Source organism: Muntiacus reevesi, chromosome 4, assembly GCF_963930625.1.
Source record: "Muntiacus reevesi chromosome 4, mMunRee1.1, whole genome shotgun sequence".
NCBI lineage: Eukaryota > Metazoa > Chordata > Mammalia > Artiodactyla > Cervidae > Muntiacus > Muntiacus reevesi.
This window is the reverse complement of record NC_089252.1, coordinates 89,992,511-90,136,689: the sequence shown is the minus strand read 5'-3', so window position 1 is coordinate 90,136,689 and position 144,179 is coordinate 89,992,511. Positions and strand designations below refer to the sequence as shown.

At 37.7% G+C, this 144,179-nt stretch overlaps 1 protein-coding gene across 1 annotated transcript; it reads right to left on the bottom strand.

Moving 5' to 3' along the window:
* Nucleotides 1-35,162: 35,162 nt before the first annotated feature.
* On the bottom strand, nucleotides 35,163-141,186 carry MDFIC2 (MyoD family inhibitor domain containing 2). The gene is made up of 5 exons (XM_065932238.1): nucleotides 141,089-141,186; nucleotides 140,427-140,514; nucleotides 75,223-75,261; nucleotides 43,848-44,069; nucleotides 35,163-35,419 (listed from the first exon to the last, which is right to left on the bottom strand). Exons 2-5 carry the CDS (start codon nucleotides 140,512-140,514, stop codon nucleotides 35,163-35,165), a joined length of 606 nt encoding a protein of 201 aa, XP_065788310.1. The 5' UTR covers nucleotides 141,089-141,186.
* Between the last annotated feature and the right edge of the window lie 2,993 nt (nucleotides 141,187-144,179).

Below are 144,179 nucleotides of genomic sequence, written 5' to 3'. Positions count from 1 at the left end.
GAGATTTGAAGCCAGATCTGTTTGATTCTAGAGTCCACACTCCTCATACCCAACAAAGTTTTTTTTTTTTTTTTTTTCAATTGTCCTGGGTAGAATTAAACCAGACTTTGTAGGGTTTTAAGTGACAGATTATAAGATTTAATTTTTAAAAAATTTGGCATCCCAAGTATTTCACCTTTAAAATAAGCATTTTAAATATGCTTATTATTCATCTGTATATCTTCTTTGGTGAAATGTCTATTTAAATCTTTCGGCCATTTTTGATAGAGTTATTTGTCTTACTTTTGAGTGCAAGAGTTCTTTGTATGTTCTGGATATAAGTCCTTGATTAGATAAATGTTTTGCAAATATTTTATCTCAGTCTGTTGCTTACCTTTTTGTTTTCTTGATGAAATCTCATGAAACACAAATATTTTGAATTTTGGAAGTACAATTTATCATTTTTTTACATGGATCATGTTTCTGATGTCACATCTAAGAATTTTTTGCCTAAGTCAAAGTCTTGAAGTTTTTCTCTTTTCTTCTAAAAGTTGTACTATTTTAGCTCTTAAAGTTTATGATACATTTGGATTTTTCAAGTTAATTTTTGTATATGTTATCAAATAAAGATCTGCTATGTTTCCCTGTTTTGTTTTTTTTTTAATAGGTAGATAGTTGAATGTATTAGCACCATTTGTTAAAATGGCTATTATTTCTCCAATGTATTTTCTTGGTAATTTGGTGAATGCTAACTGAAAATATAATGATTCATTTTTGGATTCAACTCTGTTAACCTTGACCCATATGTCCATCCTTATGTCAGTTTCACCCTATCTTGATAGCTGTAGTAATCAAGTTAGAGTGAAGTTTCACACTTATGAAGTGAAAGCCTTCCAACTTTGTTCTGTTTTTTTTTTCAAAATTTCTTTGACTGTTCTAGATCTTTCCCACTTCATTATAGATTTTAGCATCACCTTGTTGATTCTGGAATTCTGTTGAAAATTTAAAAGTGATTGCATTGCATTCACAGATCACTTTGAGAATAATTGCCATCTTAACAGTATTGAGTATCCTAGTCCATGAACATGAAATGTCTTTCCATTTATTTAGGTCTTCTTTGATTTCTGTCACCAATCTTGTTTAATTTTCAGTGTACAACTGTGGAACTTTTTAGTTAAATTTATTCCTAAGCATGTTATTTTTGATACTATTGTGAAAGTGAAGTGACGTTGCTCAGTCATGTCCAACTCTTTGCGACCCCATGAACTGTAGCCTACCAGGCTCCTCCATCCGTGGGATTCTCCAGGCAAGATATCCTTTTCCAGGGGATCTTCCTGACCCAGGGATTGAACCCAGGTCTTGTGCATTGCAGGCAGATGCTTTACCCTTTGAACTACCACAGTCTCATAAAGATATTTGCTAATTTATGTATAGTCCATGGAATTCTCCAGGCCAGAATACTGGAGTGGGTAGCCTTGCCCTTCCCCAGGAGATTTCCCTAACTCAGGCAGGGATTGAACCCAGGTCTCCCAGATTGCAGGCAGATTCTTTACCAGAAATTAAAGTCCTCTGTATTGGAAAGAAGAACTGAAATTTTCTGTATTTGCAAATGATATGCCCTGTATATATAAAATCTGCAGGAATCCAAGCATAAAACAACTTTTTTTTAGAACTAAGAAACAGATGTATCAAAGTCACAAGATAAAAGATCAATATACAAAAATTAATTTTATTTCCATATACAAACAAGTTACTCTTAAATTTATTTTTGGATTGTTCATTGTATATTGAAATATAATTAATTTTTGTATATTGAAATATAATTAATTTTTGTATATTGATCTTATATCTTGTGACCTTGATACATCTGTTTCTTAGTTCTAAAAAAAAGTTGTTTTATGCTTGGATTCCTGCAGATTTTATATATACAGGGCATATCATCTGCAAATACAGACAGTTTCAGTTCTTCTTTCCAATATAGAGGACTTTAATTTCTTTTTCTTAACTGAATTGTTAAGAAATTCCCTGGTAGCTCAGCTGGTAAAGAATCTACCTGCAGTGCAAGAGACCCCGGTTGGATTCCTGGGTCAGGAAGATCCACTGGAGAAGGGACAGGCTACCTACTCTAGTATTCTTGGGCTCCTCTGGTCACTCAGATGGTAGAGAATCCACCTGCAATGTGGGAGACCTGGGTTCCATCCCTGGGCTGAGAAGGGCCCCCGGAGAAGGGAATGACTGCCCACACTAGTATTCTGGCCTGGAGAATTCCATGGACAGGGGAGCCTGGCAGGCTACAGTCCATGGGGTCAAAAAGAGTCAGACACGACTGAGCGACTTTCACTTTCACAGAACTTCTAGTACAACACTGAAAAGAAGTGATGAGAAAACAATTACACCTTGTTTCCAATCTTAGGACAATTCCTTCATTCGTTCACAATCCAGCATGATATTCATTGTAAGTTTTTCATAATGCCTTTTATCATGTTAAGGAAGTTCCCTTTTATTCCAAACTTGTCAAAATTGGTTGTGGCAATTTAAAAAGTGGCAATTTTCTTTTCTAATCTTTATCATGAAATTTTTACCTAGAGCAAATTAGTACATTCTAGATCATTAAGGTTCAAAGTTTGAACAATAAATGTCTTAACAGATCTTTTCTTCCTTTTCCTCCAGAGAAAGAGAATACTGGAAATAAGTAAGGCTAGAAATTGTTGTATTTTATGAGTATATTTTGCTTTAGCTGATCTCTGAACTAGACTTATCTTCTATATAAACCCTGTCCAATAGAAATACAGGGTGAGCCTTAAATGTGAACTATATATGTAACTAAAATTTTCTAGTAGTTCCATGAGAAATGTAAAAAAAACAGGTAAAATTAGTTTTAATAATATATTTTATTTAACCCAACACATCCAAAATATTATCAAATCCACATGTCATTCACATGAACATTCTCTCTCTCTCTTTTTTGTATTTAGTCTTTGAAACCTGGGTTGTATTTTATACTTACAATATATCTCAACTTGGAACAGTCACATTTCAAGTGCTCCATAGTTACAGGTGACTATTGGCTACTGTGTTGGAGATTTCGGTTCTGTATCCTTACATATAAAACTGTAGGTAGCTAATAAATATTAAATAGGCATATTGGTGGAAACATGCTTATTATATGCTACATAGTAATAGGTATCTGATAGACAGAGAGTGTGATGAACTATGGGCAAAGGTTCGTGACATTGTACAGGAGACAGGGATCAAGACCATCCCCATGGAAAAGAAATGCAAAAAGGCAAAATGGTTTTCTGAGGATGCCTTACAAATAGTTGTGAAAAGAAGAGAAGCAAAAAGCAAAGGAGAAAAGGAAAGATATTCCCATTTGAATGCAGAGTTCCAAAGAATAGCAAGGAGAGATAAGAAAGCCTTCCTCAGTGATCAATGCAAAGAAATAGAGGAAAACAACAGAATGGGAAAGACTAGAGATCTCTTCAAGAAAATTAGAGATACCAAGGGAATATTTCACGCAAAGATGGGCACAATAAAGGACAGAAATGGTATGGACCTAACAGAAGCAGAAGATATTAAGAAGAGGTGGCAAGAATACACAGAAGAACTGTACAAAAAAGATCTTCATGACCCAGATAATCACAATGGTGTGATCACTCACCTAGAGCCAGCCATCCTGGAATGTGAAGTCAAGTGGGCCTTAGAAAGCATCACTACGAACAAAGCTAGTGGATGTGATGGAATTCCAGTTGAGCTATTTCAAATCCTGAAAGAAGATGATGTGAAAGTGCTGTACTCAATATGCCAGCAAATTTGGAAAACTCAGCAGTGGCCACAGGACTGGAAAAGGTCAGTTTTCATTCCAATCCCTAAGAAAGGCAATGCCAAAGAATGCTCAAACTACCTCACAATTGCACTCATCTCACACACCAGCAAAGTAATGCTCAAAATTCTCCAAGCCATGCTTCAGCAATATGTGGACTGTGAGCTTCCAGATGTCCAAGCTGGTTTTAGAAAAGGGAGAGAAACCAGAGATCAAATGGCCAAAATCCACTGGATCATCGAAAAAGCAAGAGAGTTCCAGAAAAACATCTATTTCTGCTTTATTGACTATGCCAAAGCCTTCGACTCTGTGGATCACAATAAACTGTGGAGAATTCTGAAGGAGATGGGAATACTAGATCACCTGACCTGCCTCTTGAGAAACCTGTATGCAGGTTAGGAAGTAACAGTTAGAACTGGACATGGAACAACAAACTGGTTCCAAATAGGAAAAGGAATACATCAAGGCTGTATATTGTCACCCTGCTTATTTAACTTATATGCAGAGTACATCATGAGGAACGCTGGGCTGGAAGAAGCAGAAGCTGGAATCAAGATTGCTGGGAGAAATATCAATAACATCAGATATGCAGATGATACCACCCTTATAGCAGAAAATGAAGAGGAACTAAAAAGCCTCTTGATGAAAGTGAAAGAGGAGAGTGAAAAAGTTGGCTTAAAGCTTAACATTCAGAAAACTAAGATCATGGCATCTGATCCTGTCACCTCATGGGAAATAGATGGGGAGACAGTGGAAATAGTGTCAGACTTTATTTTTTGGGGCTCCAAAATCATCGCAGATGGTGACTGCAGTCATGAAAATTAAAAGACGCATACTCCTTGGAAGGAAAGTGATGACCAACCTAGATAGCATATTAAAATGCAGAGACATTACTTTGCCAACTAAGGTCTGTCTGGTCAAGGCTATGGTTTTTCCAATGGTCATGTATGGATGTGAGAGTTGGACTGTGAAGAAAGCTGAGCACCGAAAAATTGATGCTTTTGAACTATGGTGTTGGAGAAGACTCTTGAGAGTCCCTTGGACTGCAAGGAGATCCAACCAGTCCATCCTGAAGGAGATAAGTCCTGGGTGTTCATTGCAAGGACTGATGTTGAAGATGAAACTCCAATACTTTGGCCACCTCATGCGAAGATTTGACTCATTGGAAAAGACCCTGATGCTGGGAGGAATTGGGGGCAGGAGGAGGGGACAACAGAGGATTTGATGGCTGGATGACATCACCAACTGGATGGGCATGAGTTTGAGTGAACTCCGGGAGTTGGTGATGGACAGGGAGGCCTGGCATGCTGCAGTCCATGGTCTTGCAAAGAGTCAGACATGACTGAGCGACTGAACTGAACTGTGCTGAACTGAATAGGTATAGAATATATAGTTGTTAATTTTTGTATTCAAATAACACTTGAGCAGAATTCTAGCATCTTCTAATATTGACAAATAATCTTGTGATATATTATACCTGAAAATAAAGGCCATGCCTTAATGCAAGATTTTCAAAATGCATTTGAGTCTATATTTTCACAGTCTTTGGACATGGTGAGTGATATACTGTCTTTTGAACCATATAAATATAGTAAAATGCCGATAAGAACATGGTGACTAAGAGATTGAGCTGGGAAAATATGGTCAGTGTTCTCCCTTCAGTTTCCTCTAAAGGAAACTGGATTTTCTCCTACCTGGAGATCTATATCTCTTGGATATTTGGTCAACGAAATGGCATCAGCTTTCTTGCCAGCATAAAGAGCGTTAAAGGAACAAATGGGCTTCACAGATCCAGATGAACATCAGCACTGACTGCATTATGACACTCTGGCTGCTAAATCTTTCATGGTAATGGGCCGCGCTGGAGATGGCTGCAGTGATAGACTTCATGCTGGAAGAAGCCTGTGGTCATTGTAGGTGGTGCTAATGTCATCTTATCACTGATTTCGAAGGATCACTTGCACAACTTGTAATGAGAGTGGCTAAAGTATTGATTTTGAACTCCTTCTGAATGTGAAAAAGATGATGGTTTCAAATCTTGGCAAGACGTAATCCCAGTGAACACCACCACCCTTACTGAAGCAGTTTTAAGTAGTGAAAAATAAAACAAGCATTTCTGTGTTTAAAGCTGTGTGCTCAGTCACTCAGTTGTGTCCGCCTCTTTGCAACCCTATAGACTATAGCGCACCAGACTCCTCTGTCCATGGAATTTTCAAGGCAATAATGCTAGAGTGGATTGCCATTTTCTCCTCCAGGGGATCTTCCTGACCTAGGAATTGGAACCAAGTCTCCTGTATTGGCAGGGGAATACTTTACCACTGAGCCACCTGGGAACACTCCATGTAAGACTCATATATTCTGAACTGAAGGGAAAGAGTATTCTTCTCATACTTCCCTATTCTACTTTGGATATCTTGGTTAGAGTATTAGTTAAAAGGCTTGAAAAGTTCAAGGGCATAGATCCAGTCATCATACAGACTAGTGATTTTCAATATTTCCCAGCCACAGATCATTCTCCTTCCTCCAGCTGCTGTGTTGAATGAGTGTGTACTTAGTCCTAAGGGAACTAAGGTAGAAAGTAGTAGTAGATAAGGACTGTCCATCACTCCTGTTGTCAGATCAACTCAAAACCTGTGGAGCATGGGTCAGAAGTGGCATGTGGCATCTTTTAAAGAAAAGCAGCACATAGCAATTATACCATCAGAAGGAGTCACATGCTTATAAATTGGACTGTGGTAAGTTTTCACTGAAAGCATGTCTTGGCGCTAAAGCTTAGAATGGATGCAAAGCCAGTAAACCAAAGCAGCAGAAGAGATTAGCTCTTTGATATATGGGGCCATCAGTAGATCCTAAAAGAACACAAGCTGGTAAGATCAATGAGTGCAGATAAGAACACCGTTAGACTTAGTGTTGGTAGCCAACATCAGCATTGTTTCCATATCAATACTTATTTATGGCCTCTCTTTTCTAACGTTCGGCTTACTTAAAAGAGTATTCTCAATAGATAGTATCATTTCTGCTTGTCCGTTAGTTTATTAGCACTTTTCTTGCTATATTTAAAGTGAATTTTAATGTCATACACTATTCTAAAGGGAGTCATTGATTATATTTTATCAAGAAACAATGGGTTACATGTGGAATTCATACCAGTGTCTTTGCTGACATTTGATTCAAGCTTTCTAGCTGTTTTCTGAGTTTGCTGGTCTCCATCCAGTTCAGTAGCCGTGTGTATCTAACTGAGGAGAAAGTGAAAGTGAGGAGAAAGATTCATTAAATACCTAAAATATAAAAGGAAAATTGCTATCATCTAAAGGGTTTTTGCACACATGTGTTTAATGTCACAGATCTAGGGGAGAAAAGAAAATCTGGATAAACTTTTGGTTTTGCTTATATTGCTACCTATGAATAATCTTTCAAGGGAAAAATCCTTCTCAGTTTTTAAGATGGAAAATATCATTTGAAGAAGCTTAGAGTAAACATGAGTATCAGATACATTATGAAGTCATTGAGAGAAGGCTATTCAGCCACAGCTTACAGGATATCAGAAAAACATGATGTTTTATACAAGGAGAATTTGTGGCTTAGACTTCAAAACTTCATGGATTTAGGAAAATGTTTATATTCTTATTTGGTTTGATTTAGGGAAATATTTCTTTAACATCTCCTTTTCATATTGTGCAATTCACAGTAGAGACATGTCTGTGAAATATTTACACATGATTTTTATTTGAAAAGAAGTAGCTGCTTGCTGTATGAAAGTTTCATGGAGAAGATTCCTTGCTCTCAAAAAAAAAAAAAAAAAAAATGAAGCAAAGTAAAGTTTCAGAGAGGTCCTTTTTTTTCTTTGCAAGAGGTAATTGATTTTCTCCCCAAAAGGGTCTTTCCAGAAGTCTAGGGTAGACAATGCTCTAACCTTGTCAGAAGAGGATAATAAATTTAGAGTTAGACTGGTTTGGAAGGAAAGACTTAGAATGAACTACATTTTATAGGAACAGAGCACCGAGGGTCTGTTGTTAGTTTATAGGGCCTTGATTAGATAGGTTATTGATTTTGGCTGCTGGTGATATGGTTCATGTTCAGAAGGTATCAAACTCATACTGAATAAAATAGAAGCAAACGCTTTAAAAAAAAACGAAGTAGTGAGACACTGGCTAGCAGTCTAGTTGTTCTTCAAATGGAATGGGCAGCTGTGCCTTATTGCCTTTAGCCCTCTGGAAGCAGTTATGTGTATTAAATACTGGAATAACTTGATATTTTAAAAGCTTATATGCTCATCCAAGTAAAATGGTTTTAGAAGACTACCGGGAGTTTCATGAGTTTATAGTTAAATCAATACCCAGATTTATGCTTTTTGGACAGAGAAACTTGAATTTAATTGAAAAAAATGGATCTAATGAGGATAGACATATTTTGTGCAGATGTAGGAGAGACTTTCTTTCCCCCTTATTATCTGAAAAATGAAACAGGTACTTTTGGTATGAAGATGAATATAGCTTTACAGGAAAATGACAAATGTTCAGAAACTTTAAAAGAAGATTTGTGATATTATATAGAGGTTCCTGAATGTCTGGAATCTGGTGGAATAATTTTTGCCTCTTTTAAATTCTTGAATTTAAGATTCACTAATTATACAGAAAAGCACATAATATTTTACTTTATACTGCACAATTAATGGCCATATGGTATTAAATTGGCAACCAGACTATGAAAAATAACAGTTTTAAGCAGAATTACTTACAGTCTACATTTTCTTTTTCCTTATTTTGCACTGACCATGCTTTACATAGAAATTTGTATTTTATTTACCAACTAAATGGAGAAAAAAACATTTTTAAAAGAAATTGTAAGGGACATTGTTAATTTTTTAAGAGATGCCTTTAAATAAAAATCCTCTAGATACTCCTTTCTATGTTCTCAGATGTCCTCCTGCAAAAGAAGAAGAAAACATTCTCCAAGTAAAGGAGAAATCTTATAAGAAAAATTAGTCAGTTCAGAGATGTTTTGATGATCTGCAATTTATTTTCCACTAACCCTAATTCTTCACAGTCTTTGCCCACATTTTGCTTCAGGAAATATTCAAATACACTGTTCTTACACAAACAGAAATTCAATTTCATGGAGATTCTGTCTGTGTAATAACAGCAAGATTAGACCTTGAAATGCACTGAAGCAAATTCAGCTTCTAGAAACATATGGACTCAAATAAGTTTAAGAAAAATCATTTGAGGGCAGAATTTGGCTCTGTGATATTTTAATGCAATGAAAGTGTTCCAGAAATAACTGGTTGCTTGCCTGCTGTCCAGAAAACACATGTTAAAAAATTCCCTTGTTACCTTTTCTCTATTCTCTACTTCTCACAAATGAAGAAGTCTATTCTTTTCAGCAACTCTGTGAACATCGTAATTTTAAAAGTGGAATTTGTAGATCAAAGTGTCAGAGACTATTCTACATTTTTCACAAGTGTGGAGAATTGATCACTAGTAAATCTGGGAGTACCTAAGAGTTATGTCTAGAAGGTTAGCTGAAATTTAACTTCATTGTCGTATATTTCTCCTGGAAGATCTTGTGAATATAAGTTAAAAAAAAAAAAAAAAACAACAACCTTCAGACTTATCAAACCCATACTGTTCAGAACATTTATAGGTTTTATGTATAATGCTATAAATAAAAATACTTTTTCAGGATGTGCCCTGTGGAAAATGGAAAATCTGAGTATTATTTTTGGCTAAAATAATTTTGAAAAAGCACCCCAAAACTGGACATGGGTGTAGGTTAAAAGGCACAGTCTTTTGAAGGAGTTTTACTCCCAGGTAAAAACTCAAATATTAATGATCTTTACTTAATAAAGCGTGAGGGATGTTTATGTTTTTCTGTTATAACCTCATGTGGTGTGTTTAGAAGTTTGTCCTGTTGCCCTTTAAACCCTCTATACTCTTTTCAAAGAACATAATCATGATCCTGGAAAAATCAGAATAAGATTCAGTGGATATTAAAAATGAACAAACCCTCTAACCTCCCCCATGGATTTAGGGAGACACCTGGCAGATTGGGCAATGAGAGATACAGAATTAAGTTGAAGAAGCTTCAGGTTGCAGGTTTCAGTATTTTAAAGTTGTGTTGGAAGTGGTTTAATTTGTGCCAGGAGGTGATTCAGTTTGCGCTGATAAGTGATTTGAAAAGTAAGCAGTGACTTGGTCATTTTGTCTCTGGAAAGTAACCAGACAAGGAGATACTGTCTAAATGACAGTGCCTTAATCTAGTCAGCTGATCTAATTCATTAGACATGCACTTTTGTTAAGCTTTGTTCAATTAAGTTGCATTTTTAAAACATGTCTAAGTTGTTTCAGTTGGGTTCAACTCTTTGTCACCCTGTGGACTGTAGCCTGCCAGGCTAACTGTCCATGGGATTCTCCAAGCAAGAAAGCTGGAGTGGGTTGCCATTTCCTCCTCCAGGGGATCTTCCTGACCCAGGGATTGAACCCACATCTCTTATGTTTCCTGTGTTGGCCGGCAGGTTCTTTACCACTAGCACCACCTGGGAAGCCCTTTTAAAGCATATTTTGCCTTTTATTCAAGAAGTAACCACAGGCCAGGTAAAATATTTTCATATTCCTTACAAGCTGGTTAGTTATATTGAAACCTAGATTCCTTCCCCACCCCACCCAAGTTGTTACTTGACTTCATGAATAGTTTATTTATTTATTTATTTATTTTTAGGTAACCATCTCGTTTTGGCCAGGGAATTTCTCTGAGTCAGGTTAGAAAGAGTTTACTGTCACACCTGCATTCATGAGAAAGAGAAAACAAAACTTCATTTTTGAGTCCTTGGAAATTCTGCTCCATTAAGATACTGCTACTGTCAGCTTTAAAAGTTTATTATGCTAGTTAGCCTATATGTGCTGGTTTATTTTCATGTAATTTGAAACGACATCCTATTTCATAACAATAAATTGCTTGTAAGATGCCAGACCCCTGTTTGGATTAGGGATGACTTATGACTACAGGTAAGAAAATTCAAAAAAGTGTGGCTTAAACATGATGCTCAGGGCAAAGGCAGTTCCTATTCCTTTTAAAGATAACCGCATTTTCCCTAAAAGCTCATTGCACAGAACTTTTTTGCATGGCCCATTAGAACCAGATGGGAGCCTGGGAAATTCAGGACTTTAGCTGGGCACAAAATCTTAGTTCTTGATTTAAAATGGAACTGTATTAGGGAGATTTAAAATGGGAACAATATTAGGGAGATAATAATTATTTGTTTATCTTTAATAAACATCAGTTCAGGTCCAATCTGCAGATTACAACTAAATTATTTTCTCTTTATTAAAAATTTTTTTCTCTAAGAATGTTTTACCTTAGTTCAGCAAGTCTCATAGCATCTTTGTAAATTTAATACTGGTCCTTTCCTACCTAGGATGTTGAAACCATCCACCTAAGATGATCCATTGCTATGTAGGGATTAGGAGTACTTATGAATTATTGCTCACATACTTAGCCACTAACAGTCTACTGTATTTTTCTTCTCAGATAAATATAAGAGGCCTAAATTTATGCTGATAGAGATATTATTACCCTATCGTATTGATGCACTGAAGGTTTAATAGATTGTAATACAAGCTCCTGTTTCTCCAACCATTTGTTTTTCAGCATGAGTTACCTTTAAAATAGCCTCTGTTCTTTGTCACCTGGTCTGTGTAGTGCTGAATTAATCATTTCAGTTTAATTCTTAAAAACATTTACTGAGTGCATATTCCTTGCTGTGGTTTTCCAAAATCCCATTTTTAAAAAGGGCTTTTGAATATTTCAAAAATGCTGTAAAATTTGCCCCAATTTTTCACAGCAGTAAAAGGCAAAATCCACTCTAAGAAAATAAATATGTGTTTTAACTTGTAAGTCACTTGTTTAGGTGTTATATTATCTTTGACACCTCTTCCCACACTACTACTGTTAGATGTACTTTTAATAGAATTTGTGTATGCTCACATTAGATGATTCTTGCAAAAACTTTTAAAAACACTTTTCTCTGAATTGTTGATTACTTGCAATGTTCATGCATCAAAATGACAAAACTTGATACGTAAAAATTTTCCTACTTTGTTTTCACTATCTTGTTAATCACATTAGCCAGGTTAAAAAACTGTGTCTCTGTTTAATTTTGTTCTCTGAAGATAATAAAAGGTTTATTTATATTAACAGGTATTTTAATTAGTATTTCCCACTAATACTCATAAAATTTTCTCCTAGAGGTGATATTTTTTTAATTTTTGGTTTAAAAATAATTTTATGCTTTTAAATTTATAGGGGAATGTTACCAAGATTCACATTTCTGTATCTGGGGAATACAGAATGGTTGGAAATTAGAATGGCTGATTTTTTTAAAAAGACAAAAAACACAAAACAAATACAAACTCCCGAGGAGAGTGACTCAATGTGGGAACTTCTAAATTATACCCTCCCTTTAATTATTTGGGTGTACTTTCGATGAAGGATCCAGTCCAGTTGAATGTCTTACATCTTAACTAGGTAATGAATAAAGTGTTCTTTTTTGACTGATTTTTTTTTTTTTGAATGATTGTAAAATAAGATGGTTTGGAGCATGCCATAAATAGAAATTGTTTATGCTAGGAAACTACTGTTTCACTTTTTGGAAAAAACCTAAATAGTAAATTAATCATGTTTTGATCTCTTTCTAAGTATGGTGGAGAGAGCTTAAGTGGCTGGATAGAGAAAGAAAAGTGTTAGTTGCTTTATGAAGTGGTTGAATCTGAAACTCAAGCATGTAGAGGAAAAGAACTCATAAGCAAGATGTGAATGTGGAGATAGAGGATCCTGGAAGCAGAATAATATCTGTGACTGGAAGCAGTCACAGATATTATTAACTCTACATTTAGGCAAATGGCCATTAATTATGAGGAGAAGAACAATTATGTTATTTATAGGTACTTCATGATATCTAAAAAAAATTTTAAACTCTTCTCAATAGTCTATTTTTCTTATAGAATCTAGTTTTATTGTATTCATCTGCCTACCAATGAAAAATTTAAAACTAGTTAATCTTCTGTCCTTTCAGTTTTCCAACCAATTAATATCAACAAGGTCTAAGATTTTGTAGGCTGCTATCTATGAAGGAGTAGCCACTGGCCTGGAACCACTTCTAATTATAGGTCATAAATCCTAAGTGGACATTCTAATTTCAGAATCATGAACCAAGCCAATTCTGACATATTTTTTGTCTTATTTCCCAAATTCTAATAAGTACTGCCCCTGCCTTCCCATCTACATTTTAATGTTTTCAAATTGAACTACATCTTAAAATCAATATGGACATTTAATGCAGTAGTTTTTATTTTATATCACAAAAGCTGGTATAAAAGTGGCTTAAGTATAAGGAAATTTATCATACTTAGAAAGTCTAGGGATGAACAGATTTGCTTTTTAATTGACATACAGTTTAACAAAATTAGAGACCTTAGTTCTTTTCATCTCTACTCTGCTAGTGATATGAATATAGATATGGCATTGATTTCATCATGGCCATCAGTTGGCCATCAATAGCAACCAAAACATTTTTGTTGTTCAGTCACTGAGTCATGTCCGACTCTTTACGATCCCATAGACTGCAGCATGCCAGGCTCCCCTGTCCTTCAGTTTCTCCTGGAGTTTGCTCAAACTCATGTCCATTGTCTTGGTGAGGCCACTCAACCATTTCATCTTTTGTTTCCCCCTTCTCCTCCTGCCTTCAATCTTTCCCCGTATCAGAGGCTTTTCCAATGAGTTGGCTCTTCACTTCAGATGGCAGAAGTGTTGGAGTTTAAGCTTCAGCATCAGTCCTTCCAGTGAACATTCAGGGTTGATTTCCTTTAGGATTGACTGGTTGATCTCCTTGCTGTCCAAGGGACTCTCAAGAGTCTTCTCCAGCACCACAGTTCGAAAGCATCAGTTCTTTGGCACTCAACCTTCTTTATGGTCCAACTCTCACATCCATTTATGACTACTGTAAAAACCATAGCTTTGACTATATGGATCTTTGTTGGCAAAGTGATATCTCTGCTTTTTAATACACTGTCTAGTTTTGCCGGAGCTTCCCGGGTGGTGCTAGTGGTAAAGAACCCTCCATCCGATGCAGAAGAAATGCAGGCTCGATCCTTGGGTTGGGAAGATTCCCTGGGGAAGGACATGGCAACCCACTTCAGTATTCTTGGGCTTCCCTGGTGGCTCAGATAGTACAGTGTCTGCCTGTAATGCAGGAGACCAGGGTTCCATCCCTTGGTCGGAAAGATACCCTGGAGAAGGAAATGGCAACCCACTCCAGTACTCTTGCCTACAAAGTCACATGAACAGAGGAGCCTGGTAGGCTTACAGTCCATGGGGTCACAAAGAGTTGGGCATGATTGAGTGACTACACTGTCACTTTCTTTTCTAGGTTTGCCATAGCTTTTTCACCAAGGAACAAGCATCTTTTGATTCCATGGCTGCAGTCACCATCCACAGTGATTTTTAGAGCCCAAGAAAATAAAATCTGTCACTGTTCCCATTGTTTCCCCATCTATTTGCCATGAAGTGATGGGACTGGATGCCATGATTTTAGTTTTTTGAATGTTGAGTTTTAAGCTAGATTTTTCACTCTTTTTCACTTTCATCAAGAGGCTCTTTAGTTCCTCTTCACTTTCTTCCATTAGAGTGGTATAATCTGCATATCTGAGGTTATTGATATTTCTCCCAGCAGTCTTTATTTCACCTTGTGATTCATCCAGTCTGGCATTTTGCATGATATACTCTGCATATAAGTTAAATAAGCAGGGTGACAGTATACAGTCTTGATGTACTCCTTTCCCAATTTTGAACCAGTCCATTGTTCCATGTCCAGTCTAACTGTTGCTTCTTGACCTGCATACAAGTTTCTCAAGAGACAGGTAAGGTGGTCTGGTATTCCCATCTCTTTAAGAATTTCCCACAATCTGTTGTGATCCACACAAAGGCGTTAGCATAGGAGCAGAAATACTTATTTTTCTGGAATTCTCATTGCTTTTTCTATGATCCAATGGATCCACACGTGGTTTGCCATTTGATCTCTTGTTACTCTGTGTTTTCTAAATCCAGCCTTTATATCTGGAAGTTCTCAGTTCATGTACTGTTGAAGTCTACCCTGAAAGATTTTGAGCATTACTTTGCTAGCATGTGAAATGATTGCAGTTGTTTGGTAGTTTCAACATTCTTTGGCATTGCCCTTGTTTGGGATTGGAATGAAAATTAATCTTTTCCAGTTCTGTGGCCACTGCTGAGTGTTCTAAATTTGCTGGCATATTGAGTGCAGAATTTTAACAGCATTATCTTTTAGAATTTGCAGTAGTTCAGCTGGAATTCCATCACATCCACTAGCTTGTTCATAGTAATGCTTCTTTTTTTTTTTTTTTTTTTTTTTTTTTAATATTATTTTATTAGTTGGAGGCCAATCACTTTACAACATTTCAGTGGGTTTTGTCATACATTGACATGAATCAGCCATATAGTTACATGTATTCCCCATCCCGATCCCCCCTCCCACCTCCCTCCCCACCCGACTCCTCAGGGTCCTCCCAGTGCACCAGGCCCGAGCACCTGACTCATGTATCCCACCTGGGCTGGTGGTCCGTTTCACCATAGATAATATACATGCTGTTCTTTCAAAACATGCCACCCTCACGTTCTCCCCCAGAGTTCAAAAGTCTGTTCTGAATTTCTGTGTCTCTTTTTCTGTTTTGCATATAGGGTTATCGCCACCATCTATCTAAATTCCGTATATATGTGTTAGTATACTGTAATGTTCTTTATCTTTCTGACTTACTTCACTCTGTATAATGGGCTCCAGTTTCATCCATCTCATTAGAACTGATTCAAATGAATTCTTTTTAACGGCTGAGTAATATTCCATGGTGTATATGTACCACAGTTTCCTTATCCATTCATCTGCTGATGGGCATCTAGGTTGCTTCCATGTCCTGGCTATTATAAATAAAGAGACCATAGCAAAAATCAACAAAGCTAAAAGCTGGTTTTTTGAAAAAATAAACAAAATTGACAAACCATTAGCAAGACTCATTAAGAAACAAAGAGAGAAGAACCAAATTAACAAAATAAGAAATGAAAAGGGTGAGATCACAACAGACAACACTGAAATACAAAGGATCATAAGAGACTACTACCAGCAGCTCTATGCCAATAAAATGGACAACTTGGATGAAATGGACAAATTCTTAGAAAAGTATAACTTTCCAAAACTGAACCAGGAAGAAATAGAAGATCTTAACAGAGCCATCACAAGCAAGGAAATCGAAACTGTAATCAGAAATCTTCCAGCAAACAAAAGCCCAGGACCAGATGGCTTCACAGCTGAATTCTACCAAAAATTTAGAGAAGAGCTAACACCTATCTTACTCAAACTCTTCCAGAAAATTGCAGAAGAAGGTAAACTTCCAAACTCATTCTATGAGGCCACCATCACCCTAATTCCAAAACCAGACAAGGATGCCACAAAAAAAGAAAACTACAGGCCAATATCACTGATGAACATAGATGCAAAAATCCTTAACAAAATTCTAGCAAACAGAATCCAACAACATATTAAAAAAATCATACACCATGACCAAGTGGGCTTTATCCCAGGAATGCAAGGATTCTTTAATATCCGCAAATCGATCAACGTAATACACCACATTAACAAATTGAAAGATAAAAAACATATGATTATCTCAATAGATGCAGAGAAAGCCTTTGACAAAATTCAACACTCATTTATGATTAAAACTCTCCAGAAAGCAGGAATAGAAGGAACATACCTCAACATAATAAAAGCTATATATGACAAACCCACAGCAAGCATCACCCTCAATGGTGAAAAATTGAAAGCATTTCCTCTGAAATCAGGAACAAGACAAGGATGCCCACTCTCACCACTACTATTCAACATAGTGTTGGAAGTTTTGGCCACAGCAATCAGAGCAGAAAAAGACATAAAAGGAATCCAGATAGGAAAAGAAGAAGTGAAACTCTCGCTGTTTGCATAGTAATGCTTCTTAAGGCCCACTTGATTTCACATTCCAGGATGTTTGGTTTTATGTGAGTGACCATACCATAGAGGTTATCTGGGTCATTAAGATTTTTAGTTCTTCTGTGTGTTCCTGCCACCTCTTCTTAATCTCTTCTGCTTTTGTTAGGTCCTTACCGTTTCTGTCCTTTATTGTGCCTATCTTGGCATGGAATGTTAGCTTATGCAAGACATTTTAGCTCATGCCAAATGAAATGACAAAGTACACCTCTCCCCTTAGCCTGATATTTAAGCCCTTCCTCTGAATCAGATAGGGTCAGTTTAGGTCATTTGGCCATCCTCACCAGTCAGATTCATTTATTCTCATCAGGCTCTACCCCTGAAGCTTACATGATTCCCCTGTGTCCCCTGAGTTACATGAGAGACAGAAGGTGCAGATCACTCATAGTGTCCATCTAAAGGAAGTGGATATGTGTGAGCTGAGCCCAGTACAGAAACTTACTGTGGTTAGAAAAAAATAATGATGATGTTATGTGTTAAGACTTCATAGATAATAGTCAAGGAGTTGGATTTATCCTTTCTCTTACCCACTCCTGCTGCAGTATCCTCCAGAAACTGTGCCAAATGACTGAATGATAAATTCCTGATGAGGTGATAATGGCTTAGAATGACTTCACTTGGTTGACTTCTCAAGATTATTGCATTAGAGCAAGGGACTCTTACAATAAAACTTCCTTTGATGTTGGTGAAAAGTTGGATCCTGTGATTCCCCTAGGAAAAAGCTAGTGGGGAGTTGAGGTATCCTGACAATTCATGACCAAGGCCACCAAAATGCCTTTCCACATGGTCATTACTCTTACTTTTTTTTTTAATTGTTTGCCATTCAAGAAACATTTCTTCCATAGATATTTCTGTCCATGTTTCAAGACTTAAATTTACCATACATACAATATCTCCTTGCACTAGGGATTCACACTTTAGGTAAGAATTTGAATTCACCAAATTCACTGAGAGACAAAATATAAAATTTGGAACAGTTCTTCACACAGGTTTTTAAAAAGAGTCTGTATGATCTTTGCTTTACGATCTGAGGCTGAAATTTTACATTATGCATTAAGGAGGTGGTATATGCAAGAAAAATGATTCAGGTCTTTATCAAACATCCAATTGTTCTTTGGCATTACCCAAGAAAATGAGAGAAAATATGTATTCTCAGTGAAAGAAAATATCTAAAGAAAGTAGAATCTTTTTAAAAAAATTACTCTTTTGCTTTATCTGTACTTCTTTGTTTAAGAGATCAGCTTTTACTGCGATAATTTGCATTTGTACATCTCCCTGCTGGGCCAAATCTGACAAGTCCCAGTTGCAGGTCTTTCTGCATAAGGATATGTCATCTATGAATAATAGTTTGTTCAGTCAATATTGAGCACCTACCATGAACTGATCTCTGATCCACAGGCCGAGAAAACAAAGATGAAAAACACACAGTTCCTTATTTCAAGACAGTCATAGGCTAGTGAAGGAAGAGAGCTGCCATAGGGTAAGTACAGTGACAGATGCATGCTCAGGATATGGTGAGAAGCAGAGAAGAGACATCAAGTTGTTGATGAAGGTCCTAGATGGGCAGTGTATAATATCTTGCCATTTGTTTTGACTTCTCTTAATTGTGAAAGAACTTTGGTGATTACCACCTGACATGGTATCTAGAAGTAACAAAGCCAACATTTGTTGAGAATTTACCTTACACTGGATGCTGTGCAAAGTGTTTTACATGCATCATCCTGAGTAATCCTCCAAGTTATCCTTCAGGGAAGATTCCAGTATTATTCTCCTTTTATAGAAGAGGTCACGTACCTGGAAAAGGTCAGGCTGGATTCAAGTTCAATTTTTTTTCAATCTTTAAAATCCCTACTCTGAAGTGTTCGCTATGGTACCTTTAGCAACTTTTTGTGTAAAGAGATCTTTATTTGTTCATGATATAGCTTAAAAATTGTTTGAACATATGGACAATATATGTGCGTGTTTGTATGTCTGCAAAATATACAGTTGGATGGTCTCTATATGTACTTGCTGTGAAAAATGTATGGTGTATGTATATATCTATAAACACTCCCGCCCCATATGCTGAGCGTTATAGTTAGCAAGATGAACCAGTTGGCCGTTACACATGCTGGCAGGGCCATCGTAGAAGCAGTTGCTGGGGATGGATAGCACCCCGTTCTCCAGGACGTTTGTCTTATTGTCTTATGAGGGCTCTTCAGAACGGTTCCAGCCTCTTCTCCAGTGCCAGCATTTCTGTAGCCAGTGGATATTTTCTGCTCTTCTCTTATGCTGGAGATGTGTGGAGGGAGGAAGGGGGCATTAAAATAATTCTCTGCTCGATGCTCTGATACACTTAAGACAGCCCTCTTCCTGGAATATATAAATGCCAGCAAATCAGCATTTCTTAAGATGCAGTATCCTTCCTGGAAATCCTGTTAAAGGACATACCCTGGCTACTTGTCTCAGACCGAATGAGAATATAGTGAGGTTCATGATGTCCACTGCTGAGATATTAGCATAAATCTCCCACTAATGCACCTCTGCCTGTTAGTGGGCCAGTTGTTGCAAGAAAATACATTAAATTGAGAAGGCACTAATGTTTTATAACTGGGGTGCAGTACTGGGAAGCCAGTATTTCTGGGGAGTTTCCAGCTCAGCAGATACTACTGGGGAGGCACTTGGAATTTTCCCCTGATTGGTCATGAGAAATGATTGTCTCAGGAGGAAAAAAAAAATGTGTTGCTCATGGAGCAATAATAAGACCTTTACAATGAATAGAGAGCCGTTTCATCTTACATTCTTTTTTTTTTGTTTTTTTGAACAGCACAACAATCTCATGAAGCCTGAGGCAGTGTAACTGTCCCCATTTTAAAGAGGGGGAAACTGAGACACATGAGCTTGATTGCATATCTACCTTAGAAAGTCAAGGCTGCAAGGGCTGTGGTGGTGCATCTCTCTCTTCATGAGAGAGGCACTCATGAGTGTGCTCTTTTTTCCTAGTTCTTTCTCCTCCTCCCTTCTGAACTCCCTGCTCCTCTTCTTTTCAGAAGTGAAATTTATAGCCACTTAAAGATTGGCTATCGCGTAGTGCTCAGTGAATGCATTTTTGGTGTATGTTGAGTGAATGTTAGATGAGTGTCAATTAAATCATATGTGGACCATAGTACCTAAGAGTTACAGGGACTGTAGGCAAGGGCAGCCCAGCATCTTGTCTAATCAGCTTTCCTTGGCCACCACCCTGTCTTTATTGACTCCCTTCAAAACACCACATTGTGTAGACCCCAGTGGTGTTCAGTATCACATTTTACCACAGGACTAATTTGCTGAAGGCCAGTATCACGTGGGCAGAGGAGACTGGCAGGCTACAGTCCATGGGGTCACAGAGTCAGATGAGACTGAGCACACACACAGCATCCCTAGGATCTTTATCTGCAAGCTCTGAGCTTTGCCTCTAAGCAGGTCTTTACTTGATGATAATGACTGTGTCATTTCCAAAGTTTGGAAGAACACTTTGAGTTCACTTAGCTGCCTATTAGGTGTTAGGATGCCTCCTGTTCTAGCTGAATGGAGTCAATACACTTCTTCATGAGATCTTGGATTATAATGTCAGGCCTGCTGTGTCCAGAAGTCTTCAGGGAAAAGTATAACTCAGGTATATGTCCTTGTTGAGCAGATGGATGGATGTGATAGTGAGATGTTCATGGACAGTTTCACCTGTCCTGTGGCCTTCATTTTCTTGGTGTGTTTCTTTTTTTGTTTCATCATGGGATAGGTTTTTGTTGTTTTATTTAAGCTTGGAGTGTATGTGTGTGTGTGTTTGAAAAGAGAAAGATGGATTAAGGGGAGAGAGTTTTGATTTTCTTAGAGTTTTTGAATGATGGAATTATGAGCTGGTTATCAGTTGAAGACAAATGACTTTGGATAGACTTAGCTTTTAATCTTAGCTAGAAAAGAATCTCAGATGTCTTAATTTTTATAAGCCATATTTCTTCATATGTAAAATGAAGCTATTAATACCTTTTTATAGGCTTCTTTTATGAAGCTTGAACTAAATAATATATATAAATTGCTTAGGCCAGTGCCTACCACGTAGCAAATTCTTGGGCCAATGAGAGCTATTCCAGTAACAAAAGTAATAAAAAATTATAATGACAAAATAATAATCATGTTGATACTTGCTAATATACATGCTAATATATGTATATGATATGTAATATAAATACTAATATATATACATGTTGTATATAGATAACACCCATATACATATATATGACACTTAGGCCTTAGAAAATAGATATCTAAGACCTGAAACTTTTTTACAAAGCCAGGGTCTGTTTTATATACCTTTTATATATCTACGTAGGAAAAAAATCTCTGTTAATTGCATCATTGTCCAGTCAATACAAGTCCTTGACTGAACTTTTAGCTATGCTGTTCCTCATTGAACAATCATGGAGTACAAAGGTATAGATTGCACTACTCTATGTCCATTCATTCTTCCACAAAATATTAAATATGTGCCAACTATGTACCAGGGAATATATTAATAGTAGTTATTAGGTATATGTGCATGTGCGTGTGTGTGCTCAGTCGTGTCTGACTCTTTGCAACCCCATGGACTGTAGCCCACCAGACTCTACTGTTCATGAAATTCTCCAGGCAAGAATACTTGAGTGGGTTGTCATTTTCTGCACCAGGGGATCTGTCCAATACACGGATTAAACCCATGTCTCCCTTGTCCCCTGCACAGGCAGGCAGATTCTTTCCCACTGAGCCACCTGGGAAGCCCCGCAGGGTATACAGTGGTGTATAAAGTGTAGAAAAGACATATTCTTCCTGCTCTTGCTCTGGAGTTACACATTTGATTCTGTATCATGAAGGAAAAGAAAAGTGCTAAGGTATGGTGAAACAAAGGCCTCCTAATGTAAATTGAGGTTTCAGAGGGAAGGAGTGGAAATCTGTGTCCTGAAGGGTTAACTGAAACTAGTCAAAGGAAGGAACAGCACGTATTAATGGCCTGAGGTAGACAGGAGCACCTTAAGTTGGGGGAACTGACTTTTTTCTGCTAAGGCTGGACGTTTTGTGCAAGGATCATGGTATAAGTCATGGTGGGGTGTTTGAAATTCATTGGGAAACAATGGGAGATCGTTGAAGGAGCAAGGAAGTGACCAGTTTTAGTTCCTATTCCATTTGTAAGAGACTTCTTTTTTTCTTCTATTTTTTGGCCATGCCTTGTGGCATGTAGGATTTTAGCTCCTGGATGAGGGACTGAACCCACGTGCCCTGCAGTAGAAGGGCTATCTTTTAACCACTGGACCACTCGGGACATCCCTTAAGAGACTTCTTTTTAGCATTTTCCTACCAGCAATTGCTCTGTTCCCATCTATAGCAGCCCAGTGGTTTCTGCCCTCTCTATCTAATAGGAGATGTCCAGAGAAAAGGCCCAATTTTCTCACTCCTGATAAGGTTAAGTGGCTGATGAAGTTGTATAGTTGGTCTTGAGAGAACACTTATATCTTAAGGGAGATCCAAGTTTCAGCCAAAGGAATGAATCTCTATATGTGATTTTCTTTGCATCAATATGTCAGTGAGCTGAAAGGGCTTCTTTTGGAGAGGAATGTGGCCTGCTTAACAGAGAGCTCAGAGATAAAGAGACCAGGGATCAAGTCCAAGCTCTGCTTCCTTGGTGTGTGAAGGGTGATTTAATCTTCTTAACTCTTGGTTTCCTTAACTGTAAATGGGGAAAGTAATTCATAGGGTTGTTGAATTAACTGAAAAAATGCATGGGAATCAATACACCATTGTAGAACTTTTTATCTTCAATACCACTGTGCAGGGTCCGAGTTGCACCTCCCTTCCCCTGAATTCTCCTTCTTTTGAAAACATTATCATAACGTTTCAGGATAATTTCAAATCGACTTTCTCATGATCTGTATCATGTCATCTATGTTTAGACATTTTCACACTTTCATCTGAAAACATTTTGGGTGTTCTTCCTTTAAGAAACATATACTTTCTTCCACACACATTTTTGCATATTACAAACTGTCTCAATGTGTAAATTATTTCCTTGAAATAATTGGCAATTTGGTGTCGGTGATGGGCAGGGGTGATTCAACTGAGAGCTCAGGGGAGAGATTTTCAGGGAGGGGGCTGAGGAGGAAGTGGTCTTCGGAATCCATGGTGATGCACAATAGGATAAAATAAATGTCAAGTAGACTCAAATGCTCAGAATTCCAATACTAGGTTTGGCTGGAGGTCCTCATTTTGCCTTCAGAGAAGGGACTGGGCAGGAAACAAGAGTCTAATGGTGGTAGCAAGTCTTTCAATTCCCCTGGCATATGCCCTCAGAAAACTTGCTTATCTCCCCAACCCCCGCCCCCATCCCACAAGCCCCTCCTCCCAAAGAAAGGGGTAGGGGAGCTGAAAAACACTTGGCACAGGTGCAAGAAAGCTGAAAACGCCTGGCAGAGCTCTCAGGCGTCTTTTTCCACTCCGCACCAAATGTTTTACAGTCTTCGTGAGCCCATATAGATCCTGGCTTCTGCCCAGTCATTTGTTTGAAACTGTAGGCTCCGAGAAAAGGCTCCACACTGCAGCTGGCCTTTAAACCGTATTTTATGGGGGAGAGTGTTCAGGGTACAGTTGGAATGGGGAGATCTTGCCTTTGACGTTGGACGTAAAAGTAACAGATTGGAGTGGGGTGGAGCTAACGCCGAGGGATTGTTGGTCTGTTCATTTTCCCAGAGAACTTGAAGCTTTTGGAAATTTCACCTCAGTCTCAGTGATATCACGGGTTAATGTATAAAGAGGGCCCCAAATGCAACTTGAGCCCAATTTAGCTCAATTTTACTCAAACATAAATCTAATAGTTCCCAATAATGGAGATGGCAGAATCATTCTTAAGTGATGTAAATTTTTCATTAATTTAGGGCAACTGTGCCTTTGCTCCCACCTGCATACAAGTTCATTATGAATGAACATCTAATAGTTAATGTTTTTGTCTTTCACCTTCTCTATATCCTTTTTTTTTTTTTTTTTTGCCTGCTTATCATGCTTACGACTTGTAATTTCTAAGGTTTAATGACTAATTAGGTTTTTTGGTAAGTATATATTAACAGTGCAAAAGAAAAAAAACTACCAACAGGATAGTTAATCAAAACTGAAATTTGAATGTAAAATATCCCTGTTAACAATTTAGGGACAAGTAGACATTTGCATCCTCCTCAGACCTTTGGATTTAAATAACTTTTTAAAATTGAATACTTGCTGTGTCAGTCACTCTCCTAAAGACATCTGATATACTTTTTTGTTTTATCTTCAGTATAACTATAAGATCTAAGTTGATCTCCCTATTCTAGGTAAGGAAACTTGAGGTATAGGAAATTTAAGTAACTTACCCAAAGAGATGATTATGAATCTGTATTATGGATTTATTGTCTGGTCCTTTAAAAAAGTTTTCAGAAACCATGAAGAGCAAAATATTCCCAGAGTAAGTATTGTTGTATCCACTTCACTATAGTCAGTAGCTTATATAAAATGACTTACCCTGGAATAGAGTTAAAAATCCTGGTGCTCCAGGAGGAGGAGGTTTCTCAGAGGTCGAGACTTGCCTTTCTCAAACAGAGAAATCATGGCATATGCAACTGAATGCCTGAGTTGCCTAATGTGGATGTTACAGGTTCCTTATTATTTTGGAAGTAGAATTCTCTGAAAGTCAGCTCATACCCAGTGTCTTCTGGGGTGCCAGAACTGTGACAAAAGGTATACTCTTCTTGAAATAAGCTAGTCATCATATACATGGCATAATGTGAATCATGGCCCTTAATTTTGAGACTCTATTCTTATGAACTCCATCAATAAATAAATGAGTGTTTTCTCAGTTCTCAAAGTGAGAGCAAGTAAAAGAAAAAAAAAATAATGGAACCATAGATATCTATTTAGAGGGATGGTGAGATAGAGAAGGAACGAGCACATAGCATGCTGTGAAACAACAAGAAAGATAAGAGAGTGTCACTAGTTCCCCGTGGCAGAATCAAAATCTTCATTTGGATGAAAAGAATCCCAAATCTCTGTTCTGTGAGCTAAAGCAGATGGATGTTCCATGTTGGTACAGACTCCTGTTTGAAGCAGTGTGGTTATAAGGATGGGGTGGGTCATTTGATTTTCTCTGAAGTACTGTCTTATGCAGCTGTCTAAAAGAATTATGATACCCCATGAAGTGCACCATCCATGATGCTTTTAAAAATATTAAATAAAGGCTTCAACCAATGTCTCAAATCTATTTGCCCTTATTTATACACATGATTCTTTGGCTAATATATGTTTGGAAAATGCTGAGTTCAACACATATGTGTAGGGTATTTTTTACTACAGGACTTCTCACAGTCTTTAATATTCCCTCTGAGTCTCCAAGAAGATGTAATGTTATACCCCTTGATCTTAGAATGCGTCTTCCACAAAAGCGTCTACTGGAAACTACTGTGCTGTCAAACAGGTAGGGAAATGCTGGGGTATTGTTGCTTAGCTAAAGAAAGGTCTGACTTTTTCATTTTCAGAGTAATTGAGGCTAAGCCCCCACCTCCCTGGACGTTCATTGTGAATGAGTTTTTCACAGTTAACTCTTCTCCTTTCTCCCTCTCTAGTCCTTTTTGGTTTCTTATCATGCTTGGAACACATAATTCCTAAGGATTAATAACTAATTAGATTTTTCAACAACCATAAATTAAAGATGTAAAAGAAGAAATGAAAACAGTAGGGTAAGTCAGAACTGAAATTTGGAGTCTCAGCTCTCACTGAATAATTTAGTTGTAAGCCCTTGCTGGAATAACTATGTGCATTTGTGTCACCTTTCTGGGGAATCCTTGGGAAGAATCCTGAAATGGAGTCCAGAATACCTCTTGGCATGGTATATTTAACTTCTCAAGTTGTCAGATGAGACTAATGCATTGTGTACTTATCTGAAGTGCGATGGGCAAAGTTTGCTGTGCCCTTTTCCACCCTAAAAGAATGGAAGTGTATGCAAATCCCTGCCAAAACCCTTTCCCATTAGGTGTGATGTTGCTTGTCCTGTTGATCTCGACAGCTCCATCATAAATTGCAAAAAAAAAAAAAAAAAAAAAAAAAGCTGTGCCCTTTTCAACTCATGACTATAGTTTTATAAAATTACAAAATTAAGATATTTTTGCAGCCTTGAATCTTAAAATGATTCTTTCTTGTTTTAAGCACCATACCCCACAAAATGTGAATTTGCCTCCATTCCTAAGAAAGCTTTAATTGGGTTTTCCCATAGAAGGAAGGGCTATGGCAGATGTCTTTAACATGGCCTTCTTAGGGAAAAGACCATTCTGATTTAAGGAAGCATACTAGATAAGAGAGATCTGAAAACATACAAACTTTATAGGGATTCTAGAACAGAGTCCCCCCCCCCCCCCCCACAGCGATATAACCAGATAAGTACATTGTCTTTGCTCTGCTCAATGAATTTTTATAAAACCATTGCTTCTCTAAAAGCCTGCGAAATATGTGACATGTGAGATCTTTAGTTGCGGCTTGTGAACTCTTAGTTGCAGCATGTGGGATCTAATTCCCTGACGAGAGATTGAACCCAGGCCCCTGCATTGGGAGCATGGAATCTTAGCCTCTGGACCACTAGAGAAGTCCCTGAAAATTTTAGTGAAAGTAGTAAGTCTACACATGTGCTAAATCTACACAAAAGATTTTGATAGAATTATCTCTTCTACTTTTAACAGTGACCCATGTTCAGTTCAGTTCAGTCACTCAGTCGTGTCCAACTCTTTGCGACCCCATGAACTGCAGCACTCCAGGCCTCCCTATCCATCACCAACTCCCAGAGTTCACCCAAACCCATGTCCATGGGGTAGGTGTTAATAGACAAATTTTATGATGTGAGATTCAAACAGGTTTATTTACTAACTTAGTTTGTTTAGCTAGTAAACAGCGGAGACAGGACTAGTACCCATGTCTGTCTTTAGACTTCAACCTTCTTATCTACTCTTATATTGCTTCTTAAAGCCATTTCATAGAATTTACTTGTGTTATAATGGGGACATTCTAGAAGAGGAGTGTCCTGATAACCCAAACACCCCAAGGCCAGAAGCGGGGGCCTTTAGGATGGTGAACCTTTGGGATGCTCCTCTAATTGAATGCCTAGGTAATATTCTAGCCACTAAAAAGAAAAGGATCTAAGATCACTTTAAACTAAAGGGTATCCTCCACCCTTCCAACTCCTTCCTCCCCTGGAAGGATCTTGAATTTCTGTATCAGTGGTATTAGTTATAAAATTTCTGCTCACTCTGGGGTTCCATAGGGCATCTTGATCATGGTGTGACTGTTTCCTTCATGCAGAAAACACCAGCAGGAGCAGAGAGGAGTAAATTTCAAGCATGACCAACAATAAATACATGGGTTCTAAGCCAATGCAAATGTGCTGAAAGTTCATCAGATGAGTTTTCACTGATTATTCCTACAGGACCAATCCAGCTATTGAGAAGTCAGTTTCCATTATTTTTTCCCCATGTGGCAGAACTTGCCAGCGGCCTGGAATACAATTTAGACTCTAGTCAGATGGGATTTGCACTTCGTCCAACCCTGAATAGTCACTCCTTGGCTATTATTTTTCACTCTATTGTAAATAGCAAGAGGCAGATGAAAAGGTAAAAAATATGTTGGTTGGAAGATACTTATTCTCGCCTACCTAGGGTAATCAAGAGGCGACATCAGCTCCAGATTTGGTAAGTAATAACTCACATTTGACTTTAATACACTGTGATAAACTTTGAGGAATATATCTTTTAAAGCATAAAACGCTTTACCTCTGATTTAAAGTTTGGGGGATTGGTCCTCTGCCGTCGGCGGCTTAGATTTAGCATCTCTGGAAATTCCAGAGCAATTTTAAACTACTCTTTTTGATCACTTGCTGCAGTTCCAGCTTTCAAAGAGAATGAGATGTTTTGGGAATGAATTGTGATGGACTTATATGAAAATTTATATGACCAAGAATTGGATTTGTTCCCCTGGAATATTATAGATTATGTTTTATGTTGGAATTACATCAGTGTGCAGAGCAGCAGAAGGCTGGCTTAATGTAGCTAAAAATATACCTTGACTTTCCACTTGGAATAAAACTCTCCCCTCCCCAACCCGTTCCTTCCCTAATGAAAATAATGGCTTCATGACTCATAGACATGATAGACAGTAGGGAATATTTGAGTCTTAAAATAGGAAGAGTTTGAGAAAGGACTAATAGCCCTTTTCTAATTTCTTTCCCATCCATCTCTCTCCTCTTGTTTTCCCTGTCACCATCCTATTTCAGGCCTTCAGCACCCGTGCCTCACTGCAGTGGCGCCTTTGTGAGAATCAGCCTCTTCTTGCTCTCACTGGTCCTGTACGCCGTGTCACGGCCCATCCTCCTCCCACCCCACTTTAATCACATAATCCCGTGCCATTTTTCAGTGGCTTTCATTTGTTCCAAAGTAAATCACAAACTAACATTCAGAGGCCTTTCTAGATATGAACCTCACCCCTTCCTCCTTCCCCACAGTCACTCACTTCCTAACCACCCCCTTAGTCCAGGCCTCTACCAAGTCTTTCCCGGAGTTGGGCAATAACCTCCCAACTGGTTACATAGTCTTTCATTAAACCTGCCGTTGCCCAGTTTATGATTAAAGCGCCATTGGTAGCATGCAGGATGATTTTTGGTGCTACACAGACAGTATTTTTTTAAGAATTATTTTTTATTGATGTATGGTATCTTTACAATGCTGTGTTAATGTCTGCTCTACAGCAAAGTGAATCAGTTCTACATATCCATAGAGCCCTTCTTTTCTGGGTTTTCTTCCTAGTTAGGTCATCACAGAACACTCAGTAGAGTTCTCCCAGCTACACAGTAAGTTTTCATTAGTTATCTATTTTAGGCATACTATCAGTAGCGTATATATGTTAATCCCAGTTTACTAATTCCTCCCGCCACTTGGTGTCCATACATTTGTTCTCTGTGCACATAGACACTTTTTTATTTTCAATTTCTCTGATCACATGTTAATACTTTATTGTAAAAATACTACTAGTAGATCAAGACCATGAATTTATGCATATTATTGCTTAAGTGAGGGTCATCAAAAACATGAGCTAGGAGGGTAACCTCATGATGTTTGTGGGTCTGTGGAAGCACTTCTACAGCATTTAGAATCCTAACTCTACCTCACCTCCCAAGGGCAGTTTTCCAAACTCACCCCCTGGGCTAGATCAAGTCTTACTGCCTTGCCTACATCAGCAGTTATTTGATTGTAGCAATGACAGTGACAGCACTGGCAAGGTCCTACCTTCTTGCCTTCCCCTTCCATTGCCTGCACCTTAATTGCAAAGCTGTACCGCAGTGGTCTGAAACATTCATGCAGTTTTCTGAAGAGCCTCAATTACAAATGATGATTATCTTAGCTGCTGAGAGAATCTTGTTCGATATTCTTGTTTTATTTTTTAAAATACTTACGGGAACTTGATGTTCAATGAAGACCCTTAGGCAGAAAGTGCTGAAAGAGGGAACAAAGATGATGTAGGAGAGAGCTGAACGTAGTGAAAGCTCTGAATCCACAAAATAAGTTGTGGCTTTGTAAATTCACTAAGTACATTTGAGGAACAATAAACCATAAAAGAGGTTACTGTGACCTTGGTTTCTGCCTAGCTTTTGAGATAAAAGGTCTCAGTATCAGAATGCATTTGGTTGACTGTAGTGTTGTTGACTGATTAAAAACAATTCATGCTCTTGTGGAATGCTGATGAGGGACTGGTCCGGGCCCTGTGGGCAGGATGAGCTCTGGAGGAAGAGATCAGCATTGCTTTGCTAAAATGGAGCACTAAAAGGTAAGCCTTTGTAACCAGAAAAGAATGGGGCAGAGCTCCTGACATAAAGATTAAGTTGCTATACATTGATTTTGCATTTATTACTTATTAGAGTACCTATCTTAAAAGCATATTGAAGATGTTTCAAATTCTCATCATTGCATAGGATAGCAACTCAGAAAACATTTAGTATCAGCGAGTGGGTTTCTTTGAATAGTGTCTTATTTTTCTGATTGCTTTTGCTTTAGAAGTGATCCTTGGGCTTTATTTTGATTCAGTCATTTTTCATATGTACAACTTTTAGACTTAGGGATAAAAAAGTGAAAACATTGAAATGAACACAAGTGGTTCAAGCCTTGCAACAATTGCTTATTTGGTGTGAACCTTGGGCAAGTTACTTAATTTATTTAAGTCTCTTGTTTTCCCTAGGAAAATGAAGATGCTAGTAGAATAGGGCTGTTTAGAGAATAGCCATAATGTATATAAATCACTTAAATATTATATTTTCTACTTAATATTTCTCTCATCTGTAAAATAAGAATAATACAGTAAAGGGAACACTGTCAAGCTCTCTGGCCTCCTCCTAACTATGTACTGAGAGCGTGTGGTGAAGTTTGTAGATGGTATTGCAATCCAGGTTTAAGAATGCCTCAGTCTCACCCTCCCACTCACCCCTTTCTCCCTGTGTTGAGTTCAGCAGAGGGAGCTATATGGATAGGAAAAATAGCTAGATGGGGAACAGATTCTCTTCTAGCGATGTAAGCACTAATCAAGGCAGGTCTTTCTAGGTAAGACCGAATCAGAAAACACAATGTAGATGTCAAGGTTCAAGTGAAGACCTCTGTAGACTACTTCTTAAATCAGGATAGCCCTGGCTAAGGTGCTTCCTCAGTTGCCAACAGAGATGTGACATGACCAGCTTAGTCTAAGGAAGGAGGCCCTGCATCAACCTTAGACAGCAGGGAAAATGAGAAGGTCCTGCTCTTGAGCTGGTCTTTAAACCATATTCCCTGACCTAAACTACACCCACTTTGTAAAATGTGGCCCAGTGAATGTCCTGGCTTCTGACCAAAGAGATCAACAACCCTTGCTCTCATGACAGCAGGGAGGAAGCAGAAGGATCATCACTTTCCTAAATTCCTTCTGAAAATGTGGAGTCTGTTGCACTGGGGCTGCTAGACTTAGCAAATAGAAATATAGGACAAGCAGTTTAATTTGAATTTCAGATAAACAAGGAATTGTTTCATAGTATCAGTATTAATATGTCACGTGCAACATTTGGGACATTGCTTATACTAAAGTATTATCTGTTGTTTACTGGAAATTTAAAGTTTAAATTTACCTGACAAGTTTGTTTCTAACAGTTGTTTAAGGTCCATTTGGCAATGACTTATTGAGACTGATAGAAAGGCTTTCAGAGCTCTTTGGGGGGTTGTCCTGTGTGTTGTAGGATGTTTAGTAGCATTCTTGGCTTTTAATCACTAAAGCTTAATAGCGTCTTTCCTCTTTCCATTGTGATAACCAGATATTAATATGCCTCAAGACATTGCCAGATGAGTGCCAAATCACCCCTAACCAAGAACCACTGCTTTAGAGGCAGCAGCAAAAGCCAGGCTATGATGCATATCAGGATGGTAGACCAGACGGTGGCACTTTTTTTTTTTTCCCTTCTACTTTTTTGGCCACACCACATGGCTTGTGGGATTTAGTTACCCGACCACAGGTCAAACTCACAGCCCCTGCATTGGAAGCATGATGGAGTCTTAACCACTGGACCACCAGGAAAGACCAAGAAAGTGGCACTTTTATTTAGCACTGATGCAGATCCTGTCCTTACCTCCATCCCTCATCCCTTCCCACATTCTGGGATCTTTCATGGTGATGTAACGAGCTGTCTAGGCCTATGTAGAAAGTCCCGGTAATCCAGTTTTGGTCCAGTGTTGATTATAATCACTAGAAAATTATGCTCTATTCACTCTACCTTTCTAAACAAATCAATAGAGCCTCTCTATGGCGTGCTGCGATTCATGGGGTCTCAGAGAGTCGGACACGACTGAGCGACTGAACTGACTGACTGAACTGATGGCTTCTCTTCAGGTTTTAACTCAGATATCTTTTTTGAAGAACACCCAACAAAATATTAAATCAAGTACTTAAATTTTATAATTTTATCACAGGTCATCAGTTTGTGTAACCTGGGTGAACTTAACATTTAATGGGCAAAATTCTTAGAGTCAAAGTGCCTTACTTAAGTGTATGTACAGTTCTTTTGTTCAGTTTTGTAAAGGGAGAAATTTAGAGGCATTGGATAATGAATTCTGCCCTTCAGACATTTCCACCTACACATTTATCCTTGAAAAAATGCTGATATGCCTTCATGTGATATTTCCTATTTGTGAAGGTTCCCTGACTAAATATGTTGTCTCATTTCTTTGGGAAAAAAAAGAAAAAACTGAGGCGACTTTTGCCTTATTAACTTTGATTGTCCAGCATTGATAATTAATTTTGTAGGCCTATCAGCTTATGTAGTGGGAAAATTTCATTAGCAAGTTAAATGTAACTTCATTTCTTCATGGCTTCCCATATTTTGTAGGTCTTTAGAGAAGCAATGGTTTTATAAAAATCCATTGAGCAGAGCAAAGACAATTTACTTATCTGGTTATATTGTGTAGGAAAAAAAAAATCTCTTTCTGGAATCCCTATAAAGGTTGTATGTTCTCAGAGCTCTCTTATCTAGTGTGCTTCCTTAAATCAGAATGTTCTTTTCCCTAAGAAGCCCACCTTAAAGAACAACATTATCTTTATTTGTGATCACAGGCTTTCATCATGGCAGAAAAAAAATCTGAACCTTCGCAGACTATGATATTTGTATTTAATCAATAACCACGTTCCGTTTTCATCTGTCTTACCTCTGCAATTGCATTTTCCCAGCTGTGTATGCTTTATTGTGTAAGAATTCAATTGAAAGAGCCATTCATGTTTGCAAAAAGGATGATGTTTTATTATTGGTGATAAAGAAAAGAAATTTCACACTTTGTATAACCGACCCTTTCTTTTAGAGCATGACAAATTCTGAAAGTGAGGAGTAAGTTAACAAACCGTGGAAAGAGAGGCCACAGAAGGATCTTGTAGTATTCTGACCACAGTATAAAATAAGACCTGACAATTTTTATGTCTTTAATTGACAAGTATTCAGTTCACTTCTAAAATGGATCATCTTTGCCCAATTTGAGGGTTATATAGACTAGAAAGAATAAGGGGATGATAGTCAAAATATTTAACATTTATATGACATGGCCTGATTAATGAGATGAGATACCATATTATTGGGACAGGATCCCAAAGACCCTCTACAGGTCCAGATGTTCTTCCTTGAGTGACTGGACCTTGAGGAGGTGGGTGGGGGCTCGGAGAGGGGTCAGGTGGTTAGGAGTATGGGAGAAGCCCTAAGGAGGCTCACAGTAGCAACTGTTTATGAGCCAGTCTGGTAGTATTTTGATATTTGAGCAACTGGAACAGGTATACAGCTGCCTGTATGGAGCTGCGTAGAGCTGAACTAAGAAGCAGAGAATTCTGGGGTAATGCACGGCCATTAAAACTCACCGCTTTGAGTTTCTGACACTGCCATTAAATCACTGTATGATCTTGGATCAGTCAGTACTTGGGGGACTGTTTTTCTCTTATGAAAATATTGGGTAACAACTACTTTAGGTCCCCTTCTTAATAGTATATATTTTTCCATCCTAAAGATCTGCAAGTTCTATACATACAATTGTCTCTAAGCTTCTAGAAAGAATTGAGACTATAGTGTTTCATAAGGTTGGGTTCTGTCTTGCTCTGTGCTTTGTGGATAACATGATAATTGAACAGGGATGAAGCCTGCAGTAGCCGTAGATATACTGGGTTACCAGGAACAAGACAAGAACAGTTCAATGTTTTTTATAAAGGGCAGTTTAAAATATTTTCAGAAGATTAAGAGTTTTCAGTGTTTTGAGAAAGTTATTGCATAGTAGAAAAATGTGCTAGTTGGCTACAGACACAAACCAAGTGTGCCTTTTGTCCCAAGTTGCCAAAGTCAGGCAAAGATAGATATTTTGGAATTTGTTGTTGTTGTTGTTTGTCTAGATCATAAAAGTTCCCTTGACTCATTTCACTTTTGTGTTCTTTGTTTATTGATAAAGTGTGTTTTTTTTTACATTTGATGAAGGTAGTGAGATAGCGCCATTAGAATATTTAAGAACACGTTTGTGAGCAGTGCCATGCCTACAGAGACTAAAGAAAATTCAAGTGACTTCAACCCCCACAAATTGTTTTAATTTGTTTGAATTGTTTGTTTTAATTTGTTTGAGTCAAAAGTTGCTTTCTAAGTTTATACTACATCTTACAAAGATTTGTTGTAAATATAAGGAAGTGCTCAATATAATTGTGAATCACTTGAATTTTCAGAAAAAGAAAAAAAGATATGGTTTCTGAAGCACATTCTGTGTTAGGAAACTCAGTGGTGAGTAAGTACCTGCACATGTATTTCTTTCGGGTTCCTACACAACTGATCATTTAGTAAAATGAACTGGTTCTGTTTTAATATCCTGTTGCTTATTGTACCTGACAAACAGAAATGAGGAAAATGAAGAATTGACGATCTGGGGTCATTTTCTTGAAAGTTGCACATAATTCCCGTTTCTGCTTACTAGAATAAAAAAAAGATTTTCTGTAACAAATTAAGAATATGCATAACCTGTTATGACATAGTCATAAGCATATAATAATATGGTCTAGAATTACAGTACTCTCTCAAAGTACATCATATTCAAAATTCACTGGATATGTCTTAGAGACATCTGTTGTAATTACAGGAACACGGTTTCTAATTCATTTAATTCCCTTTCCTACCTAAACTGTACATATAAGTGAATTTTAAGAGACTGTATAAATAAATTTTTAATTACAAAATGATGTTATACAATACATTATTAATAATAACCAACAATGCATAATGTTTATGCATGAGTCCATTGGAAAGACAAGCTAATGTATGTCAGTTCTAAAAGAATGCACTAATTTGTCCTGAATTTGTGAATGAAGTTGAATCCATGATGCAAGCCAATGAGTGCAATAACACAGAATGGTTCGGCATGCTATTTTGCAGTCAAGAAACATCTTGTACCTATGGCATTTAAGAAGTATTTAAGATTTGTTCATCACATGTGATCAAGATCTGATTTTTCAGCGAGCCATGCGGTAGGGAAATTTGGAACCAGACCATGGAGTTGACAATACTAGCTTTTTCCCAGACAGGTGCAGAATAAAATGGTCTAGAGCATCCAAGAAATGTGTACAGTCCTTACATTTCAGCACATGAAAATCACAGGCTCATTGTCATGAAGTTTCCCCTGAGGGCCAAAAGGTCTGCCTGAATGTGGTCCCTCTGTGGCACTAACGATAACAGATTTCTGAAATCTCCATGGCCAGCTCCAGACACTCACTGGTCTCATGACATTCAAAAAGGCTGCAGCCAATGTCACAGTTGCAGTTGCAGTCATTCCGGGAGTGGCTTTCATCTGAGGTGTGATGGTACCTGTGAGAGGGGCAGCAAATATTGATACACACAGTTTCACACGTGTCCGGGAGCATCAGGAGACAATCCAAAAACTGGCAGAACAGACAGGCGAGGATAAGGGAGGCGCAGTCCTCTGTTGAAAGAAGAAAGAAAGACAATTATATGTGGCTCATCTGGGGACACAGATGCAGGGCAAGCATGTGCAGTGGTGTGCTTGATAACTTTATAGCCGACTCTTAATTATTTATCCGTATTGGGGGTGATGTACGCCGTTATTTTCTCAAGTGCTCCCACCCCCGTCCAGTACTCACTCTAGTTAAGTAATTGCTTTATTAACTTCCTGAGCATTTCCTATTGATTCCACATAATCTGGTTATTTAAAGTGCTGTCCCTTTTCTAAACTCCTGTATTTACATTGTGTATAGAGGTACTGGGAAGCTGCACAATTAGCTACCTCTCTTGAAATCTTGCAGTGGTCTGAAAAATAGCAAGTCCTCCCCAAGTGCTGGGAGCTTTCAGAAGCAATTAGATTTGGGGACAAGGAGAGACCATCCACATTTCTGGCTTCTCGTCACAAGGCTTTTTTATTTGTTTGATGTGGATTCCAGTAAATCTGCCACACCCGTATTCAATGCCAGTGAAAAGCACATTTCAAAACCTAACAGAAATTACTTTTTAAATAATCGTAGTTGTTTGTGGTAGTCTATTATTTTTAAGCCCTGTCTCATTTTTCCTCCAGTTATGTAAAGCCTTGATTTTATATAGTTAAATGAAATATATCATCATTATACACCTAAATTGATATAAATCTTATCAATCCTCTGTAAGAAAACTGTTTTAGAAATTTGCTATGCAGGCTTGTAAAAATATGAAAAGTATCTCTAAGGCATTGAAGGTAATTGGTAATTCTAGCCAAGCAGCCCTGATGGGTTATAGGTTATTATTATTATTATTATTATTATTGGTTTGTTTCTATAAAAGGAATTAGTTAGAAGATGCAGCAACTCTTTTGTTAAAATTATAACTTCTTTCCTTTTCTTTCTTCATCTCTTCATCCTTCCTCCTTCCCTCCCTCCTTACTTCTTTTTTTTTTTTTTTAGTTAAGAAAATCTCAAAAACTTGTAAGGGTTTTGAAAAAGGGTAGGTAAGTGTTCATGTGATATATCATCTAATTAATTAAAATCAGTATACTGAAGACTGCTAATGGTTGAAAGTAACTAATTTTAGTGTGAATTGGGGGAAATTCCCCTCTCCTAATGGGCGTATCAATCAGTTAATATTATTAGACTTTTGTAATCTATTTTTTCTCCATTAAGAATGTTAGTAATCTTTGGTTTTCAGACTTCAGTTGACTGACTACACAATCCTGCAAATTCTGCTCTCTGCATCATCTGCCAGTGCTGTCTTAAATGTTTTTAGGTCCCCATTCATTGACTTCTTAAGAATGTCTTACGGCAAACTTTTTTCTGTTATTCATAACAGAACTGCTGTTCCGTTTCACAACACTGCTTAGTGTTTAAGAGAAGGGAGAACATGGAAATTCTCTGAAAGGGAACAAATATTTTAAATAAACTCATTCTAATTTATTTAAAAATATATATACATATATAAAGGTCTCAAATGAGTTCTGCATACAGGTAAATGAAAATCTTCCTTCATCCCTCAGTCCCTCTGCCCCTCTCCCCAGCCTCTCACCCTCTGATTCTTTCTTCCCAGTAAGACAGAGTGGTAAAGAGCCATGCCATAACTTTTATGACCACTTTAATTGCTATATATTGTTGCAGGTGCTGTGGCCATTACTCAGTATTTATAGTTTAGGTGGCCTATTTCATAATACGTCTATGGTGTGTGTATTCATCTCTTCGCCAGACAGGGTATATTTTTATTCCCTCAGAGTCAGCTTCTATCATGTGGCCAACTCACCTATATCTCATAAGTCACTACAAATCACCCACAAAAATTCAGAAGTGAGTGAGTGCCGTTCATAGACTCCAATCTCAGTGTGCATTTCTGAAGAGGGCGTGTTGGTGGTCAAAGATCTTGGGCATAAAGCCTCATCCCTTTTTTTTTAATGCCAAGACTGCTGCTCTAGCAGCCCCTGGCAAAGAAGAGGCTCTCAGGAGAAAATATTCCAAGCAAATTCTCCCTGATCTCTTAGACTGGAGAATCAGACTTACTCAGGTCTGTGACCATATAAAAATAATTTACCCACCAGATTCTGTCATTTGTAAGTATTACAAGACTGAAAGTTTGGCTTCGAAATAAGTCAGGTTGGGTGCAGGGTGTCCTCTGGGAATGGGAGCTGGTATTTCCTATCAGAGTATGAAAACCTGTTTGTGAAATGGCCTTGTAATTTCCTGTGGGTATATAACTGTTTGGTTTGAATCCTCTTGCCAACATCTCCTCAAGTTGTCAGACCCTGGAGGTCTCTGCTTCTGATGTACACCATAGATTTTATGTATAATATTATATATATCGTACTATATATATATTGACCTAATCCTTTGGCCAAGCTGGCATTTGTTTCCTTCCTTGCCTCTATCTTGCACTTGAGAATAGAGCCCATTATTCTTTTTCTGTTTATAAGTCAGTCCTTTTTATTTGGTTATAAAAGCAGAGCCTCTAGCCCAGAAAAACATGGCAACATTAATGAATTGAAAACAGATTTTCCCCCCCACTTTCAAGTGTGTTCCACACAGTTTCTAAAAGACGTATTAAATAATTCTGCATGATCAGGGGAAACTGTTTTGCATGTGGTCCATTTTTGTTTGCACAAAAGTAACGTAAGCAGTTCAGGGGAAAATTCTCAACTGTCTGAAAAGAGAATTGGACTTTCCATTCTCCTGAATGGGCATATTTTCCTTTGCCTGCAGTATTCCTTGGGACTTTAATGTTGCGTAAACTTGATGTTCCATAGCCTATCATTAGCACTCCTCTTGGCCCGTCTAAAACATCATGCCATCGTGCCCAGCATCCATCCTGCGTCTCGTCTCTTCCGCACTGTCTTCAGAACTTCTCTCACTTACCAAGGCCACATTGCATCATGGAGCTCCCACTTTCCCACATTCCACAAACCTGTCTCTTCCATAATTTTATCTTGTGAGTGGCTCCTGAACACACATATGGATTGCCTCAAAGCTGCAACTCATTCCTGTCATTTTTCTTTTCCTCATCATACTCTCCCCAACCAGTTCTCTCCTGAGTTTCACTGATTCCCTTGCAGATTCCTATCTTAAACTCATCAGCCTCTGTCCACTGTCTTAGCTGTGGCCACCATCAGGTCCCTGGAAACAGTCTGCTGTCCAGTACACTGCTTCCACATGAGCCCACCTCAAATTCATTAGCCCCTGTGATATTTAAAATCATAAATTAGAACATCTCACTCTCCTTTTAGAATTAGGTCCTAAATCCTTAACCTCAGGCTACAAAGCTCTCTGCTTTGAATCTTCTCTTTGGTTTTATCTTTTTCCAAATGCCCTTCTCTCTGTGGCTTCTGCTAGTGTCACTTACTTCTGTTTTGTCTACTAATAGTTACTAGTAGCCGAGGAGCTAATGTCCGTACTGATGATCTACTGGAGAGCAGGAGGGAACAAAAGAAGAGGTGGCAGAGCTTTCCTATTATTGCTAATTTCCTCACTTGGCTTTTCAGCTGTCTTCATACCTTTGTAACACATTCCTTATGTATTAAATTCCTTTAGTTGAACTACCTGACATCACAGCATAGTCTCCGCATGTTGCTGTGAGGATACCCATCTCATTTCTCACTTCTTCCTTCCCTAAACCTGGGTTAAAGGAGATCTGAGACCTTCAGGCCGCTCAGGTGAATGTGGTATTTGCCTTTGAGCAAGAAGCCATGACAAAACCCCTCTTAGGGTGCTTTTATTTCCTCTTTGCTTTCACCCACAGGGTGCATGGAGGATGTGAGACTGTGAAGTGCTAAGTGATACTCTTATGACCCTGAAGGACTATTGCAGCCTCTGGACCATTCCAAGTGTAATTAGAATATTGGCTATTTAAGGGGCAGAATCTGTTTCTGTTTTGTATATACATTCATTTGTATTACTTTTAGGCCCCACATATAAAGTTTGTCTTTTTCTGCCTGACTTACTTCACTAAGCATAATATTCTGTAGATCCATCTAAGTTGTTGCAAGTGCCAGTACTTCATTCTTTTTTTATGATTGAGTAGTATTCCATTGTGGAGAAGGCAATGGCAACCCACTCCAGTGTTCTTGCCTGGAAAATCCCATGGGTAGAGGAGCCTGGTAGGCTGCAGTCCATGGGGTCGCAAACAGTCGGACACGACTAAGCGACTTCACTTTCACTTTTCACTTTCATGCATTGGAGAAGGAAATGGCAACCCACTCCAGTGTTCTTGCCTGGAGAATCCCAGGGATGGGGGAGCCTGGTGGGTTTCCATCTATGGGGTCGCATAGAGTCGGACACGACTGAAGCGACTTAGCAGCAGCAGCAGTATTCCATTGTATATGTACACCATATCTTAATGTGGTTGCTAAAGGGGAAATAGAAAGTGGGGGCAAATTAGGGGTATGGGCTTCACAGACACAAACTACAGTATATAAAATAGGTAAGCAACAAGGATATACTGAACAGCACAGGAAATTATACCTGTTATTTTGTTATATCCTATAATAGAGTATAATCTGCAAGAATACTGAATCACTATGCTCTATACTTAAAGCTAACACAGTCCTGGAAATCAAGCATACTTCAGTTTTAAAGAGGCGGGAAACTCCCCTCATGGTCCAGTTGTTAAGATTCTGCACTTCCAGTGCAGGGGGCACAGGTTTGATCCCTGGTCAGGGAACTTAGGATCCCACGTGCTTCACCACACAGCCACAAAATAAAAAAAAAAAAAAATATGGGGGACAAGGAGAGGCACAATCTGTCTTATTAGAATGGATCACATTTAGTTATAATGGAGAAGGTAACAGTGCAGAGGAATTTCCACTAGTGTGCCTGAGGTCAGTCCCTCATTCACGGTCCTGGCATCTCTGAGTTTGCCCTTCTAGCTGTCATTGTTCTTGCCACCACCATGTCTGGAATGAGGAGGGCAGAACTAGTGGTAGTTGTAACTGCCCTCTGTGGTCCCTGTCACACTTCTCAACTCCAGAAGCATACCTCCTGCATCTTTGGGAATCATTTTCCAAAGTGTCAAGAACATGGTTTAAAAAAATACAGATTAAAAAAAAATCTTATCCTCTTCTCCCAAAACAAAATTAAAAACAAAAACAAAAGACAAGATGAACCTCATCCAAACCCCATATTCTGGTACATTATGGTTAATGTTCTGTCACCGAGAGAATTTGGCATTAATAACAAGATTCATGACATGGTGGCTCCAACTGGTTACTGGAAGTTTTTGGTTCAAAAATATAAAAATTGGTTCCCACTCCCCCAACATTAAGTTCTTCAAAAAAGTCTGTAATGCAGAATGGAAACAGATAAAGTGTGACTGCCTTTCTGTAGCTGGGGTATCATCCCTGATTTTATCAATTTTAATAGCTACTTAAATATGTCAAGATCTATTTAAGTTCAGACAAGCACAACTAACATTCAAGGTAGTTCTTTAGAACTAGAATGACTAGATTTGGGTGATACTTAGTAAATTTGTGCTTATGTTTTTTTCTGAGCAAATGAACTGAAATAATTATAAAATTGAAACATTTTATAAGGTGACACTATTGCATTTAATTGTATGAAATTTACAGTGTAGAAAATGTAATCATTTTATTCAGTAGTCCATGGTGTAATTAAGACTATTCTTTTGAGGTGTCTTATATTTATGATCTTCCTCTTCCACTTGGATGAGACACCTCAGATTCAAAATTATACATCCATTAGGTATATTCTCAGGATTCTTTTTAAGGAGCCTGTTTTCTCATAGCATGTATATCCCTGGTTTTATCATCCACTGGGATGCTTTTATAGTCAGAACATAGAAGCAGAAGCACAGATAGTGCTCTGGATTTCTCTCCTTTTCTTCAGGAGTGGGACCGCACAGGATGAGCCATGATTTAATAATAATGTTGCAGCACATAGTGTGTGATGTGCAGTAAAGATCCTTCTTAAATTCCCATCAGAGCACACACCATGAACTGTGCTAATGGATGTAGCACATTTTACAAAATCTGCATGTGTGAGGCTTCTTCATCCTTGTTTTAAGTGGGGCAATGTATATAAATAATAGATATTAGCAATTAAGCATCCATTCCTATGCACTCATTTATATATTTGAAAATAAATTAACCACAAACTACATGAAAGTGGATGCAATCTTCTCTTTTCCCTTCTGTTTCCCCTGCTGTTCCTGAAAGATATTTCTGTATTTATCTCAGTATGAACAATGACCCCAACTCTCAATTTCTGCATCCTTAAATTAATTACTATCAAAATTTCCTAAAATGAAGTGAATCTGATTTAACTGTTTTAGTTCCTTGATGTTTGCTGTCTAGGATAATAAGAGTTTCTTCACACTGTTTGTGGGCCCTTGCCTGGATGTTTTACTCTCTCTTTTAACCAGATACCAAAAGTGTTTACCTTGGTAGGTAGATTCTTTTTTTTTTTTTTTTTACAACTAGGGAAATGAAGGGTAAGCTATTACCTAGGTTGTTAGCTTAATATTGGAATTTCCTGGACCAGAGTAGCCTTGGTCCAGGCCTTAACAAGACAGTCTAATTCAGTGGTCTTCATGAATCTCCTTTGCTCTTTTGTAGAGTGAATAGGTGTTTTTTTCCTACATGAGGCACCAGAGTGGAGTTGCTGTTTTAATAAAATAGTCATTTGGGTCTTCCCTGAGAATACAAGGGTTCAGGCAACATGCTGACTGCATTTTCCTTCTCATTCTGCCAAGATACCTGATAAGACAGATCAGAGTGGTTCTGTTGTACATGTGTGTGTGTGGATACATATAATGGGAATTCCTGATTCTGGAATCATTACAAGAGCTGTGTAACCCTGACATGATTTGACAAAATTCTTTATCTGTCACAATGCTGAGAACTCTGTTGTATTGCCTGTCTTCTTGATTATCATCAGGCTCTAACAAAACCAGAAATATGGACATCATCTTGACTCAAGGTCATAACCTGGCACTCTACAGGCCAAAGTTAGCCAAAATCCATGTCTTGTTATGAGTATCTGGGGCTTTATAAAGGAAGTTGGCAACATCGTAAGTGTTGCCAACACTTACAAATTGAGAGGTTGCATGTAACATTCTAGGTCTGGCGACTCTGAACCTCTTTCTCCTTCTGGCAACAATTAGTTGGAGCTGAGTAGAGGTAGCCCTCTTCACCTTGCCATGATACTGACCAGTCTCTATTGTTTACCTCCAGGCTTCATTATTTGCATTATCACCTGGCAGCTGCAGGCAGTCCTGTCTATAGCTTCTGGTCTAAAGCATCCATGACAGCATTTTCACAAGATCATATATAACATGTATTAGAAATCTTTTCCTTACTTTTTAAACCCGTAATCATAATAAAAGCAAAAATTAGACACTTATTATGTGATAGACTTTGTCCTGGATGTTTTACCCATGCTATTTCATTTGATCTTCAAAACACCGTATGGTGTGTTACTAGCACGATTATATAACTGAAAGTCTGAGATTCATAGGTGGTAAAACTTTTATCCAGTTTTATACAGTGAATAAATTTGAGTCAGGAATTAAGCTGATGTGATTTCAAAGTTCCTGTTATACAGAGTTCATTTCATTTTTTGTCTTATTTTGAAAGGCAAATATGAATTTAAATATAGACCAGAAACTATACCCTGTTATGTTTTCCTTTGAGAAACTTTGAGTTTTCCTTAAATGCAAATATCAATATGGAATATTATAAAGCTCTTGAATGATTTGCATCTTCTGTAAAGGTCACTGCAAAGTTAGCCTGACTAAAATTCCATATGTCTTAGTCTGAAGTCCATTACTTTGAACTTGACTATGCTGATCATTTAACATCAGCTCAGTTTGAAATTGGTTTTGCAAATGAAACATGCCTCTTATGTTATACATCGAGATGGTTTGGTGTAGCTTTACACTGATTCAAATGCCTAGGAGGTAGTGTTACCAGAGGAACCAACCTTTTCCCACAAGCTGCTGATATCAGCATCCTTATAGTTAAAGAAGTCTATTTTTACACTTTTTCAACTTTTTGATACTATTCCACTCTGCCTTCTTCTCCTCTCAGTCCTCTCAGTCTAGACTTAAAGGTTGCATAGTTCCAGATCCAAGAAGAGAAAAAAATTGGCCATTTTTAAAATTTACTGCAGCGCTCCATAGCAAGGATGATTATACCTCACTCGAGCTATTTAAAACACTTTGCCTCAGACTCCCATCTTTGAGAGCAAACAACCTGCCAAGCACCTCGTAATTGCAAGGTGACCTTGACATGTGTCATTCACCAGAGTTTTCAAATCAAAGTCTTCCTGTTTAATATTCATAAAGACTTTTTTTCCCCCCTAACAGCATATGTGATGATTTTCCAGGGGCCGGGGGTTGGGGAGCTTTATTTAGAGATGGGTTGATTGTGAGAAACATACCATCAGTGTCTCTTGGATGAACTGAAGTATCAGTTTGGAGGTAGGAAAATTTCGTCTGCCTTTCTTCAAGGGAGGACAGTGAAATGCTGGATTCTGACAGTTTTTTCTCACTGGGGGTTTCCTTGGCTGGTCCATCTGTGATATTGAATTCTGATACTGAATTTATAACGATAGCATTAATGGCTTTCTCGTCTGCCTGCTTTTCATTTGTGAGTTGCACATCTAGATGAAAAAAGAAAACACACATACAGAGACCTGCTGTAGTTGACATGACCTAGAGATCCAAAAATAGATGTTTGCAGACAAATTCCCATGCTAGACTTTTATAAGATTAAAATATTATTTGAAAGTATGAAACATTACTGAATAGGATTATTTTGAAAGAAAATATATGTAAGAATAAAAGTGCAATAATTATAAAATTTAAAACACATTGCAACTTTCACATTTCATGGTAATTTGTAACACTAGTTTCCATGGTGGTCTTTGTAATAATGGGTGGGAGAAGCAAGGCATTCATTCACTGTAATTAACAAAAATCTCATAAAATTTTGTCAGCTTATTGTCATAATGTGTTGTGGATCTCAGAAGTAGTATTGGGTTAGCCAAAAGTTGGTTTGGGTTTTTCTCTAACATCTCATTGAGAAACCTGAACCAAACTTTTTGGCCAATAAAAGGATTTTTAAATGCTGGACAGTACTGTTTAATAGTGTGTATGGTCTCAATCAAGTTGTTGCATTTCTGTGTCTTTACAGACCTTGGTTTCCTTCCCTGTATAAGAAACGGGGTCACACATAACCAGCCTATAAGCTCATTTCTGTGTCTGCGCTTGAAGACTCTTTAGTTGCCAGTCTTTTCTCTGCTTTGCCATTTGTTAGGTCCTTATAAAGGTGATAGTCTTTGTGACTTTGAGGGTGTGCTTCCTGGGGAACAGGCTTTTATTTCCATATAACAACCTGGCAGGGAACATCTAGCAAGGTCTTTGAGATTCTGGTTTGGAGAGGCACAGGGAAGACAGAAAACCTAGATGCTTCGACTGTTTCCCAACTCCCATGTTTGTCTACTGATTCCCGCATGATAACTGAGGGTGTTAGCACTGGGCTGGGCCCTCAGAATTCAGTGCTGCCTGACTGGGGTTTCCCTGGTGGTTCAGACACTAACGAATCTGCCTGCAATGCGGGAGACCCAGGGCCAGTCTCTGGGTTAGGAAGACCCCCTGGAGAAGGGAATAGCAATCCACTCCAGTATTCTTGCCTGGAGAATTCCATGGACAGAGAAGCCTGGTGGGCTACAGTCCATGGGGTCACAGAGAGTCAGACATGACTGAGTGACTAACACAACAACAATAGAGGTATGGTCACTGGCTTTTAGAAATGTCGAACAAAAAACAAAAAAGAAATGTCGAACAAATCAGCAATGCAGTAAAATGTTGAGGAGCGTACAACAGAAGCATACCACAAAATCAGGTTAGAGAGAGAGTCCAGACAGGGCAGTGGTGCAAACATATAGCTTACTTGCACCAGTGAAGTGATCCAGAGATGGAGAGAAGGGTTAACAGATGTGAAACACACATCCAAACTGATTCCCAGGGACTTCTCCAGACCTAAACAAGCCCCAGTCCTGGGGATCGGGCAGCACTATTGGGAGATAGTGAAGATGCTTTCTGGAGAATTTCCTTTTCCATCACTAGCCCAGTCCCTGATTCAGTAATGCTCACTGAGTGACTGAGATCAATAAAAGAGTTGGCAACCTGGTTTAATTTTTCTGTGCTTAGGCAGCTGAGCGCGAGAAGTATCTTCTTGCCAACTCCATTTTCATGGTCCTTTAAGAAGTTGCTTCTTAGTTTGAAGCAGATGGAAATCTCTACTTGATCCTACCTGCTAGGACAGGGATTCCTAGACCTATCTACAGAGTGGAATCATCTTGGAAATCTTTTAAAACTTGGAAGTATTTTAAAGATCAGGCACCCCCTCTACCCCTTTAACAGCTTGGATTACAGTTCCTCAGAGATTTTGGAAGCTCCCCAGGAGATTCCAACATGCGGACAAGTTTGGGAACCACTGCCATAGTGACCTTCTGCTTTTGAGAGTGGAAAAAGAAGAGAACAGGCTACTGATAGGTACATCAGTGATTTTCAGAGGCTAACTATGAAACAGTTGCTCTCCAAAGGCTCCTAACTGGTGTGAGAGCTGACAGTATTGCACACACAATTGTCTTCAGCCTTTTATGTTTCTTTCTGAGCCTCCAAATAGACTTGACTTTCAGCAGTGCTTAATTTTTATTTTCTGTCTCTTATGCTTTTGGCTTTAAATCTCTTGGATTCAGTTTGGTTCACCTTAAAAGGGATTGGCAGAAACAGGGGTTCAGGAAAGCATCTATTGTTGATAGCATTTAATGTAATATCAACCTAGACAGCATATTAAAAACCAGAGACATCAAGTTGACTACAAAGGTACATATAGTCAAAGCTATGGTTTTTCTAGTAATCATATGTGGATGTGAGAGTTGGACTATAAAAGAAGGCTAAGCACTGCAGAATGTATGCTTTCTAACCTCATTTTTAACTTTCCAACTCTCAAGAGAGGACTCTCGAAGAGTCCGTTAGACAGCTAGGAGAACAAACCAGTCAATCCTAAAAGAAATCAACTTTGAATATTCATTGGAAGGATTGATACTGAAACTGAAGCTCCAATACTTTGGGCACCTGATGCAAAGAGCCGACTCACTGTAAAAGACTGTCATGCTGGGAAAAATTGATGGCAAGAGGAGGAGAGGTCACAGAGAATGAGTTAGTTGGAAAGCATCACAGACTCAATGGACATGAGTTTGAGAAAACTCGGGGGGAAGGACAGGGAAGCCTGGTGTGCTGCAGTCCATGGGGTTGCAAAGAGTTAGATACAACTTAGCAACTGAATAACAGTAATAACAATGTAATATTGAATTGATAGAATTAGCTCAACAGATTGAGAAACTCTTGGATTCTAACTCAGGAGAGGTTAGATTTAAGATAATGATAATGATAAAAAAGGATATTTTTCTTGCTTGGATATCAAAGTGTCGACTAACCACCTATAATCACAAATAGTCATTCAAATTTTGCTTTCAGTACTCTGAGAAGTACTGACATTTGGGGCCAGATAATTCTTTGTCACAGGGAAATTATAGAATGTTTAACAACATCCCAGTCTTCTCCCTACCTGATGCCAACAACACCAATTGCCCCAGGATACAATAAACAAAAATGTCTGTGGATATTGCCAGATTTCCTCCAAGGGTTAAAATCACCCATTTTGAATACCAAACCACGGCCTTAAATGTGTGTGTGCACGTGCGCACACACACACACACACACACACACAATTGTATACATTTTATGTCAAGTGTTCTGTGTTACCACTAGGTACCTTATTTAAGCATCACAAAGACACTAGGAGGCAATTTTTGTCAGCCTTCCAGAATACATGGGAAATGTATAAATTGGTACCCCAAGTTAACAGATGAATGAGTAAAACCAAAGCTTAGGAAGTTTATTTAGATAAGTTGCCTGAAGCTTCCTTGTTGGTAAATGATAGAGCTGGGGTTTGAACTCAGGCCGTTTGGATTCCAAAAACATTGCTCTTATCCCTGTCTCTTTATATTACTCAATATTTCCTCCAATTTGTTCTTAGCTTTTATCTCTCCTTCCTCACCTCTGGAACTGCACATCAGCAAAACCCTTTTCACTCTAAATCCCTTGATGTGTCTGTCACCTACCAGCAATCAAGCCTTGCAAATAACATCACTTTGTAGACATACCTCTCCCTCAGCAAGCCTTTAAAAAGTAGGACTACCTTCTTGCACATTTAGGGAATTCTGCCTGTTTAGTTACAGCTTCTCTATCCTCAGGAAAAGCTGATAGATAAGAAAGCTTGATGAGTATAGAGATTACAGCAGCTATTTACTTACAGAATTAATTAACAATCAGTGCAAATTATCACACGTAGTCAGGCAGCATGTAATGTAAATTGCTTTTGCACAAAGTAATTCAGTAACAAAAAAAAAAGTTGGATAGAGGTTACTGGAATGTAAGAACATGCGGAGAATACAGTATACAGCCAAGTGGTATATGATTCTCTTTTTAATTTCTCGACACTTTTAAGTATAGCATTTTGAATCTAAGTGGTGTGCTACATTAAGCAACCATTTGGAGACACTGGGCTTGTACTGAGAGAATTTTATAGAGAAGTTAAGCTGCCATTCATAAAGTTATTTTAATTCTATATCTGTTTATATTTTTATTTTTTTCCATTCCCCAGTGGGAACTATCTGTTACTCATTAGAAAATCATCTGACAAACACACATTTCAGAACCCAGTCTGTTCAACCCAGAATTCTGACATCTGAAATGAGTCACAATTTTGGGTGAATGTTACTGACATCTTCCGTCTTTTGTAGATGGAGTGCTAACAATGATTTCCCCAGATTCCTTCTTTTGTGGTGTTATTTGACTTTGTACCCAAAGTATTATAAAGTAACATAAGCTAAAAGGAGAAACACATAAAAAGTGGTATCACATCTTCTGCAGAGAAAACTATTTTGGAATTAAATAAGGAATTTGTGAAACTATATTTGGGATGTTATACATAGTTCTTGACAATAACTTAGAGAAAATAATTTTTTTCAACAGGAAAAAGATCACAAAAATTAGGACAAAAATTAGAAGTTCATCTGTATTGTTGAGGAAAAATATTAGTGTATACTGAGAGTCAAGGAAATAGAAAATTTCTGTTTGGGTAGAAGTAATTGCAGAAGCAATGGGAATAAACGTGAGTAACAGGGAAGACAGACAGTTAATTAATTTTTTATTACCACTGAGCAAATGTTATTAATTTACTTCAATTAGCATTTATTGAGTACCCACATGCAATGGATGAATCAATGTGACAGGAGATATTAATTTATTTATTTGAAGTTTTTAAGGAAACATTTTAATGATTTTCATTTTTGCTCACTAACTGTGACTTTGAATTATTGCATTGGTGCATCTTCAGAGTGTGTGTGTGTGTGTGTGTGTGTGTGTGTATATATATATATATATGAATTCAAATTATGAATAAGTAGCATTACCCCCACCCTACCCCACAGACACTCCTCTGATTCATTCTTGTTTTTTTCTTCCCTTCCCCTCCCCTTTCTCTGGGTTTACTTCTTTGACAGATCTTTCATATCTCTGTTACTGGTTTCTTTCCCCCCCTTCCATTTCTTGCCAATATTCCTCAAACTTTGTCCTTTTAGTTCCTTGCTTTGTTCCTTGGTCTTAATTCACACTCACAACTCATTTTCTTTGTGCAGTTGGTTACCAAATCTCTATGCAGTCAGTCAGCCAGGCACATAAACTATGTGCCTGGATATGCTTGGGATTTCAGAGAACTAAGAGCGAATAGGCTTGGTCCTCAAGAGACCCACAGTCATCACAAATTGCAGTCTCAGACATGCAACTGACTATTGGATGTTCTATTTCCAAATTATTATAGTTGTTTTGTCTCTTTCTACTTGGCCTTTCATTCTCCTCCCTGAACTTTATGTTCCTGGATATCCCTGAAGAATTCACAATTTAATTTCTTTTCAAAGTATTATCCTTTTGCTGATTTCTTTTTTTTTCATTTATTTTTATTAGTTGGAGGCTAATTACTTTGCACTATTGTAGTGGTTTTTTGCCATACATTGACATGAGTCAGCCATGGATTTACATGATTTCTTAAACTTAAAAGTATTCTTTGATTTGCTCCATCCCTCCGCCTGGTGCAGTGGTAAAGAATCTGCCTGCCGACGTAGGAGGCGCAAGAGATGCGGGTTTGATCGCTGTGTTGGGAAGATCCCCTGAAGTAGGAAATGGCACCCCCTCCAGTAATCTTGCCTGGAGAGGTCCATGGAGAGAGGTACCTGGCGAGCTACGGTCCATGGGGTTGCAAAGAGTGGGACATGACTAAGCAACTGAGCACACACACCACACACACGCGCGTGTCCCTCTATCACATCATTTACCAGTTCTCATTTGTTCTTCCTTCTAAATGTCTCACAAGTCCATCTCTGTTTTTCACTTGCAAAACTACCAGTCAGGTTTAATCTTCTGTGCCCTTAATTCTGGATTCCAAGGCACATCTCAGAGATATTGTTGGTTCTGTTGCAAAAGACCACAGTGAAACAATTATTGCAGTAAAGTAGGTCATGTGAATCTTTTGCTTTCTCAGCGCATATGAAAGCTATGTTTACATTATGCTATAGTCTGTTAAGTGTGTAACTGCATTTTGTCTAAAAACACAAGGTACATACCTTACTTAAAAATACTTCATTGCTAAAAAATGCTAAGCATCCGTGAGTTCTAATCTTTTTGCCATAGTCACCTCAAAGATCACTGATCACAGATTACCATAACAAATACAGTAAAAAGGAAAAAGTTCGAAGTACTGTGAGAATACCCAGGTAAAGAACCTGCCTGCCACTATAGGAAATGTGAGACTCAGGTTCAGTCCCTGGGTTGGAAGATCCCCTGGAGAATAGGTTGGCAACCCACTGCAGTATCCTTGCCTGGAGAACTCCATGGACAGCGGAGCCTGGTGGGCTACAGTCCATGGGGTACACAGAGTCGGACATGACTGAAGCAACCTAGCATGACTTAGCACAGCATGCGCTGTGAGAGTTATTAAAATGTGACACAGGGTCTTCAAGTGAGAAGCTGCTGCTGTTGGAAGAAGGGACTCTGATAGAATTATCTGATGCAAAGTTGCCATAGACCAGCTTCCTTGGTGGCTCAGATGGTAAAGAATCTGCCTGCAATGCAAGAGACCCAGGTCCAATCTCTGGGTTGGGAAGATCCCCCTGGAGAAGGAAATGGCAACCCACTCCAATTATCTTGCCTGGAGGATCCCATGGACGGAGGATCCTGGTGGGCCACAGTCCATGAATGGCAAAGAGTTGGACACGACTGAGCAACGAACACACTTTTCAACTTGTAAAAAATGCAGTATCTCTGAAGCAGTATACAGCAAAGCAAAACAAAACAAGATTGGCCTGTATTTCAGTGCCATTGATCTCAACTATGATAGCCATTCTCCCAAGACATCTCATACACTGTAATCAAAATGATATCATGAGCAGTATTTTCCTGACCGTGTTACTCATAAAAAAGCAAAATAAAGCACCCGAACCTCATGCATACATACAACATGTCAGTAACTCTTTCTTTCCCATTCTCTTATTCTCAATGGCTTAACTCAGTTCTTTTGACAAATTGCCTTTTGAAAAGAATTAGCTTGTTTTTAAGTTTTCCTTCTGAGCAATAAACTCCAGAAGTCACTATGAAAATTATTAGATAAGACTTTAAGGAAGGATGATTTTCATTTCAATTCTGCCCCAAAATTTTAAGATGAGTGTGCATTTCAAATATTTGGACTAGTTTTTAAAGCTGTGATGATGAATTATATTTTCCTTTGGATTTAAATTATCCTCTAACTTAGAATTTAGTACTGTGATTATCTGTAGTTGAAATCTGATCAAAACACAGAAGTGGCATCTGTAAGTATAAGTTACCAAGCCATTAACAAATAAGTATGATTAGTAAGCTGACACTGTAAAGGTAAGAAAAAAAGTTTCCCCCATAATGTGTAAAGTTTGTAAAGTTCACACAAAAGTCAGAAGTGATATCTTGTTGTTAGAATATATAAACTGTCTTCTCCACAGCTTGGTAGGTAATGACAGTACACAATTTAGAAAAAAGCATACATGATCACACGTGGTGAAAAATTATTAGAAAGAGCTAGAATCATTTTCCTGATGTGTAGAGCACTGTTTTTCTTAAACTGAGTTAAGTTTGAGATCTGATACTATGGCTAATGACAGAACAAAATGAGGACGATAAGGATTCCCTAGTAGTGACAAAAGTGTAATAAAGGTAACTGATACTCAAAGAATTTGTATTTTAAAAACACACATTTTCTTTTTTCAAAGCCGAGCGGGATAGTTTACTCAAGGTGAGAGTTGAAGGCTTCCAAAGTATCTCACCTTTTCAGATGAATGGCAGTCAGTAATTCTTGGAATGTGCCATTGTTATATCCTGTTAGATAGGACCACATAAAATCTTATGTTCAAAAAAAAAAAAAAATCTTATGTTCATTACATTTGTTTTTTTCAGTTCAGTTTAGTCACTCAGTCATGCCCGACTCTTTTTGACCCCATAGACTGCAGTATGCCAGGCTTCCCAACTCCTATCACCAGCTCCCAGAGTTTACTCAAACTCATGTCCATTGAGTCGGTGATGTCATCCAACCATCTCATGCTCTGTCGTCCCCGTCTCCTTCCGCCTTAAATCTTTCTCAGTATCAGGGTCTTTTCCAATGAGTCAGTTCTTCACATTGGGTGGCCAAAGTACTGGAGTTTTTAATGTTTTTTAATGGGGGAGAAATAAATGAACTGAGTATATGGGATCTTCTTTTTCTTTACTTTTTCAGGTGCCAATTCTGGTTAGATGTCCTTTAAAGACATTCAGGGTTTTTTTTTGGTTTTTTTTTTTGGTTTCTTTGTTTTTTTAAGACACTCAAGTAAAGCAGCAGTTTTATGTATTATTGTTTTGATTTGTCTTCTGTAGTGCTTCAAGTAAAACTGTCTCAAAAAATATTAGATGAAATGTTTATCAAGGGCCATGACAAGAGAACATGTTAAGCCTTTTCAATCAGCCTTAGTAAATCTCTCTCTTAAAGAGAGAAAAAGCAAGCAAGTCTCATTTCTCCAGACATGATAGGACTGAATGTTTAAAGTGAAAAGGATTCAGGGGGAATCCTGAGAAAATTAAGAGAAATTTGAACATGGCACCATCCTAGGTTTCCCTGCTGCCTGCAAAGCAACTTCAGTCTTGGGGGGCCGAAGTGGAATTTTTGGCCTAATGCTTGTAGCTAATTACCTCTGTTTTCTGTTTGCCACTATACTTTGCACTGGTAGTCAGACATAGGCTAAGTGATATACTTTAATAGCTCAATCTTAAACTGTAGCAAGAGAAATTTAGTCCTAGAATATGGTTGAATCTGCTTTCAACATGAAAACAGTTTGTAATTATGAGTCTCCATTTCATTTTTATCCAGTTACTTTCAGTTTAATGTTAGTATAAAGTGTCTCAAGAAATAAAGATTATGTTATCTTAGGGAAAGAATTGAATAAAGTCTTTATAGCTTGATGCACTTGGATTAGTAATAGGTTAAGAGCTCTGAAAAAATAAATGGAGCCAATCAGGCTATAAACTCATGTCTAATTGGTGTGGTATATACAGTTGATTTCTTTTCTTACTGTTTGTATTTAAATATAAATATTAAAAATTAAATTATAATTATTCACAATTGTCTCTATTATGTTAAAGCCATCACAGTTTATCATCCCAGCTATTTGAATGTCACTGAAAGTCTCTTACTTGCATTATCTCATTTGACGCTCACAACACTATTGCAAAGTATTATTATCACTATTATATGAATGAGGAAGTAGATTGAGGGTCAGAGATTTTAATGGTTTGCCCAAGATTACCCGACTGGTAAGGGGCAGAGCTAGTACTGGAACTTATGCCTTCTAATTCCTATGACAGTCAAACTTTATTTTCACAAATTACTTTATGAAACCAGGCACTCTGATATGAGATCAAGACACTTTTCTGAAGTATAACTTCTTTGTCCTTTGTGATTTTCCTCTCTAGGTGATCTTGCTGGTGTTTGATTAGGAAGCATGCTATGTGTTTGCCTAAAACCAGAATTCTTACAAATGATTGCATTTTCCAAACTTATCCCTCAAAGACAAATGCAAGTGTCATTTCATAGGTGAAGTTTCCTACAATACCCCCCACTCCAACTGAAACTAATTGTTTCCTTTGGGAAACAATTTGAGACCTGGGCTGGTATTCTCATTATATCCTATAGTTCTGTTTATTGTACAGTGGTTAATTTTGGATGTATTTCTCTTCCCCTTTCTGCAGTGAGTTCCTTGCAGAAAATGCACCTCCATTTGTCTTTGATTTTCCAGCACCTAGCACCGTGTCTGGCAAAAAAACACATGTTAAATTCAGATGAATGATGAATTGACTGACAGATTGAATGTGGGGTGTCTCAACTTTCAGTTGACAATTGACTCATTTCCCCTGGTACAGGTTTTTCTGATCACATCTTCTATTGGCCTCTTATCCCACTCTCAATATGCCAGTTGATCCTGGTGAAAGTCTAAAAATTCTCTCTTTTGTGCTAAAATAATATTTATTTTTATTTTGATGTGAATGCGTCACTTACATTTGTGTCTATAAAACTGTGAAGAATACAAAAAGACAAGCAAAATAAAACCCCCTGTAATTCTACCATTATTAACACATTTTATTTGTTTCACCAAAAGACAATGGAAATATCTGCTTTATATATTTAGTGGATGTATCTATATATACATCAGATTTATAATATGTAGTATGTATTAAATTTAGAATATATATTAATGTAACTTTAATGTATTATGATGTAATATATATGTATATTGTATATATAATAATATATATGTGTATATTATAAACAGTGCTTCCAAGATGTGTCACTCACTCACTCTTCTAGAACTGTTGTTGGTGTTAACTCATTTAATACTAGTAGTCCTAGTAGTAGTAGTGTTAGTTGCTCAGTCATGTCCAACTCTTTGCAGCCCCATGGACTGTAACCCACCAGGCTCCTCTGCCCATGGGATTCTCCAGGCAAGAATACTGGAGTGGGTCGCCATTCCCTTCTCCAGGGGATCTTCCCAACCCAGGGATCGAACCTGGTCTTCTGCATTGCAGGCAGATGCTTTACCCTCCGAGTTACCATGGGGATGATACTAGTAGTACTTAACACTCATTTACTACTACTTATTTAAGTACTACTAGTATCATCCCCATTCTTTGGATGAAGACCAAAGAGCACAGGGATGTAAAGTAACTTACCCAAGGTCACCTAACTGAAAGCAGTGGAACTGGGATTGAAATTTAGGCAGCATGACTACAGATCTATGCTTCTTACCATCTTGCTGTATTCTCTGTCTAGATAGAGATTTTAAAAGAGCATAAACCTTGATCAACATCAACATTTTATTGCCTATATTATATATGTTACTGTTATATCATGAATATTTATCTTTATCCTAAAGATTATTTTAAAGCATACATCTCATCTCAGATGTTACCTCCTCAAAGAAGCCTTACCTTACACTAAATCTAAAGGAGTGGTTCTCAGCTGGGTCAGATTTTGCCACCCAGGGGACAGTTGGCAATGGTTGGAGACATGTTTTACTGTCATGATTGGGATGAGTGCTTTCAGTGACTAGCGACCAGGGATACTTCTAAATAAACATCCTACAATGCACAGGAACCATCACACCCCTCCCCCAACAAAAAAAGCCTACACAAAGAATATGGTTTTCAATGTCAATAGTGCAGATGTTGAGAAGTCCTTGTATGAAATAATCCCAGGCTCTCACCACCAGCAATTTCTATTACATCACTGTTTTATTATCTGCATAATACTTTCTATTTAGTTCAGTTCAGTTGCTCAGTTGTGTCTGACTCTTTGCAACCCCATGGACTGCAGCATGCCAAGCTTCCCTGTCCATCACCAGCTCCTGGAGCTTACTCAAAATCATGTCCATTGAGTTGATGATGCCATCCAACCATCTGTTCCTCTGTCGTCCCCTCCTCTTCCTGTCTTCAATCTTACCCATCATCAGGTCTTTTCCAATGAGTAAGTTCTTCGCATCAGGTGGCCAGAAGTATTGGAGTTTCAGCCTCAGCATCAGTCTTTCCAACAAATATTCAGGACTGTTTTCCTTTAGTATTGACTTGTTTGATCTCCTAGCAGTCCAAGGGACTCTCAAGAGTCTTCACCAACACCACAGTTCAAAAACATCAATTCTTCAGCTCTCAGCTTTCTACTACTTTCTGTTACTCTAAAAATATTTTGCATGTATACTTATTTCCTTGATTATGTAGTATATGTCTCTTCTACCCTTGACTGAAATATCACCTTTATGAAAGCTTTGTCTGTATTTATTAATTGCAATCTCCTGAAAGGGTGCCTGGTACATAATAGGTACTTAATAAATAAGAAATCAAATAATGTATATCATTTCTTATGTGACATAAAGCATTTAACAGTTCTACCATTCAATAAAAATGTAGATTCTTGACAATTTTTGCTATTATAAATATTCTTAAACATTTTCATGAATCTTTTCATATATCTATCTGTTTATATAGGTTGAAGTCATAAGTAGGGGCTTACTGAATTAATGGTTAAGTTTCTAAAGCTTTTCATGTAATTTACTAATTGCCTTCCAAAAGGATCATGTCAATTTATACCCACACTGATAGTGATTGGGGGAAGTTTGCATACTTTTTTCTGGCTGACTCTAGGTTTTACCAATAAAATAATTTATTTTTATCAATTCGAGCAGAACTTTGAGCCAAGTCTTCGGTTTTCTATATCTGAAAAGACAGTCTTTCACTATCATGAGAAGTGCGAGATTTTTTTTTTTTTTTTTTCATGTTCACTGCCTTTCTGAAGAATTTTTGTTCCACAGCTAGATTCATGGGTAATTCTGAGCTCTCCTGCATTATATGGAATTAGACAGTGAAAGACATTCATTTTGGGTTTATATATCCATAAACTTTTGTTGGAAAATATTTATTGGATGACTGATGGTTGGATTTGGTTTATTTCGCTGATTCTTGCCTTTGTATCCTGAGGCCTCTGAGGTGGCATGTCTGTTGACAGACTTTGCAGGATACAGGTTCATACCCATCCATGACATGCCTGGATAAATGCAGGACAGGGATGTCATCTGTACAGAGAGCCTGGAGGCTGGAAGTCAAGCCACACTAGGTGGAAGGGCAAGAGGTAACAGGAGGGAATACGTGGCGGAGCAGAGCACATGGTCATTTACAGCTCCTTTGGCCCACTGTGTGTGCCCAGTGTACTATGGCATCTATGAGAAGCCTAAGTGGGGTCTACGATCTGTTCTTTGTGGCCTGTCTGGTAGAAGTTTAGCTCAGTGCTCTCTCTCCATATACATACACACACAAATAGAGTACCGGGCTTCCCAGGTTGCACTAGCGGTAAAAATCCACCTGCCAATGCAGGAGATGGAAGAGACACAGGCTCGAACGCTGGGCCGGGAAGATCCCTGGAGGAGGGCATGGCAGTCCACTCTAGTATTCTTGCCTGGAGATTCCCATGGACAGGGGAGGCTGGTGGGCTGCAGTTCATAGGGTCGCACAGAGTCGGATAGGACTGAAACAACTTAGCAGTAGAGTACTAGTCTATCCAATGCAGGTTAAAACAGCTATTTATATTTATTTTTTAAAGGAAATGCTCACATAATAGATATTTTGGTATATTTTTAATGTATATAGCAATTAATATGGCAGCTTATATTCCTGTTGTACGTGCCCACGTGTGTGTGTGTGTGTGTGTGTGTGTGCCCAAGATGGGCTTGCTCATTCCCCCCACCCTTTTTTTTTTTTTTTTTAACTAATAGTAATTTACAAGAAAAACTTAGAGACTGCTGGTCTAAATAACAGAGTGAGGTCAGCCCTCTACATCCCCTTCCACCTGAAGGAAAATCCATCTTGCTTGACTTCCTTTCTGTACTGAGGGTGTGGCTGCTGGAACGCTGACAGCCACAGCAGCTGCAGTAGTGGCCTGAGTAGACTTTTCCTCTGAGTTTCTATAGTGGTAACAGGATTAACAGACTCTATTCTGGAAGTACTTGGGTGGCATAACACCTCCCAGCAGAACTATTCCTGACAAGGACGTGCAGATGGAAATGCATATTTATGTCACTTAAAGCCTACCAGAGACACAAGGATTTAAGCTATAACAATAAATAGAAAAAAAAAAATTCTCCAGCGTTTTTGGTAACCCATACTCAAGTGCATTGACGGTGCTTGGCGAAAGACCTACAGTTTGCTCCTTGTCCAAGCATAAAATATTCAGTATTCTAGCATGTGAAGGTAGCCTATTTGGAATATATTTTAGAATAGTTGAAACAAACTAGCGCAAAGTCAGTTTACATTTCCAGGCCTTAAAAAAATAATAGGACAATTCTATGGAATGTTTGGACCATTTCAAGGAAAAAGTCTTGTTTTAAAAAGTCTCCACTTAATCCATGTATTAATCGTGATAGGTTTTAAAAATTATCTCCATAAGTCACATAGACACTGTGGTCATAGCTTCAAGTTTAAAATATTGTCTTTATAGCAATCCTTGATAGAACTTCTCTTAGCTTCCTTCTCAAACACCTCAGATAAGATAGAAAAGGAAAAATGCTTATGCCCATAAACTATGGGTTTGATTTTTCTGGGAAAAATTGACACAACATATCAACCCATTAGAACTGAACTGAAGAATCCAATCAGTCTGGCACTTTGGCTAGGTCTGCTGAGAGGGAAATGTGCCATGTCTGTTCCTCCCCATCACCACCCCCAGTCATGGCCCAGAAATGAATATTTTATATTAACTGGAAAATTGGGCTTCCCTCTCCTTTGAAGAGGTGTGCTTTTTGATCTGATTGGAGAGCTATAGTTCTTTGCCACTCTAACCAATCCAGATATGATTTGTTGCAATAAGCAGAAGATTTTCAAGCATTGCTTGAGGTTTTCATTAGATTACCTGAAGAACTCTGTGAAGAAAAGACAAGAAAATCTTAAGGAGGAAACAGATGGAGGTGAAAAACCTGCAGAATAGATCCAAAAGGACACAGTGAATTAAGAGATTCTGAAGATGTCAAAATTATGACAGAGTTAAAATGTGCCTTAGGAGCAGTAAAACACAGAACTGACCTTACAGCAAATATCAGTAGTCATGTAGAGAGTAAATATGAACAACTATCCCATAGTTTAAAATTAAGGGACAGAGGATTAAATTTGATAAAAAATGGCACTACATATAGAGGTCAGAGCACATAAGTCTCACCTAAGAGCTATAGTTGCCTTAAGAAACCAAAACAGTTTGAATACAGACTTTGCTTAAAGATCTTGATATATATGTCTTGAGCAGAAACATTTTACGAGTGTGAATCTGCCTAAAATTTACTAAGAAGAGACCAACAATCCTGCAAAGTATTTTAAATTATAGAAATAAAAATATTTTTCAAGCACCCAGACAAGCAAAATTAGGTCATATAAGAAAGAATTGTTCTTAGGTTGTCCCCAAATCATTCTTGTCCAAAGTCAAGTGCCAGAAAACAGTGGTGCAACATTTTTTTTTTTTTTTTTTTAAATTTGAGGGAAGGTTAGGTCTTGACCATTTTATCCTCATTCAGTTTGTCTTTTCTGTGTGAAAAAGTATACTAAGGTGTTCTCATAATACTTCATCAGAAGAAGATACACTACTCTGAAGAAAACTAACAAAACTTTTTTTTTGGAAAAAAAAAAAAGTTATATTTTCAGTTCCTAAGAAAGCAAGAACAAAGTTAGGAACTCAAGTTTTGAGGTGCTGAGGCAAGGAAAGAATGATAGTTGTCCTGAGAAATAATCAATGGTTACAAGTTTTAAATTCCAGTGAAAGCACTGAAGTGAATATCATCATTCAAAACTAACTCTGATTGGAGGTGACAGAGCCAGAAACCAGGAAGTGTTTAGAAGTATTTGATCTCCTTATAGGATGGTATCTGGGTATAATTATAAAGCAACTTTTGCATTATTAATTTTTATTCTTCATTATGCCAGTTACCTGGAAATTGTACATAAGAAAGATTCTCAGATAAAACCTCCACTCACAAAAGTGTTATCTGAATTTTCCAACTTCTTGTAATGTGCATGAGTTTTCCAAATTTTCTGAATCTTTCAAGTTTTCTTAAATGAGCATTTTAATGCAAAATACTTTTGTAAAAGCTGAGCAAAATAGATTTCTTCATTGAAAAAAATACTCCCTTTCAAAATGACCAATTAAAATGAATGTTATAATGTCCTAATATGACGATGTGGATTAGAATCCAAAGTAGTCAATGGAAACGTTAGTGTCTGGAGTGGTCAGTATGCATGCGTTGATAGTTTTATTCCTTGAAAAGTGTTAGAACTGTTTCCTTTGTTTAATGAAAGAATGATGAAGGCAAGTCTTGTTACATCTCTATCTTTCAGTGATTCTCTAAAATATTTTCAGAGAGAAAGGAGGAAGAGAGATTTCAGGCATTTTGAAGAAGACACTGGAGCCAGTGAATGTTTGGATGAGGAACCCATCTCAGAACCATATGGGATGCTGAGGAACTCAGAAAATCAGGGCAGCGATCAGCAGTGTAAGTAATACAGCTGTACTATACAGCACTTTCGATTCACAGTGTTTTCAGAGCCACTGTCTTTTTTGATCTGCAGTTCCTTTCCTCCCAACAGTACCCGCCATACCCAGAGACATTTGCGTCTCCCAGCTTTGTGGATGCCCTTTACAAGTGCCATTCTCTCTGCTTCGAGTTACCTTCTTCTTTCCCTACCTTACTCAACTTCTCCTCATCCCTCAAACCCAGAGGAAATGGTGCTTTATTTATTTAACAACTACCTGTCATATGCTCCTGTACCTGCCAGGTTCAGGGACTATGGGGATTAACAAATTCCAATTTCCCATCCTCATGGACATTTCAACTTCTCTGAAGCCTTCGTGACTTGTGAAATATGTCCTTTCTGTCTGTCCTTCCATTATAAGTGTGTCTTTCTCACTGTGAGGAAAGATGTCCATGCCTCGGTGTTCCTGAACTTACATAGCATTTGGCGTAAAGGTTGAAAGAATGTTGAGAGGTGTTTGCTAACTGATGATAAGCAATGCCATGTTTAAATTCTGGTTCTCCTGGCTTCTAGTTGTATGCTGTTTCCTCTATATTATATTGCATCTAGAACAGTTACAATAATACCCAGGGATGGTGAAATATTTTCAGGTAAGTTTTCAGATATGAAATTCTTTGGAAACTTTATCCAATTACAGAATTTCAGATGTTGGATAAACCATAGGTGTGAGTTTCATCTTCCACTCATCAATTCATCCATCCATTCATTCACTTAGCACCTGTATAATAATGAAAGTATTATAAAGATTATAATGATAACTAACATTTACTCCACACTGTGAGGAGCTTTGGTTAAGGGCTTTAAATGAATTTTCCTTTAATTCCTATAGTAACCCAATGAGGAGGTTATTAAAAGTACAGTTTAACTAGCAAGGAAAATGTAGCTTAGAGGGGGAGGGTGCTGTGCTTTATTCACTGGTATGTTTCTAAGCTAGAAAAGATTGGAGTAAGATTTTGAATTGAGGCATGAAGCCTGCTGTCCTTTCCTTTAACAAAGATACAGGAGCAAAAAGATGAATGTGTCATGGTTGTGCCTTTGGGGTCTTTATGGTCTATTTATAGGAGGCAAACAAGTCAACAGACAGATTGCCCACAGGCATCCCTTCTCTGCCATCTGTAACCTGAATTTTGTACCAATGAAATTCCCCTTAATGACTAACGGCTGGTCAGAAATTCCCACTGAGGCCAAGGTTCAAATGAAGGGACAGAAAAGACAATGTATGATGAGAGATAAGGCACTTTGGCTTTTGTCCTGCTCCCTGGGACTCTGATGCATATGATTCTATCTGGCTATCATTGTTAAGGAGGTCTTTCATATTTACAGGGCATTGCAATAGTAGATGATGAGTGTTAGTCCTCATTCCATCAGCTGGGTAGATTAATCTCCTAATTCTGTTTAAGAGCCTCTATCAATTAGATTGTCATAGAAAAAGAACCCCTGAGACTGGCTGAAATCCTTTGTGTCTCTCAGGTGAATTCTCTATCTTACTTAGAAAATAATAATATTAACCATGATCACATCCATCCTTTATGCTTTAGATTCCTGTAGGTGCTTATATGGTCCAAACATTCTCCCCAAGGTTTATAAAACAAAGAAGCACTACTTTGGAAATCCAAGAACTTAAATAGGAGAACAGTTATAGCCATGAAGAGTTGAAAGTTTGTGTAAAATTTGTTCTTAGTCATTGGAGATGAAGACTCTTTGAGATTCTAGGTTCTTAGCTTCTGAAATGCTTTTATAGTGCCAAAAGATAAAACTAGTCATTTTAGCTCTTTGTTAAGAGTACATTGGCATTTGTATTTTTGTCAACTGAGTTATATAAAACTATGCATTTTAAATAATTTTAAATAATTGATATTTATGGATTTGTTTGTGTCTATGCGCTTACAATTTAGTATGTTGAATGGGTAGGCTTTCAACAAAGCAATTCTTTACTACTGCTGTATCTGCTTTGGATTAATCTCACTTTAATTGAATGCCAGATACATTTGCAAGAGCTCAAAAGGTTGAAAACAGTAACAGAAATTCTCAAGGAATAATACTTAAGGTGGAACCATAGGGCCTCCTGAGTTACATGGGCTTCCTTACCACTTAGCTAATGGAATATTTAAACCTGAAATGAGCCAACAATATTTTGTTTGAAGCAGGTATAAATATACCCAGTGATTCCAGTTCAATAATTGTGGCAGGCTGGAAAGAGGATTTTTTTTTCTTTCTCTGAGAGAGCTCTACAAATCATGGGAAGAGAGTGCTGATGTTTCAAAGGAAATATATTTGCTCTTGTTAAGGTTGCTCTGAGAGGAGCAGAGGGCAATTTTGCCTCATTTATACATCTTGTTGGCATGAGCCCGTGTAGATCTCATTTTATAAAATCTAGGAGAGTGATTCTCAAACTTTGTGTGTACCTATTATGAGTCACAAGGCAACTGAAATTCAGAGATGTGAAGCAGCTTGTCAAAGATTCAAACCCAGTTTGTTCTAACTGAAGTTTTCTTTCTTGTTACCATCTATCTCTGCATAGATTCCTTAAAATCATCTGAGATAAGTGCAGAGCACTGATAATAAAGACTTTCATCCAATACTTCGGGCACACATATGTTTAAGAAGATGTTTGAGTTAGAATTAGAAATGATTCTCTTTTCCTTTCTGAGAAAAAGTTACTTTTCTAGATTTCAAGGAAACTAATTGCAGTGACTCAATTACTAAAGATGAGAATTCTCCTCTCCTAGGAAATGAAAAATCTATTAAATTCTCGTACTGTTATAAAGAGGCTTAAAGCCTGGAACCCTGCCCTAGATTCATCACCAGAACTTAACTCTGAAATATTTCTTTTCCCAACATACTACTCAGTTTTGAGAGTATCTTAGGACAGAATCAGGTCAACATAGTTACATGCATTCAACTTAATTCACATAAAAATGAGCAAATAAACATTAGGCCTCTTTGGGTTCTTTTGCTACTTTTTTCTCCCTCAGTGATAATTTACTTTTATCACTTTTTAAGACCCGGTCTTGGACCTTTTACTGTGCTTCTTTCTGTGGTACCTTTTAATACATTTGACTTCTGTACATTCTTCCCTCACCCTTGTGGTTTCCTTTCTTGTTTGACTAAGCTGATACACTCTCTGTATTGAATATACACCAATACAAGAGTGCAATATCTCTAGTCTTAATATATTTCTCCCATGTATCTTTACTCTTTATCATAGGAGACATTGCAGAAAGCACCAGGTTTATGTAGAAACCAAATCTTCATGTGTATCTTTATAACTAACAAGCAAAGGTAAAAAAATAATTGAGTGTGAATGAAATGGGATTAGTAAACTACAAGAAATAGCCAAAATATGTTTTCTTCTAAGTTTGTAAGTGAACATTTTTGCATACTGATTGAATGTCGCTTCTGTCACATTCTCTTGGATCAGGCACCCTGCCTTCTTGCTCCGTCTCAGGAGCATGTTATGATGGTGGGTGAGTGACCCTGGTGGATGTGCAGCAACGACTCACTCCTTCAGGCTGGTGTCTCAGTGATGGAGGTGTTTTGCTTTATTATGTTCTCCCACCTAGACTGGAAGCCCTTTGGATAGGCTCCAGATGTTCCACAAAAAGGGACACTTTTTATAGAGAAAAACGCTTAGTTTTCTCATTGGCAGCACTTAATGAGTGTGCCCTCTGAAGATAGGGAAGCACCCTGCAGAGGATGCATTTAACACAACCCTATAATTTCCGCAGCGCTCACTCAGAGTCTGGCTTTACAACTGCCCCTTCACCTTCACCAGTGCCCAAGGCAGTAATGGGGTCAGCGAGAGAGCTTCCTCCAACACTTGGGAGTCTACCCTCTGAGACTTCAGTGGAGATAAACACCAAGAGAAAATCCATCCGTCTGTGTTTTTTTTCCCCCCATTCATTTAGAAGTTCACTCAGCAAAATGCCATTTCCAATTCTGTTCTCTGTTAAAACACTGCAGTTGATAACATCACTGTAATTTTTGCAGTATTTCCCCCCTCTTAACCACCCAACAAAGAAAGGAAATGGAAGAAAAATGTATGTTAAGTGAAAACATAATATTATATCCTCTTTGACTTTCGCAAAGGGTGTTAAAACAGATTCATTAGTTTTGACTAAATGCAAGGTTTCTGTGAGGATTTTCGATAAGTGATGTGACAGAGTTGATACGTGCGCTCAAGACAATGGAGGTTAAAACTGTTTTAAAAACATATTCCTCTCATATAGCTCACATGTTGAGCAAGCTACAGAATAAATATATGGTAGATATTTTTCAGTGTAATAAAAAGATTTTCAAGGTAGGTCTCTCTTTTCCTGAAATACCTTTTTGTGCCATGATGAGCTAACCAACAAAAGAATTTTGAGGGGGGCAGGTTAATAAGAGAAAGTAATCTCTAATACTGATATGTCAATATGTTTTTTAATAAACTTTTCCCCAGATTTTCTTGAATTCTCATTACTCTAAGAATGATAATTATATGTCTTCCTCCCACTTGGAAAATGGCACAAGGCGCCTGTATGCAGTTCTGCTGTTCAAGTCATCATTAGAATAGAAATGTCACGACTCGGTTAACAATGCTTTATTATTCACAGGGATCTTTTTTTTATAGTGTTCTTTATCTCAAAAACATTGTAAATCAGATATCTGCCTCCCACTCTTTTGTTCACTTGCAAATTTTTATTATTCTTGTTGAAGAATGCAATGGTGTGTCAAGAGTCCGTGTGTTCTGTTTATGCTCTTCTTGCTTCAAAATCCTGTTTTCTGGAAAAGGGAAGATGCCAGAAGCATGCCTAATCCTAGCTTCTTTATGCGTTTGTAAGAAAACTCTGTTCCTCTTCTGGATCAAAAGAAGTTTGGTGTTTTGAATCCATGAAGATGAAACAGTGGAATGAAAATATACTTAACATAAAGGAAAAGTACTTTAGATGTTGTACGTCTTTTAAACATATGTCATTTGCTTCTGCATCAGTTCTCCCTGTTTCTCTGTGTATGTGGTTTTAACTGCAGCACTGCCATGCTCAGTTCAAGATATCAACACGTGGTGGTGGTTTTGTTGAAATAGCTTCAAGGCATCCCATTTAGAAACACGTTACTAATAGAAAGAGTGTTGACCTCCTAGGACGTAAAATCATGCTATCGAATTTTTGTTCCATCACCAACTATCAAATTGTTTATTGATACGATACTTAGATGATTTAAAACACTTTAGAAACAGTGTAAAATATAGCACCTTATGCCTGAATTGAGAAATATGGTATCCATGTAGATTAACCAACATTTATTAAAAAAAAAAAAGATTCCTCAGAAAATATGTAATATCCACCTAACAGATGAATTTGAAGCGAGACAACAGTCAGTAATCCACTCATTCATTTAAGAAACATTTATGGATTGTTTATATAGTACTTAGCAATGCACTCATTGCTGGTAGATACACAAGGATGAATACGACCTGGTGTCTGTCTTCTGAGTTTACCCTTCAGTGGAGTATCAGGCATTCGGATGCCTTCAGTAGCATATGACAAATGGATAATAGGGGCATGTACGCAGTTCTGTGGATGCCAATTCAGTTCTGTGGATGCTTGGTGTAATGTAGATAGATATCTAAGAGAGATGATGTTTTCACTGGATCTCAAAAAATTAGTATTTATCTGCCAGGTGGCCATGGGGGAGGAATAAACAAAAGTGAGAAGGATGAGGGGAGTTATGGTGGAGTTTTTATGTTTACCTGTGGATTTTAGACTTTAGCCGTTGGGTAGTGGTCATTGATTTAGGGGAAATGGACCCCAAGGAAACATATGGACCCTTTCTTTGGAGAAGAGAAATGCACCATACACAGAAGTATAATATAGATTCCCAACCCCTTACCCCCTGAACATTCTGACTATATCCAAGTTCCCTTAACTCCTGTTTAAGTGCCTAAAATAAATATTTTAAGCAGAAATAAAACAAGATCATGTATTTGTCTTAGAAATGCCAGTATGGAGGACGAACTGGAAGGAAAGTAAGCTTTGTCCTCACCACAGCTCTGTAGGCTAAGCTCTGTTGCTATCTACATTTTGCATATGAGGAGACTGAGGCACAGATAGGTAATATAAGTTCTGAACTGTAATTGCAAATAGTGAATGGCGAAGCTGGGATTTATATTCAGGAAGTCTGGGTCCAAAAAAGAGGATGAGCTTTTAATTGTTATGGTGCCCTGCCTATGATAAAGTAGACTAAATAGGCTGATAATAATATTCATAATACATATAATAATCAATATTCATAATATAGCAATACAAAGGAGAAACTGTAATGATATCTATTTGAATAGGTCACTACAATTATTCGGATTTCTTGTGAAATATTTTGTATTTATATATTTGGAATTGAATAAGGTACTAACAGTAATCTTCATTACCCTTAAGTTTTAGAAGTTTTGTTATAAAGAGTTTTGTTATTTTTTTAGAGATAAATACTTATCTCAAACAGACACCAATAATGCAAATATACTGAAGAAAATGTTATATTATTTTCACAGTAAATGAATGGAAAAATCTTGATAAAAATCTTCTAATTAGAATTTAATTCGAAAAGTCACTCATCTTTAGCATTTTTTTTTATATCTCAGAAGAAATTGCCTGTTTTATAACTGAAATTAGACTGCAAAAAAAAAAAAGTTTCACTTCTAGAGATGGCCTTTTTTTTTTTAAGATAGCACAGAAGTTTTGGGAGTAGGCTCTCTGGTAGGCTTGTTCAGAGTTGTCTTTCCTCTGCCTTCAAGTTACAGTATATAAATACACATAGGAAAGAAAAATATTTCCAAAGGAATTTACTGGAACCAGGTGCAATACTCAGAATTGCTTACTTTTTAAAAAATATGGTGTTAAATGTTGAAAATTGAAAAAAAAATGTTTTATATACTTTTATAGAGGTAAATGTCTGTTCCTCTCCTTAATTTTTTTTACATGACTTCTTTTGATAGGATTGAAGTTTTATTTGTATTTTGGTTTTCTTTTTTGATTGAGATGTATAGGCTGAATTATACCTCGAAGTTCCTTAGTTCATTCTTTTAAATGGGGTTGAGTGTCTGCCCTGTGACAGCTACAGTTTCTCCGGTGAGGAGAAACTCAGATAAAAGACCTAAGTCAGTTCTCAAATTGCTTCCAGTTAAAGAGCGGACTCCACTCAGGGGACCCTGGTAATTCCATGTAACACATGATCTGACATAGGTTATAGGGATACTGGTGAGTGGCACCCAGCTCTGTCTCCATCATGAAGGAGGTCTTCCCAGAGAAGATGTCAAGAGCTGAATCTGAGGAAGCATAGGAAGAATGCCCATTTTCTTTTGTTAAAAAAAAAGTGTAAAACTTTCTTTGAATAAAAAGTTCAATTACAAGCATTCTGGTACACATGTTAAAAGGGGAACAAGCAAAGATGAGTAAGGAGGGTAGAAGCAGATAGAAAAAAAAAAATTCAGAGACAGCCAAGGAAGTTGGGTGTGTAAAAGAATTTAGCAGTCAACATCACCAGCACATTTAATAGGGACATTGTATATTCTGAAAGCTCCTTATTGCATAAATTGATATACCCAGTGCTGCAAATATGGCTAAAGAAAATACTCTCAATTATACTGATTTTAACTTATAAAGATTTATGTTGCTGACAGAGACTGACTGGATGTCCACTGAGCCAAATCTACTTCTTTCTGGACACACAGTACATTTTCTGGCCTCCTTGCATTAGGTACACAGTTCTGTGAAAAAGGGATATGGGCAGAAGTGAAGTGCCTCACTTCTAGTTTGTCCCCTAAAATATGCCCTGTGATTCTTCACAGTTTGTTTTTTTTACTTATTGGAGAGATTTAAGCAAAGGATGCAGTAGAAAATTCTGAGGGTTCCCATAGGGATGGCAGAGCCACAAGACGAAATAACTTGGATCCCCGAGTCGCCATGTGGTGGAAGGCAGCTCAGATATTTATCTGCATGGAACTTTGGGTGGCCAAGAATGATCATTTATTAAGTTAGGTCATAGAAACTTGGGGATTATTTACAGCAGGTACTGTTAATCAATATGGTTAATAATATGTTAATTGGAATACAATGCATATGTAAGTTAATCAATAACTATGTTTAAGTAATTATTATTTAGTAATAATGATCAAAATACTATTTATTGAGTTCCAGGATTGGTACAAAATACAATATATTTATTTTCTGATTCTCCCTTATATGAAATGTACTTAGTAGATACTATAATTGTAGTATTATATAATTGTATAACAGTAGAAGTCATCACACTATAATGGTTAAGAAATTGAGGCTCAGAGAGTTGGAGACATTTTACTTAAGGTCATAGAATTAACATGAGTATGGCCAGGATTTGAATCCACACTGACACATGTGGTAGCTATCCACTTAACTGTGTATGGTCTCCCATTGGTAGATGCTGTAATACATGTTGGACAACTAATACCATGTATTATTTTAACAACAATCAGTACAGGTGCCTTTATTCTGTAGGATTATGCAGAAGCTCCATTTCACCCTTAAGAGAAATTCTTTTCACTAGTACGTCCCTTCATGAAAATATGTATTTAATTGTGGGTTAGTATCAAAACGTTTATTTTTGACCACTAGAACTATTATTTGAGTCTCAAAATCTCTACAAGCTTGTTAGCATTATGCACACAATTGATGACTCATACATATGAGTACATGTATACACGCACACAGTTTTTAAAAAACTCTAGCCAAATGGAAGTTTGAAAATAACAATAGAAATCTATCTTGAAACTGACTGATAGATGTTATCTATTTATATTATTTATTATACCTTAATGTCCAGTTTCATTTAACAAAACAAATTTGAGCTGTGATTACAGCAAACTGTAGTTTATGAGTCAAGGATTCTAGTCTTTTGGTGAAAATCTCTCTCCTTTTTTTTTTTTTTTTTGAGATCTCTTTTAAGTAGAGGTTTCTCCTTGGGAACAGATCATCCCATCCCTTCATCCTGCTTGAGTTATAAAGACAGTGCTCCATGATAAATCCATGATCCAAACATATATTCAAATTATAAGGATGCTGTGCACACGTCTCACTTAACTTGTGTTATCATCCTCTTCCCAGGTGGGAGAAGAGGATCTTGACACACAAAAGTCTTTATTAAAAAGGTGAACTTCAATTTGAATAGAAAGACCACATCCTGGTCACACTCTGCTACTTTTCCCTGCTTGCAGGTGGCTGGCTTGGCCCTTAGGAGGGACCAGCAGCATGAAGTACACCAACACTGGTCCATCTTGTCTTGCTATTGCTCTGCAATTTTAACAGATCCTTTTTTTTTTTTTTTTAATTTTTTTACCTTTCCTTATGAAACAGCTGTATTGTTATCAACTGTAAATGTATTAAAAACTCACAAGGGCATTTTAGTATGTGTATCATGCCTGAAAAATATTATTGCCTGACAGGCCCCCATTGGCAAGTGAAAAGAGGTTTTATTGAAGGGAACAGCAGTAGCAAACAGCAAGCAGTGCACAGGACGGTAATTGTTCTTTTAATATTGGAGTCACACGTTCACTTAAGATGAAGGCTCCTCCCTGCCCCTGCCTCATCCACACCCAGAGGACCCGCCAGACAAGCAGCCCTGCTGCCTCTCTCTGGGATCAAGCTGTCAATGCAGACTTGCCTTCTTTCCCTTTTCCTGAGCTAAGCTCTACCCCCAGAGCTCCCAGCGCCTTCCTGAGTGAAAGCTCTGAAAGAGCTCCCTTGTAAATTGCATCACTCGCAGGGCACTCTTCAAACTGACAGAACAAAAGAGCCAAATTCTGAAAGTCTGGGCTGAGTGACTTGTTAGTCATGCTGGTTGATTACCTCTTAATAGGCTCTGAGAATGGGCCACAGTCATTTTGATGCTGCTTAAGGAAACCTTGTGGAGTTCTTTTCTAGTTAGTTACTATTGAAGGTTGATTTGCTTAATCAGCAAAACACACAGTAAGGGGACAGAGACACAGAGAGAGAGAGAGAGACCTCAGAAGGAAGTTCTTACTACTATCCCTCACCCCATCCAATCATTGGTAATAAAATTACTTGGACTAGGAGTTAAAAAAATAAATTCTCATTGAAAAGGACTAAACAGGCCTGCTCTGATGTACGTGTGTATGTGTACATTTCTCTTCTAGAACTGATGCAATACCAAATAATAGGGTTTCCTTGCCGGCTAGTTAGCACTGAGTTCCCCAAGCTTTATTGTCTGCTCCTGCTGCCCCTCTCCTTCCTCAGCCATTAATGAATACATTCAACCGGCCAGGGTCACTTTATTATTCTGACATAATGAACTGGGGGTGTGATTTCCAAGTTCTGAGGCTGACACTGGCAGGGTCATGCTTTCACCTCGAGGTGCCCCAATTGTGTACTCGACACACTTGGAAGAATAAATATTGATCTGCTTTCTGAGGATATGCAGCCATGTGAAATGTTAATGCTTTTAAACGGCTTTGGACATAGAAAGTAGCTATTATTACCACTATTATTATAAGGTATAAAATCTCAGAGAGTATCTCATCTTCACCCTTTATCCTCATGATTGGTGTGTGTTGAGTGCCCGCAGTATTCACATCACTGCTCATGTAACTGGGTACGGTGATGACATTCACAGACAAAGACATTGATTTTGAGACTCGCCGGTAAGGATGGTAAGGATTATTCTCAACAGTAATTATATACATATTTTATGGACTTCCAATAACAAATGTTTATTCTCTCATTGGGCCTCATTCATTATTGGGTTGGAGATTTTCCATTTGTCTTCTCCAGATGATTCATTCTCTTATATGAAAAGAAGGAGGAAATGGCCATTTAAAATCATAATTGGCCATAAAACTTTGGGACCCTAAAAAGGATAGGGTTAATATCTACCATTTGGTTTGGCGAAAAGAAAAAATTCTAGGTAAGTTTGGATACTAAAAGTGAGTTCCCCCCAAAGCCATGGTGTAGGAGATAGTCATAGTTAAACTGTTCTAAATAAGAACAGGTGAAATTTGCTATTTGGATGGTACTGGTGAAGCTTGAAGGAAATAAAAGTGCAGCAAGGTGGCAGGAGGCAAGGACTCACCATGGAACAGTGGCCAGTGAGAATGGCCAAGTAGCATAGTTAACAGTATGGCTGTTTGTATAGTCAAAGCTAAGGTTTTTCCAGTGGTCATGTATGGATGTGAGAGTTGGACCACAAAGAAGGCTGAATGCCGAAGAATTGATGCTTTTGAACTGTGGTGTTGGAGAGGACTCTTGAGAGGCCCTTGGACTGCAAGGAGATCCAACCAGTCCATCCTAAAGGAAATCAGTCCTGAACACTCGTTGGAGGGGCTGATCTTCAGCAAGCGGAAGCTCCAATACTATAGCCACCTGATGCAAAGAGCCGACTCATTAGAAAAGACCTTGATGCTGGGAAAGATTGAAGGCAGGAGGAGAAGGGGACAACGGAGGATGAGATGGTTGGATGGCATAATTGACTCAACGGACATGAGTTTGAACAAGCTCCAGGAGATGGTGAAGGACAGGGAAGCCTGGTGTGCTGCAGTCCATGGGGTCAGAAAGAGTCACACACAAGTGAACAACTGAACAACAACAAATAGCAAATTTTAAAATGCTTGTAAGTTTTGCTGATAAAGTCCTTTTGCCCTTTGTTTTCTTACTTTAAACTTTAGTAAAAATCTGTTAGGCCCCATGTAGATCTGAGACATGGAAGGTATTTGCAGTGAGTGACTTGGGATTGAGTATGAGACAATTTTGCTTTTCTCAAGGACTCTAGACACTTGAAGAGAGGGTTGTGCTGCCATCTGAGTTACACATTTGTTTATTAAGTCATTCATTTACCTAATGTTTATTGAGTATCTACTGCATGCCAGGGACTCTGATGGAAATTGGAAATACAAAAGAGAGTAGTACTGTTATGACCTGTGCTTAGTACAGGTTATGGTTGTATGTAATGGGATGCACATGTATCTGCTTTGCAGTAATTTGAAAATTTATAGGGATCCTTTGTGATCTACACACATAGCAGAGTTTCTGTTCTGCCCCCAGCCCCCACCACCAGTTCTTCCTTACTTTATTTTGGCAAATTAATTCCTTTATTGGTTCCTAGCTTTTCAGATTTTGCTCAAGTAATGCCTCCCTCCTCTCTCCACCTAGTCACACCTTGCCAAGTCCTCTTTACAGCCTTGGATATCCTTAGCCTGAAGAAACCTTACTTTTTTTTTCTGATTTAATTGGTCTGGAGTTCAGTCTAAAGCATCACAGTTTGTAACAACTGCCAAGATGATTCTAGTATGTAGCCAGGGTTGAGAACTGCTGTCCAAACGTGTGCAAATAAAATCTTATTGGTACAGTGTCCTATGATTGCATTTGACAGCAACATTTATCCTTTCCTTTATATTTCCTTTTTTCCCCTTTCCCTTATTTTCACACTCTCTACTGACTCTGTCCTGCCTCCGCAGGCTGATTTAGGTGTGCTATAGCCTGAAAAGCCTTCTTAAGCTAATTTTTCAATCACCCAATTACTCAGAGGGGTCCTTAGCACAAGCGACTTTACTATCTACTCATTCCTTGATCCTTCACGATTGACTTCCATCCTCACCAAGTAAAATTGATCTTTCAAAGCCCTTGTGGTAATACATGCTAGCTGCTTAATGCACATTGGTTGAGTGGAAAAATAAATGAATACATGACTTTCTAATAATCAAATCAATGATCTTTCATCAGTTTTCCCCCTCCTTGATAACATGGTTAGTCAGGTCCAAGACTCTGACCCTGTCTTTTTTAGCAGAGAATCCTGTTTTTGGTGTTTTTTTCCCCCCATTCTGATATTTCTTCTGTGACCCCTTGGCTGGCCACTTCACAGTGTTACACACGTTTATGGGTTGTGGAAGCACACAAACTTGGTCATCAAATCAAGTCCCTGCCACTTCATAGTTGCATGACTTAGAACAGATTGGCCAACTCACCAAGCCTCATTTCTTCATCCATAGAGTGGAGATAAGACAACACTGCTCTGAAGGTTGATATGATACTTCAGTGCCATTGTGAAGTCATTAAGTGCTCAGTTAATGTTAGTGGATGTTTGCATTGCAGTGGATAGAAGCTGCCTGTAGGCAGTCACCAGGTCATTTTTTCTACCACTATATTCTATACTTGAAATTTACAGTGTTAGGCTCAGGATCCTTGGAAAAAAAATGTGAATAAATGAGCCAGTACATTGTTTCTCTTAATGGGTGATCTTTCTCAAAGGCTTGCCTTAGGCTCTGTTCACTCTTTCCCTTGCTGACCTCATCTATTTCTTGATGACCTTTGATGTCATTTATTACTTCACCTCTCTTCTTCATGTAGATAACCGCCACATTAAACTGAAATCAGACTCTGCTTGTTGTGCCCTCCATATCCAGATATGTTGTCTTTAAGACATTTCCCAAGCAAGTGTCCCAAAAGGCATTTCTTTCATATCTTAAAATCACTATGTTCAGAAAAGAACTAGTCTGACTTCTCTCTCCCTAACTCTTATTATTTATTTTAATATATTCATTATGTATATTTGGAAGAGCCTGCTATATAAAATATATTTGTGGGATTTTGCTGGTGGTTTGGTAGTTAAGACTTCACACTTCCAATGCAGGGAACATGAGTTCAATCCCTGGCCGAGAAAGTAAGATCCTGCGTACTGTGCAGTATACACCCCGCCCCACCCAAAATATATATATATATATAAAATATATATTCAAAGTATATAAATATGTATATATTTAAAGTATATAACTATGTGTATATTTAAAGTGTAAAGTATATATATTTACTTTATATATACATATACAAAATATATGTGTTTATCTATGTAATGACCTCCAAAGAGTTCTATCTACCTGCCTATCTGTTGATTGGCTCAATGATATTCCTATCTACCAAATGTTATTGTTCCTAATATATAGCTCAGGTTTTTAGCTACCTGCCTTAATGACAACCAAAAATAACAAGAACTGTAATTCTTACAAGTCCACACTTCTTATCCTGACCCTTATTTTAATCAAAACTCCATTTTATATAAACAATATTTATATTTTAAGCAAGCAATGCATAGTTACAATTTTATTGTGGAAAAAAAGAGCTCAAGTGATATGGAAGTGTAAAAGAAAAGCAAAATTCTCACCTCACCCCTGCTGCTCTCTTCATTCTTACTACTCTTTATGGAGGTGGTTCCTATTTTTGGTTGGGGATAACTCTTTTCTAGATTTTTCACCTAAATTGATGAACATATGCATGCCTGATTCTTACTTAATATAAATGGGTCATACTGCATTTGTTAACATGACGCTGGCTTTTTACTCCCTCATTAATATGTCTTGTTCATTTAACCCAACCTCTTCCTAGAGGAGTGTGGCCCAGTATAACCTCCTACAGGAGCACCATGACATATTAGGCAGACTTTCATTACTGAATGTTTAAAAGCTCCCTTGCTATTTATTCCCTATTTCTCTGTGTCATCTTTTAGCTAAATGAGAAATTACATTTCACATTTTCTGTCTTGGCCTCTTTGTACATGCCTAACAGTGAAACTTCTACTTATCCCTCAAACCCAGCTCAAATGTTAGTTATACATGGGGTCTTCTTGGCTAATTCTAGCTTAAAGTGGTATCTTAGAGAAATTGCTTAATCCTTCAAGGACAGAGACTGAATTTTTTTCCATCCCTTAAAGCGAAACACAGGGTCTTAAATAGGAAGACTCTGAATAAGCGTAATGTATAAATGAGAACATGATTTTTTCAACTTTTGTTATGTAACATGTATGTAGAGATAGGCTTATAAGCACCTTCAAAGAAAAAAACTGATTGTGGTGTACTTTGAATAATGTAGATGTGTGATGATGTGTATGCCAGTGCTGTTGGCCACTATACTGTGGACACTCAAAAAGATGGAGTCCTTCCCTTAACATATAACACCAAAGTGCCCATTATCCAGTACAGGAAGCTATTACAAAGAAATCAAATGAACCTACCAGGGTCTTCCAGAGGATTTGGAATTGAACTGGATAATCCTAAAATAAAGGAAATTAAAAATAATTATTTGCACGCATATCCAATTTTTTTGTCTTTCCAGGATACGTTTACCTTTTTTATCCGGGAAGAGAACCCCACTTTCTAAAAGAAGACCTGTTCCACATAGTATGAGTGGAATGGTCTTGTCCATCCCTCTTCCATGCACAGAGACATGGTAAGCTACATCCTGTGTGACCCAGCCATGGTGGGGCTTTGTGGGCCGGCTCTAAGAACCAGGTAGTACCTCTCAGGTTGTTCCCTGAAAGTGAGAGTTCTCTCCTCTTTTGTGACGTTGAAGATAGCTGATAAAAGTTATCTTTCTTGCCTAGGATAAAAATCTGAGAATAAAGCTAAAACAGGGAGCCAAATAGCCATCAAAGCAGGGCATTGACTTTGTCATTTGAGTGCGTGGATTCTCTTACTCCTGAAACTCATCTACTTTTGGAGATCCCAGATATGAGAATCTATAAGTTCCCTTTACCTATGCTACTTGGGTTTCCATAATGGAAAGAGGCTTGCAACATTATGTAGGAGGTTTAAATAACTTTAAATATTTATCTGATTCTGTTTCCTTCCCATTTCTTTTTACAGGATATATGCTGATGAAATTCTCTAAATTCGTTTGTTTAGTCTCTGCTTTATAACTCCTAAAACATTCACAGTAGAAATTGGAGGCTGGATTTTGTGCTAAAATGTCTGGTAAGAAATAAACTGAGATGTGGTTTTTGGTGACCTGGTCTTTCATCAGTTTTATTCAATTTACTTGAGTGAGAAGAGGGGACAAAAATGTATGTGTATTGAGTTTCTACTCAATTCAACTCTTTCATGACATTTACCCCTTTCATGTAAGTACTCTGATTCTGACTTAGAAGATTTTTTAAAAATCAAGATGATTTTCAGAGTAGGTGCTTTGCTGAAGGTCACTGGCTGGTTAGATGTGGTCAGTTTAAGATTAGGATCCTATTGGGTCTGACCTTTGAGCCCTCCCTCTCCACCATCTGGAATGTCATACAGTTAGGAAGAATGTTGACTCTTAGGTCTAAAAGTACATTTCTAACTTTTAGTCAACTGCCTTGGCATTCATGGTTTGGCATTATTGTTTTGGGGAAAATTATGTTATGGAAAGAAGTATGTTGCCCTATAGGGAATTTGAGATTTGAATTTGGAGACATTAATTCTAGTTCCGTGATATATATACATATATATATATATATATATATATATATATATATTTTTTTTTTTTTTTTTTTTTTTCCTACTGAAGAGCTCTGTGCTTATGAAGTTCGATCTTTCTAGATCTTGGGCTTCCTCCTCTGTCAAATAAAAGATATGAAGGCCGATCATCTCTTAAATCTATCCTAGTCTACTTCTGCTTATACACACTTCTCAGAACTCTACACTCCTATTAGAGATCATAACGCCCTGTGTTGTGATTACATGCTATATGCACTGATGTCTTTCCCAACAACGAACCCAGCATATGACAGATAATAGATGATCAATAAATATCTGTTTAGTAAATAGATGAGGGAAAGATGTCTATTCATTTTTGTACTTAGAATACTACTTTTTAATATATTTTTTCCTACTGACCAAAGAGTGAATTTTGAAACTGCAGGAAATAACCTGAGATTTTGCTGGTGAGAAGTAAAACTAAGCTAATGAAAGATTTGAGTACTATGGTGCTCAGTCCATCAGTGTGTATTTTAAAGAGGACTTTTCTTTAACTCAGAGCTCAAGATAAGTGAAGAGTTAACTCAAAGTTTTCAGATAGGTGATGTACTTTAAAGTGTAAAATGGTCATTTTAGGTTGTCACTGTAATTCAGCTTTTAAGGCTTGGTAACTGAGCCATCTTGGTGAACCTTCCTGTGAATGAAACCTTCCTTAATCAGCTTTTCCTATATTATTTCATCCTGGGAAAGAAAAGCAGTAGCTAAGCCAGAAGCAAGCAGAATAACAAAAAAAAAAAAAAAAAAAAAAAGGAGTCTGTGGCCAAAGCAACAGAATTACTTTTTTTTTTTTCTTTCACTTGTGTTTGTGAAGGAGAAGTAAGAAACATAATTTTTTGTCTTTGTTTGGACATTGGACAATACAAATCACAAGAACATTTATTTTTGACATACTATTTTTTTGGTGTTCTTTGGGATTTGGACCCTAATTAAAAAATATGTGTTTCCTATCCCTTCTTACTGTGAAAATCCTTGGCAATATAAACAGATGCACTGGTTGGCTTTTAATTCTGACACCAGACTGTCTGAAATAATAGCTCTGAGAAAGTGTGAATTCTTTCATTCCTCAAGCTTTAATTATAAGTACTTAATTTGTTTCTCTTTCTATTGCTGACTATCATACCAATCTGTTTTATTTTTTATCTGGCTAAACATTGTGCACCTTAGAAGCCCCTTATTTGGAAAAGTTTATTCTGCGTCGGAAGAGAGAAACAAGTTGGAAGTTTGAGTTATCTTCATATTCCAGTTCATATCACTGTAATTTAGCAATTAACATATTAAGTGGTATTCTAAAATTTTGAGTTATATAGGTCTTTATGATGACAGAATTAGGATCTTGATAAGTAGTTTGAAAACACTGAATATTTCTCATAAAAGTTGATTCATCATTTGAAAAATGAGCCAAGTTAATAGCTTACTAAGTCATCTTGACCTTTCACAGTCAAAGATATTCTTCACTTTTTGTGTCCACCATTTTTTACACCTCGTAACCAATTTGCTGGCACATCGTTTTCAGCCATGGGACTGACTGGTGGTACTGACTTCTGTCATTACATGAAGTACCACATATGCACATTAGCCAAAAAAGTCATCAATTTCTGGAAGTAGGTGCTTTTCTAAAGAATTGCTAGGTCAAATCTTTTTAAATATTGTCATATATCCACTTTTAAAGCTTCACTGTGTTGAGATGTGCTTTTTATTTTCTAAGAGAAAAAGGAAATCAAAGAAATGCAAGTCCTTGCTGGAACTCATGATAAACACAATGAAGAATGTCTTATGTTTTTTCTCCAATTTGTTTCTTTCCATTTACATTTTGAGATACTTTCATCAATTATTTTGGAGCCTAATACTAAAGGTGTTAAATTCTCTTTGCAAATATGATGGAAACATGATTGTGGATAAAATGCAATGTACTTTAGGTTAGAAATTGTTAAGTCTACTATTTTTATCTCATTTTCATCCTTATAACAATCCTAGATATTATTGGTATTATTATATAATTATATATATTATTATTTTAGATATTACTATTATTATCCTCATTTTAGAGGGGCATTAAACTAAGGTCTCATCCTAGTTCACAGAGCCTGGAAGCTGTGGAAGCATAGACTTGAACCCTGGAAAAGGTCCCTCCTGCTGCTAGACTTTGTTGTTGTTGTTGTTTAGTCCCTAAATTGTGTCTGACTCTTTTGCAACCCCATGGACTATAGCCCACCAAGCTCATCTATCCATGGAATTTCCCAGGCAAGAATACTGGAGTAGCTTGCCATTTCTTTCTCCAGGGTATCTTCCCAACCCACGGATCGAGCCTGCATCTCCTGCATTGGTTCAGTTCAGTTGCTCAGTCATGTCCAACTCTCTGTGACCCCATGGACTGCAGCAGGCCAGGCTTCCCTGTCCATTACGGTAGGCAGATTATCACTGAGCCACCAAGGAAGCCCACTGCTAGACATCACTGCAGTTAATTAACCTGTTTTACACACATGAGCTCGTTTAATCCCCCCCTCCAAAAAAAGGCTTTCCTGGTAGCTCAGTTGGTAAAGAACCCACCTGCAATGCAGGGGACCCCAGTTTGATTGCTGGGTCAGAAAGATCTGCTGGAAAAGGGAAAGGCTAACCACTCCAGTATTCTGACTTGGAGAATTTGGAGTCACAAAGAATCGGACATGACTGAGTGACTTTCACTGTCTGATACCCCCCAAAAAATATTAATATAAGGCCTATTATACACCCATTTTATAGACAGAGAAACTGAAACTCTGGTGACAGAATTTTCTCAGATTCACTCAGCTTGCCCATTAAGCTGTGTTGGTGACACAAGGTTGGAAGTGAGGGCTGCCTGACTGCAGTAACCCTGTGCTCAAAACCTTTATTTTAAATGGCTTTGTCTAAATAGCATTTGTCTAAATAATAGCATTTGTTTAAAGCTTCAGAATTTACTGTTTAAATCTAGTGGGAAAAAAAAAAAAAGTCGCTCAGTCGTGTCCGACTCTTTGCGACCCCATGGACTGCAGTCCACCAGGCTCTCCGTCCATGGGATTTTCCAGGCAAGAGTACTGGAGTGGGTTGCCATTTCCTTCTCCATTAAATCTAGTAGATGGCACCAAAAATTCTTTGGTGTGCAGTGACTGAAATAAATTATTTTAGGTGCCAAAAAGACTTAAAGGTAAGGGCCAATGAAATAAATGCTGTTTTTGGTGTTTTATTTTTTTAACAATGATGAGCAGGAGACTTGGGGGATATGTATTTCCAGTGGTGAAAGCAGAAGCTAGGGATTTAGGCTCCTGGATTACTCTTCTAACTCCCTTTCACATGACACATCATTTAATTCCTTCACCTCCAATTTATCTCCCCTAAATTCAAGTCGGTCATGATAACATCTCTTCAGGAATAGTGGTTAAAAAACAAACAAACATGATGACACTCTCTTGACCTTTTTCCAAAAATACAACCACTCTTTTGTCCATTTTTCACTTTTTTCCCATAAGTCAAAAATTTGTTTACATGAACTTAGAGTTTTGAGACTATGAAGTCTCAGTTGCCCTTGAGTTTCGTGACTACATTTTGGGGCAATAGCTTATATAGCCATGTTAGCTTCTAAGTTGTTTCCTGTTTTTCTTGGTCTTACTGCAATCCTTGCCAAAGCTTCCCTCCTCCTCTGCTGCATTAGTAATGCAAAATGAAATTCATTGTGCCCATTATATCTGTTAAATGGTTTCCATTTTAACTTGAGAAAAATGTATTGACGTTCATGTGTTTGGCATGGAAAATGTGTATATCTATCGAAGATAGCAACTTGTCTGTTGGAATTACAGTGCATTATGTATAATGCTTCTTTTAGCTGTGCATGTACATTTCCTGGAATCTTATTGTGTCAGAGCTTGGAAAGTTTACACAAGCATTGGTAATCTAATTTTTGTCTGGTGGGTGGCTGTAGAAATATGGAGTATTTAAAAAAGCAAATGTCTTGGCCATCTGTGCCAGGCAGGGGTGTCTAGTCAGGTGGGGTAAAAGCACTCATCAAAAAAACGTTTTAAAAATATTGCCCCGAGTCTAACCTAAATATTAATTTCCCAAGAGCAGAAAGACTTAACAGTTACTGCAACATGGTTTTGAGTCCGTTTCTGTTTATTCTCTGTAGGAGTTCTAACTGTAAGGTGGAGGAATCCATTTTATCTTTCTCCTGCCTCTTAACGATAACCCTTCTTCTGACTATATTGTCTCCTATGTTTTTTGTCTTCTGCAGACATGAGTCTTTGGCTCATGAACATCTTGTTAAGGTCTGTTGAGGATTAGGGGCTGTGACACAATTTTCTTGCTGAGTCTTTTTATTGGGGATTTTTCAGTTGGTTTGTCTTAAAAGTCATTGAAATATCTTCTATCAAGTAATGATTTTCATTTTTCTTTGTTCTCCTTAACATCGGGGTTGTATCTTGCTCCACTGTTCCTGGGGTCTGGGTAATGAATTGTATTATTTAATAGGTGAGTGTGAAATTCTGTGTGCAATAGCTGGACTGCTCTCTGCTCCTCAGAGTTGCTAAATCCTCCTCACTGCACTGCTGCTGAACTGTGATGGAGTTTTGTTTTGTAGCTTTGACTGTGTTTCAGTCAGCCATCTGAAGCCGGGTTTCTTAACTTTGGCACTATTGTCCTCTGGGGCTGGCTCGTTCTTTGTTGTGGGTGCTGTCTTGTGCATTGCGGGGTGTATAGCGGCATCACTGGCCTCTACTCACCAGATGTTAGTAACACCTTCCCCCAGCATCTGCAGGTGTTTATTCCTGTTGTCCCCTGGGGGGCGTGAAATCACCCCATTTGAGAATCATTGATCTAAAGCAAGGTTGAAAGACAAGGCTGGTGTGATGTAAGGAGTTTCCATAAAGAGTGCTGAACTCAGGCAGCGCAATGATAATGCTGGGAGAGCTTTGTGTCTTAGAGGCTATGTGGAGAAGCTGTATCACACATCCCTGGAGAAAATGCTGTAATAATTGTCTATAGTTTCTTAGACTGAGTAACAGAGGAGGTAAGGGTCACCTTTTAAACTGCTTTGCTTCTGATCAGCTAATTATCTCCTCACCCTGTGATGTCTTTTATCTCCCCTCTAAGCAACTTGACTCACATAAGTAAAATTCTAATTCTTCACAGATTTTCACCTTAGCTACGTTTCTACCCTAACCTCCCTGCTCTTCTGTTTCACCCACCGGTTTTCTTTGGCTCCATTAGGAACATGGTGCCCATTTATTTCTTTAATCCACTTCACCACCTCATAGTACATTCTACTCTGAGGATGAATTTTAACAAGATGCCTTTTACTGCATAATACACTCCAGTAAAGAACTAGTGTTTACGGTGATGTGTATCTCTATTTCAACTGAAACGCGGAGATGCTGCCGACCACTAGCGTGTCAACTTTCTCCTGTTTGACTTTCTCTCAGTGTCTCTTTGAGTGAGTTACATCTGTTATATTTAATGGCAGTCTTATGGGCCTGTCCACAGGGTATCTATTTGCTGCTGAAATAGCAGTGAAGATAGCCCACAAATGAATGAAGTCATCAAATGTATTTGATGATAAAATCAAGGTTATTTTTTAATTTTTTGATGATGTGAAAACTGTGGAGGGATGCTAACAAATCTGTTTGATCATTATATGGAATACAAAAAGAAGAGGAGACAAGATTGACTGATGAATAAAATGAAACTGACACAAACAGGCTGACAGCCAGCTGTAAGTCTCTTTAGGGCAAATGCAATTAACTTAGAATAATAGACTCAAATTTGATGGTTAGAAATGCATTTTTATTAACAATCACAGGCCAAATCATTATGCTCTTATGAATAAAATGGTACTTATATTTCATGCATGTGTGTGCTTGCATATATAAATATATATACATATGTCTCCCTATGTATATACCCATGCCTCCCACATTCCTATGTGCTCTGCTTACAATCGGGATGGAAAAGTTGATTTTTAGAATAATGTACTTTAAAAAGGAAATTCATTCATAAATTGTCTCCAGGACTATAAATTCTGAATATTCTCCCAAATTACATATATAGAAATCATACTACTTATCTGGTGCTATTAGACATAAAGCCAGTGAGTCCTGGTCCCAGAACTGCTGGTCCTTTGGGGATTTGGAATTGCAATCAGGGATTTACAGATTTCATTTTGAAGAGGAGAAGTCATTACTAGAAACCTAAGCTCATTTCCTCTCCTTTAATAGCTATTTTAAATCATTCATTTAGAAAATACATTAACTATTTAGGGTACTTGAAATGCATTTCTTTTGGCATTGTCTGCATTTTTTAAAGAGTTTTCTTGTCTAAAATTATTTTTTTTAAAAGATTAGAATTAGCAGAAAAAGACCAAATGACTTCTGTGTGATATAAACTTATTCTTGCATAACATTCCCTTCTCTCATTGCCCAAGAGGAAACAATTTAAAACTTTAACAAAATACTAGAATACTATAAGTAAACTTTTTAATGCCATAGAGATGGAAGAAAAAGTATGCCACCCTTAGAAAATTAAAAACTGGACTTTAAATATGGTTAAGAAGTAGCATATGGTTAAAAGTCTTTTTAAATGAATTTGTTAATAATTTAAATCCAAAGCAGTTTTACTTCTGTACTGCTTACTTAATATTGATACCCACCTTAACTAGGAAGTGAGTAAAAAAAAAAAAAGAAGAGATTATAGGAAAAAATAAGGAGATTTATTCTCTACAAATAATTCAGGATATGGAGTCTTGCACAACCCTGCAGACTCCTTTAGATATATGTATTTTTTTCAAATGCAAAATAAAGCTCCCTGAGTTATGTAATTGCTATTCTTCAAAAGGACATCATGAAGGTTGACAATTTAAAATGTACTCTTCCTGTCACCATCCAATTTTTTAAAATGTCTACTGATGGTGTTAAAAACAATCTCCGCAGAAGAGGGCTGCCATTGCCAATTTAGGACACTGAGTTTGTTATTAGCGTAGGCATATTAGATCATCCTCTTGCTCTTCCTGCCTGCTTTGTTCTTTTGATATGGCAGGGAACTGAAATTGACAACAGCGTACATTTATATAACAGTAACTTGCATTGTTAAATATATATGTGTAGATAGACAGATAGAGAGTTCTTTTATTCCCCAAAGATATCAAAGTTCACTACACACCATGAAAAAAACCACAGAAATATGCAGATGCGTCTAGGGTGAACCATGACAACTATTTAAAAGCATCAAGTATTGACAGCCTCAAGATTCTGAAATAGTTCATAGTCATTTTTAATTTTGGATATTTTTATCCCTTTAGAAAATTTCTGTTTTCTTCAGGAGAAGAGGATAGAAAGGTCACATTTTGTTAACAGAAGTAGTTTAGAAAAGTGAGCTTGGAACTTAGCTGTCCAAGTCTACAGGCCTTGACAAACAATGTCGTGGTAAACATGAGGCTGAATAGACTGCTTTGATTCAGTCAGTGTTTGATCCATTGCATTCATTAAAACCACATAAAGTGAACTCAAAGTGGGGAGTCTGATGATTGGATAGGCACTCCTATAAATAGGGTTGTATGTGCGTGCATTTAATTGTGCCTAACTCTTTGTAATCCCATGGACTATAGCTCGCCAGCTCCTCTGTCTATGGAATTCTCCAGGCAAAAATACTGGAGTGGGTCGCCATTTCCTCCTTCAGGGGATCTTCTCAACCCAGAGATCAAACCCACATCTCTTGTGTCTTCTGCACTGACAGACAGATTCTTTACCAACTGCACCACCTGGGAAGCTCCACCATATTAAATTTAAAAATACCAAATAAAAATACAGGATGCTTAGTGACATTTGCATTTCTGATAAATGATGCATAAGCTTTAGGAGAAGTAGGTCCCATGCAATATGTGGAACATACTTAATACTAAAAAAATATGCATCATTTAGCTGAAGTTTAAATTTAACTAGGCATCCTGTATTTAATCTGGCAGTCTTCACTATAAAAGCAAGGCTTTGTGTACTGTTTAGAAAATAGATTATAATTGGGGTAAAGAAAGTTTTAGAGGAAAACCAATAGAACTTTAACTTTTTGCTATCCTTACAACAGCCTTACCATCTTAAAATTTTTAAGTCTCTTTTCTCCTCAAAGAATAGCAATACACAATATTATGTTTAGATTTGACTCTGCTCACAATTTTATAAGTCCTGGACAGAATATTTAACAATATAAGGCTCAGGTCATGTCATAGTTGGTGTCTGTCTCCATGGCTGCCATGAAGGATAGATAGTTTTTTTTAAATGTATTGTTTGGGTACCAGATACAGAGCAAATGGTAGGAGTCTAAGCTATGCTGCTTGAATGAATTTATTCCCTCACCATTGAATTGATTTTCTCTTTCCTTCCAACTTTTTGTCATTTCCCTCCATTTTCAGACATAATGATAATATTCCCTCTATAGCAGAATTTCCATTTTGAGATATTCTTCAGCATGCACAGGGTGAAATGTCATACCATCTTAGCAGTAGGGTATAGATAGTATTTCTTATAAGGATAGAGCTAGATTAGGTCTGGCTGATTTGGAGGTAAGTTTCCTGGTGATGGGGAGAATTAGTGAAGTTATTTTTTAAGGCCACCAGGCAAGTTGTAGAAATATTTAATTTTGGCTATTCAACTACATTCTTGAGCACTTCATATGTAGTCTTTATTATTTAATGTATATTATCTATTATACACCTGGAGAAGGAAATGGCAACCCACTCCAGTATTCTTGCCTGGAGAATCCCATGGACAAAGGAGCCTGGCAGGTTACAGTCCATGGGTTAGCAAGAGTTGGACATGACTTAGCAATAGAGAGAGAGAGAGAGAGAGAGAGAGAGAGAGAGAGAGAGATCTATTATACAAGTGAGTTAAGCATTTTCTTAGAGGACTTTACAGAATTTTTATCTTTGGCATTGTACTAACCTTTCACTGAACCACAGAACCAAGCAGCAAGTACATTGTATTAGAATTTTGATATATAACATTATGTCTGTTTCAAAACTCAGAATTTAATGACTCTTTAATAGCAAAAGGTAAACATTTTTATTCCTATCATCATCACTTGATTTTGTTCCTCTTGTAAACATGCTGTGATCATTTGCCAAGGAGGTATAAAGTGAGAGAGATGTAGGGGAGAGGAGCAAGAAGCAGAGTAAGTTAGGACCTTAAAAAAGATTCAAGGTAACAAACATACAAAACAGGATTATGGTCATCAAGAAACCAGAAGCTGAAAGTTCATCGAGAACAAAAATAATATTAACTTTTTGTTTCTTAAATGTAAGTTTCCATTTACTTTCTGTGAAAAAGAGATGCTTACTCTTCTTTTAGATTAGGTTAGACATTACCTTAACAAATAAAGTAGAATTTTCAGTTAACTTCATCAAAATAAAAGTCCAAACAGAGCAATTTAATCCATCTTTATATTATTTGAAGGATAGGGAGGAGAGTGGTAGAGGACCTAAACTAACATTTACTATCTGCTCCATGCAGGCACTGTGCCAGGGAATGCTAAACCATAATCTCTGACCTCAGGACTCTTTGACTCATGATCTAATGAGAGAGATAGAAAGTGAATAATTACTATGCACTATAATTAAGTGCTATAAAGACAGAGTATATTGTACAGACATGGTCCAACGTAGAATGTTATCGCCCTTGTAAAGCAACTGCAGGAATGTCTTCACTGGGGAGATAATGGTTGAGTTGGATTCTGATGCAATTATCAACTGGCCAAAAGAAATTGAAAAGACATTTTATGTAGGGAGTGCAACAATCACCAAAGTGTTGGGTCTGAAGTAGTATTAGAAGCAGATTGGTTTGAGTAGAGCATAGCAGGAATTCCATGAAATGGGACTTGAGAAATAGATATAACTCAGAACTTGGAGGCCCCATAATATCATGGAAAAGAGAATTTGAAGGAGCAAAAATATGGTCAAATTTAGGAAGAGAGTGCTAGCAGCAGATGGGAGGAGACAAGGTTAGAGCACTGTTTGGGCTCTTCCAGTTATTAGTTCAGGTAAGAGATTTGTTGTTATTTAGTCGCTAAGTTGAGTCCAACTCTTTTGTGACCCCATGGACCATAGCCCATCAGATCCCTCTGTCCAAGGGATTTCCTCGGGACATATATTGAAGCAGATTGTCATTTCCTTCTCCAGAGGATCTTCCTGACCACGGGAGTTGAACCCATGTCTTCTGCATTGAAGACAGATTCTTTACTACTGAGCCACCTGGGAATCTCTTCAGGTAAGAGATGGTCAAGGTTTAACCAAGATGTCCGTTTGTAATTCAGAACTTAATAAGCCAAAGAACTCAAGAGCTGCACATTCTGAAGAGTGGTGATAAACCTGGTTAACATCAAACAGGATTGCAATGAGGAGGCTGCCATATATGATGTGTTTGCTGATCGCGGGCTCTATAACTCAGAGGAAAGGATATCAAGAGAAGGAAAGTGAGTCAATTTTATTGATGGTAAATCATGTTAAAAGGAAATGGATCAGGCAGCTTTAGTTGCAGTATTCCAGTTGATAACTTCACAACCATCTTTGTCACCTCTATGGAGTTTTATCCCATTTGGCTGAAGAATACCCTGAAGCTCAGAGATGTTAAATGTAATATTGTAAATTCACAGAGCTAGAAAGTGATGGTGTGGAGGTCCCCACTTAGGTCTATCTAGCCACAAGGTCTCTGATCTCTCCTTTAAATTGCACAGCCTAGGACTGACTTCAGAGGGATGCTCATGTTTGGACCAAGTTGAACAAGGATTTAATTGTATGTCAGAGATACTTCAAGTAATCTCTGCAGGAGTATGAAGTAGTTTCAAGAGTTTTGTGTCTTTAATATTTCCTAACTGGCTTGAAAGTTCAGAAATGTATTGATTCATTCATTCACTCAATATCTAGTAAGTGCCCTCCTTCTTATTTTCAGTCATAATTTGGAGTGTTAGTGTCTAATGAAAGGAACTTATGCTGTGCTAGAGTAAGTGTTGGTTTGGATCCAATTTGGGAAATGCAACCATTGCTGTGATCCCTAAGTCTCAGGAGAAAAAGGAACAGAAAATAATTAAATTTCAAAATTTCCCTTCATATCCTTCTTTTTAGATGAATCATCTTTTCCGCTTCCCTCTTTCATGACTGCCCCATTAGATCACAGTGAATTTTCCCCTAAAATACAGCCTTGTAGGTGCTTCTGCTATGAAAAGGGGAAAAAAATGTAGTGTTTTTGGCCACTGGAGAGCTGCCAATTCCAGAGTACCAGCACGTCGAGAGTCATCCTCTGTTGATTTCCTCTCTTGCCTTTTCTGGATGGTGATGAGACACTCATGTGGCATGAAGCCTGTTTGCTCCTTACTGTATTTATTTTGTTAAGATTAAAGTTGCTAAGATACGGTAGTTATTTCAAATTGTAACTGCCGATGCCAGGGGTCATAAAATAAAGAACTAAAATTCCTTTATTTGCTAATGCTAATAAAAAAACATTCTTGAGGGGGCGAGGGAATTTTCTGGCAAAAAAAGTGAGCAGTACACAAAGTGGTCTAAGTTTTAGCACATAATTAGATCCACTAGTCCAACTGATGTTGAGCTATTTTGGTCAAAAATCAAGAGAGAACTTCTGCCTTTGAGTTGTTTGTTAAAGTATTGTTTTTAAACAAAGAAATGGTCAGATTGTGCAAATTTTGTGTCCCTTTTTCTATTTAGTAGTTAAAGCCAAGGGATTTCTTTTTCAATCTGTTGCTAGTTATTCTTCTCTGTTACATAAATATTTTGAGGGATTTGAAGTTTTAACATTTTCTCGTAACTTCTTGAGTTGGTCCCCTTAATTCTCCTCATCTCGTGTATCTGATGCCCTAAATCTCTCATTGTATTTATTTTATTCTTAGTACATAATTTTTAAATTACTTGTAGTTTTATTGTTTTCAATGACATTCTTTTAGGTTATTGAGAAGATACCATATTCTATGTTTCAGATTTAATTGTTACTGACCAAAAAACATTCTGTATTTTTCTTCATAATGAATGATTGTTTTAAAAACTCAGAATGTTTTCCAACCAAATTCAGTCAATTCTAGGACATTCCTTTGAGCTCATAGGTAAATATTTTCAACTAATACTTAAAAGAAAAACCATTAAACTATTTGGACGGAAAAATAGTCTTAGAACAGCCAGTTTGGCAAGGTTTATTCTGTGTATGTGTGTAATTTCAAATTACTGTATGTTTTTATTTTACAAAAATTTCCAGCTTCCCCAGGACACTTCACAAACTAATATCCAGAATTTCCACTGGCAATCCTTTGTTTGTCCTGGAAGCATCTTGCAATATGGAACCAAGAAAATACTGTGTTCCCTTTGGATTTATAGACAAGAACATATGTATTTCCTCTTCAGCACACAGTTCTTTTCAGGGGAAGCCAGGTTTAATGGGCATATTGTCAAATAATAAGGATTCCCCAAAACTACATAGCTTGTTTGGCTGAAAACGTGATTTTCAGTAGAATTTAATCTATTTAGAGAAAGATAAACTATAAAATAATGACATATCTCGATGTGATTTGATTAAAAGAAATATTGTGTGAAGTCACCATTTAAATACTTTTTCAGAGAGACCGAGAGAACGTGCTGTACACTATTGAATTGTATTTATTAAGCTTATTTCTAATACCCAGTGGAGCCTTATTCCACAACAAGCCTGTGGTTAATTGTAATTCCATTAGAGAAATTACAGAAAGGTGGTTTCTGCCCACATCTTTGGAGACAAAGTGACTCCTGAGTGGTCACCACAATAACCTCTGTGGTTATTGCTGTCTCAGGATTTTGAGATGCCAGTCCTTTGTAGTTTCAGTTCTAACATCTGAGTTCTTAGAACTTAATGTCCAGAAGGTAAAGTCATTTACCACAGTCTTCAGCCTTCATATTCTATGTTGGTAGTTCATCTTTGCCATAATAAAGGCACCGTCTGAATTTCTATTTTACCTGACTATTTATACCAAGGTCTAAGATTATAGATATACTGTCACTGTCTACTTTGATATAATAGTGGGTGTATATTAGAGTGGTTTATTGGTCTAAAAATTTCACTTCCTTAAAATAACATTTTACCTGTACACCCTTGCTCTGGCTCATGATGGGTGATGGAGTTTACAGACACCTTCTTTATGGAGAGTCTAGTATTGTGAGTTGACTTGACCAAAATAAGGGGTGGAATATGAGCACTGTGATTGCGAATGTGGACTCATGCCTTTTACTTTGAGAATAACATGACTAAATAGTTGATTTTCCAAGAAAAATGAGAACATATGGGTAGATCGGGACCCAGCTTTGAGCTAAGCTCTCCTGTACCCAGCCTACATTAGCCAAACTGTAGTTGTTGCACAGATATGCAAGTAAGAAATAAACGCTCATTGGCATTTGTGACTGATATGTTGGGTGGTTTGTTCCATAGCATTATCATGGCATTGTCTGACTGAGCCACTCTGCCTGGTTACAGTTCCTTAACCAGAGCCTTCAAAACAGCGTTCTGCAGAGGTGTCAGGTACTGATGTACAGGAAAACATCTCCTCTGCTCTTTTTTGGTTCTATGCTACTTTTGAAGCTGACTTCAGGCTCTGTACAGATATGAAACATTTCAATACATTTATGAGTCATGTGTAATTCATCAATGCCCAAACCTATTTCTTAGTGAAAGAGAATAAAATGGGAGATTTTTGAAAACTTGAAATAGTTTTTGAAATGAAACTATACACAGTCTGGGTGTAATTCTTACCCAACATACCATGTAGGTTTAAAAGTATGTCAAGTATTAGTTTAAATTGAAGCAGTATATGCTGTAACTTCCACAGGAGTGTGGTGGCACATACTAGTGGTTCATAAACCTTTCAAAGGACTACTTCATTTGCTTCATGTGGTATTCTTGCCTGGAGAATTCCATGGACAGAGGAGCCTGGCAGGCTACAGTCAATGGGATCGAAAAGAGTTGGATGTGACTGAGCGACTAACGTATTCACTTTTTTTTTATGACCTTTTTTTAAATGAGTGATAGAGGAGGAATGAGCCTTAACTGAGGGTATAAATTGTTGTAGTAATAGCTGTCAAATGGATTAAAGTAGATTACAGTGTAATAGGTTAGAAGCGTGATTCTAGTTATAATCTCAAAAGTTAAGCAAAGTCAGGCGAAAAACATAAATGAGTTAAGTGGGCCAGATGATAGGAATGCATGCTTGGCAAAGTGGATAACACGTACCCTATTTACAGAAGGTGGGTATTTGGCTCTAATTTTGTCATGCAGGGCACTGCACTGTCTTTGAATACCTACTATGTGCCGAAAACTATTCTAGATGCTACAGATACAATAGTAAACAAAACAAACAGAAATCTTCATGGCATTGATACTCTGGTAATTAAACAGGCCATAAAAAATTAAGTGAAATTAAAAAAAATTTAGGTGGTGTTAAGTGTTAAAGAGGAAAAAAAATAGCAGAAAAACGAGGTAACACAAAACAGCCAACAAGACTGTGGCATAACCTATTTTAGAGAAGTTTGAAGTTTTTGCTTTGAATAAACCTAAAAGGAAATATTCTACTCCATGAAATAAAAATATTTAAATATATTAAAATGTGCACTCATATGTAAAAGCAAAACAAAATCCAAAAATTTTTCTGTTTTGCTCACTGGTAAAACTGAGCTTGTCCAGTTAAGAGAAGGGTTAAGAAATACAGATGTAAGATTAATTATGAATCTATATAGTTTGAATCTGTATAGCAGGAATTTAGTAGGCATGTTTATATTTTTAATATTCTTTGCAGAACATTAATTCTTTTGGTAATTGTACATAATAAAACCTACTTGAATTACACACAAAATATTGTATGCTAAATAATAATGAAAAAAACATTAATGTCAATTGCATGATTTTAACAGCTGTAATGTCTGTTTTCGACTTCTGTTGAATTTAATGGATAAATTAAAGTCATATTTTAAGACTACTTAAAAGAATCTTTTAAAAAAATCTCAGCTCTAAACACTCTAAAATTGCTTATTTTTATTCAATCTGCTATTATTATTTTGTTTTATACAAGTTTTTTTTTACGTTATTATAAACAGATGTGAGTATGATCTGAAATAATATAATCCACCTTAGATACAAAAGGTATAAAAGAAAAATAAACTCCCTTGGGGATTTCCTTCTAATAAACATTGGAGAAAATTAATTTTCATTTAGGCAGCTTTGGAACACTAAATGCAAGTCTATTTTCCCCAATGGTGAGGTGGCAAAGGTAGTTGCACTTACAAACCAAAATGTGGAGAGCTATCTTCTTCTATGAAATCAGTAATTACCAAGAAGTTCATTACTTAAGTTTACCACTGGGATAGAAAAGGTAGTCTTTTCCTTGCAATTATAAAATGAAATTAGAAGTCCTTTCATCACTTAATCACTCTATCAGTGGTGCTATCCAGTCACCTCCCTCTCCATGGTAGTTAGTTAAACTGTGGGCAGTTTCTTATGTTTCTCTGTACATGATTTATGCATATATTGCACTTCCCATTTTTATTTTAAAAATAAAAGCTTATTACATACAATGACGTTTATTTTTCCCTTTTGCTACTTTAACATATTCTTTAGTAATTTCATAGTATTCCCCTGTATTTGACTAGAAATAGAATTATGGCATTTAGCTTGTTTCCTATACTTTTGTAAAACATACCTCTGATTTTATGAGTTTTGCATTTTCGGCTTCAAACAACTGTGAGTTGGAACTATTTGGAAAAATAAATTCCAGAAAGTTCCAAAAAGCCAAACTTGAGTTATGTAGCATTTGCACTGCATTAGCAGCTATTCATATAGCATTTACATTGTATTAGGCGTTACCAGTAATATAGACATGGTTTAAAGTATATGAGAGGATGCTCATAGACTGTATGAAAATGCTATGCCATATTGTATAAGCTCAATATAAGCTCAGATTGGAGAAAAACAAACAAAAAAAATCTGCCTACAATGCAGGAGACCTGAGTTAGATCCCTGGGTTGGGAAGATCCCCGGGAGAAGCGAATGGCTGTCCACTCTGGTATTCTTGCCTGGAGAATCCCATAGATAGAGGAGCCTGGCAGGCTACAGTCTACGGGTTCATGAAGAGTCAGACACGACTGAGTGACTAATACTTTTCGCTCAGCAGTGGCAGACTTTGGTATCTGCAGGGGTTGTGAAACCAATCCCCTGTGGAAGTCCGGCAGGACTGTAATAATTTTTGGAATGAATGGGGAAGCAAATTGAAGAAGAAAGAAGTGCAAGTGAAAGTTATTGAGCAATTAAAAGTAAATAGTTCAATTAACAAAAGAGTAAACTGTTTTAACCATGCTGCTGCTTTGATTTCAGGGAAGTTCTTTTGAGGCATATCATTACAAAACAAGTAAAAAAACAAACAAAAATGTTAGTAAGCTATAGAATAAAGAATAGAATTGTACTAATGTATGATGCATTTTTCTGTGTGTAAAACAAAACTATGAAAAGTACTTTGTAATTTTATGGGCATCATAGGCACACAAATAAAAGAATTATAGATGAGTCTGAACCATTCTTGACACTTGTTCATAACAAGCAAATGTGGAATATGTTGATTCTGTGACTCAGGAGTAAATAAACAGCCCATTCTTCAGCTATGCCTTAGGTACTCTCTGAACACTGAGAATTGGGGAGAAAACATGCTCCAGTTGACAGAAGCCCCTGTTACTTTGGGAAATGCTTTAGCTCCTTGGTTATGTGCAAATTGTGGATCCTGAACATTTTGTGGGAAAAAAAAGTCTTACACGGAGAATTGATCATTTTAAATATGTGCATTAAGATCAGAACCTTCTCTCCCCCTTCTCTCCTCATAGAATTTAACCAAATACAGGTAATAATACCACGAGGAAATCTTTTACAATGCAAATAATAATGAAAATTCAGAGTTCCAGGTGATAAGGCGAGAACCAACAGGATAAACGAATTTTATCTGGTGCTTTCCCCATGTTCCCTAACAACTGTTTGAAATGGGTCCTTGTCATTAAGATGGAAATGTTAAAACAATTACATACAAGCTGTTTGCTGCTGGTAAAAATAAATCTGCTTTCTGGAAATCAAGATAACACGTATCTCTGTCACAAGTTCTCTGAGTCACACAATAATGTACTCGTTACTTGAGACATGGTTTGGCCTTCTTATCAGCCTTCCCTGTGATGATCCAGTGTGTAAACCAATCTCTAAAGTTTCTTTAAAATAAAAGGATTAATCTCAAAAATATACAAGCAACTCCTGAAGCTCAATTCCAGAAAAATAAATGACCCAATCAAAAAATGGGCCAAAGAACTAAACAGACATTTCTCCAAAGAAGACATACAGATGGCTAACAAACACATGAAAAGATGCTCAACTTCACTCATTATCAGAGAAATGCAAATTAAAACCACAATGAGGTACCATTACACGCCAGTCAGGATGGCTGCTATCCAAAAGTCTACAAGCAATAAATGCTGGAGAGGGTGTGGAGAAAAGGGAACCCTCTTACACTGTTGGTGGGAATGCAAACTAGTACAGCCACTATGGAGAACAGTGTGGAGATTTCTTAAAAAACTGGAAATAGAACTGCCATATGACCCAGCAATCCCACTTCTGGGCATACACACCGAGGAAACCAGATCTGAAAGAGACACGTGCACCCCAATGTTCATCGCAGCACTGTTTATAATAGCCAGGACATGGAAGCAACCTAGATGCCCATCAGCAGACGAATGGATAAGGAAGCTGTGGTACATATACACCAATGAATATTACTCAGCCGTTAAAAAGAATTCATTTGAATCAGTTCTAATGAGATGGATGAAACTGGAGCCCATTATACAGAGTGAAGTAAACCAGAAAGATAAAGAACATTACAGCATACTAACACATATATACGGAATTTAGAAAGATGGTAACGATGGCCCTATATGCAGGGCAGAAGAAGAGACGCAGAAGTACAGAACAGACTTTTGAACTCTGTGGGAGAAGGTGAGGGTGGGATGTTTTGAAAGAACAGCATGTATATTATCTAGGGTGAAACAGATCACCAGCCCAGGTGGGATGCATGAGTCAAGTGCTCGGGCCTGGTGGGCTGGGAAGACCCAGAGGAATCGGGTGGAGAGGGAGGTGGGAGGGGGGGATCGGGATGGGGAATACGTGTAACTCTATGGCTGATTCATATCAATGTATGAGAAAACCCACTGGGAAAAAAAAATAAAGTGGGAAAAAAAAATAAAATAGAATGCTGACTGTAAACTGTAACTATCAAAAGCTTGTAATCCCAGTTATAATTTGGAGTGGTATGCTAGCTCTTTGCGGGTCTCAGGACCCCATTGTTTAATCAACTCTGCTTAGTGCTGGAATCCTATTGACTTTAATGAATAATTAATTGAACATTGGAAAACCTATGCCACTTTCTGTTCCATCAGTAAAAGAAATAACACATTATTCAGTAGAGTCTAAAGTTATGAGATATGTCTCTCCTTTTTCAGAGTAAGGGGAAGCAATGGAAAGGGTCAAATGATTATTATTGGTCCTGTAGTTTCTTCTAAGAGATTTTCCCCTACTAATCATTATTTCCAAGTTGAGAGCTTCTAAACATGTTTTAACACACTAATACTACAATTCAAAGTAGATAGAGGCTATTTCCCATATGTTCATAGGCAACTAGAAACTTAGATGAACTTCTGTAGGTAAATACTTGGCATTTAGCAGATGCTTTCAGTCCCTTGGGAAATGTATTAAAATTTGTCCCCACTGTGAAGCCCAAGGAAAAGCCAGACTTTGTGACCAAGCAAATTAGAGGATCACACGGCCAGTGATGGGAAGAATATCTGGTCAGTGTTATACAATTCAGAGACATGATGGTGAAAATCAATGTTAGAGCATAGACTGTGAAAAAGGAGAGTACTTGTGCAGTGTTTATGGAAGGGTAAACCAGCACAGCTTTTCTAGAAGGTAATTTGATAATACAGGTGTGATTATTGCACAGGACTTGGTTAATTACGCCTTTGTCTTCCTAATGCCCCTCCCCTTTCCCCCCACCCCCACTCAGTATTGGAAAGGACTTTCCTTGGCAATATCTTCCTTATCTCTTAAAACCTGTTGCATTTGGTCACTCAGGGCAGTTAAGAGTAGACTTCTTGGGGAATTTCTTGACAAGAGTCAACAGGGAAAAATCTTCTCCTTTGGGACCATCAGCTTTAAGGAATTAGGTTTAGGAACTAGAAAAGGAATTTGAAGAAAATACCACTTACAATAGCATCAAAAACCATGGAATACTGAAGAGTAAATTTAAGGATGTATGCATAGTACCTGTATACTGAAATCTACAAGCCAATAGATTTTTGACAAAGGAGACTGGGTAATTCAATAGGGGAAGTAGTCTTTTCAACTGATTGTTAGTAGAACATCTGAGTATTCATAGAGACAAATCCCAACTTTCATCTCACCTCATACACAAAAAATTAACTTGAAATGGATTATAGATCTAAATGTAAATGTAAAAACTGTCATTTTCTAGAATTCATCATAAGAAAAAATTTTTGCAATTTGAATGTTAGGATAGATTTCCTAGGATCTCAAAAGCACGAACCATAAAAAATGAGTAAATTGGGCTTATCAAAATTAAAATTATCTGCTCTTTGATAGATACAGTAAGCAATTTAAAAGGCAGATTACATATGGAGAAAATAATTGCAGTATATTTATTTGAAAAGAACTTCATTTGAGAACATGCACATGCACAGATGCTCATAAACTCTGGTTGCAGTCATAACTGTAGATCAGTCTCTATTGAGTTTTAAGAGCAGTTGAGTCTCACTTTTAAGTTAGTATGCTCTGAATGTCTGCCATTTGCACATGGGGAGTTCTGATTGGCACAATCTTTTAAAATATTCATATGCTCTAACATAGCTCTCACACTACTGGAAATTCATAAAACCTGAAAAGAAACTACACAGTCAAAGCTTTATGTATGAGTGTGCGTTGAAGTGTGTTTTAAATAATGAAAACTTTAAAATTATATAAATAGCTGTCAATAGGGGCATAGAACCAGACAATAAGATGTTATTTATCCAATAAAGTATAAAACTGGAAGGAAGCATGCAAAAATGCTGACAGTGGGTGAGGGGTGTGGTTGATTTTTTTTCTTAAAATTTTTTTGAACATATGCTAACAGTGAATCTGTTATTAAAATGTAAATGTAAAGTTTAGAAACAACTAAAAAGGTATAGGGAGGTACCAGAGATATAAAAGAGAAAAGTCTTGATGTTAGTGTTAATTAACTAAATCAAAATAAGTGTACCTATCAGGTCAGGCCCTACTTTAAATTAGCCAGTGTCTCCCAGATGTCTCAGGATAGAAGACAAGGTCCTTTATCATTTACCCTTTGTCCCTCTGCTCTATGGCCTCGGTTCTAGCCATTTCCCGGAATACTCTCTATTTATAGTCAATGCCAGGAACGGACTAGAGAGAGTAAGGGTTAGCATTTCACATAATCTGTCAAGAAAACTGGTCTTATTCAGTCTAGAGAAAGTAATCAGTCAAGTCTTGCACTTGAGCCTAAATTGTGTTGAACAAGGCCTGGAAGCACTTGAAGAGCAGGGACATAACTGCTCTGTTCATGGGCATCTCAGAAGTAAGCACTGAGCAGGGCTTTCTAGATTACTCTTCTGCTGTAGATATGTAAGTATCTAATTACTCCTCCAGATTCGCTTTCAACTTTTTCCCAATCATTTTTGGACCCTGCGGGTCTGAAGTGTATAGCCTGCATCAGTAGTTCCCTGTATTAGTGTCTTGTTGCTGCCATCACAAAGTACCATAAATTAGATGGCACAAAATAATAGAAATTGTTTGTCTTACAGTTCTGGAAGCTGGAGGTACAAAATTAAGGTGTTGGCAGAGCTGTGTTCCCTCTGGACTCTGTAGTAGGGCTTCTTCCTTGCCTCTTCCTAGCTTCTAAGTAATTTGTAATATTTGGGATTTCTTGGCTTACAAGGTGAAATTATAGCAGAAAATACATATTCTTTTAAACTATTTGTGAAATATTTATTTGAAAATCCACATTTAGTATTTACAAAAATTAAAAATTGGTTCCCTGTCATATGCTGGGTCATAAGAAAATGCCAATAAACTCCCTGAAGGAAAAACTGTGTTTGTTGTTGTTCAGTCCTTAAGTTGTGTCTGACTCTGAGACTCTGTAGACTGCAGCATGCCAGGGTCCCCTGTCCTTCACTACCTCCCAGAGTTTGCTCAGATTCATGTCCATTGAGTTGGTGCTGCTATCTTACTATCTCATCCTCTGCCCCCTCCTCTTCCTCCTTTTGCCTTCAGTCTTTCCCAACATTAGGGTATTTTCCAGTGAGTCAGCTTTTCGCATCAGGTGGCCAAAGTATTGGAGCTTTCAGTCCTTCCAGTTAATATTCAGGGTTGATTTACTTTAGGATTGATTAGTTTGATCTTGTTGCTGTCGAAGGGACTCTCAAGAGTCTTCTCCAACACCGCAATTCAAAAGCATCAGTTCTTTGGTGCTTAGCCTTCCTTATGGTCCAACTCACATCCATACATGACTATGGGAAAAACCATAGCTTTGACTGTATGGACCTTTGTCGGCTAAGTGATGTCTCTCCTTTTTAATATGCTGTCTAGGTTTGTTACAGGTTTTCTTCCAAGGAGCAAGCGTCTTTTAACTTCATGGCTACAGTCACTGTCTGCAGTGATTTTGAAACCCAGGGGGAAAAAAAAAATTCTGTCACTTCTTCCACTTTTGCCCCTTCTGTTTGCCATGAAGTGATGGGACCAGATGCCATGATGTTGAGTTTTAAGCCAGCTTTTTTACTCTCCCCTTTCATTCTCAAGAGGCTCTTTAATTCCTCTTCACTTTCTGCCTTTAGTATGGATTTCTCCCAGCAGTCTTGATTCCAGCTTGTGATTCATCCAGTTCAGCATTTCACATGATGTACTCTGCATATAAATTAAATAAGCAGGGTGACATTATACAGCCTTGACATACTCCTTTTCCAGTTTGAACTAGTCAGTTGCTCCATGTTCTGTTCTATTAATAACTATTGCTTCTTGTCACATAACAGATTTCTTAGGAGACAGGGTAAAGTGGTCTGGTATTCCCATCTCTTTAGGAATTTTCCAGTTTGTTATGATCCACACAGTCAAAGGCTTTAGCGTAGTCATTGAAGCAGAAATAGATATTTTTCTGGAATTCCCTTCCTTTTTCTATGGTCCTACTAATGTTGGCAATTTGATCTCTGGTTCATCTACCTTTTTAAAACCCAGCTTGTACATCTGGAGATTTTTGGTTTATATACTGCTAAATCCTAGCCTGAAAGATTTTGAGCATTACTTTGCTAGCATGTGAAATGAGCACAGTTGTATAGTAGTTTGAACGTTCCTTGGCATTGCCTTCCTTTTAGGTCACTATAGTAAAATATGACCTATAAGAATGTACAGATTGTATTTTACTATGGTCACCTAAAATTAGAAATTTAAAGGACAGCAATTTTATAAAGAGCTGTCTAGGTAATAGATTTAAACATTATTCTCCAAACATCTATTAGATCAGAGAAGAAATCAAAGCACAATTATATTGTGTTTAGAAAACAAAGGCTGTGATACTAAATACCCAAACTTAAAGCATAAGTCACATATAAACTTAAGGAAAATTACTATTTTTAAGTGACAATTACTAAAATAAGTATTCGGCTCAAGAAAATTTAAAAAGAAAATGATCCTAAGTCATCAAAAGAGAAGAAAGGGGAAATAGGTTGAATGAAAAATAAAAATTAGATGAGAATGCAAAGATAAATAAATCAGAGTTTATTTTTCCTCCAGGGAGGGAAAGACACTGAGAACACAAAGGTCTGAGAAATATAGTAATGCAAACCATACAGTTATACAAATAAATGAGAAATTTTAGATTATTTTAAAATGTGGAATACATAGACAAGCAGAATAGACTGAGAACTTTGGAAAAAGTGGTTGAAGTCTCAACTATCAGTTGGTTTTACGGATGACTCCTTTCCAATTTCTAAGATACAATTATTTCCAGAACTTTATAAAATATTTAAAAGCAGGGAAGTTAAATCAGAACAGCTTTCAACATAATTTTATAAAGAATATATAATTCTGAACCCCAAATTATAAGTTGAAAAAACAAAAAAGAAAAAGCTCAGAGCAACCCCATATAAATGCAACCTCTGTTTCAGGGCTAAATGTTTCATTCCCTGGTAGATTAGTGGCTGATTATTGTAGTCTAGATCCTGGACTATTTTAATTACTGAAATTCTCTCTATTACATATATGGCTGCTTCCTTAGTCCTACTCCAGTGTTTCCAAAAGGCTGCCTGGAATTTCACAACTTATGAACGTTTTCTCTCTGTATATATCTGAGTGAGGGGCTTTGCAGGACTGATTTTTAAATACAATAAGATTTTATTCCTAAAGAGCTGGAAAGTTCTTTACATCTTGAGGTTCCCACTTATTCATCATTAATCTAGTTTAGAATTTCCAAACTCAACATGACCAGGAGACAGGCAGGTATATAAACTGAAAAAGGCCTGGGAGAAGGCAAGGGCAACTAGAGAGTATTATGCATGACTAAACCGAGTTGTGATTTATCATTTCCAGCTAATTGGTGCCATTTGAGATGCAGATTGTGTTATCAGATTTTTGCTTTGCAAAAATGCTAGAAATTTGAAATTTCTATGAAAAATTTCAGATTTTTTCAGTATTGCTAATTAATTCAAATATTTCATAAGAATTACACTGCATGAATTACAATACACTGGGATTTGCAAATTTAACTGAATGTTACCCATCCACAGGCCACGAATTTGGAAGTTCTGGCCTGGTTTATTACCTTCATGATACAGATGGGAAAACTGAACCTGTGTAAGTTACTGACACATCCAGGAAGGCCTCACACAGAGAGTTGGGGGCAAGGGTGTCCCTGGAATCTCAGCCTCTTGAATCACACTTGCCAAGGCTGTGTTGCAGTGAAAATCCTATCAAAAGGCACAGAGGAGTGGCATGCTAGTCCTGAATGATAATGGTTAAAATTGTGATGATTCACTTTTTTTGTTTTAAGGAACAAGTACAGTCTGCATCACAAACAAAGGGCTGTTCAGCACATTTATTTTGGTCAACTTTATAAGTGTAATTTACATACAATGCACCTGAGTATACGGTGGGGTCTTGGCGAAAGAAATCATCACCATGACCAGGTGCTTAGTTGTGTCCAACTCTCTGCGACCCCATGGAGGATAGCTCGCCAGGATCCTCTGATGGAATTTTTCAGTCAGGAATATTGGAGTAGGTTGCTATTTCCTACTCCAGGGGATTGTCCCAACCTAGGGATCAAACTACATCTCCTGCATTGGCAGGCAACTTCTTTACTACTGTGCCACGTAGGAAGCCCCTAGCATCCCCCTAAATTTCCTTCTCTCCCTTTTCGGTTACCATGCCACCTACCAGCCATGCACTAATCTGTTTTCTGTTCCTGTGGATTAAATTTGCCTCTCCTCAAATTTCATGTAAGTGGGGCCATGCAGTGTGTACTCCTTTGTGTCTGTTTTCTTTTGCTCAGCATAATGTTTCTGAGATTCATCCACTTTGCTGAGGTCATTCATCTGTAATACTAAGGTGTATAGTTCATCATATTAATATGAATAAACCATAATTCTTTTATCTGTTCTCCTCTGATTGATGCTTGGATATTTACTGTTTAGAGCTAATATGAAGAAAGTTACTATGAACCCTCATATGCAGGCCTTTCCATGGGCATCTGTCTTCATTTCTTCTCTTGGTTAAATATCTAGGGGTGGAATTGCTAGGTTGTATGGCATGTATATGTTCAACATGTAACATATATAAAAATACTTCCTGGCACATTGTGAGTTTATATAGTGATACTGATAGTGATATTTGCTCAGTCATGTCTGTTCTCTGTGACCCCATGAACTGTAGCCGGCCAAACTCCTCTGTTCATGGAATTTTCAAGGCAAGAGTACTGGTTGCCATTCCCTTCTCCAGGGGAACTTCCTGACCCAGGAATCTAACCTGGGTCTCCCAATTGCTGGCAGAGTCTTTACTGTCTGAAAATGCTGAAATACCACAACCCTATTATCCTTCATCTAAATTCTTCCATCTTTCAGCCAAATTCTCATTGAAAATGTTTCCTGGGTCACTGGGTTAGAATGTTCTTTCAGCAAGATTTTGGGAAGGAAAGGAAATGGAAAAGAGATCAAAGGAAGTCACTGAAGTAAATAACTAAGGAGGCAGCCAGCAGGTAACATTCTGCACAGACTCTCCCAAGAAACTTCCTGGCCATGTGCCTTTTTAACTGTTGCCCTTAAGACCTCAATCCCGATCATGTAACATTCTCCCTCCACTTTCTAGCTTCACATATTCATTCTCACACTCCTGACTACCTGTTGCCAAAGAAAGTCCAGCCAGAGACCTGAGTTTTGTCTGAGAAAGGTTATCTGTAAAAGGAAGATGAATAAGATCCTAAGAAGACTGCCAAATCTGAGATTCACCCCAGTGATCAGTGAGACATGAAAGGTATGCATGAGGTTTCATGCAGATGTGAATGCTTGTCCCAGAGGTAGAATAACAAGTGTGCTAAGCCCAGCGAGTTCATTAAAACTTACTTGACTCCACAATTCCTCTGAAGATTACTCTCAAGAAAATATGTGTTTATATAGTACTCATCACCTCTTTTTTCTCCTTAAAAAATGAGATGCTAAAACCTTTAATCCGAAGGGAAGTCTTAAAAGCTTCAGGATGAGATCACAGAATTGTTTCTCACCAGGAGTATTTTTAGGATGATTGCTATCACCTGGGAGATGCTCCAGAAAAATCCTCTCTAAAACAGTAAACTCTAGATAATACAACAATATCATATAATTGGGAAAAACTCAATGATTGTGTAAAGTCTGTGTTATGAGGATCTTTTTTTTTCTACAAAAGGAGGAAGGTATCTCATTTTTGGTTGTAAGAGTATTTTGCTAGTGTCAGAAGGGAAAAAGGCAAGGCATAGGAATACTTGGTACACATATGTTGCCATTCTCCTTGTGTTGTGTCAGTGATAGGCATTACAAATGGATCATAGTTTTCTAAAGGGTAGCTTTCTTATAGTTGTTTAGTAGTCAGATGTACAGAGGTCTGGAATTTCCTTTTTGATACCAGAACTCATGGACCTTTTCAGAGCAAGAGGTTGGTATACATATTATAATTAAAATGAAGAAATAGCTGTGTGTGTATGTGTGTGTGTGTAGTAAGAGAGAGAGAGCTGGTTATTTTCATCTCAGGGAGTTCAATTAAGTGATTCAGGTTATAATATTTTGGTGCTTTTGATTGCAGGTAAATTATGATTGATGAAAATGAAACAAGGTTTAGAGTCATCACATTCAACAAAATAAACTTTTGAAAAATAGAGTGAATATCTGACAGAAGTGAGCACTGATATATAATTTTTCAATGACACTGTTCATCAACTTGGTGTTATAAGATACATTTACAAAGTATTTTCTGGAAATAATGTTAAACTGAGTACAGGACTTAGGAACCTTCAAATTCAATATACATTAAGAAATGTTATAATAATTATTAGATGTTGCTAGTGATTTAACTTTAAAATCCAATCTTTTTTTTTTTTTTTTTTTTTTACTATTCCTTCTGTAAGCTCTGGATTAGTTTTGTTGAAGACTTTTGCCAGTTTTGTAATATGAACTATATAAAAAGGGAGAATAAAATCTATTATCATTTGTCTTGTAATAAAGAAGATTCTCAGTGCTTTGTCTTCCAAAGCAAATTGCAAAAATAAACTGTCTCTTCAGGGTGATATAAGTCTGCGGCTGTCACTCATAACTTCCAAACAAAAATTCCTATAGTTATCAGAAACGCCTCCACATCATTTTCACTGATCTTATAATTATATCAGTGTTAGAAATTTTAACTTACAGGAAAAGTTGATTTTAAAGAATTATTCCCTATTTTATATAGTACATTTCCAAATATTGATAGTATTCATAATTATTAAAAATAAAAGCTGCAGAATGGTAGAGCCTGTGTTTAAACCCTGGCCTTGCCTTTGGTTAGCTTTGTGACCTTGGGCAAGTCCCTTATCCAACCTCCCATACCTCAGTATCCTCATCTGTCAATCCGAGATTACCTCATAGGGTTGATATAAGGATGAAATCAGTTTATATTTGTGAAGTACTTAGAGCAGTGTCTAGCATAAGATATGTGGATGTGTATGCATGTGTGTATTTTATATGCTATATATATATTTATATATACATATACTATGTATATATATGTATGTTATATACATGGAATTCTCCAGGCCAGAATACTGGAGTGGGTGGTTGTTCCCTTCTCCTGGGGATCTTCCCAACCCAGGAATCGAATCCAGATCTCCCACACTGCAGGCGGATTCTTTACCAGCTTAACTAGCAGAGAAGCCCAAGAATACTGCAGCGTGTAGCCTATCCCTTCTCCAGCGGATCTTCCCAACTCAGGAATCGACCAGGGTCTCCTGCATTGCAGTTGGATTCTTTACCAGCTGAACTGCCAGGGAAGCCCATCATATATATGTATATATACATACACACACATATATTATGTATGTATATGTATGATATATGAGAGCCAGGTAAGTAAAGTAAATTTCAGAAGAGGATATTGGATTTATTTATTTTTTCTTAAGAAAATAAGAAAAATTTTGTCCTTGTCCTTATAAACAAGCAAGCATGAGTGATAATTAAATCTGAAATTTAATGCAATCAGAGATACTGAGATGTACTTTAACTGAGACATAAGAAATATTGGTGAAGTGTAATTGACTGAGCCCTCATTAGTTTTTTCAAACTGTAGTTCTCTCCTCATAAGGCCTGAGAAGGCTTCAACTATTTAAGTAGCCTGTGTCTTCAGCTGCCTGGAAATAAGATTTTAAAAAATAACTGGGATTGTTGAAAGCAATAGTATATCATTTTACATATGCGATCCATTTTGTTTATTCTGAAACTAACCAGAATTACCCTAATGACTTATGTAAATGGAAATATCAGTTATTTGACTTTTTTCCCTCAGTTCTGGCCTCACACAGGCACGCTAATGATTATTTGTCAGAGTCACACTGTTTGCTTACAAGGTACGAAGGCTTTTTAGACACTGTAATGACGGCTCTTGATTCACTTGATAATATTTAGAGTAAGCCATAAAAGCTGATCTCTGAACGAACAGACCGCTTTTATTGGCTTTTAGTGCTATTACTGCTGTCATAAGTGGAAAATTGGCCTAATGCAAGCGATACTGCTGTGTCATACTGCAAAGCTGCCGCTTGGTTTTATGGTTTATTTCTTCTTATGAAAGTATGACCAGGTATGGGGATGGTTCCACCACCTTCTGACCTATGGAATCTGATGCCACCATAGTCTGTGGTTACTTGAGGAAGAGAGAGGGATGTACTTAAAGATGGGTGGGAACTTGCTTAATGTCCTAGGCATGTGCTCACTTGTTACATAAATGCTTGTTGAATGCTGCTGTGTGCCAGGTGTAGGGATGAAAGGTTAGCACAGACTTGACTAAGATGGAACTGGTTTTGATCAGGGGTTGATGATTGAGGGCTTGCCAGCTAGATTTCACAGGCTTCCTAAAAAAGCAAAGACATCATTTTGCTGACAAAGTTCCGAATAGCCAAAGCTGTGGCCTTTCCAGTAGTCACGTACAGGCAAGAGAGTTGGATCATAAAGAAGGCTAAGTGGTGAAGAGTAGATGATTTCGAATTGTGTGCTGGAGAAGACTTTTGAGAGTCTCTTGGACTGCAAGGAATTCAAAGCAGTCCATCCTAAAGGAAATCAACCCTGAATATTTACTGGACATGCTGATGCTGAAGCTCCAGTACTTTGACCATCTGATGCAAAGAGGTTACTCATTGGAAAAGACCCTGATGCTGGGAAAAATTGAAGGCAAAAGGAGGAGGAGATGGCAGAGGATGAGATAGCATCACTAACTGAAAAGGACGTGAATTTGAGCGAACTCTGGGAGATAGTAAAGGAGAGAGGAAGCCTGGTATGCTGCAGTTCATGGGGTTGCAGAGAATTGGACATGATTTAGCAAATGAACCACAACAGCAACAAAATTTTAAAATTTTATTGAGATAAAACTTACATAGAATGAAGTTGACAAATCTTAAGTATACAGATTGTTTTAATTTTTTTATGTACAGTCATGTGACCACTGTCCATCAAGATAAAGAACATTTTTAGCACCCTAGACATCTCCCTCATGACCCAGTCTAATTCAGACCTTTGCCCCAAGAGTGAGTACTTATCTGGACTTCTATCACCATAGATTGCTTTTATCTGTTTTACCTATGAATGGGATTATTTGATGTATGTTCTTCCATACCTAACTTTATTTGTTACCTATTGTTTCTGGAAAGATTCATTCATGTTTTAATGTGTACCACCAATTCATTCATATTTTTCTGTGTACCAACATCAGTTCATCCTTTTTTACAGCTGTGTAGTATTCCATTGTAGGGCTACACCACAATTTATTTACCCATTTTATGGTTGGGGGACTTGGCTATTCCCAGTGATTGGCTGTTTTGGATAAGGTTGCTCTGAACACTCTCATACATTATTTTGGTGGACATAAACCTTACTCATTTCTATTGAGTATAAAACTGGGTAATAGAATTCCTATATTGCAGAATGGGCTATATTGTAGAATGGGCATATGTTTGGCTTTAGGTAAATATAGCTTAGCAGTTTTCCTAAATGGCTGCAGTTTGGACATCCTTCAATAGTATATGAGAATGCTAGCTGCTGTGTGTTGTTGTCAACAGTTGATATCGTCAGTTGCAATACTGTTTTAATAAATGTGAATGCCTTTTTATGCTACATGTGTAAGAAATTCAAGAAAAAATATACTTGGCTTGGGAATATGTTTTCTAAGTACACTTGAACGTGTGTAAGAGACTACCATGGGCCATGGGGAAGTGGTGAGAGCACCAGTTTGGGATCAGAGGAATTTAGGTTGACATCTCTGTCTCTACTTTTTTATAAATGAATGGCCTGAGTAAAATAACTCATGTTCCCTATGCCTCAGATTTCTCTTTCGTAGAGCATAGCAAAACACCTTAAATCAAAAGATTGTCATGAAGACAAGTGAAATAACATGTAAAGTAGTGAAATAGTGCCTGGCACATAGCTGGGACTCAATGAATAGTTCCTTTCCTCTCTTCTTAGTGGTCTGGGTGGTCACATAAAACAGTGAAGCTGCTCCAGAAAGATCCATCTCTATGTAGCTCCTATCAGCCTCTCATTTTCTACGTTCTCAAGATTTCTTTCCTCCCAAATAATCCAGACTCCTGAATGTCTTTCTACATTCTTTCCTCTGCCTCACTCACTCTATGCAATAATGACAGAAATGAGTACAATTCTGGTTTTTTATTTACCAAGTGCTATGTGCCAAACACTGTAATAAATGCTTTACGCATGTTGCTTCACTAGAACCTTGCAAAGTGCATATTATTTTCTCCATCTTACAGATGGGAAGAAACTGAGAATTTGAAAGATCAAATTATCCTTGATCACACATAGAGTTGGTGGTGGAACTAAGATTTAAAACTAGGTCCCTTTGACTCCAATGCTCATTTGATTAACTACAGTTCAATGCAGTGAACTAGTCAAAAGGTCCTCTTGACAATCTCCAACACATTCCTGAATATATCATTTCATCTTTACCTCCCTATTACCTGCACATTTTGTATACCTTCTAGGCTCCTTTAACAATGTTCTTCTTGCCAAACATGTAACCCACCGTCAACTTTACTGGCACCCCTGGGGAGCTCCCAATTCAAACAGGATCAAAGTTGAAGGCTCAAATTTGCATGGGTCTCTTGCACCACATGCTGGGTCCTGTTTATATAACCAGTTCTTTGTTTTCTTTTTTCCACACCATAGGATGTGGAATGGGATTTCTTGAATAGTTGCTAAGGGCTGGACTATGCATTCAGGCAGACAAATATCTTACTCTTTGTCCTTTCATGGGTTGCTCTGAAGTATTGTTTCTCCTTGTATACTTCTCCAGAAGTCCCTTGGGTTTCAAGCCAACCCACCTCTTATGTCCTAATGTGGTTCTTCATAAAGTGCTAACCAGCATAGTAAGGCATCATAATACATTGTGTCACAGTGCTTTGCATATCCTTTCTTTCCTTGCTTTCTGGATTAATTTCTTAGAACTGCTATAACAAATCAAAACCTTCATGACATGGATTATTTCCTAGTTCTTGAGGCCAGAAACCTGAAATCAGTTTCACTTGAACACAGTTGGGTCAGCAGGGCTCTCCACTCTCTGGAGGCTCTAGGGCAATCTATTTATTGCCTCTTTCAGCATCTAATAGATGACAGTATCCCTTAACTGTGACTGCTTCACTTCCATCTCTGTCTCCAAGGTTGTATCATCTGTTGTCTTCTGTGTATATCACCCCTCCCTCTGCCCATCTCTTATAAAGACACTTACAGGTGAGTTTAGGGCCCACTCAAGTAATCCACAATAATCTCTAATGGTCAATCATTGTTGTTCAGTCGCTCAGTCATCTGACTCTTTGAGACCCCATGGACTGCAGCACATCAGGCTTCTCTGTCATTATCCTTAACTTAATGACATTTGCACATGTCTTTTTTCCTTAAAGGGTAATATTTACAGGTTACAGGGACTAAGATCTGGTATCTTTCGGTGGTCATTATTCATTCTGCTACACTTGCCTTATTTACTTAGCTTCACCACCACAGGTATGTGCCTCTCAGATAGACCATCAAAATTGTACCCTTGCCTCAATCTCTACTTTCTAGAGCAGTTGAGTGAAGGCGTTACCTTTGCCATTAACTTGATTCCAGCCATCATTACTTCTTGCCTATATTCTTGCTGTCAGAAGTCACAAAACTCATATATCTGATCACATCATTCCCATACATAAATTTCTTCAAGGCAACCCCACATGGATTTTGTGTGAACCTTCAAACACTTTGGCTTATACAAAGGCATTCAAGGACCTCCTGATCTGTTCAGTTATCTCTCACACTTTGTTTGACTCTCTCCAATTTTAATGGCTAAGATCACATGCTTCAGAGTTAAACTTCATTTCCTTCAGTTCTGCCTTTACCATTTACTAGTTAAGTAATCTTGAATAGACCACTTAGTTTTTCTAGTTCTCATTTTCCTTAAAGTCCCTTTTACGGTGATTGGGTTCATAAAATGAGACCACATATATGTCTGCCACAGGGTAAAAGATAAAAAAAATTGCTTTGATTATGTCAAATTGCATATAGGACTCTAAATGTCAGGTAACATTTTATGTCTCTAGGTGTTTGTTCATAATTTTCTTCTTCCTGAAGAATCCTTGCCAACATTGCTCTCTGCCCCTCCCTCTCAAATTAATCCTGTCTTATCTTTGGAACTCATCTGAAGAATCATCTTCTTTGCAAAGCTTTCCTTGACCCGGTAGCTTTCCAAAGTTGTTGCAAGTGTAAGTCACTAGGGTACCTTGTTTGAAAGACAGTTGCTTTAGCCCTGGTCACACAAATTCTGGTTTGTCATATCTGAATTGGGCTCATGGACTCAAGTTTTATAAAGCACTTTGGGTGATTTCACTGTGTGTGGTTCCTTGATCTATTTGAACGTCCTGTGTATCACTCATGGCAAGTTGCTGCTTGGGTAGAAGCCCTTTTGGATAGAAACACCATTCAAGAAGATGTGTCCAACCCCATAAAATCTGTTATGTTCTCCCACCAAATTCCAAAATGGCCACATATCCACTCCCAACCCCTAAAATTTTGTAAATCAGATCATGTTACTTATGCATACTAATGATTACTCATTCCTTTTGAGCTAAAATTTAAAGGTTTCCATAATCTGTCCTCTGTTCCTCTGTGACCTTAGATTTTAGCACTCAGCCTGGCTTATCCTTCTTCTCTGGCCTTGAACACGTCAAGAATTCTCTTGATTCAGGGACTTTGCACTTGCTCTTCACCATGACGGAGGTTCTTTCCCTACACATACAGACATGGCTGTTGCCCTCACTTCATTCTGGTCCCTGCTGGGATGTTCCCTAATCAGAGAGACCTTCACTGACTACCCTGTTTATACCCTTTCTGCTTCTACTCCTTAGCCCTTTTGTCACTAGAAATACCATGTACTCGTTTGCTTGTTGTCTGCCATTCTCCACTAAAATGCAAACATCGTGACTATTTTGTTTGTTCCTTCCACAGTGCCTAGAATAGTGTCTGGGAAATGGAAGTGTTCAGTAAATATTTGTAAAATGAATGGATCTGCCAACATTATCTAACCAATACAAAATAGAGGAAAGTGGAATTAGAAAATGAGACTTGTAATAATTGGGTGTTCAAGACAGGCTTGTTGACAAGACTGAATTCTGGTAACAAGATAGAATGGAGCAAGAGATGGAAGAACCAGTTGAATATATCCTGATCATCAAAGCTTTTGAGGCTCATGGTTTGGGAATCTCAGTAGAATTCTCTCCACCAGTGGTTTTTGGGTGATTAATAATCAAGCAATAGAATCCATTTCTCTGGGCAAAGAGAAGAGCACTAGATGGTTGGGATCCTAAGTGGTCTTATGGCAGGAGGTGCCTGTGAATCCCAGCTTTACTAGTAAGGAAGACACTGGAATAGGTTTGAGAAAGTCTTGTAACATCAGCAGGGCTCTGATTGATTCCTTTTTGGTTGGTCTGCATCTTTAATGCACTGTTCTTGGTGCATAGTAAGTGCTCAATAATGGCAGTATAAATAGGCCTGGATTTAGCAGAAGCTGGGATGGAATGGTTACTTTAGAGACTGATAGATGTCATTATTATTCCTGGGGGCTGTGTGCCGTTCTAAGTCACTTCAGTTGTGTCCGTCTCTTTGTGACACAATGAACCACCACCTGCCAGGCTCCTCTGTCCATGGGATTCTCCAGGCAAGGATACTGGAGTCGATTGCTATATCCTCTTCCAGGGGATCTTCCTGACACAGGGATCAAACTCATGTCTCCTGAAGCTCCCACATAGCAGGCAGATTCTTTACTGCTGAGCTACTGGGGAAGCCCCCTGGGGGCTATAGCTAATACACAAAGAAGAGAAACCTTGAAAATGGGCAGAGCTCAGTTCAAATTGCACAGGTGTCACTTACTAGTTAGCAAGTCTCAGCCTCTCCTAGAGCTGACTGCCTCAACTGGACAGTGGACTTGATTTTCTGCCCCACCTCCATGGTGTTTGCACAGATGAAAGGGATAGATGCTTGTGTTAGACCTTCCATAGCTATGACCATAACAAAAGCTGGGGTTTGAATGTCACATTCCCCAGAGGGAATTCAAGTTAGAATCCTGATTTCATACAGAATAAGAGAGAATAGAGAGTATGTGGACTCATTTCTTTTTTTTTTTTTTTTAAGAAAAGGATTCTGAGGCAAAGATGGCCAAATGTTAACATCTGTTCAATCTGGGTGGTGAGTAAATAATATCTTTTTAAAAGAACGTGTAAAATGTCAAAAATCAAGTACTTAATATACATGCTGTTAATAATCTTACATGATTATTACAAGATAATTAACTCTGCTTCTGATCCCTGATCTGTACTCTTCCCACCCTCATACAAAAGGGCTTTACATGTCTTTGGGTGACAGAGATACTGGCTAGTGACTTTTTAAAATCCTGAATAAAGCTTGTATTAAAGCCCAATTAGACTGGTTTTCATGAGTCTGACTCTTAAAACTGTTACCTCATTCTAGTTAAAGTTCCATGAAAGCTACGGTCATGTGTTTAATTTATAGCTTTTTTATCTCATTAGACAGACTTAATAAACATTAACCAGCAGGAAAAGTGATGAAGCCAGGATATTGTACTTGTTAATCCCTGTGGTTTATTTCCATAATCCTGCCCTACAATTTTGTAGAGTTGAGATTAACTTGATTCCAAATGGTAAACTATCAAAACTGATATTTCACTCTTTGTATATTTCTCACAAAACTCTATTAGCCTATCTGAAAGCAAAAGCAAAAACAGAAAGATACTTCTTTGAAGAGCAACAAACATCAGGAGTAGATGGATTAGTATAGCTGATTCATGTTTTTGGAGTTTCACTGACGGTGTTTTGTAGGTTAAACTTAAACCACTGTGGTTCCAAAGTAAGGAACCTTATTCCTTACTAAGGAAAAAAACATTCTTAAAGTAATTTTACTTATCTCTGAAGAAAACACACCCAATGTTTAAAAAAAAAAGTGTTTATAACATATTTTAATGGGTAACATCTTGGGTTCTGGACTATCTAAGGGGTGCACTCTGCTTTCCCACCTATTATGTGTTGATCTGGGGCAAATTAATGTAATTAACATTGTCTAGCTCAGTTTTCTCAGCTGTTCCTCTTTTTGTGTGTGTGTGTGTGTGTGTGCGCATAGTAGTAATAGCTATCTTATATGAATTTTTAGATAATTTGGTAAATTAAGACATGTAAGTATTCAGTGATGGACAAATTGTAAGGTTGCAATGTATCCCACTATTACTGTTATTATTGTCACAAATCAATCAAGTTTACTAGTAACTCCAGACAAAACTCCTGTGTTCTTCTCTGGAGTGACCTAACATCTTGAACACAGATCTGTTCCTGCACTTATCACAGTGTTCTGTGCTTTATCTCCCCCTCTCTCTCTTTTTTAAATCTCTTTTTAAATTTATTTTTGCCTGCCCGGGGTCTTTGTTGCTATGCATGGGCTTTCTCTAGTTGTCGTGAACAGGAGATACTCTTGGTTGAGGTGCCTGGGCTTCTCATTGTGGTGGTTATTCTTGTTGCAGAGCATGGAATCTAGGGTGCATGGGCTCAGGAGTTGTGGCACATAAGCTTAGTTGCCACATGGCATGTGAGATCTTCCAGGACCAGGGATCAAACCTGTGTCTCTTGCAGTGGCAGGCAGATTCTTAACCACTGGACCACCAGGGAAGACCCTTTTCTCGTTCTTTATCCTTATCTCCCACTAGCCTCTGAGATTCTCCCAAGGAAGGACAGTTCCCTTAGCACAGTATTGCACCATCAGTAGTCAAGAATGGCAAATCTTTGGCAAACATCCTTTCATTCTCCCCTCTGGTACTTCGCTGCTCCCCTTTCCTCACTCAGAATCCTCTTTAGCACAGCCTTCCTAGGAGTCACTGACAACCAGTTGGAAACCAAAGGGTTCAAGATCAGTGTATTTGTTACCTTTATAATAGATACTCATCAAATGCTAAATGATACCTCATATTTCCCTTGCCTATTGACTCATTTTTAAAATGCATTTTTAATTGAATGATAATTGTTTTACTGTATTGTGTTGGCCTCTGCCATGCAGCAACATGAATCATCCCCACCCACTCCCTGGCCCCGCCATCCCCTACCCCTCTAGGTTGTCACAGAGCCGCGGGTTGAGCTCCCTGTGTTATGTAGCTGCTTCCCATTAGTTATCTAGTTTACATTTGGTAATGTATATGTTTCAATTCTACTTTCTCAATTCATCCCCCCCTTTACTTCCCCCGCTGTGTCCAAAAGTCTATTCTCTGTGTATATATATGTGTGATGGACTCCTGCCCTGCAAATAGGTTCATCAGTACCATTTTCTAGATCCCATATATATGCATTAATATATAAAATTCGTTTTTCTCTTTCTGACTTACTTCACTCTGTATAACGGTCTCTAGTTTCATCCTCCTCACTAGAACTGACTCAAATAAGTTCCTTTTTATGGCTGAATAACATTCCTTTGTATACATGTACCACAGCTTCTTTGTCCACTCACCTTTTGATGGCCATCTATGTTGCTTCCATGTCCTGTCTATTGTGAATAGATGTGCTATGAACATGGGGAGTACATGTGTCTTTTTGAATTATGGTTTTGCCCAGTAGTGGGATTGCTGGGTCATATGGTAGTTTTATGTCTAGTTTTTTTAAGGAGCCTCCATTCTGTTCTCCATAGTGCTTGAATCAATTTACATTCCCACCAGCAGGGCAAGAGACTTCTCTATTCTCCACACTGTCTCCAGTGTTTCTTTTCATTTTTTATTGTTGGAAAAAATTTAAAGATAATTTTTTTTGTCCTTTAAATTTTAAGATTTTCTCTTTAAATTTTTCTACATTAATTTTTATTTGAGTATAGTTGCCTTACAATGTTGTGTTTGTTTCTACTGTAAACATATATGTATACATATCACCTCTCTTTTGGATTTCCTTCCCATTTAGATCACCACAGAGCATTGAATAGACTTACCTGTGCTATACAGTAGGTTCTCATTACTTACCTAGTTTATATATAGTATCAATGGTGTATATATGTCAATCCCAATCTCCCATTTCATCCCGCCCCCCACCCCCCCCAACCTTGGTGTCCATAGGTTTGTTCTCTATGTGTGTGTTACGACAATTTTTTAGAGTGTTTTTGGTAAAACAAAAATAAGAGGGAGTTGCAGAGATTTCTTGTATACCTCTGTCCCCAGGCATGCATGACTTCCTCCATTACAAACATCACGCACTAAATAGTACCTTTTTGTTTTAACCAAAGGTGAACTTAGCCTTCTTCCAAAATATATAGTCTAGAGACCTTGTGTTTGGCTTCTTGGCATAATGTAGAAATGTGATAGTGTGTATTCTCTCATTCTCTATCTCTTACTTAAGTTTTGTTCAATGATATGTTTTTTGTCATTCATTTGTTAAGTTTTATCTGTCATATACAAGACTTGATGGTTTCAGAGCTGAATAAATAATCATTCTCTTCCCTCAGGAAGTTAAACATTGTTTTTGTTGTTTAGTCACCAAGTCTCTCTTTGACCCTATGGACTCCAGCACTCCAGGCTTCCCTGTCCTTCACTATCTCCGGGAGTTTATTCAAAGTCATGTCTGTTGAGTTAGTGGTATTATCTAACCATCTCATCCTCTGTCTCCCCCTTCTCCTTTTGTCTTCAATCTTTCCCAGCATCAGGGTCTTTTCCAAAGAGTCAGCTAATACTCTACAATTAAGTTTGTATGTTTCTACTTCTTCTTCTATACTCATACCTCTGTGGCGCCCTTATGACATGGGATGTTGTTCCATGTCTCTGAATTTAAGCTTCTTTTCATAAAATTAAAATACTATCTAGAAGAACTGTACAAAAAAGATCTTCAACCCAGATAATCACGATGGTGTGATCACTCAGCTAGAGCCAGACATCCTGGAATCCGAAGTCAAGTGGACCTTAGGAAGCATCACTGTGAACAAAGCTAGTAGAGGTGATGGAATTCCAGTTGAGATATTTCAAATCCTGAAAGATGGTGCTGTGAAAGTGCTGCACTCAATATGCCAGCAAATTTGGAAAACTCAGCAGTGGCCACAGGACTGGAAAAGGTCAGTTTTCGTTCCAATCCCAAAGAAAGGCAATGCCAAAGAATGCTCAAACTACTCACAATTGCACTCATCTCACACGCTAGTAATGTAATGCTCAAAATTCTCCAAGCCAGGCTTCAGCAATATGTGGACTGTGAACTTCCAGATGTTCAAGCTGGTTTTAGGAAAGGCAAAGGAACCAGAGATCAAATTGCCAACATCTGCTGGATCATTGAAAAAGCAAGAGAATTCCAGAAAATCATCTATTTCTGCTTTATTGAGTATGCCAAAGCCTTTGTGTGGATCCCAATAAACTGTGGAAAATTCTGAAAGAGATGGGAATACCAGACCACCTGACCTGCCTCTGGAGAAACCTATATACAGGTCAGGAAGCAGCAGTTAGAACTGGTTCCAAATAGGAAAAGGAGTACATCAAGGCTGTATATTGTCACCCTGCTTTTTTAACTTATATGCAGAGTACATCATGAGAAACGCTGGGCTGGAAGAAGCGCAAGCTGGAATCAAGATTGCCGGGAGACATATCAATGACCTCAGATATGCAGATGACACCACCCTTATGGCAGAAAGTGAAAAACTGAAGAGCCTCTTGAGGAAAGTGAAAGAAGAGAGGGAAAAAGTTGGCTTAATACTCAACATTCAGAAGACGAAGATCATGGCATCTGGGCCCATCACTTTTTGGCAAATAGATGGGGAAACAGTGGAAACAGTGGCTGACTTTATTTTTGGGCTATCCAAAAATCACTGCAGATGGTGACTGCAGCCATGAAATTAAAAGACGCTTACTCCTTGGAAGGAAAGTTATGACCTACCTAGACAGCTTATTAAAAAGCAGAGACATTACTTTGCCAACAAAGATCTGTCTACTCAAAGCTATGGTTTTTCCAGTGGTCATGTATGGATGTGAGAGTTGGACTCTAAAGAAAGCTGAGTGCTGAAGAATTGAAGCTTTTGAACTGTGGTGTTGGAGAAGACTCTTGAGAGTCCCTTGGACAGCAAGAAGATCCAACCAGTCCATCCTAAAGGAAATCAGTCCTGGGTGTTCATTGGAAGGACTGATGTTGATGCTGAAACTCCAGTACTTTGGCCACCTGATGTGAAGAGCTGACTCATTTGAGAAGACTCCAATGCAGGGAAAGATTGAGGACGGGAGTAGAAGGGGACGACAGAGGATGAGATGTTTGGATGGCATCACTGACTCAATGGACATGAGTTTGGGTGAACTCAGAAGTTGGTGATGGACAGGGAGGCCTGGCGTGCTGCGGTTCATGGGGTTGCGAAGAGTTGGACACGACTGAGTGACTGAACTGATCTCACATAGTTGTTGTTAAGAATTAAGTGAGAGAATACACCCTACAATTTTCCTTCATAATATTGGCAATTATGTTTAACTGATTATTTATGTTATGTAATATCTGCCTTATCAGACCAGAATCTCTGAGTGTAGTTATTTGGCTTGCCCTGTTTCATTTTATAGCTATAGCTTCAATTAGTGTGCCCAACACCTAGTAAATGCAATTGCTATTATTTTACTGTTAATCACCTAACAATAATAAAGGTGAATCTGGAAGCAATTGCATAGATGAAATTCAAGTTCCATTTCTCTGGCTCCTTTAATTTGAGAGACATTGAGTAAAGAAAGTTCATAAACTTGTGATTTCTTTTATATGTAGGAGTCTTTCATATTGTTATGTATTTTTAGGAATTTTTTAATATAGACATTCTTATATTGGCATGGATTTTCTTCTCTTTGAGCAACAGCACTTTTATACCACCTTAAAATTTGATATTAATAAAATCAAAATTCATTTTCAGTACTTTAGCTTATGAAATGTTCTCTTTAATGATGTGTAGACATTGAAAACCACATATTTGATGATGTGTATATTGCATCTATATCTGTATATATATACATGTGTCATCTATAATTTGCAGATAAATTATAGATAAAAAAAGAATTACTTTTCATTTCATAGTTGCACGCTGGAATTGCAATTAAAAAGTAGAAATTGAATTCAAAATTTTCTTTTGATGGTAGAACTACCCTGGTGGTATAAGTTCAATATAATCAGCTTTTCCAAAACAAGCTTAAAATATTTTTGGTTCAAAATTATCCAACAGGAGAAATATATGGATAATTGATTTATGAAAACTTAAGAATCTATCCTTTTTGCAGAAGTAAAAGCTGTTTGTAGAAAGTGCTGTCGACTTTGATTTTTGTTGTTGAGAAATACATAGCATATTGTACATTGGGAGGTGCAGACGTTCAGTCTTAGCTGACTCTGCCCCCTCCTTACTTTTTAGATTTCTGAACATGTTCTGCTCATTTGCATTTCCTCACTTCAAGTGTCCTTAATATTGCTTTTTGAAGCCATGGAAGCCTGGTGAAGGCTAATAACCATGTTTTAGAATCATGTTTTAAATGCATAAAATAAAATCCATGGGGTTATGAGGAAACCAGCTACATATACTTATCAGAATATTTTTAAATTGTTGATAAAGTTATATTTGTACCTCTTCATCAAATAAACTCAATGTGCTGTGCTCAGATGCTCAGTTGTGTCTGACTCTTTGCAACCCTATGGACTGTAGCCCACCAGGCTCCTCTGACCGTGAGATTCTCCTGGCAAGAATACTAGAATTGGGTGCCATTTCCTCCTTCAGGAGATCTTCCCAACCCAGGGATTGAACCTGCATCTTTTATGTCTCCTGCTTTGGCAGGAGGATTCTTGACCACTAATGCCACCTGCGAAGGCCAACAAACCCAATAAGATCCAGAAATTGGATAACTAATGATGAAATAAAAATAACATTTTGAAATATCGGTAACAACTTGAAGATAATGTGAAAATATCCATGATTTCTGTTTTTCTTATAGTCACAGTTGTTACCAATACAAATTATTATGATGTTGCCTTTATTTATGATTAAAAGGAATTCTAAAGTTTTGGTAGAGTTTAGTGAAAAGTTTAGTTGGGTGTTGCAGTGATATAAAATGGTGTTAGCTTGGTATTTGTCCCCAGATAAGATTTTCCTGACAGGCCTCATCCTTTTCTTCCTATTTTCTCTTTTCAACACAATACTTGATTCTACTAGAAGTAACAGTTTTTTATGACACTAATATTCATCCAGACAGGCTTAAGAAAGAAAAAAAAAAAAGATGAATGACTATCTGACTCTTACTGAAAAGAGAGGGGAAAGAAAAAGGCCTGCTTATGAACCTGCTTATATTTGCTAATTGGTACAATTAACTGCACTGTTTTCTATTTTGTTACTTAATTTTTGTGTTACACATTGAGGCCTAAAGAGACTCTTAGAGCCAGAAAAAAAAAGGGGAATTGTCTGATGAAAGAATGTAGAGGAACATTAAAAGCATAAGCTGTCACTCTGGAATATGAATATAAGTTCAAGGATGGTACCTTGGGCAACAGTTGAATGAATTTTGAATATTTATCAATTTTTATTAAAATTGGTAAGTTTATCAATTGATCATTGAAAGCAAGTACACCTTTTTTTCATAAAGACATTTTCATGTTCTAAGTCTTCTCATCTGAGTTTCTTTTTCTCAGTGCTTTAGAAATGTCACTTGTTCAGAACAGTATTGTTCTAGCATTTAAAACTTGGTTCATGGAAATTTATATTTCTTTCTAGAGTGAAAAAGATATCATTCTTTAGAATAAAATGTACATTGATTTTCCTCATACTATTCTTTATAAAACATATCCTTTTTTGCTAATGAAATCTGTCCACTCTAGTTCATTAATAGACTTTTGTAGTACAATGAATGAAAATGCTTTGATTCAATTCTATTTCATTTGATTCTATTCTATTTCACAATATTTATAAGCCCTTTTTGTTGACAAACACTGTTGTAGGTATGTTGGGGAATATAGAAAGGACTAAGAAACCACACATTCCCTGTTGCTTTCAAAAGAGTTATGAAAAGAGAGAAAGAGGCTTAAAAGGTGATTATGAAAAAAAAAAGTTTAAAGTATAATAGTAGTTATTATTGGGTATTCAGTACTTTCATTTTTTTCATTCTGCAAAGTAGCCATCAGCTGAAAGTAACAGACAATTCCAACTCAAACTTGCCTAAAATCTAAGATAATTTATTTCTTATATGTCAGTTTTAGAGGTAGACTGGCTCAAGGGTTGATTAAATCAGTGGCTCAGACAACCCACATAAGAACACAGATTTTTGTTTCCTTTTTTCCCCCTGTGTTAATTTGGGTTGGATGTGCAGCTTTATAATTAGTCTGACTTTCCTTTATGGTTATAAGGTGGCTTCCCACTTTCATGCATCACATAAAGACTTGACGGCACCCAAAAGTGAGAAGAACTTTTCTTGTAAGATTTCTTAGGATCCAAATAAATCTAAATAAAAATGAATAAATAAAGCAATCAACTCACTTTTCCTTACACAAAATAAAATGAGACAAAAACCTATACCAGAAGTCTCCAGCAGATTAATGTCTCATTGTCCTGAACTAGTTCACAAACTATTGTCTAAAATTGTTACTGGCAAGGGAAAACAGGACCACCATGATTGGTTAGTGTTAGTGTTAGAGTTACTGAGTCACTTTTCACTTTCACACATTGGAGAAGGAAATGGCAACCCACTCCAGTGTTCTTGCCTGGAGACTCCCAGGGATGGGGGAGCCTGGTGGGCTGCCGTCTATGGGGTCACACAGAGTCGGACACGACTGCAGTGACTTAGCAGCAGCAGCAGCAGTGTTAGAGTTAAACCAATCAGAATTCATTTCACTTCAGGGACTGTTGACAGAGCGAGCCCCCCTAAAAATGCATGGCTGCATTGAAACAGGTGTCGTTGTTACACAGTCGCTAAGTGGTGTCCAACTCTTTGACCCCATGGACTGCAGCATGCTAGGCTTCCCTGCCCTTCACTATCTCCCGGAGTTTGCTCATGTCCATCGATTTGGTGATGCCATCCAACCATCTCATCCTCTGTCACCCTCTTCTGCTTTTGCCTTTGATCTTTCCTAGCATAAGGGTCTTCTCCAGTGAGTCAGCTCTTTGCATTAAGTGGCCAAATGTTAGAACTTCAGTCTCAGCATCAGTCCTTCCAGTGAATGGTCAGGACTGATTTCCTTTAGGATTGACTGGTTTGATCTTGCTGTCCAAGGGACTCTCAAGAGTCTTCTCCAGCATCACAATTCAAAAGCATCAGTTCTTTGGTGCTCAACCTTCTTTATGGTCCAAGTCTCATATCCATACATGACTACTGGAAAAACCATAGCTTTGACTATATGGACCTTTGTTGGCAAATAGCTTTTCTTCCAAAGAGCAAGCGTCTTTTCATTTTGTGGCTGTAGTAACCATCTGCAGTGATTTTGGAGCCCAGGAAAATAAAACCTGCCAGTTTCCATCTATTACCCATGAAGTGATGGGACTGGCTACCATGATCTTAGTTTTTTGAATGTCAAGCTTTAAGCCAGCCTTTTCACTTTCCTCTTTCACCCTCGTCAAGAGGCTCTTTAGTCCCTCTTCACTTTCTGCCATTAGAGTGTTATCATCTGCATATCTGAGGTTGATATTTCCCTTGTAATCTTGATTTCAGCTTGTATGTCAATGCTGTATATTGTCACCCTGCTTATTTAACTTATAGACAGAGAACATCATGTGGAATGCTGGGCTGGATGAAGTTCAAGCTAGAAACAAGCTGAAATAGGTGGGTTCTGAACAAAATTGAGGTTCCTTAAGAAGAGATGGCGGAGAAGGAAATGGCAACCCACTCACTCCAGTATTCTCGCCTAGAGAATCCTGTGGACAGAGGAGCCTGGTGGGCTACTGTCCATAGGGTCGCATAGAGTCAGACACGACTGAAGCGACTCAGCGTGCATGCATGCATTGGAGAAGGGAATGGCAACCCACTCCAGTATTCTTGCCTGGAGAATCCCAGGGACAGAGGAGCCTGGTGGGCTGCTGTCTGTGGGGTCGCAAAGAGTCGGACACGACTGAAGCAACTTAGCAACAACAGCAGCAGCAAGAAGAGATGGAAAATGAATATTGGGTAGGCAATCTACTGTATCTGCTGCAACAGCCTTTATTATTTTTGATTTATAGCTTTGGAAACTGGAACTCAGTGATGTTAACTGATTTGCCTAAAATCACTATTTAATTAGGAGTAGAACCTGATTTTAAATACAGGTCATTGTGGTTCCAAAGACTTTACTCTTGATGGCATCATCCCCAAAGGTATAAATTATGCAATGGAGATGTTTTTAAAGTTCTATATTTTTGATCATGGTATCCTTTGATTCATACTGAATATCTGAGGCAAAAGTGTTGTATCTTTGTTGTTGATACAGGCTTTAATTAATGAAACTAAGTATGATTTGGTAAAAACACTCGCCCTACATTTATTTCTCTTTGCTTCCCATACCTGCTCATTATATTCTTTCATCTTGATGGAAATAACAAAGTTACATTATGTGTAATAGACATAGACACAGGCTTGTAATAAAAATAGACACAGGCTTGATTTGCAAACCTCATAGCCCCTATTTACCCCATTATGACTATGTCTAAGTGTGTCAGCCTGTTGAATACATCAACAGAATTCTAGATCTCTTTTACATCTTATCATTCATTCTAAGTAGCAGCATTTTTACTGATGGGGAAAGAGTGAAAGCTTTACTTATCAAGATATTTTCTTTACTTTGTAATAACGTGAAGAGAAAATAAATAAGTTTTGTATACCTATTACTAACCTTAGATTGGACTTCCCTTGTGGTTCAGATAGTAAAGAGTCCGCCTGCAATGTGGGAGACCTGGGTTCAGTCCCTGGGTTGGCACGATCTCCTGGAGGAGGGCATGGCAGCCCACTCCAGTATTCTTGCTTGGAGAATCCCATGGACAGAGGAGCCTGGTGGGCTACAGTCCAGGGGGTCGCACAAAGTCGAACATGACTGAGTGACTAAACACAGCACAACCTTAGATTCCTCTTCCAATGCCTACAAACTTGTAGTTTAAAATATACGAATCCAAGGAGCTTCATTTAAACCCTATGCTTCTTTTCCTTCTCCAGATCTTCCGCTTGTTATCTCTCCAACTTAGAAACTGAAATAACTCTAAATATACTGCTTCCTCCCTATTAACTTTAGCATCCAGAAACTACTCGAAAATGTGATGCACTCCATTTTAGTGTCTGCAGTCTAAGAAATACTCAACTTCCATTTCTATTAATAGAACCCAGCACTTCTAACACCCTGACATTGGTGGACATACTTCTTCAAATAAGGTAATTTTAAAAAGAAAAACATTTAGTTATGTAACTCACACCAAGTGAAATACACACTACAGTTCCTGTGTTTCCAACTGAGCAAGGACCTTGGTAGTTGACCCAGCAACTTGGATACTGTCCTTGACCTTTGTCTCCTTCATCTGTAGGACCAAGTTACCAGGAAGTCCTTACAATTGTAATTTTCAGCAAATTATCAAAATTTATTTTCTCATTCATAGTGTCATTTAAAACATCTCTACATGAGCTACTATAAAGCCTCTCACATCCACCCTGCTGCCAGAATAGCAATGACTTATACATACCACCGTGTGTAAAATAGATAGCTAGTAGGAAGCGGCTGTGTAACCCAGGGAGCTCTGCCACAACCTTGGGGGCTGGAATGGTGGATAGGGTGGGAGGGAGGTTCAGGAGGGAGGGTATATATGTATACCTGTGCCTGATTTGCATTGCTGTATGGCAGAAACCAGCACAACATTGTAAACCAATTATCTTCCAATTAAAAAAAAAGAAAAAATGTAGTGGTCTTTGAAAAAAAGAAAAGCAACTCTAATAATCATCTTTCTGTGTTAAAGGCCATTTACTGTTTTCTCATTACCCTTCAAGTAACTTCTTTCCCACAGTTAATAAGTACACGATGATCTACTTCTCTGGTCCTGCCTATTGCCAGGCTTTGATCAGATACCCCCCTACCCCCGCCCCCAGTATATCATGGTTTTGCCAGTGATTTCTGATTGACTAATTAGTATATGTATTATTCCTCATGAAAATCTGAAATGATACAAAGCTATTTCTCCCTGATCTCTGCTTAGTTTTAACAAAGAGAACAAACTAAATTTACCTTTAAGTGCAGTTCTCTCCTTGTTTTATTTAATATTGTACAGTCTTAATAATTGTGCAGATATTTTGTTTCCCTCTGAGTAGTTGGTTATTGTAAAGTGAGTCCTTACAAAAACAAAGCAAAAGAACCAAAGAGCCTACAAAGTTTAGATAGAGGTTGTTAAGAAAATTGCTTCAGATCACAAAGACTAGATGACTTGGTGAAAATTAACAGTTAAGGTATCTGAGTCACTAGAGGGCTGTAATTAGACTCTACTTCTGCTTAACCCCAAGTTATTCAATTAGCTTCTCTTATTACTAATGCCAATTTCATATAATTGCCATAGTTTCAATTGGTTAGACAGAAACAAGAATGGTTTTCATTTCCTATGTCTAGGTGCCTTGTGGAGCAGGAAATGTATTTGTGTAATCAGAATTCTTTGAGTTGCATTAAACTTCCTAGTTTCCTTTACTATGTGAAGTGAGAAATTAAAATCATTCCTTAAGCATTTTATTATTGTTGTTTTCTTTTTGTGGGACAGATGGTAGAAATTCACGTAGTTTGTCAAGTGTTGTTTGATTACCTAAAAATTTAGCTTTATTTTTTTAACTAAAAAATATTATTATTGTAAACTAGCAGGCTTCTGATCACCAAAGTATAATCAAATTGAATTTGCAAATGAAAAAGACAATGGATGAAGTATCCATAATGACTATCTGAAATACATTATGTTTGTTTCTGGCTTCAAGCTTTTATTACAGAATGGTGTCTTTTATTCTTTGCTAAAGTCATTTACTACTATATAAAGATTTAAGGAGACAATTTTTTAAAAATTCTAACTACAAGAAGAAAAATTAAGGTCATATCTAAGATTGACAATGGGATGCTACTCGCTGAATATGAGAAAGCAGGGCTATGTTTAATATAATTTTCTTGATGGAGAGATGGTAAGACCAGATAGGGATATTTGAAAATTAAAGTTAGATTTTGGATCCAAACATCCTTAGTTTTGCAGGTTTTTGATCTGTTTATTAGCCATGCAAAAATATATTGCAATTTCTTAATCTGATCATGGTTGATTCTGTCACTGGAGTTATTTCCCCCCCACACTTTGATGTGATATGTTTTATTTTTCAAGTGTTTGTTTCACAAAGATCAGCAAACAAAGTGAGATTTCCACTTTCCTCCTCCATCAGCAATGTTTTTTATTTGGTTAGCCAACATCAACGGGAAGATATTAAAATGATTAACTCTCTTGTGTCTTAAATGACTGGATATTATGTGAGCTGAACTCCCAACTTTATCTCTTAAATATGAATGTGGCAATATTACAGTGTTGTGCTTCATTCTGAACTATTTAATCATTGCAATCTGTAGATAAGTCGGCTTCTGAATCTTTGCCTAATGTCATAACTAAGTCCTCTTTACCACTTAAATCACCATGTCTGTGCTGAAGACAGGTATGTAGAGAATCCAACTAAAGGAATTAGAGGTTTAAAGATACATTACCCACAAGACTTCCCCAAACTTTTCAGTTTCCTTTAGTTTTAATTGTCCTAATGAGTGATGATGAGGGATTGTTGGCTATACCTTCAAATGTATTTGACAGCAGAGTCTGTGATGGAGAAAGCACTGGATTAGGGATCAGCATGTTGAGCTTGAGATCTGGGGCTGTTATCTGTGAACATTTTAAAAACTTCTCTGACCTTTACACTCTTCTGTGCATGGCTGTTATGAACATGCAGTGAAGTACTGATACGCAGTAGATTGTATAGTGTTCCCTGCCAGCCAGAGGTAAGGTCTGAGCACTATACAAGGTACTTCTGGTTAGTCCATTTAAAAGGAAATCCCAATAGATATTGTATTCTTTTGAGATTTCAAAGCAAAAAAAAACCCAGAAGTAACCTAAATATCTGAAAGCGAGGAAATGTTGATGTATATATTATTACTTCAATAATGGAGCACTGTGTGTATGGCCAGGCTTCCCAGGTGACTCAGTGATAAATAATCCACCTGCTAATTCAAGAGATGCAAGAGGCATGGGTTCAATCCTTGGGTCAGGAAGATCCCCTGGAAGAGGAAATGGCAGCCCACTCTACTATTCTTGCCTGAAGAATCTCATGGACAGAGGAGCCTGAAAGGCCACAGTCTATGGGGTCACAGAGAGTTGGACATGACGAAGTGACTGAGCGTAGCACAGCACAGCATACAATACATTATAGCCATTGACATGATGCTGTAAATCTGTATTTATCAACCTGGAAAGGTACTGATGTTCATTTATGAATAAGAAAACACATTATTAAATATATTACATAATCAGATTTCATTATGTTTACCAAGTATTGTGTGGTATACATATAAAAGAGAAAAAGAAAGATATACAGTGGCTACCTCTGGGTGTTAAGATTTGGAGTAATTCTTTTTGTCATTTGCATTTTCTAATTTTTCTGAAATAAACAGATTACTTACATAAGGACACAGACACACAGACACACACACGCACACACACACATTTCAGTTTAAATCCTGAGGATTTCTAGTATCTCTGACAACCACTCTGTCTCTTATGCTCTAACATCTAGTCTGTGGCAAAGATGTTGGGTCTACCACTCTCTTTGCTGTCAATCTGTTTCTATTGTTCTGGCAACCAGTAACTCAATTCAGAAATCATTCTTTCTCATCTGTGGTTGCAACAAGCTTCTAACTAGTCACTCTGTTCCACCCTTCACCTCTCTTTCTACCCTTCAGTCCATTTACATTAAGGTGCTCAAATCACAAATGTTTTCTAAAGCACAGAGTTTTCTCCCAACTTTAGATCCTGTCCCCCTTCCCAATCCCTATCCCAGATGTATTTGATAGCTTCTTTTTGCCCTAGAACTTTCTGTGTATGCTCTTCAGTCTAGTATTGAAAGTCTTTCATGATAGAGCCAGTGTTTATTTCTTCCTGTCACACACATACCCTTGACTCAGCCAAACTTAGCTACTGTTCTCTGAACAACTCAGACTTCTCTGACCACTTTAGATCATCATATTCCATCAGTTTGTAATGCTGCTTCCTATTAAAACTTTGCTTATGATGTATAACCCAGCCACATCCCCAGTTTCTCTGAATTCTAGATATGTTCTTTCCTACTTATGAATCTCATATCATCTTTGCAATATATTTGTATATTCATTCATTTATTCATATCATTTTTTGAGCATCTGCTATGTTTTAGGGGCTATCTGGATTCCCAGTTATAGAAGTAAGAAGTAATACACCCTTATCCTTGAGCAATTAAGAAGCAATTAACAATCTAATACTTAACATTTCTGTTTTATTTTATCTGTTTACTTATGGTAGTTTCATTTTATACCACCTCTTCCTTATTTTATACACACACACACACACACACACACACACACACAGGTATATCAATGTACATTGTGAATACGTGGAGTGTTATTTAGGTCTCATAATAAAATACTCTGTTACAGTCTTAGAAGATAGTCAAGAAGTGTATTGTGTTAGAAAGGCAGAGAGAATAATAGAATAAAATATTTTGTTCCATATATATATATGTTAGCTATATGAACATATATTTTATATGTAATATATAATTATCTAATTTTTAACCATGTCACTTTTCCCCCTTCAGAGTTTTCAAAAATTAAATTTGATTTCTAATTAGCATTGTTAACCTGTGGAGTGATGAAAACAAGTTATTTCTCCTAGTTGCTAGGGGACTGCAAGCTGAGACTGATGTCCTTAAGAGACTGAAGCAAACCTGCATTCTTCTACTAGAGAGCAAGTGATGAATTGAGTTTAGAACTCAGACTTGGTAATTTACCCTAGAATATGGAGTAGCTTCTTAATTAACCATTGTTAGCCTACAGAATTTTGAGCTTTAATAGTAGTATATTGGAAACACCAATATGTTCATGACCTATGAATATGCTATGCCTCCAAGTTGTAATTTTTTTTTTTAAGTCCTTAGTGCAGTTTTCCCTCTTCACTAATCATACATGTTAGAATTTCCCTTGGAGACTTAAGTTCCTTACTGCTTATTAAGTATCTCTGTCTTTGCATGTTATAGTTTTTGCTCTTTTTAAAATAAAGATATCAGTTGTTTTCTTTTTCTTTCCCCCTTTTGTTTTGAAGAAAAAAGGCTGGCTAATACATTAAGGAATATTTACACAAAAGGTCTTTTTTTTATAAGGGACATAGGTAAGAAGTTAACATTTTCAAATGAATCCTGTTTTCAAGAGGATTTTTAGTATAGTTGTTTTAGCCCAAATCTGCTATATACATTAAAAATAAAGGAAACCAACCAGCTCTGTTTTAATTTTAAGAGAAATCTATATCTGTTTAAGGAAATGTGTGTACCCATTTGGTTTGCTGTATGAGAGATCTGATACTGAAAAACTGCCTCCAAATTGGTTGTGCACATTGCACTGTGTTTCGGATACAGCTGAAAAGCTTGCTCTTGTCTGGTCTGAATCCTAATGGCAAACGGGATATGTTGCTATTTTATTTCCCCAACTGAATTTTAAGTTCCTTGGGCACAGAAGTCCTGGTATATTATTTGTGCAAGTTTGTGCCTTACAGGAAATTAAAACATTTGTTGATTTGGCTTACTTAATTGTATATTATTTTGTCAAACAAATGCCTTTTTTATGGTATGAATCATTTTGTCTTATCAGTCTGCCTTTGGTCTAAGAAATTAGTTTGAAGACACATACATAAAGTGGAATCTTGTTTATTGAAGGTGGATAGAATATAATTTTTGATGAATTATTTTTTATTGTTCAGAAAAGTTTATTTGTAGAAACTTTATATATTTTAATGAAATTTACATTCAGAATGTTTTAGTATTTACATAGGCCTTTCAGTAACTGTTAGAGAAATTTGGTTTCCTGTCTATAATGCTGAATATTCTTAATATAAAAGAGAAAAAAATGACAAATAAAAGAGCTAAAGTGCAGGATTTTTCCTCTCCTTTTGTCTATTCTTTGAGATGAGACATCATGAAGTACCTTTTTTAGCTTCTGCAATGTAGCTGTTTCTTTTCAAATCTATACTAGTGTGGAAGTTCAGCTCAAAGGGAGAAACTGCCTGATGTCTCATTTAATCCTATGCTTCTAGGAGTTGTTCTCTCCTTTCTGAAGTTAGACACTGGCAAAACTACTGTCATTGCCCTTGCTTTTTGCCTTTGCTTCACATTTACTTTTTGACAGGCTTAAATAATGGCTAAAATGGTTGAAGTGATTTATGCCTGTAGACTGATGTCTTCATTTGCTCGCTTCACATTCCAATTTTTTTTTTTTTTTTTTTTACTAATGGTCTGGTGCACACCTACTGCAGGTGCCTTTTATTAGAGAGTATATTCCCTGTAAATGCTGTTCCTAAGCTGAAAGAAATGGGCCATAATCATATAAAAATAAAGTATCTCTTTGTGAAATTTACAAGAAATGGAATGTCCTTATTCCTGAGTCATAGCACATAAGGGTCTTTTTTTCCTCTCTCTCTGTAAGATTGCTCTTTATACTAATGTTGATTAAGTGAGTCACACCAACAGCTGTTGTGACAGAGAGGAAAACGAATGAGTCTCCTGAAAATCTCAGTTGAAAGGAGTAAATCTCTTGAAGTTTCTAGTTAGCTACAATTTTCTTTTTCCTGTTGAGACAGGAAAGATTGGTTCCCAGTCTCTACAGATGGCTTCACTCCTAGTTCATAAAATTGCAATTAATAATGGTGAGCTAAGATCATTCTGGATTTGATGTACTGCTCTATCATCATTGAAAAAGAGTCTTTAAATCTGCTGTTTAACAACTTATAGGGACTTTGCACTGATTAATTCATCTGGTTATAGTCTCATGGCTGACATGGCATCTTCTAGACCTTCCATTCCATTGGGATCAACATCATCATTTTATAAGAAATGAACTTACTACTTTATAGGCTTAGTTGGAGAGAAATTTCAACCGTCAGCTGTAGGATATGCCACGGGAATTTAATTTGTTGACCTATGAGAACACAGAAGATCTCATCTTTTACTGAACATTCTCCACATAAAATAAGGTTATCAGAGAATCAAAATGATTCTGACATTTGAACTTTAAGTAGAAGGCCAATACATTTAAAGTAGGTACTGTCCTTCCTGAAATGTTCAGCGTTCCAACAACAGCACATGTCAGGCTCTTAAAAAAATATTATCCCTTATGGAGCAAAGTACTGAAAATTTGATAGTGGGTACCAGCCCTTAGAGTGCACTTTATTTGGAAGCCACATAGCATTTGTTCTTCTTCTGTTCTGGTGTTAGAGCACTGAATTTCCTCTGAAGAAGCATCTCTCCCCCATCATGTGTAGCCTTGTGGTACTGTCAGCCAAAGTACCCTTCCTTGCCTCGCCAGGATTGGGACTCATAGCCAAATCTATTGAGCTTTCTTCCTTGAGGCTTGAAGTCTTGAATAGAGGGAGGAAAGGGCAGGAAAAGTGTGTGAAGCTCATGTTTTAGGAGTTAAATCTTGCCATCTGGATCGCCAGAGTTAGATTACTCCCTGCCCATCCTGGACCTGAATTTTCCTTGTCGACTGCAGAACAACTCTCAGGCTACCAGTAAATTCCTCTTTTCATTAATTTAGCTAGAAAAAGTATCTGTTACTTTCCTTTTAAAAACTATGTGATGATTAATTTTATGTGCCAACTTGAATGAGCTAAGGAATACCCAGGGAGCTGATAAAATGCTATTTCTGGGTGTGTCCATGAGGTTGTTTGAGGGACTAGATTGGCATTTGAACTGATAGTCTGATTAAAGAGAATATCTTTCCAGAGTGAGTTTAAGACTAAATAGAATGAAAATAAAGAGAGAAAGCAGATTTGCTCTCTCCACTGGAGCTAGGACATCCATTCCCTGCCCTTGGACATGAGCTCTTCTGGCTCTCAGAACTTCTTACTTGCACCAGGGTTTACACCACTGGCTCTCAGAAGTTGGGGCTTTAGCCTGGAGCTATACCACTGGCTTTCCTGAGCCTCCTGAGCAGACCATGGGATGACCCAGCCTCCATGAGTGTGTAAGCCAGTCCCCTATAATAAATCCTCTGTTATCTGTGTACCCATCCATCCATCCATCCATCTGTATTCTATCTATCTATCCATTGATCTATGTTCTGTCTGTCTGTCTTATTTTTATTTCCTATTGATTCTGATTCTCTGGAGAACCCTGATTAATACAAACTATGAAAGCCTCATTTTATAGTTGTAATATTTTGAAAGTAGTACATTATCCTTTGATTTGTTGTTGTTTTTCAACTAAGTCATGTCCAACTCTTTGTGACCCCCATGGTCTGTAGCATGCCAGGCTCCTCTGTCTTCCACTGTCTCCTGGAATTCACTCACGTTCATGTCCATTGAGTTGGTGATGCCATCTAACCACCTCATCCTCTGCACCTGCTTCTCCTTTTTTGATAGTCCTTTACTTAACTTTCATTTGAGGATAAAATGCAGTGGGATATGTTTTAATACAAGTTAAAATATGTCTCTAGTAGGCATTTCCAGGGTGGAAAGTTTATTGGAATCAAAGATGCTGACCAAGGTCTACAAAAGCTTCAAGGCTCTGTTCCTGGGCAAACTCCCCATGCTCATCAAATGCCAACCTTCCTTTGGGTCAAGATGCTCCAGCCCCTCTTATTTTCATTCACTTCTTGGAACATGACACGTTCTTTCCTGCCTTAACCCTTCTACTTGAAATGGTATTTCATTTCCTGTATTCTGCCATCAGCAGACGCTTTCTCAATCTTCAGGCCTAAAGCAAAATCTCTAGCCAACTTTCCCTGTCAGCGTTACTTAAAATAGACAGCTGATCTCATGTATCCTATTGCCCAATTTATAATCTTCATGGGGTGTCACCATTTCACATTTAATGGGACCCAACCAAATCTTCTGATTCCTCCATCTCCAGCCACTTTTTCTCTTATTCTTCATGCATCATTATCTTCATGCAGTGTCTCAAGCCAGGAGTTAACTTTGCCTGCTTTCTTTCTATTGCCTCACACCAGAGCACCAGCCAGTTCAATTAGTTCTATCTACAAAATAGATCCTGAATTCTGTATTACCTCTTTCACCTTCACAGTTTTAGCCTTTCCTGTTTATCATCTTTTGCTTGGTCAATTGCAGGGTCTTCTGTTTAATTTCTGCATATATTCTTTACCACATCCAGTATAAATACTTGCTTTTATCCCCTACTTAGAATCTCCAATGACTCCTAATTCAGATTAGGGAAAAACAGCTAAATTCCTGCCTAGAGCCAACAATGTTCAACATTATTTATGACTTGAACGTGTTTTCCCCTTCCCTTCCTTACTCCCTCCCTCCCTTATTTTCTTTATTCTTCCTTCCCTTTCTTCTTTCTCATCCAGTCATTCTGAACCATACAGTCATTATACAGGCTCTTTTCCCTGCTGGAATGCTCTTCCCAGGCTTTGGACAGCTGGCTTCTTCTTGTTATTAAAATTTCAGGTCAATAATCTTTCATTCAAAACTTCTCTGACGGCTGCTTCTGAAAGATAGTTCCCCATGCCAGTCTCTTTCATATCATCTTGTTTTAACACATCAAAATAATTACCCTGTGAAATGATCTTGTGCTTGTTTACTTCTTTAAGGGCATATTTTCACATCTAATTTCTCCTTTCATCTCTGGTTAAAAACAAAATAACATTCTCTTTGACTGTTACCTTCTCCTTACCTGTGTTTTGGTTATTAGGTAACACATGTTCACAAGTCCATGGAGACTACAGAAATAAGAGCTAATGATTCTATTTCCTGTGTGCACATAATAAAAGGAAATCAAGATATACTATTGGTGCACATTAACAATTAAAAATAGGCATTATTGTGGCTTAATTTTAAAGCCAGACACACAAAATGTAGCCCCTGTAAAACTGAGAATTATGTGAATGAGAGAATTAGCATGGATTAATATTTAGTCATTATAATAAATCACTTAAATAAATGAATTCCTTGAGGGCAGAACCTGTGGCATTTTCTTTTTTTGACATCTTTGTTTCTTTGCCTAACATGTTATCTGCAAGTTCAAGAGGAGCCTCTTCAAATGCTTGCTGAATTGTATAAAAACGCATTTTGGAATTGTCTTAATGCTCATGATCTGAAATTATTTTTGAGCAAACAAAGTGAATTATCTTCACTTAGAATTAAGGGAAGTTTAGTGAATTTACGAATGTCAGTACATGTAAGATTTATGCTTTCTCCATCTCATTTGCAAACAGACCTTAACGGAAATGAGATGGGATTCTTGTGTTATGGACTTCAGGTTTTGGATTGTATTGAGAAGGGAATTTGTGGAACATGGCTTTTTTAATTTCTTGGACATTGTCCAATATCTTGAATTATTGGTCTCTAATGTTCATGAACTCTGATTAAATGATAACCACTGTATTCAAGCTGCCAGCTCTTTGGTGACCTGACTTCTCTACATTGATACTAAAGTTTAGGGACATTTTCTATAAATATATCTATATAATGATTTTTAAATCATCAAAGATTATAGTCACTATGTGACTGCTTATAGAAAAGTATCTATAGTTTGTTCAGAATAACTACAGAACTTTCATATCTTTTTCTTCCTTGCATTTTTGGAGAGTGAGAGCCAAACTTATTCATTGCCCTCCTCCTCCACCCTTGCCATTAAAAAAAAAAATCAAGTATTTTCTATAATATGAACTTACCCTGTATGGCCCCACCCAGTGTAGCAGCTGTGGGACTAGGTCAACATCTGGTCAGAAGATGATAAAACTCTATGCCTTATATGTTGAGGACACATTTGTAACTTGGGATAATTTTATTCTTCTATTTATTACACCCATAAAGAGACTGCGTCACGAAAACAATCATAGAGAGCTAATCTTCTGAAAGACAAACAGTTTTATTTCAATGTTCTTAATTTTATATGTTTAGATCAAACCTTTGTTTTGACTTTGTGTGTGTGTGTACACATATATAGAGAGAGTAATATTTATGGAAAACCAGCTTTTAGGAAATTGTAATAGATTTCGTTGAGAGATACAAGCTTTTAGAACAGAAGTTACAAACTCTTGAGCTGAGCTAGACTCACAGAATCTGGTTTACTTGTCCTGCATGGTGTTTTCTTCTAACTATTGCTGTTCATTGTTATTAGTTAACCTTTAGAATTCAGGTGATGTCATTTAGAAATCCAGTTTCTCCTGGAAAATCAGGAGACACTCTAGGAAATTGTGTGCAGTTCAAACACTGGTGATGCTGTGATTTTAAACTGCAAATGGCAACAATTTAAAGGCTCCCATCCCTTCATTTCGCTGTTTCTCTTCCGTATCAAATGGTGTAAGGAGCAAGCACTGAAATGGTTACCCAGAATGCTCCCTGGCTTAATGGGGTATTACATGCCATCTTATTCCACCTGTAATTTCCCCCCCAATTTCTATGTTATATCAATTTTTCCTTCATAACATTTTTCACGTTTGGACCTATTTTCTTCTTCTCCTTGTTATGACTTTTATGCCAGTTGTGTGGCCCTCTTGTCTAGGCTGTTGAATGCATTGCTGTCTTAGCCATCATCATCCATCTTGCCTTAAACTTTCCTCTGCCTGTCCCATGCCAGTTTGCACTCTAGTTACAGATGTATATGCCCAAATCACAGTTCAGTATATTGGTCCCTGACCTCAGACCTGCCTGCACTGACAACTTAAAAACCCATGCCCAACAACTTATACTTGGCATTCAGTCTTTTTATCCTCCCTTTCTTGTGTTAACCCATACACAGGTAACTAGCCAACATGCCCATTTCCCTGACACCAAAGTGGTCATCACATCATGCAGCCTCTGATGCTTTTGCTCTCGGCATTAACTCCTCCTCTCCCCCTGTGCAAATAGCTCATGGCCATCTTCAAGACTGGCCTTTCAAGACCATCTTGGCCCACAGTTACACAACACAGCTCATCTTGCCTGGGTGCATATTTCACAATCATATTTTGTTTCTCTGGTTGTCTTAAAACAGGTTTTCTCCGAGTATGGTCCCTGAGCATGTTGCTTCATGTTACTTGCTCTTAAGCATTTATATCCTCTCTCCATCTATATTCTGCTGAATTCCTTAGGTTGGGAGTCAGGAATTTGATCAATCTAAAATTTGAGAAGTCAGGAGTTCAAAGGCAGTAGTGATACAAGATTGCCTGGTAGTTTGATAGAAGATAAAACTAGATTCAGTTAATTTTATTCTGAATACATTTTCAGGTTTATTGATGTGTTTCTTAAACACTGTTTACCCTAATTGTTAGTAAGAAGCTCTGGATGTTGCTTCAACCAACCCTTTGAGAGAAGTAGAAAGCAAAGAACCTTTTCACCTTTCAGGCCAAAGCAGGACAATTAGGTAAAATTCTTGAATACAGGACTGTTTCTTTTCTCCTTTTTCTTTTTTATTTTAATGTGCGCTACTATGCTCATGCCTTGTCTCTGTTGATAACTATTAATAAATGTAAATCAAATTTGATACCCTGAATGAGTGTTTGAAGATGAAAAGTTAGAAAGAGTATCAGTACTTAGGTTGGAAGTGACGATGCTGACTCTTCTTGGTCGCACGCTCACTTCGAGGTCAGGTGCTGTGGTAACTGATTTAGGCAGATAAACCCAGTGAGCATTTGCTCCAGCCCTAATCCGGCAGTGCTGTGATTCCCTATATTTTAACTGTGGACAGTATTCAGCTGGAGTTTCAGAGGGAGGTAAGAGACACTGTGACGGGAGAGGCAATTAATTTGTTATTCATAAAGAAGGTTTTGAACAGCTTTCAGATCTCTACACTCATCCTTCCCTATCCATGGGTTCTGAATCTTCAGACAGAGAGGGCTGACCCCCACACCATCTGGTATGAGACTTGAGCATCTTTGGAGTTGGTGTCTACAGTGGGGTACTGGAGCCAGTCCCCTGGTGGATACTGAAAGGTTACTTTATTTCTTTTTCTTTTTTAAGGGGGAAGGGGTTTTGATCAATTATAAACAGCCCTGAAATATGGTGGAGTAGAAGGATGTGTGCTCATCTTCTCCTGTGAAAATCCCCAAATTGCAAGTAACTGCTGAACAACCATCAACAGGAGAATGTTGGATCCCACCAAAAAAGATACCCACATCCGAGGACAAAGGAGAAGCCCCAGTAGACAGTAAGAGGGGCAAAATCGTGTTTAGAATCAAATTCTATACCCACGAGAGATGTTCGGAGGTCTCAAACAAAACTTTGTGCACACGAGGACCCAGGGACCCCACAAGACACTGAGCCAAACCTGCCTTTGAGTGTCTGAGTGTCTCTTGTAGAGGCATGAGTTAGCAGTGGCCCGCCATGGGAACAGGTACTCAGGCTGCAGCCGACCTGAAAGGTGTGGTGTGTGAACCCAACTACAGAGCCACAAAGTAGACAAACTATAAACTGGAGAATAATCATGCCAAAGATGTTCTCGCACTGTTAAAGTTCTAGGATCCACAAAAGATTTCCCAACCTGGGGATTCGGCAAAAGGACTGAGAACCCCAAGGGAATTTGGCTTCGAAGGCCAGTGGGATTTGATTACAGAACTTACATAGGACTAGGGAAACAGACTCCTGGAGAGCACAAATAAAACCTTGTGTGCACCAGGACCCAGGAAAAAGGAGCAGTGACCCATAAGAGACTGAGCCAGACTTGCCTATGGGTGTCCAGGAGTCTCCAGCAGAGGTGTGGGTTAACAGTGCCTTCCATGGGGTCAGGGCCACTGAGTACAACAGTCCTGGCATAAATCCTTTTGAAGGAGGTCACCATTACCATTAGCATAGTTGGCCTCAGGTCAAACTACAGGGAGGGATCACAGCCCCACCCATAAACAGAAAATTGGATTAAATATTTACTAAGCTTGGCCCTGCCCATAGAGCAAGACCCAGAATCCCCCATAGCCAGTCCCTCCTATTGGGAAACTTCTACAAGCCTCTAAGGAGCCATCAGAGGGCAGACAGAATGGAAACTGCAATTACAGAAAACTGACCAAACTGATCATTTGGATCACAGTCTTGTCTAACTCAATGAAACTATAAGCCATGTCATGTAGGGCCATCCAAGACAGACATGTCAAGGTGGAGAGTTGTGACAAAATGGGGTCCACTGGAGAAGGGAAAGGCAAACCACTTTAGTATCCTTGACCTGGAAACCCCATGAACAGTTTGAAAAAGCAAATAGATATGACACCGAAAGATGAACCCCCCAGTTTGGTATGTGCCGAATATGCTACTGGAGAAGAGTGGAGAAATAGTTCCAGAAAGAATGAAGATCTGAGTCAAAGGGAAAACAGTGCCCAACTGTGGATGTGACTGGTGATGGAAGTAAAGTCTGATGCTGTAAAGAACAATACTGCATAGGAACCTGGAATGTTAGGTCCATGAATCAAGATAAGTTGGAAGTGGTCAAACAGGAGATGACAAGAGTGAACATTGACATTTTAGGGATCAGTGAACTAAAATGGACTGGAATGGGTGAATTTAACTCAGGTGACCATTATATCTACTACGGTGAGAAACAATCCCTTAGAAGAAGTGGAGTAGCCATCATAGTCAACAAAAGAGTCCAAAGTGCAGAACTTGGGTGCAATCTCAAAAACGACAGAATGATCTCTTTTGGTTTGGTTTCCAAGGCAAACCATTCAATATCAAAGTAATCCATGTCTATGCCCCAACCAGTAATGCTGAGGAAGTTGAAGTTGAATGGTTCTATGAAGACCTACAAGACCTTCTAGAACTAACACACAAAAAAGATGTCCTCTTCACTATAGCGAACTGGAATGCAAAAGTAGGAAGTCAAGAAATACCTGGAGTAAGAGGCAAAAGAGTATAGAATGAAGCAGGGCAAAGGCTAACAGAGTTTTGCCAAGAGAATACACTGGTCATAACAAACACCCTTTTCCAACAACACAAAAGAAGACTCTCCACATGAACACCACCAGATGGTCAATACCAAAATCAGATTGATTATATTCTTTGCAACCAAAGGTAGAGAAACTCTATACAGTCAGCAAAAACAAGACCAGGAGCTGACTGTGGCTCAAATCATCAATTCCTTATTACCAAATTCAGACTTAAATTGAAGAAAGTAGGGAAAACCACTAGACCATTCAGGTATGACCTAAATCAAATCCCTTACGATTATCCAGTGGAAGTGAGAAATAGATTCAAGGGATTAGATCTGATAGAGCGCCTGAAGAACTATGGTTGGAGATTCGTGACACTGTACAGGAAGGAGGGATCAAGACCATCCCCAAGAAAAAGAAATGCAAAGAGGCAAAATGGTTGTCTGAGGAAGCCTTACAAATAGCTGTGAAAAGAAGAGAAGCAAAAGGCAAAGGAGAAAAAAGATGTACCTATTTGAATGCAGAGTTGTAAAGAATAGCAAGGAGAGATAAGAAAGCCTTCCTCAGTGATCAATGCAAAGAAGTAGAGGAAAACAATAGAATGGGAAAGACTAGTAAATGGCTACCCACTCCAGTATTCTTGCCTGGGAAATCCCATGGAAAGAGGAGTCTGGTGGGCTACAGTCCATGGGGTTGCCAAAGATTTGGACATGACTTAGAGACTAAACATTTATATGAATTTGTCAGTTTCTGATATGTGAGTATTGTAAGAAGCTAAATAAATAAAAGCATTTTTGTGATTAAAAAATAAAACTAGTTTCTCTGAGCCTCTGTCTTTTAATCTGGAAAATGGACCAATATCCAGCACACCAAATGGTTGCAGGGACAAAAGGAAGGAATTTACATGAAATGCTGTCAGAGAAACAATGGCAGGAATGACTGAGGCATGCAAGAAGGACCTCCGTATTTGCTGCCCATGCTGAACTTTGACTGAACATGGGAAAATAAAGCGACTGAATAGTTGGCTGAGTTGCCAGAAGGAAAGAATAGTGCTAAGAACTGGGCTTTTTCTGTACTAAGGAAATCCCACCTACCCCCAGTAAAAGATAAGTAAGCTTGATAGCCAAGTCATGTGTGGAACAGATTTACTCTACTGTCCAGATCTTCAGTCACCGGCTTGTGTAGCCTGCACGATCTTCTTCTATTCCCCATAACCTCCCTGCCCATTTTCTGTGACCAGACACTATTCTGGTTTCCTCCCAAATCTGTGATTCCCCAAACTGCAATTCCAAGATCCCAGATAAACTGCCTTGTCGCCTCTTTATAGAGGTTCTTTCTGTTGACAGTGCTGTAAAAACATATAGCACTGATCGTAGTGCTCATTGTTCAAACTATGAACCAGAATCTCAAAAAATAATTATCTGATTTTGAACCATGCTTTAAAGAGGGGATAAAAGACATGAAATAATGGTCTATCTTCCCCATATTTCACAAGGTAGATATTATACCCCTTGGCTAAGGAATCTGAAGCTCAGAGAGGTTAAATAACAGTACAGTCACCAGCTAGCAAACAAGTGAGCAGAAGATTTAAAACTTCACCTACCTGACTTCAAATCTTCTATTATTGCCGCTGCACCAGTCTATTTTTTTTTAATAAGCCAACATATAAACTTTTTCTTAACATTAAATGAAAAGACGTTTATGTTCAAAACCTAACTCCTCCTGATAATTCACAATTAATGAAATAGAGTAAACATAATTTGAGTGTAGATTAAATTGTGTCCAAATGGGATAAAACAGGTCACCTGGGAAATTAGATTTTGTAGAATACAAGAATTCAATCCGAAGTTGTACTTAGTAGAGACAGTTTTTTAAAAACAAAAATTTTCAGGAAGCAGTTGACTGGTCTATCAATTTTGTCATTATTTCTCTATGATACATCTACAGCATGGAGCAGCTAGAGCATAACAAAAGAAGATAAACTTTCCTATAAGTAGCAGTAAAGAACTCCTCTGTTTTGGTGGGTTTGGTCTTCCCAACAAAAACACAGGGGGATCTTTAGCCTAAGTTCGGTTTTTGTTTTTACTTCTGTTTTTTTTAAGATTGTATTTAAAAGATTGTTTAATTAAAATTTAAAAAAAAAAAGGATTTCTTAGCTCTGTGGCTTTTGGAAGGAAATGATTCTCAGAATACTTCATGTCTGTACCCACTTTTATCCTGAAATAAAGTCTTCACTAGAGATGAGTCCCAGCTATTAAATTTTATTATGGGGCCCTGGGGCAGAAGGATAATCTTTTTTAAAAGAGTGAACAGTTGAAAAATGACAGTGGTGGTAAAGAGCAATTAAGAATAAGAGTGGATGGAAGATGTATATGTGAAAGTGGAGGTGTTGATTTAAACACTTCAGGAAAGTTTTTGAGCACAATCATGTCCTAACAAGTGACTTAAACATCTTTTCTTTGAAACACAGTGAAAGGTGGTAGTTAAATTTATATGCTACGGAGTCTTATGGTCTGGGATCAAATCCCAGCTCTGTCACTTCCTAATTTTGTGATTTTAGGTAATTTACTTAAACCCTTTGAGATTCTGTTTTCTCACCTGAATAGTAGGAGTAATTAGTGCTTTATAAGGTTGTTTTGATGATTCAGCATAATCACTAATGCACATTGTCATTGTGTTTGATGTATTAATGATGATGATGTTTGATGTAATAGAACTTATTTGATATATATATATTAAAGTCTCTTGTGACCTTAGAAAACAGTTTTGAGGAATGACAACTACTTAAGAGCCATCTTTTTACAATTGAATAGATTCAGGAAATGGTGTAAAAGAGACAACTTAACTATTTAAATAAAATATCAAATCAGTTTCCTTTAAGAAACATTAAAGGTATTTATAAAAAGAAAAGATTATGAAATAAAGCCTTCTAGTAAATAATCATGAGTTTATACGTGTTTTCGAAAGTGCACAAATTTGTACTCCTCCTAGGAGGACTTATCGATTTGTGTATGTATTTCAGGCAGGCATCTTACGCACACAGTCCTTGTGGCCGACAGCACTCTCCCCTGGGAAGGTGGCTCTGTAATTGCAGTGAATGACAATTCTATTTGTAGACATGACTTCCTACAGCCTGCACTCCTTTCTGTGATTATTATTTAAAAATTACTTGTCCTCAAATGATTTCATCTTCCTGGATACAAAGGAGAAAATTCTCTAGCACAACAAGAACCTTATAGGTAATGTGTATCTGAATTGGAAGTATATATTTCCCTACCCATAAAATCATCTGAGTGTCCTGCGTACAAAAAGCATTTCAATACTAAACACCCTCAATCTACCACTTAGGCCAAAAAAAAAAAAAAAGAAAGAAACAGAAAACCAGAAGTATTAATATCGTTTGAACTGCAGGGCATTTTTCCTCCTTCTGCCTGCTCTTTTTTGCTTATAAACAAAGGCACAATTTTCACATTGATAGAAAATCAACAGTAAGAGAACTTACCTTCCTTCAACCAAGAAATGTTATTTTTGTCATTTTCAAAATGCTCAGCTGTTCTGACTTTTATCTTTTCCAGCTCAGTTTCTGACATCTAAGTGGAAACAGAATTGATGATATAAAAAATTCATTAAGAACCCAAATTTATAACATGAAACCTTATATTTAGAGACGACTGCCATATTATAGGAACATTTTATCTCTGTAGTTTTTCAGCTCCCTGTCTAATGTTAAATTTTATATTTTATCCACGTGTAGTATTTTATAACACTACATTGAAAATGAAACTTTAGATGATATTTTACTTTCAGCAGTCAAGATTGCTGTCAGCTCTGATTTCTGAATACAAAAGAAAAACAGATGAACAACTAGCCTCCGATTTGTCAAAATGCAAACATTCAGTGGCTCTTTCAATGTTTTTCTTAACAGTCTAGAGAAAAGCATGCTTCAGAGTGATACACAAAGATAGAAAGGCTAAGAAACACAGGACCTTTTTAGCAGTGTGGTGGAAGGAATGAGAACCCTCTGACCTCAGCCAGGCCAGGTTGAGCTTCCTGAGGGTGTTGAGACCTGGTGGGCATCCTCAGTGCGTTGCACTTGACTTCCTCCCTGACTTGGTCACAGTGAGCTAGGATGCTCCACTTGCATCAGCACCTCAGTGTCCTTACCTGTGTGTTCACAAGGGAGGAGGCCCAAGGCGAGGGACAGGGAAGCAGCGTGGCAATGCTCTGGACAGCCTCCCTTCTTGTCTCTCGATGTCCAGCATTCCTCTGCCCTGCCAGAAGTGAGCGAAGAAGCAAATACGCTCCCTCCCTGGGTGGTGCTAGATTTGTATTGCTGCCAGAAGCATCCAACTTGCGGCTGAGAGGTTTTCTTTTTTTCTTTTAAGGTAATATAAAGCCTGTGGTTCAAAACAATAAAAACCTTCTCCTGGCTAGCACTTATTTAAAATGACACTCTGCAAAACAGGGTAAAAAGAATGAACTCTTTTCAAATGGATGGGGTTTCTCCAGTCCCCTTCCTTCCACACCCGCCATTCATCACTTTTGGTTAATATAAAAAGGTGTAGAAAAAAGAGATTGAAAAATATATAGAGACTACTTGGGTTAACAGAAAAAAGAAGGGGAGCCTCTCTGGGTTTGCTTTCTAGATGTTCACCCTGCAGCTGCTGTTTTGAAAGGCAAGTGTTTCTAACATTTTATAGGTAACAAGAACACATTTCAAGTTCTTTTGAGAGTCTTCAGATATTCCAAAAAGAATTTGAAATCACATTCCGAAGAGGATTTGTCATTAGATACTTAGGCAAAGATACTGTTTTCAACAGAAGTTTAACAACAAAAAGCATAACCCTTAGGAATGTATGACAATAAATCATCCAATATTCCTAAATGCTGTTTTTTCCATTATGAAAAAATAATCTTTTTTTTTTTGACCCTAAGTGGTTTGCTTCCTCCAGTGTCTTTAACATAGAAACTGTTATCTGATTGTCTTGTGTCCATTTCACCTCTTTTCCTCAACTTCATTTCTTCTGTTTTGCTCAGTTTCATATGAAAATTGACTGATCAACATAGTTTTTGAAAACAATAAAACTGGGAGCAAAGATAAATTTCAGATTCCTGTAACAGCCAATAAAAACCTTGACTGATAAGAATCTATAACATTATTTTCACACTGTGGCTTCAAGTTTCAAGATTTCTCCATGGCTCCTAACCTTCTTTCCACTTTAACCTAATTGTAGTGCTGCAGTTCCTTGAACTTATCTGCTTCTGTTACTAACATTTCAGAATGTTGCCTCAGAGTCCCATCTTCACCTCCACCTTGAAGTCTTTTTAATCTCACTCATTTAGAAATGATCATTCCCTTCTCTTGGGACTTCTGGTATACACATATCCATTGTGGTCTTATGTAAACTTGCTTTATTCTTCTGATAAGATTATAACCCATAACACTTCTCCCCTCACCCCACTCCCACCTAAGGGCTCAGACTCCCCATTGTATGCCTCTTTCTCGTAAAGACTTCTGACATGATCAGTTCAGTTCAGTTCAGTCCTGCCTGACTCTTTGTGGCCCCATGGACTGCAGCATGCCAGGCCTCCCTGTCCATCACCAACTCCCCGGGTTTACTCAAACTCATGTCCACTGGGTTGGTGATGCCATCCAACCATCTCATTCTCTGTTGTCCCTTTCTTCTACCACCTTCAGTTTTTCTCAGCATCAGGGCCTTTTCCAAATGAGTCAGTTCTTCTCATCAGGTGGCCAAACTATTGGAGTTTCAGCTTCAAAATCAGTCCTTCCAATGAACATTCAGGACTGATTTCCTTTAGGATTGACTGGTTGGATCCCCTTGCTGTCCAAGGGACTCTAGAGTCTTCCCCAACACCACAGTTCAAAAGCATCAATTCCTCAGCACTCAGCTTTCTTTGTAGTCCAACTGTCACATCCATACATGACACCTGGAAAAACTATAGCCTTGACTAGATGGACCTTTGTTGGCAAAATAATGTCTCTGTTGTCTAGGTTGGTCATAACTTTTCTTCCAAAGAGCAAACATCTTTTAATTTCATGGCTGTAATCACCACCTGCAGTGATTTTGGAGCCCCCCAAAATAAAGTCTGCCACTGTTTCCATTGTTTCCCCATCTATTTGCCATGAAGTGATGGGAACAGATGCCATGCTCTTAGTTTCCTGAATGTTGAGTATTAAGCCAACTTTTTCACTCTCCTCTTTCACTGTCCTCAAGAGGCTCTTTAGTTCTTCTTCACTTTCTGCCACAAGGGTGGTGTCATCTGCATATCTGAGGTTATAGATATTTCTTCGGCAATCTTGATTCCAGCTTGTGCTTCTTCCAGCCCAGCATTTCGCATGATGTACTCTGCACAGAAGTTAAATAAGCAAGGTTACAATATCCAGCCTTGATGTACTCCTTTTCCTCTTTGGAACCAGTCTGTTGTTCCATGTCCAGTTCTAATTGTTGCTTCCTGACCTGTATACAGATTTCTCCAGAGGCAGGTCAGGTGGTCTGGTATTCCATCTCTTTCAGAATTTTCCACAGTTTGTGGTGATCCACACAGTCAAAGACTTTGGCATAGTCAATAAAGCAGAAATAAATGTTTTTTCTGGGACTCTCTTACATTTTCAATGATCCAGTGGATGTTGGCAATTTAATCTCTGGTTCCTCTTCCTTTTCTAAAACCAGCTTGAACACCTGAAAGTTCACGGTTCACGTACTGTTGAAGTCTGGCTTGGAGAATTTTGAGCATTACTTTACTAGCGTGTGAGATGAATGCAACTGTGTGATAACTTGAGCATTCTTTGGCATTTTCTTTCTTTGGGATTGGAATAAAAACTGACCTTTTCCAGTCCTGTGGCCACTGCTGCGTTTTTCAGATTTGCTGGCATATTGAGTACAGCACTTTCACAGCATCATCTTTTAGGATTTGAAATAGCTTAACTGGAATTCCATCACCTCCATTAGCTTTGTTTGTAGTGATACTTTCAAAGTCCTACTTGACTTCACATTCCAGATGTCTGGCTCTAGGTGAGTGATCACACCATTGTGATTATCTGGGTTGTGAAGATCTTTTTTGTATAGTTATTCTGTGTTTCTTGCCACCTCTTCTTAGTATCTTCTGCTTCTGATAGGTCAATACCATTTCTGTCCTTTATTGAGCCCATCTTTGAGTGAAATGTTCCTTTGGAATCTCTAATTTTTGTGAAGAGATCTCTAGTCTTCTCTATCTATTGTTTTCCTCTATTTCT

Bases quoted from the DNA above. Each gene is read 5' to 3' on its own strand.
- MDFIC2 (XM_065932238.1), bottom strand. From the start codon at position 140,514: ATGTCAGAAACTGAGCTGGAAAAGATAAAAGTCAGAACAGCTGAGCAT. The intron at 75,262-140,426 runs GTAAGTTCTCTT...CCTTTATTTTAG, and splicing joins CATTTCTTGGTTGAAGGAAG to GATTATCCAGTTCAATTCCA. The intron at 35,420-43,847 runs GTATGTTTCTCA...TTCTTTCAACAG, and splicing joins TCATCCAAGAGACACTGATG to AGGACTGCGCCTCCCTTATC.